The following is a 139089-nucleotide window of genomic DNA, read 5'->3' as shown; positions in this document are numbered from 1 at the left end:
ACATCCAGAAAACAAATTCATTGAATTAGCTTTTATTTGCTTTTGCTGTCCTCAAAAATAATTATATGTTTAGCTTCCTGTTAGCAAGAAAATTGTTTGCTGTGGTTGGTGTGGAATGCCAAGACGAGGAAATTAAATCAATGAGAAAATGCTTTCACTGGTTAATGGTAAAAAGCCTAAACTTTTCATAGGATTGACTTTCAGAATACATGAGTAAAAGCTCTTTCTCATTCTGACATTAGTGTGCCTCAGACTTCAGGTCCAATATGGGTGCTGCTTAACCCAATAGGTGTAGGTCCACTAGGTCTTGCTCAGGTTCCTGTTCTAAGAGATAGCTGCTGATATCACAGAATAGACAGGAATCAGAATGAGAGTCCTGGTTTGCTTCTTTCCTTTTTTTTGTTTTCCCTTTTAAATAATACAGTTAAATGTAGAACATGGAGCTTGGGATGTAGTGCAGTGGTAGAATGCTTTCTTACCATGCACGAGGCCCTGGGTTCAACCCTAGCACTAGAAAAAAATAAATAAATAAAGTTAAATTGGTGCTGGTTGACTCATGCTGTCATCCTAGCTACTTGGGAGGCTGAGATCAGGAGGATCCAGGTTCAAGGCCAGCCTGGCAAACAGTCCTCAAGACCCCACCTCCAAAATAACCAGAGAAAAATGGACTAGAGGTGTTGCTCAAGTGGCAGAACATCTGCTTTGCCAACGAGAAGCCCAAAATTTAACCTCCAGTCTCACATACATACACAAAAGTGCAGCATCATAAAAGACATTAAAATAAAATCTGCACATAAGCATATCACATGTTCATTTAGTTATTAGTTAACTTATTCAAAAATATGTATGCAGTCCCCAATGTGCCAGACCCTTGGCTAAGAGTAGTATCCTCTCAGTAGACAAGATAGACTATCCCTGATCTCTTAGAACTTACAGCTGATATTAACAAGAGACATAGTCGAAGGCAAATTTTAATATTTCATTAAATAAGTACCACACAAATACTTATTTCATTGCAACTGTGTAAGTCAGGGAAGGGAAGGGAAGATACAGGGCAGCATGAAAGAAATTAATGGGGGATGGGAGAATTTTTGTTAGATTAGGTTAGGTATTAAGGAAGTCCTCTCTGTGTTACATTTGAGTTCATGACTTCAGGATGAACAGAACTAAGCAGGGGAAAAGAGATCTTAAGGTAGAGAAAACACCATCTGTAGAGGTGAGGAGACTGGGGTGTTCCATAGGAACATGGAAGGATGGTAGTCTTATTTAAATATTTAATTCTCTTGAAAGCTTAAAAGATATTTTTTACTGTATAAAATATATATAATATAAAATCTTCTATTTAACCCATTTGTAAATGAACGATTCAGTGGTATTAATTACATTTACAGTGCTGTGCAACCATCACTATTTCCAAAATGCTTTCATCACCCTAAACAGAAATTCTGAACAATTAAGCAATAATTCCCCATTCTTCTCTTCCCTAGTCCCTGATAATCTCTAATCTACTTTCTGTTTCTATGAATTCTCCTACTCTTTTATGTATTTGTCCTTTTGTATCTAGCTTCTTTCATTTAGCATGATGTTTTCAAGATGTATCCAAGATGTAGCATGTGTCTTTTTTTTTTTGATGGTACTGAGTTTTGAACTCAGGGCTTTGTGCTTGCTAGACAGGTGCTCTACCACTTGAGCCATATCCATATCCCTAGCCCTTAGAATGTGTCAAAACTCTTTCTTTCTTTCTTTCTCTTTCTTTCTTTCTTTCTTTCTTTCTTTCTTTCTTTCTTTCTTTCTTTCTTTCTCTTTCTTTTCTCTCTCTCTCTCCCTCCTTCCTTTCTTCCTTCCTTCCTCCCTCTTCCTCTCCCTCCTTCTTTTTCTCTCTCCCTCTCTTCTTCCCTCCCTTCCTTCCTTCCTTCTTTCCATCACTGTGTAGCCCAAGCAGGCCTACTCAAGATCTTCCTCCTCAGTCTCCTGAATGTTGGGATTACAGGCATGGGCCACCACACCTGGCTCAAAATTATTTTTCTTTTATCATTCAATTTGTAACATGTGTCAGAACTTCACTCCTTTCGTGGTTGAAAAATGCCCACTGTATGTCCATACATGTTTTGCATATCCCTTCCTGTGCTGATGGACACTTGTGTTGATCCCACCCTTTGGCTCTTGTGAATAATGCTGGTGTGAACATTGAGGTACAAATAAATATCTATTTGCATCCCTATTTAAAATTTTTTTTTCCTTTTGGTGGCCCTGGGGTTTGATTCAGGGTCTCACGCTTGCTAGGCAGGTATTCTTACTGCTTGAGTCACTCCACCAATCCCTTTTTTGTGATAGGTTTTTTTCTTGGGAACTATTTGCCCAGCACTGGCTTGGAACCTTGATCCTTCTGATCCCTGCCTTCTGAATAGCTAGGATTACAGACTTGAGTGCCTGGCAACTTCAGTTCTTTTTGGCTATCTACCTAGGAATGGAATTGCTGGGTCAGATGGTAATTCCATGTTTAACTTTTTGAGAAATTGCCCATCTGTTGACCACTGCAGCTTGTGTATTTTACATTCCCATCAGCAATGCCCAAGGGTTCAAATTTCTCCATATTCACTAACAGTTGTTATTTTACATTGTTTTTTGGCTTTTATCAGTGGATATGACATGGTATCTTTATGTATTTGAGTCCGATTCTTCTATGTTCTCAAGAATCCATCTCTCCTGAAACTCCAAAGCTCTTTGGGGTCACTAATCTGGTACAGGCTTTATAATGACGTGTCTTCATGCTTTACCCAAGCATCTGATTTTCTGATGTTCAGTAGCTCTGGGATAAGGTGTGGGTGGGTGATCAATTTAAATCTCCAGTGTCTACTGCTTGGTAGGGGTTCAGTAAATGAAATAACTGTTAAAGGTTAAAAGTTGAAGCTCTTGTCTCTCTCACACTGTGAACACCGAGTGGAAGTTTCCAATAAGCACCCAAAGAATTTTTGCCTGGTTTAAATGAAGTACCTTCCTTTTTGAAATTAAAGTATATTAATTGCGCAAAGGAGTCATATTTCCATGCATGCATATAATATGCTTTGATCAAAATCACCCTTCTATTACTCTTTCTTATCAAATGGATTACTTTTCATACCCATGTGAGGCAGTTGGTTGGTGGGTGACATTTAAACTGTCACTCCTTTGCCCTCTTGGGCAGGGCTCCAGGTCAAAAAACACGGTCTACAGCTCGTCTACATGCCTGGCCAAGCCTGGCCTATGGGATACTTTGTTTTGCTTCTTTCTCCCTCTCTCTAGGCTTCTGATCATTCACATGCATAAGCCTCACCCCTGTTTAAGGGCCTTTGTACCTATTGCTCCTTTCAGTAATTCTCCACTCTGAAAGGCTCTGAGTTCAAATCCAGTATCACCAAAAAAAAAAAAAAGACCACCACAGGAATTCTCTACTCTTCCAAACCAATCCCCTTCTCACTTTTTTTTGGTCTATTCCTACTTATCATCAGGTCTTGGCTAAAATGACATTTCCTCAGGAAAATGTTTCCTGACCTTCTCCCCATCCCAACATTAGCTCCTATTTTGTTCTCCCTTATAGCATCTTTTTTTTTCCTGAATAGCAGTTATCAAAAATCATAGTAAAATAGATATTTGTTTATTTAAAGTTCACTTTCCAGGTAGTCAGAAAACTCTGTGAGGGCAGAAACTCATTTCTGAACTGATCAGCATTAAGCACCTGCTGGGTACTGCATATTTGTGAAGAGAATTTCTGCCAAGAAGCAGAAAAACTGCTAAGTGACCTGTGACTTCTGCTCACATTCTAGATGAGTCAGAGTTTATGGTACTTTGGGTAAGACAGTTGATCAGATGAGGACAGCCATGTGGGTGTTTGAGCAAAAATTTGATGGGAGGCTGTCCAAGGCCACAGTGGGGGTAGCTGCTTTCACTAAGCAGTGCCCAGGCTCTTCAGCTAAGGTCAGATTAAAGATTCCAAACAAGCCCTTCGTGGTTCCTCAGCCTTCTGGTCCTCTGTTAGAAGGTTGTTTCATAAATTGGCATGACTTGTCTTACCTCTGAAAGTCATGAGACCAAATGTCCTTGTTTTACACTAAAAAAATTAATTTTGTGCTATAAAAGCAACATATGGGTTACATTTATCTTCTGCAACATTGAAACTAAAGCCATACTCCCTTTGAACATTACTCCAAATCCTGATTGTTACAATTTGGATCTTAAATGTCTTCCTAAAGCTCACTGGTGAAGGTCCCCAATGGAGCAGTGTTCAGAGGTGGGGCCTTTGGGAGGTGATTGATCATGAGGGCTCTGACCTCATGAATGGATTAATCCACTTATGGATTCATAGCTGAATGGGTGTCTGGGGAGAACTTTGATATAAAAGTTAGCTTGTTGTTTTTGCTTCTTGGCTGTGTCAAGGTGAGCAGCTTTAGTCTACCATGTGTTCCCTACCATAGACCCAGAAACAATAGAGCCAAGTGACCATGAACCCAAGTAAATATTCCCTACTTTAAATTGATTTTTTTCAGTATTTTGTCACAGTGATGGAAATCTGACACATCAATCCTCGACCTATTTCGTTAGTGATACCTCTGATATGTATTTGACATGTAGCTTTACTGATCTATTTCAGCAACCTCCTGGTGCACACTCAAGAAGTTGAGGCAGAATGATCCTGAGTTCTAGGCTAGACTGGGTTACATAGTAAGTTCCAGGTCAGCTTGGGCTAAATAGCCAGACCTTGTTTCAAAATTCCCAAAAGTACTTTATGAACATGTATGAAAATAGAACAGTGAAACCTGTTAAAATTGTTTTAAGAAAGGGGAGTTAAGGCAGTGAATTTGACAGGGGTACATTGTAGGCATACATGGAAATACCATAACGAAACCCCTTCATACTACTAATTAATGCTGATAAAAATGTCAAAAAAAAAAGAGAAATCTTTTATATGCCTAACCTGTGGTGATAAGAAATAACAGTACTATTTATGCATGAATTTTAACTTTTTCTTATTTATTTACTTTATTTTTTTCAGATGGGAATTGAACCCAAGGAGGGCCTTGTGCATGCTAGGCAAGAGCTCTACCACTGAGCTACATCCCTAACCCTTAACTTGTTTTGAAATAATTTTACATTAACAGAAGAGTTGTAAAGATTGTTCAGAAAGTTTCAGCATACCCTTCACCCAGCTTCTCCTAGTATGAATGGTTTACATAATCCCTTCCTTCCTTCCTTGCTTGCCCTGTGAAGCAACTCTGCCACATTTTTTTTTTTTTGCAGTATGGGGTTTGAACTCAAGGCCTACACCTTGAGCCACTCTACCCTTTTTTGTGATGGGTTTTTCAAGATAGGGTCTTGCCAACTACTTGCCTGGGCTAGCTTTGAACCGAGATCCTCCTGATCTTTGCTTCTTGAGTAGCTAGGATTACAGGCTGTGTTGTGTCACATTCCTGAAAACTGTTGCCAGTCTCAGTTTGCTTTCCACTTCTCTGATTACTAGTAGGATTGGGCATCTCTTTGTGTGTTAATTGGCAGTTTGTATTTCCTTTTCTGTGAACTATTTATTTTCTTTACCCATTTTTCTATTGGATTGTTAGTTTGTTCTGGCAGTACTGGGCTTGAGCTCAGGGCCTTGGGCTTGCTAGGCAGGTGCTCTACCCCTTGAGCACACCCCCAGCCCTTTTTTGCATGAGTTATGTCTCAGGTAGGCTCTCAAGTTTTTGCCTAGCCAGCCTAGGACTGTAATCCTTCTACCTATGACCTCCTGAATAGCGGGGATCACAAGGGTGAACCACCATACCTTACTTCGTGGTTGAGATGTTGTTTAGATTTTTGGCTCAAACCTTGATCCTATCTCTACCTCCTGAGTAGGTGAGATTACAGGTATGAGCCGCTGTGCCTGGCCTTGAATTTTTCTTACTGACTTCGTGTTAAGAATTCTTTATGGGGGGGAGAAATGACCCAAACATTGTATGCGCATATGAATAAAATAAAATTAAATTAAAAAATAAAGAAAAAAAATCCTTTATAGATCCAGGCAAGTCATTTGCCTATTTTATGTGCTGCAAATGTTTTCTTCTAGTCTGTTATTTTTTAATTTTGTTTTCAACTTTTTTTGAGTTATACAATTTCTCTGGGTTTTTTTGGAACAAAGTTCTTGATTATAAAAGTAATACAATGTGGGAAATTAATAGAGGGATACAGAGAAAAAAACACCTCAAGACTTATCACCCAGAGAAAACCATTGTTAAGGTATCACATTACGTATTTCCTTCTAGTCTTTTGTATATGCTCACTTTTTTTTTCACAGATGAGATCACAATGCATGTGATCTCATGCATTCACTTAGTACCAGTCTTAACACACAAACCCTGGCCTTTTTTAAATGCATTTGACTTTTAAATGGCGTTAATCTAACTTCAAACTGGTCCATTTCTTTTTCTCACATATTCTGAAACATCTGGTAGGTGAGAGTCCCAAGTCCTGGCCTCTGCTGAGCTGACCTGAAGTTGGCTCACAAACACGGAAGGGGGTAGAAATGCTAGAGTGGAGCACTTACTGAGAAGACTTGATGGCTTTAGCTGACTGCAGGCAAGCTCAGTACAACTTAGTGTGGATGCCAAGAACTTTTTTTTTTTCTTTCGTTTGTTTTTCTCTTTCTATTTCCCTCACTTTCCTCCTTCCTTCCATCCATCTGTTCTTCTTTCCTTCCCTTTCCTTCTCTCCCTTCCTTCCCTTTCTTCCTTCCCAGGTTGCCCAGGCTGGCCTCAAATTCTGTGCTCAAAGGATTCTCCTGGCTCAGCCTGTCCAGTAGCTAGGACTATAGTTGCAGCACCACACCTAGCACGTGCTAAGAACTTTATTGCACTAATGGAAGGCAGTGAGTCCTACAAGGAAAAGAAAACGATAGTCCTGCTTATGTTTTTATTTTTATTATTCTTTTGGTACTGCGATTTGAACTCAGGGCCTTGCACTTTCTAGGCAGACACTCTACCACTTGAGCCACGCCCCCTCCCGCCCCAGCTCTTTTTTGCTTTAGTTATGTTTGCAGTAGGGTTTCATGCTTTTGTTCAGCTGCCTCAGACCATGGTTCTCCTAAGGCCTCATGCCTGGGTGGGATAACAGGGTCCCTGCCACAGCTGACTTTATTGGTTGAGGTGCAGTTCTCACTAGTTTTTGCCCAGGCTGACCTCTCATCATGATCCTTCTGATCTCCCCCTCTTGAGTAGCTGGGATTACAAGCATGAGCCACCATGCCTGTCTGTAGTCAGGTACTCTGATGGTACCACAAACATTTGGTTCAGTGTTGGGTGACATAGTCTAAAGGAGTCACAATCAAATCCACTAGGTGCATGAAAAGAAAGACAACTTCTGAAGGCAAAGAAGAAACGAGGAAGGTGTGGAGATACTGATCTCAAAGAATAGAAGACTTTGGGCTTGCCCAAGGTCCAATAGAGATTAAATCAGTTTGTTCTCTGAGGTTTCAAGAGCTAGAACTTGGGTCCTGAGAACGGAACTTTGAAAACACTGTTCTGAGCTGCCCGCAGAACAAATATTGCAGTGCTCTGAAAGTAGTAGGCTTTGTCTCTGAGGTGTGTTGTGGTGAAGTGGTGATGGGGTGTCATTATAGAACTACTATTTACCTAGAGCAGAACTGAGCTGAGGGTCCCATCTATATTATTTTATCCTGTCGATATTGTCATCTATCCCTGCATTATAGATGAGGGATCTGAGTTCATTGAGGGTGGGGACTTTGCCCAAAGTCACCCAGCTGTTAAGTGGTGTACTGTGCTATTTGCCCCCATTCAGATAAACTCCCAATCAGCGCTGTTAGTCACCAAGGGCATTTAAAGCTTGCTATAGTGGTCTGGGCCAGAGGGGCCCTGAGGTTCATTTGCTTAGAAGATTCTGTGACCGAGAAGGATGCTGTTACGTGACAGGGAAAGCCTCGTGGGGGACTAAGGAGAATCACCTACTATGGAGGGGTACCCAGTTGAGGGGTGCGATCAAAATACCAAGGGGCAGAGACCTACAGGAGATGGGTTATCAGTGAGCGTCACTCACAGCTCGGCAACTACGAGTGTCCTGTGGTCTGAAAAAGATACCCACAGGCGCGGGTGGAGACCTCCGCTAGCTTTCCACAGCGCGTCCGGGGAGCGTCGCCGCCGCGGGGTTGTGCGGCGGAGCCGAGGCACGGAACAGCGCGCCGGTCCCTGGCCGGGCGCGAGCTGGGGGCGGTGCCGGGGCGGCGGGGGCGGGGAGGGCGCGCGGCGAGGCGGCTGCGGCAGTTGCGCGCTGGGATTGCTGCCGTGCGGCTGGGTCGGTGAGTGCGGCGGGACCCGCGGCGAGCGGGCGGACGGGCGGACGGGCGGACGGGCGGGAGGGGAAGGAGCGGGCGGCGTGGGAGGGCGGTTGCGCAGTGGAGCACGCGACCCCACGGAGGGGCCGCCCGCCGTCTGCCCCCGTCCCGAGGCTCCGCGTCACCTCTCCTCAGGACCCTCTCCTCAGGCCGAGACCCACCCTCGCGCCCCGGACCCTGCACGCCTCCTGCCCCGCTGCCCCCTCCCCACCGCTGCCACTTCCTCGGTGCGGCGGCGACGCCCCCGGCCCACGTCACGCTCGCGCCATTGTTTGCCCGCGTTGACTCGCTGGGACCCCGCCTTGCACAGGGAGCGGGCCGCAGCCTCGAAGCGCGCCGGGTCCGCACTTTCACTCAGTTCCGCTAATTTCCCCCCCGGGCTTCCTTCCTGCTCCTGTCCATAGCCTCCCCGCCCCTGCGCTTCCCGCGCCCACCCAGGGGGAGGTGGGGGGGGGACTGGCGTGCCCCTCTGCCGTGCGGGGCAAGGTTGGCAGCTCTTCTCTCCACGACTCCACCGCACACTGCCACCTCGATGGTCCCGCACACCAGCTTTGTGGTGTGCAGCACTTCCTGAAAGCTCCCATCAAGTTGCAAAGGCGCTGTCGCAAAAAGACTTGCTTCTTCCCAGACAGCTCCTAGCCCGCGGTCAGCCGTCTTGGGGACGTCTGTCCCTTTCCTTTCCTGGGTCCCCTTCCTCCCGAAAGCCGGGGAGAGAGAGGTGCAGCTGGGAGGCCCGTAGTAAGAATAACGTGGCGGGGGTTTGGCTCAGGCAAAATTGGTTGGTAGAGCGGGGCACCCTATTTGCTTTTCTGGTTGCTTTCATCTTCCCAGTCTTCATTGTTGGGGGCTGTGCCCTAAGTGCAGGGTTCTAAAATGACTAGTCTCGGTTCTCGGCTTGTGTGGGTGTGCGTGCCCGGTGCAGACAGAGTCCTATTTGTTTCCTATCTGTAGACTATTTTGCCTCTTAAGGCAACGGATGCAAACTCTGCTGACAGTAATATGACGGGGAGAATATTGAAACAGCGCCATTACTCATAAAGACAGCTTCAGGTCTTTCAAATAGTCACAGCCCTTTCCAGAATTTATCCAGAAGAAGACAGCCAGGCTTGACAAGATTCAGTTCAAGAAGACATAGCTAGTTAGTAGTTCAAGTCAAATCTTTGAGGGGTTTTCTTGCTGTGGTGGTGGGGGTGTGTTGATAGCTGGGCTGATGCTAGCAAAAGTACTGTTTCTGAAGTGCATTTCTATTATGGTATAAAACACTATACTTCAGCAGTATAGGTTGCTACATAACTCTCATTAAGCTAGAATTTAGGTTTTAGAATGTAATAACCAGCTAACCTGTAACAAGGGCACAGACAGATATTCTGCAAGGTTCTATTCAGTGCTAAGATTTGGAACCACTGTGTGAAAATTTATAATCAGCTGCAGTTCCGAGAAGTTTATAATTGCAGGAAAATTTATATAGGTTTTTACTTACAGTACCTGCCAGCCTTACTAGAATACATCACATCTTCCTAAAGAAAGCCAGATTACAGTGGCATGAGGAGGGGGTGTTCATTAATATTTCTAGGCAGGTTCTTCCTATTGTATAGGGAGAGAGGAATACACAAAACATGGTGGGTTTTTTTTTAATTCTTTTTATTGATTAACTGTCTAACCAAAACAGTGAAATAGTAAGAAAACCTCACAAGTTTATCATGTTATTTATGACAGTGCTCTTTTAAGATTTTAATGTAAACATTTTTTTAAAGTGACAGTTGTACACATATTTTGAATTTAACACTTGACATTTCTGGGATGCTTACATATCTAGATAATTCTTCTAATTTTCATTTGTGGATGCTTTGTAACATGCCTTTATGCACAGTAGTCGACAATGCCTGGCACACAGGTTTTCAGTAAATTTTTGTTGAATGGATGTGATATTTTGAGCTTTTAAGATAACATTTACTAACACAAAATGTTAAATATCATGAGGCATATGTTAAGTAACATGAACAGTAAAGACAGTAGTTTGAGCCAGGAGACAGCATTACATATGTTTAAGGGCCTAGATTTTGTTGTTGGGTTTAAGACTTAGCTTGCCACTTACTATCTGTACAACTTTGAAGAATTTAACCACGGAGCTTCACTTAGTTTCTCTCACCTTGAAAAAGGGGGAAAATACAACAACTTTCACAGGATTGTGTGGATTAAATAGAACAAGTCCATTGATTTGATAGTAGCACACATTAAATTCTCTATAAAAGTAGCTTAGCTATCACTGTTTTTTGCTTCATAGTGGAGAAATACTGCAGGTTGGTGCGATTGGGGAAAACACCATAGACAAGATGACATGAGGCTAGGAAGAAGATTTAAGTGGATAGATTTGAGGGTAAAGTGAATAGATTGCGTTCACTAGAACCAAAGTGTTTGCTAGAGCAGTAGCAAGAGATAAAGCTGGAAAGGGAAGTTCCAATAAGCTGTATACAAGATATGCTACTGGGATTCCTCGAAGATAGAGTAGAATGAATGAAGTAAGATAACTTTTTTTTTTTTAATGTATTTGTCAACTTTTATTTTATTTTATTTTATTTTTTTTCATTTTTCTTTTATTATTCATATGTGCATACAAGGCTTGGTTCGTTTCTCCCCCCTGCCCCCACCCCCTCCCTTACCACCCACTCCACCCCCTCCCGCTCCCCCCCTCAATACCCCGCAGAAACTATTTTGCCCTTATCTCTAATTTTGTTGTAGAGAGAGTATAAGCAATAATAGGAAGGAACAAGGGGTTTTGCTGGTTGAGATAAGGATAGCTATACAGGGCATTGACTCACATTGATTTCCTGTGCGTGGGTGTTACCTTCTAGGTTAATTCTTTTTGATCTAACCTTTTCTCTAGTTCCTGGTCCCCTTTTCCTATTGGCCTCAGTTGCTTTAAGGTATCTGCTTTAGTTTCTACAAAACCACTTTTGAAGAATGAAATGTCATGATGCCTGGTCCTAGAAAAAAATGTATACATAAAAATATAAAGTAATGTGGCAAAAGATAAAGATAACTTTTTAAAGTGTTTTTGTTTGGTTTGATTTTTAGGTTCAGACCTCGGGAAGTTATTTGCACTAAGGAAGTAGATAGCAAATTGTTAATGGAATACTAAGGTTCTTGTCACTTGACCCAGTAAGTCTTACATGACTTTTTCTGATTAAAATTTGATTACATTCTATCATGATTGGTTGCCAAAGTTTGCACGGGGCTGTTTGTGGAAAATAACTTTAGCAACAAACCAATAAAAATAGCAAAACTGCCATCAGGGCAGCAAAAATACCTTTTTATGCTGAATACAGAATTAGAAAGATTATATTGAATTGGAGCATGATAAATTTGTTCTTAAGTTTTGCGTGTCTTTCTGGCTAGGACGTATTACCAAGTGTACATTGAAAGCGCCTGCTTGTCAGGATCTGTTTGAAAAGAAGACTGAAATTTGGTACCTGAAATTTAATGTCTGAAAAACAGTAAGCTTCTTAGGGGTTATGAAGGCTTCCATTTCAAATGTTTAGTAGTATGTATTTTTTGTTTTTGTTTTCTTTTGATGGTACTGGTGTTTGAACTTAGGACCTTACACCTGTTAGCTCTGCTACTTGAACCATGCCTCCTTAGTTTAGTTGATGTGGTTTCTTTAATGCCTTAATTTAAAATTTTCTAAAAATATTTTAAATGTACAGAAAATAACATAGTGATGATTAATATATCTACTAGCTACCATCTTTATCACCCACGGCCTCATGTATACTAGGCAAGTACTCTTCCACAGCACTACACTTCCAGTCCCTGTTCAGCATTGTAATTGACATATATTAATTTTGATGTGTCTGTTATACATCATTTGAATAATGGAATATGGAATGTTTGTGGGCATTTAGGTGTTTTTGCTATTAACATTACTGTACCAAACATTCCTGGGTATGTCATTTTGTCTCCACGTGTGGGAAAATTCTAAGTCTATGGAATTATTAGGTCGTAGTCTGAGTATATTCAGTCTTTTTAGATAACATTATTTTTCAAAATACTAAATATAAAATACTCACTGGCAGGTTGTGAAAGTTTCCATTTTGCCATTTCCTCACAGATATTTAGTATTCTTAGACTTTTAAATTTTTGCCAATGTGATGGGTTGGTTTAATGAGGTTGAGCTTCTTTGCATCCATTTGTTATGTTTCCTTTCTTTTGAATTGCCTCTTTATATGCTTCATTTTTATGTTGGCTTTGCTTTCTCAGGCTGGCCTTGAACTTTGCTATCCACAGTCTACTGAATGCTGGGATTCCAGGTGTGTGCCTCCACTTGATGGCTTGTTTGCTTTCCCCTCATTGCTTCATAGCCCAGTTGTGGTGGTGTAGATACTTCCTCAGTTGTGTGACTTTTCATTTTTTTTTTTTTTTGATTTTTTTTTGATTGGCAGTACTGGGATTTGAACTCAGGACTTTTGTGCTTGTTATGCAGGTGGTTTACCACTTGAGTCCTGTTTTCTATTATTTTTTCTTGTGCAACAGCTTTACTTTACTTTTTTTTTTTTTTTGGTAGGACTGGGGTTTGAACTTGGCTTTGAACTTGCAAAGCAGGCACTCTACTTCTTGAGCTACACGTGCAAAAGCTTTGCATTTTGATTCTAACTATTTTTTTGGTGATTCCAGAGGGTGTTGAACTCAGGACTTTGTGCTTGCTAGGCAGGCCCTGTACTTCTTGAGCCACTCTGCCTGCCCTCCAGCTTTTTGTTTTATAAATTTTAATTCTACAGAAAAGTACAATGATAGTTCAATAAATACTTTTACATCTTTCACCCAGATTTACCAGTTAATATTTTGCCACATTACTTTATATTTTTATGTATACATTTTTTTCTAGGACCAGGCATCATGACATTTCATTCTTCAAAAGTGGTTTTGTAGAAACTAAAGCAGATACCTTAAAAGCAACTGAGGCCAATCGGAGAAGGGGACCAGGAACTAGAGAAGAGGTTAAATCACAATGAATTAACCTAGATGGTAACACACATGCACAGGAAATTAATGTGAGTCAACTCCCTGTGTAGCTATCCTTATCTCAACTAGCAAAAACCCTTGTTCCTTCCTATTATTGCTTATACTCTCTCTTCAACAAAATTAGAGATAAGGGCAAATAGTTTCTGCTGGGTATCGAGGGGGTTGGGGGGAGAGGGAGGGGGCGGGGTGGGTGGTAAGGGAGGGGGTGGGGGCAGGGGTGAGAAATGACTCAAGTATTGTATGCACATATGAATAATAAAAAAATAAAAATTAAAAAAAAAAGTGGTGTTGTCTCCCCCACCCCCCACCCCATTGGGGTTTGAACTCAGGGCCTCATACTTGCTAGGTCTCACACTTGAACCACACTCTCAGCCCTTTTTGTTTTAGTTATTTTTCAAATAGGGTCTCATGTTTTTTCCTAGACCAGCCTGTACTGTATTCCTCTATTCATTCTTCCTGCATAGCTGGCATGACAGACATGCTCTACTACATCTAACTTACTGGTTGAGATGGGGTTTTGCAAACTTTTTTTTTTTTTTTTACCCAGGCTAGCCTCAAACAGCCATCCCCCCATCTCTATATCTCTAGTAGCTAAGATTGCAGGTGTGAGCCACCTCACTCCTCAACAGTTTAACTTGAATATCCTAAGAACAAAGATGCCCTACAAAACTACAATATAATCATCACTTTTAACATGGCTGTAACGCTATCTAATACTCAGTTCACACTGAAAATTTCTTGGGCTTGAGGCGATGGTGGAGTGCTTGCCTGGTATTCATGAGGCCCTGTGTTTGACCCCCAGTGCTGTAAACAAAACAAATGAAAACAAAAAATTACTTATTTGTCCCAGCAATGATCTTTTTTTTTTAAAATTCGTATGTGCATACAATGTTTGGGTCATTTCTTCCCCCTTCCCCCTACCCCCTCCCTTACCCCCCCAGCCCCTTGCTACCAGGCAGAAACTGTTTTGCCCTTATTTCTAATTTTGTTGTAGAGAGAGTATAAGCAATAATAGGAAGGAACAAGGGTTTTTGCTGGTTGAGATAAGGATAGCTATACAGGGCATTGACTCACATTACTTTCCTGTACATGTGTGTTATCTTCTAGGTTAATTCTTTTTGATCTAACCTTTTCTCTAGTTCCTGGTCCCCTTCTCCTATTGGCCTCAGTTACTTTAAAAGTATCTGCTTTAGTTTCTCTGCGTTGAGGGCAACAAATGCTATCTAGTTTTTTGGGTGTCTTACCTATCCTCATACCTTCCTTGTGTGCTCTCGCTTTATCATGTGATCAAAGTCCAATAGCAATGATCTTTATAGCTCATTCATTCTCTCTCTGTCTTTCTTTCTCTCTCTCTCTCATTGGTACTGGTTTAAATTCAGGACTTTGTGCTAGGTAGGTAAGCAGGTGTGTTACTATTTGAGACATTCCACCAGCACTCTAATCCTCTGCCCTGATACAGGATTTTATTTTTTTCTTTCCCTTTGTTTTGAGACAGGGTCTTACTGTATTGACCAGATTAGCCTTCAGCTCCTGTACTCAAGTAATCCTACTGCCTTAGCTTCTCAAGTAGATTGTGACTGCAGGTGTGTGCCACCATGCCAGACTCCTGTTTTAAGATTTAATTAAGGATCATGAATTGCATTTAGTTGCCATGTCCCTTTAATAATTTATTTTTGTTTACTTTTATGGTGGTACTGGGGTTTGAACTCAGGAGCTCATACTCATTAGGCAGGCACTCTATCTTTGTTTTTTTTTAAATTGTTTTTACATACACTTACATGTGTATACATTTTTTGGGTCACCCCCTCTTTCCCACAATCTACCTCTTGATCTACTCTGCTAGCCCTGTTTTTGTTTTTTTGCTGTGTCAGGGATTAAACCCAGGGCTTCAAATTCTACCACTGAGCTATACCCCAAAGCCCTCCGTTAGTTATTCTTAAGCTACAACTCTCCAGCTGTTTGCTTGTTTTCTTAATATTTATATATTTTAAGAGTCTAGGCCAGTTATATAAAATGTTGTTCAGTTTGGATTTGATAGTTTCCTTGTGTTTAGATTCAGATCAAATGTTTTGGGTAGGAAAAAACTTGAAATTTTAGTATAGCCTTCCCTGCCTTGATCTCATTCATAAGGCTGTTCATCTCCATATTCTTCTGAAAGTTGTATGGGTTTTGCTTTTCATATTTAAGTTAATAGATGATGCTTTTTTCTGCTTTGTCTATCTTTAATATGGGATAGTTAGCATTTGTGTTACACATTCTTTTTCTACCATTGTATTTATCATAAAATTATACTGTATAAGGTCATAAAGACAGGACAGCTTTCATTGTGCTCTAACTTTCGGCCTGATAGTTTTAGAAAGTGAAAACTTTGAATTAACCATTTTAGTCTAAATATTTTACACTTTAAGTATATTCTACACTATTTTGCATATTTTTCTTTGAAGATTAGCATTACATGTATTTGGTGATATATGAAAAATATCTGGCAAACTTTTTTCAACCAGTCATGTTAGAATCAAGGTAGGCATTTGTGGATCTTCATCTAGTTTGTTTTAGAGCTGCTAAGTAAACCTGCTAGAATAATCCGTAGATTGAAATAACTCAAACATAATCCCAGTTACTAGAAGCTGAGATCAGGAGGATCATGGTTCCAGACCAGTCCCAGCAAAATGTTGGCAAGACCCCATCTCTACTAGTAAGCTGGTTGTGGTGGCAGGTAACTGCAATCTGAGCTACGAAGGCTATAGAAAGGAGGCCAGACTTGGGCAAAAATGCAAAGCCCTATCTGAAAAATACCCCAAAGCAAAAAGAGCTAGAGTCTTGGCTTAAGTGACAGAGCGCAAGGCTGTGAGTTTACCACCACTACCACCAATAAAAAATAGCTCAAACATTGTGTATCAAAATTGTAAGAATTTTAAGTTATAGCTATAAGAATTTAGCTGGTGTCATGCTATAAATAAGACCAACCTGTAACATTAAACTCATAAGTCTGAAATCAGTCAGTGCCATTTTTTTAGCCTTGAATTACTGGTTTACTTTTGAAATAATTCTATATAGATCTAAGGGCTATCAGAATATAAAAAGAAAGAGAAAACACTACAGCTGTAGGGAAGATTTGAGACAGGGTTTTCCCTTGTAACCCAGGCTGGCCTGGGGCTTAGTATGTAGCTCAGGCTGGCCTCCAACTCAGGATCCTCCTGCTTCAGCCTTCCAAGTGCTGGATTTCAGGGACGTGCTACCATGCCTGGCCACCTTACACTTATTAACGCATTGAGTCCTTGTTTCAATGCTGCCCATTTAGAATGGGGGAAACTGAAATTATTATATAATTTACTCAGTCATAGTGCCAAATTGGTTTTGGAGCCAGGTTTTGAATGGAAATGTGGCTGTAGAGTCTACACTTTTTTTTTTTGCAACCCTGAGGTTTGAACTCGGCCTCATGCTTGGTAGGTAAGCAGATGCTTCAGTCACTCTGTCAGCCCTTTTTTGTGAATTTTTTTTTTTGAGATTAGGGTCTCAACTATTTGCCTGGGGCTGCCTTTGAACTGCAGTCCTCCTGATTTCTGCCTCCTGAGTAGCTAGGATTACAGGAGTCAACCACCGGCACCTGGTTTATACTTTTTTTTTCTTTGTGGTTCCGGGGTTTGAATTCGGGGTCTACATCTTGAGCCACTCCACCAGCCCTTTTTTTGATGGGTCTTTTTTTTGAAATAGGGTCTCTTGAATTATTTACCTAGGTTGGCTTGGAATCATGATCTTCTTGATCTCCATCTTCTGAGTAGCTAGGATTATAGGCATGAGCCACCAGTGCCCAGAAGAATCTATGCTTTTAATCGCAGTATAATTCTGTGACTCAGTCAGAATTATTGAAGTTTTCTGTCCTGTTTCCTGCTTTGTAAAATGAAGTAATAATACCTAATACATGGGGTTATCATGGTAACTTATTTTGCACATGTGCAGCGTTTATAATCATACATTAAAAATAGTGAGCTCTCAATAAATTTTACTTATTATGTTAGCATTATTCAGGCGTTGAATTCATATCTCTGAATTTTTGAATAAATGGCTAAAACTTAAATGAGTTTGATTTAAAAAGGAAGGAATACCTTGGTGTTTATTTCTGCCTTTCTGATTTATTTTATCTCTATTTGGTAAAAGAAAAGGACTAAAATAGTTTAGTGGTGAGCAGGAGCTCCTTGGTAAGAGTAAATTCTAAGAAAGCAGAATTACCTGCTTTTTTTTTTTTTTTTAAAGGAATATTCAGGGGGTTGGCAGAGTGACTCAAGCAGTAAAGTACCTGCCTAGCAAGTGTGAGGCCCTGAGTTCAAACACCAGTACCATTGAAAAAAATAAAAGTTTACCAGGAATATTCAGAAATCATTACTTTCTCAAAGTATTATCTATTGTCTGGATGTACCAATTATGTACCTTTGTATTTTTAAAAGACCTCTGCTAATTATAGCAATAGTTTGAAGAAGATATAGATAGCCCAATCTCTTAAAATATATTCTTTATATACTCTCACTCTTTTGTGTCAGTAAGCATATTATTATTGAAGATTTGGTGTTCTTCAAAACATTTAGTTACAAGCAACCTTAATGTGCTGACGTAGAACAAATACATAGTATTCTATCTGATATGGCAGATGTAGTGGAATTCCAGGAGTAGTAGTAGAATGCTCAGAAAACCAACAAAATTTAGGTCTTTTTTATATATTTTCAGAAATTTAGGATCAGATGAAATAAACTTGTATTTCTAGTTCAGTTTCAGACTGGAATTAGAACATGTTGTTGCTTGAAAAACAAAAACAAATTGTCAAGGCAACAGGTACTGCATTTATTTGACAAGATCTCTTCTCAACTTTTGTTATTTTCCATCGGAGAACAAGGAACCTTTTGTTCCAAGGTCTGATGTTTGAAAGGTTAGCAAAATATTATTACATTAATCAAGCCAAGAATCTTACGCATTTGTGAACCAAGAGTAAGATTTTATAAAGATTCATTTGAGTATTAAAAGGAATTTGTGTAATATCCTTGCATTTTCAGGCTTACACACAAATTAGCTTCTGAAAAGCGAAGAACTTGGTATAGGTGTTTAGTGGCTCATTCTGTCTGTATGTGTGAACTCTGAAGTACAAGATGCTGGGGATAGAGTGACAAATAAGTCTCATTCATACTCATGGGGCTTACATTTTAGAGAAAAGAACTGGCTGAAAGTAAACTATCAAATATGTTTGGAAGTGTTACATGAAAAAAAAAAAAGCAGGATAAGTGAATAAGTAGGTGGGTAAGTGTGGTTTTATTTGGAGTTTGTTAGCCATCACTTTGCTATGCCATCATAGAGGGTTGACCTTTGACAGGACTGTGTAGTATAGCTTGGGACAAATGATTTAAAGAACTGAAAATAATGAAATGAAAAACAGGGTGGGGCTGGGGGTGTAACTCAGTGGTAGAACTTTTGCCTAGTGTGCTTACAGCCCTCGCTTCAATCTAAAAGCTGTTTGACATAAACTATCTAAGAATTGAGAACTAGGCAAATATTTAACACAATTCAAATACAACACAGTTTTTAGGAGTCTTCCTTTTCTGGAAAAATTGACATTCCTTTATCTTAAAATATTTTTATGGGTATATAAAAATATACCCATATGCTACTTTTGTGATTAGAAGGCTCAAAGGTTACAAAGATACTTTAAAAGCCATAGTTTAGAGCTTAGCTAGGTGGTGTGTTCCCAGCTACTCAGGAGACTGAACAGGATTGCTTGCCTTTAGAATTGGAGGCCAGCCTGGGCAACACAGTGAGACTGCATCTCTAAAAACAAAGAATAAACTATAGTTTGTTTTTGAGTTAACATTACAGATGTGTGGAATTAGTTTTTCAGTGGAATTAGTAAACTAATTAAAGGAAACTTGCATCTGACTTGTTTTTAAGGGAATAAGTATTTGTAAATGAGTTGTTTTGTGGCTATGTTACACAGGAGACCCGTAACCACGATATAATGATAAAACCAACTGGCTAACCACTATACTTTCTGGTTTTTACTTGATCATCTGTCAAAGATTAATATTATCAAGGGTTATGTATAAACTGTGACTGCTTAATACAACACAAGGCATTTGAATGAAGGGTGTAGCACTAAGATCAAAGTTTCAGAAATTTGAAGAAATTATTCAGAATTATCTTTTCCATTTAAGTTCACAGCACTTCTCTTGGAATGGGGATGTTTAATTATAAACTGTATAAGTTCAGGTGTTTTTTGGTTTTGTTTTGTTTTTTGTGTTACTGGGGTTTGATCTCAGGGCTTTGAGCTTGCTAGGCAAAAGTCCTAGTAACCCCTTTTTTTTTTTTTTTGATCTGTATGGGTCTTGAACTCAGGGCCTCACACTTGCTAAGCAGGTACTCTACCACGTGAGCCACTCCATCAGCCCTGTTTTGTGTTGGGTATTTTCGAGATAGGGTCTCACAAACTATTTTGTCTAGGCCGGTCTTGAGCTGTGATCCTCCTGATCTTTGCCACCCAAGTAGCTAGGATTGCAGGCATGAACCACTGGTATCCTGCAAAAGTCCCAAGTTTTATATGCCAAATACAAAAGGGAGGGGGTGGGGGCAGGGGGGAGAAATAAACCAAGCCTTGTATGCACATATGAATAATAAAAGAAAAATGAAAAAAAAAAAATTTTCAATGAGGTATAAAGTAAAACAGTGAATGTTCATATATGTATGTGTGTGGGTGTGTTTTGTGGTACTGGGGCTTGAATTCAGGACCTACAGCTTGAGCCACTCCACCAGCCCTTTTTTGTGATGGTCTTTTTCAGATAGGGTCTTGCGAACTATTTGCCCAGGCTGATTTTGAACTGCAATCCTCCTGATCTCTGCCTCCTGAGTAGCTAGAATTCCATGTGTGAGCCACCAGTGCTGGCATTTACTTACTGTTATCATGACCCTGTTAAGTATATTAACATACTTATTGCATTGAAAAGTGAGTATTTGATTCAGAACTCTGTGTGTTAAATACTTTGTCTTAAGGATTGAAAGTTTGACTCAATTGTAGAGTGCCTGTCTAGCAAACAAGGCTTCAAACCCCAGTAATAACCCTCCCCCCACAAATACTTCACCTAACAGATATGTGCTACATATTGTTAGTGTTCTTACTTTCCAAGCAAATTATTTTTGAATTAGCATACGTTAATAATACAAGGAATTTTCATTGTGATAATTCCCTACATTCTTGTAGTGTCCTTTGAACAAGTGCACTTCCTCCTCACTTTTTTTTTTTTTTTTTTAGTAGCAAAACAAGCTTTAGTTTACAAATTCCTCCTCACATTTTAAATGGCATGGTAAAAGAACCTTTGCTAAAGTATAACATTGACAGCATTACATTTTTGTCATAATGCAGACTTGTCATGAAAATAAATTCTGATTGCTATTTACATACTTTTATCATTTTCTGCATGAAATGATAATGCTTGTAGAACATAGTTATTATAGTTTTCTTGACATTATATCATGGGTAAGTATGGGATTTCCTTTGTGTCATATATCAAATCATGTATCAAATTTGCTTTGATTGTAGTTTAAAAGTAGTGGTTTTACCACTTGTGATGGTGCATGCCTGTAATCTCAGCATTTGGGAGGCTGAGAAAGGATCACGAGTTTAAGGCCAATCTGGGAAAGCAACACCCTGTTTTAAAACCAAAGCAAAAACTGATCTTACTATGTGTGACCATCAGCATTTTAATTTTTAAAATTTAAAACATTTTTTAATCCAGGATAGTCTCAAACTGGAGATCCTCCTGCCTTGGCCTCTTGAGTGCTGGGATTACAGGCATGTTATCACCACACCTGGCAGTGCCACTTATTCTATTTTTTTAGGCAGTACTGAGGCCTGAACTCAGGGCCTCACACTTGCTAGGCGGGGGCTCTACCACTTGAACCACTCCAACAGCCCAAGGCCACTAATTTTTAAACTAGAATCAAAGCAAATTTGATACTTGATTTGATAATCTGATACAAAGGAAATCCTATGCTTATCCATAAAATAATGTCAAGAAAACTGTATACTTTTTTGAGGGAAAGAATATTCTCTGCAAATCTCTAACCCGGCTTACTCTACAGTTTCAGTTATTTTTTGCTTCCTGTTTTTATCAATTGCCTACAGCTGCTGGAGCAGTTGGTTTCCATTTTTGGGGGAAGGGTGGTGATAGTGGTGAAGACAGCTGTATATGTTTTGCTTATGAAATATTTTTAAAGTATGAAACTACAACATGTTAAATGCTTGAAAATCCATTTCATTTGTTATTCTTCAGGTATAACTAGTTTGAAGGTTTGGGTGTTTTATATGAAACATAGAATTGTTCTGTGTCACCACTGAATGGAAGAAACCAAATTTTGAGTTTTTAATTCAGTAGTAGTCACTGTTGTATCTTACCAAAAATTATTAAGCCTAACACTCTAAACAAGTGACAAATAAAATCTTTACTTAATCTCTTTCTCTCTTTGACCAGATGATAAACAATTACCACCTTTAACTTTATTATCATTATGAAATACAGTAGTCCTCCCTTATTGGGGCAAGGTGGGGGGATACATTCCAAGACCCCTAGTGGATGCCTGAAACTGCAGATGTTCTGAATGCTGTATATATACTATATTTTTCTTATACATATACATGAATTTAATGCCTTTCCCATCTTTTTTCTTCTTTTGTGGTGCTGGGGGTTAAACTCAAGGCCTTGTACATGCTAAGCATTTATTCTTTCACTGAGCTTCATACCAAGCCTTGCATTTTTTTACCTTAACTAAGCAGGCATCACTATGTGGCTGTAATTTTTGCAGTTTGAGGTACAACAATATGAATTTATGTTTCCTTCTTCACTATTTCACAGATAGAGGGTTTGTTCTTATTGTATATCTTATCAATTTCAGCACAGGACTTTTTTTAAGTTGAGAATTTTCACCTTTTCATTTGAAGGAAGCATTTTATAGCATCTCATTGGCATGGCATATCCATATTGGCACTACCATCACTATTTTTTTTTTTCTTGAGGCAGGAGCTCACTGTGTAGCTCAAGCTGCCCTAGTACTCTGTGTAGCCCAGACTGGCCTCAAACTCTCAATCCTCCTGTTTGAGCTTCTGGAATGCTGGGATTTCAGTTGTGCATCACCACACCCAGCTCTAGTATCACTATTCTCCTGCTTTGGGACTGTTATTAAGTAAAATAAGGGTTACTTGAACACAGGCACTGCCATATTTGCGTAATAGATCTGATAATCCAGCAGACTACTAAGTTACTAATAGTAGAATACAGTGTGGATACAGTGGACAAAGGGATGATTCATATGCAGGGGAGTACAGAGAGAGATGTGATTTCATCATGCACTCAGAATGACCTGCAATTTAAAACTTACAAATTATTTATTTTCTATAATTTTTCATTTAATATTTTTGAATTGTGGTTGGCCATGAGTAACTGAAACCATGGATAATGAAACCATAGATATGGGAGAACTACTTTATAGTTAAGCATCAGATAGACTGACTTAGTGAAGTTGTATGGATAGAGTTCAGAATAATGATGCTAAAGTGTGTTAAGATCCTAGGAAAACTGTTGTGATGAATTGTTGAAGAGATCTAAGAAAATCTCACCTTCATGCAACTATATGGACTTCATGGCAGGTTTTCTCCCATATTAGTGACATTATGGTTATGTAATCATTTATGTTTCTAATTATAGTTGAATAAAGTTTTGTGACCTTTGTTGAGAAACTGTAACTTGACTATTTTTAAAATATATATATTTTGGTGGGAATGTAAATAAGCACAACCACTCTGAAAAACAGTATGGAGGCTCCTCAAGAAACTGAAAATAGAACTGCCATATTATCCAGCAATACCATTCTTAGGCATATACCCGAAAGAATATGAGTCAGGTTATAATAAAGACACTCGCACACCCATGTTTAGTGTGGCATTATTCATAATAGCCAAACTATGGAAATAGCCCAGATGCCCTACAACTGATGAATGAATTAAAAAAATTCAGTATTCATGTACAATAGGATTTTATTCAGCCATAAAAAAGAATGAAATTTGTCATTTGAAGGTAACTGGATGGAACTGGAGAACATCTTAAGTGACGTTAGCCAGGTTCAGAAAGACAAAGGTCACAGGTTTTCTCTCATATATGGAAGATAGATGCAATACAAACAAGCACATTGTCATATATACATATAAATACATAGAATGTGTTTCTAAAAGTGGGGTTGTTAGAGGAGACTAAGGGAGAAGGAAAAGAATAATAGTGAATAATAATGAAACATATCTGTTCAGAAACAAGTCACAATGAAACACTAAAAACTTAAATAATACAGGGGAAGAGGAAAAGGTTGAAGAGCAGTAGAGGGGTTAGACTGATTTAAGCATAATATATTTACAGGTAAAATACCAAGGCAAAATCTCACTGAAAAACAAATGGACCCTTAAACAATGAGGGACAGGTATGTAAAACAAGTCACATTGAGGGGAGGACACTAGAGGGAGGGAGAGGGTAAAAGAAGAGAGTAAGGGAGGGTGAATATGGTTGATGTATTTTCTATAGAAGAATGAATGTTAACATTGAAACCTGTCGAAGTTACCTTAAGAAGGGGGATGGGGTAGGAGGGAGAATACATGGAGGGGATGAACCAATTTGGGGTATAAAACATACATATTTGGAAATGTCACAACGAACCCCCTGGATTACAATCATATACTAAAAACAATGTTTCAGAAAATGATAGGAAGGTAAAAACAGGTCCTGTTGAGGAATGGGTACCAGTGGGAGTGGGGAGAGTATAAGGAAACGGTGAAGGAGGGTGAATATGGTGGATGTATTTTATACTCATGTATGAAAATATAACTATATAAAAAAGAATAGCCTATGAATAAACCTGGGATCTTGAGCAACCTTTTCCTACATTTGATCCTGGTTTCAAAGTGAAAAATGAAAAAGAATATTTTATTTAGTGTATAAATAACCCAAGAAAGTACTTTGAAAGTACAAATAATTTGAACAGAACAATAAAAACATACTTGTTTAGTTACTGCCACTAATTTGTAAGGAAAGAGAAAAAGGTATCTGATTTTTTTAAAAAAGGGAAGCATAATTTAATATAGTAAACATACTTAGAACACATAATTTTTGACATAGGTATACATCTGTGAAATAGTACCATAATGAAGATAACATTTCTTCCACCCTCACACATACAGTTCCCCTGGACTCTTTTTTTTTTTTTTTTTTTTGATCTTGGACTCCTTTTTTTGAAACAGGGTTTTGATAAAGCTCAGTCTGGCTTGTAAGTTCCAATCCTTCTGACTCATTCTCCTGAGTGCTGGTATTACAGGTGTTAACTACTATGCCCAGCTCTCCTTGGGTTCCTTTGTAATACCTCTTTACCTTCTTCATCTTCCTACCCCAGGCAATCACCAATCTTTCTGCATTATAGATTACTGTGCATTTTCTAGAATTACATAGCATACACTATTTTTGTCTGCTTTATCAGCACAATTGTTTTGAATGTTTTAATTTTTTATATTAACAGTTCATTTCTTTTTATTGCACAGTACTGTTTTATTGTATGGATATACCACAGTTTGTTCATGTGTTAATAGACAGGAGATAGATATTGAATTATTTCCAGTTTCTGGCCATTACAAAGCTGCTGCTGTAAATATTCATGTTCAAGTTTTATATGTACATTGCTTTAATTTCTCTTGGATAATTTCTTAGAAATAGAAAGTCTGGGACATATGGTATACATATATTTAACTTTTAAAACCAGGAGTGTTTTCCAAAGTGCCAGTGCCATTTTTATATTTTCATCAGCATTGTATTAGAATTCTAATTGCTCTGTTCTCTACATTTGACATTGTGAGTCTTTTTATTCTAATAGGTAGTGGTATCTCATTGTGGTTGTAATTTGCTTTTCTGTAATGACAAATGATGTTGAGCATCGTTTTATATGCTTATTTGCCATTTGCATATATTTATTTTGTCTCTATATATTTTGTCTAGTTTTTAATTATGTTGTCTTATTGCATTTTGAGAGCTCTTAATATATTCTGGATACAAGTTCTTTCATCAGATATGTGATTTTCAAATATTCCCTCTCAGGATGTAGGTTGTCTTCCTCTCCACCACCACAGAGAGAGAGAAAACATTTTAACGGACACACAAATGTATGAATACAATTTTGTTTTAGTTGTCTTTATTCCTCTGTCAGCCATGAAGGGGAATATATAGCAAGTTTAATATATAAACAATACTTACAGTGATACTAATCTCCTAAGGGAATAAAACATTTTAGATATTTTAATTACTCATATACAAATAAACTAAAACAGGTTAACCTGACTTGTATATACCAACATAGGTTGATTTATTGTTTTATTTTTTATATCATTCTACTAGGTCTCTGAACAAACACTACCTCTTCATAGAGGCCTTCTGTGGTTTTTCCTGTCTGTAGCGTAACCATTGTCATTTATTTGCCCCACTTTCTTTACTTGTTGTGTGCAAGCACTTTCTCTGCCTGACATGTGATAGTGTATCACACACACACACACACACACACACACACTCACATTTAGTTATTGTCTCCTCTAAAATGTAAGCTACATAAAGCTGGGAATTTGTCTTATGTTGTAGGTTGTTAGCTTGCCCTCATCATTTTTATTTTGTAGCACTGGTGCCTGACTTGCTAGGCAGGCACCCTACCACTTGAGCCACTCCTCCAGCCCTTTTTTGTGTTGGTATTTTGGGGATAGGGTTTCACTAACTATTTGCCTGGACTGGCTTCAAACCACAACCCTCCTGATCTCTGCCTCCCAAGTAGATAGGATTATAGGTGTGAGCCACTGGTACCTGGCTTTTGTCTTCATTTTTGTCTTCCTTTCCTTTCCCTTTCCCTTTCCTCCTTCCCTCTCTGTCTCTCTTTCTCTCTCTCTCTTCTCTTCTTTGTACTGGGTTTTGAACTCAGAACTACGGGCTTGCTATCCAGGCATTCATCCACTTTAGCTATGCCCTCATCCCTTATTTTTGAGATAGGGTTTATGCCCAGGCTAACCTGGGCTGAGATCCTCCTATTTATGCTTTCTGCATAGCTGGGATCACAGGCTTGCACCAACATGCCCATTTTTTTTTTTTATTGGTTAACATGGGATCTCACAACTTTTTGCTCAGGCTCACCTTTAACCATGATCCTCTGGATCTCTGATTCCTGAGTAGCTAGGATTGCAGATGTGAATCACTGTGCCTAGCTGCTGCTGCTGCTGCTCTTTTTTTTGAGACAGGGTTTCACTATGTAGCCCAGCCTGGCCTTGAATTTGCCATCTTCCTGCCTCAGTCTCCCAGCTGTTGAGGTTTATAGGCTTGTGCTACCATGCACTGCTTGTCCTCATTTTCTTAATAGTGTCTTCTGAAGAGTAAAAATTTTAAATTTTGATTAAATCTAATAATCTAATATTTCAGCTTTTTAAATCAATTGTGCTTTTAATGTCAGATCTAGGAAATTTTGACTAACCCAAAGTTCGTAATACAGGTACTCTCTTCCGTGTTCTGTAAGTTTTATTGTTTTAAATTTAATATTTAAATCCATGGTCTATTTTAAATTTTATGTGTAGTGAGAGGTATAGCTCTATAAATAGAGAGCTAGTTGTTCTGGTACCATTCATTGAAAGTATTAGTTTTCTCCACTGAATTGCCTTTTCACTTATCAATAGTATACATATATTCTTATGTCTATCTCTGAATTTTCTGTTCCATCAATCTGTTTGTCTTTATGACAGTGTTATAGTGTCTTAATTATGTAGCTTTATAGTAGTTCTTAAAGTCAGGTTTGTTTTCCAAATTTATTCTTTTTCAGAGTTGTTTTAGTTATTCTAGCTTTTGCATTTCTGTATGAATTTTATAATAACATTGTTAGTTTCTACAAAAACCTTGCTGGAATTTTCATTAGGATTATAATGATTTTGAGGATAACTGACATCTTAATGATATTAGGTCCAACATCCATGAACACCACATATCTTTCCATTCTCTTCTTTAATTTTACTCAGAAATGCTTTATAATTTTCAGTGTACAGCTTATGTGCATGTTTTGTCAGATTTGCCTCTAAGTATTCATATTTTAATTATTTTATAAATGACATGTATCGTTTTAAATTTTGGGTTGTTTGCATAAGCAGTATGTGTAGCAATTCATTTAATTTTTATATATCGATCTTGTGTCCAATAGTGTTATTAAACTCAATTAGTTCTAGTAACTTCTTGCAGATTCTGATTTTGCACATAGATTATTATGCCATCTATAAACAAAGAGTTTTACTTCTTCCTTTCTAATCTTTCACTTAACTGCTTATACTAGCTGTGATAGAACCCCAGTATTATTTTGAGTAGAGGTGGTAAAAGTGTAAGTGTCTGTTCCTGAACTTAGGGGAAACATTCAGTCTTTCACCTTTAGTATAATGTAAGCTGTAGTATTTTGGTAGCTTTTCATTATGAGAAAGAAGAAGTTCCTTTTTATTCTTCATTTGTTGAGAGTTTTTTCCCCTTGTACCAGGGTTCAAACTCAGGGCTCCAGCATTTGCTATGCATGTGCTCTACTGCTTGAGTAGCTGTACCTCTATACCTTGGTGAGAGTTTTTATGAAGAACGTGGATTGGATTTTGATATATAATTTTTTTGTATTTACAGAGTTAATCAGATGGTTTTCTACTAGTATGGTGAATTATAATGACTGATTAGTATAAAACTTAAATCACTACATTTCTGGGGTTATCATATATAATATATATGGTATTGGTCATAACATATTTTAACTTGTTATTGGATGAGAGTAGCTAAAGGTTTTAGAATTTGTGTATCCAAGATCACTGGCAATATTGACCTGTTGTTTTCTTTGTCATGTCTGTCTGGTTTTGGTACCAGAGAAATGCTGGCCTTCATAGAAAGTTGGAAAATATTCCCTTTGCTTCAGTTTTTGGGAAGAGTTTGTTTAGGATTTGTAATTCCTTTATCCTTAAATGTTGATAGAATTCCCTAGTGAAATCATCAGGACTTGATGTATGTGTATATATTTTTTTCCTTTATTTTTTTGGTAGTACTAGGGTTTGAACTTAGGGCCTAATGCTTGCTAGATAGGCCTTCTAACAGTTGAGCTACTCCACCAGCCCTCCATCAGGACTTTTGTGGGCAAGTTTTAAATAGCAGTTTTAGTTCCTTAACAGATACTAAGCTATTACCTTTCTTTTTGAGTAAAATGTAATAGTGTCTTTTCATGAATTAATGTAGGTTGCTGAATTTATGGCCATTTAGTTTTTATAATATTCCCTTATTATTCCTTTATTGTATAGAATCCATAGTGCTATCACTTTTCTCATTTCTGATATTGGTAATTTGTGCCTTTCGCCCCCACCCTCCAGTTTGGCTAAAGGTTTATCAATTTGAACCTTTGCAAAGAACCAGTTTTTGGTTTCATTGATTTCCCCATTGATGTTTTATTTAGTTGATTTCTATTTTTACTGTGATCTTTATTATTTCCTTTCTCCCATTGTTTTCGATATCAGTTGCTTTTGACTTTTTTATTTATTAGGATGGAAGCTTAGATCATTATTTTGGCTACTTTCTGTTTTATGAATATGGATGTTCAATGCTATAAATTTCTTTCCAAGTCTTGCTTTACTGTATCCTACATGATCCTAAGATCATGTTGTCTGTAAATATAGTTGTATTTCTTCTTTCCCAATTTGGATTCCTTTTATTTCTTGTGTGATTGCTCTGGCAAGAACTTCCAGTACAGCATTGACAGCAGTCGTGAAAGAAGGCATCCTTGTGCTTTTCCCATTTGGAGAAAGCATTTAGTCTTTCACCATTTTCTGGTGTGATCTGTAGGCTCTTTTAAATGACCCATTATGTTGAGCAAATTCCCTTCTGCTTCTAGTTTTCTGAGTTTTTATCATGAAAGGGTATTTGATTATAAGGTGTTTTCCCTATGTTCTATAAATATGATGTATTACATTGTGGTTTTTTTCTTGATATGTTTAATAACCCTTGCATTCCTAAGATAAACCTCAGTTGCTCATGATGTATAATCTTACTGTGTTGATGGATATGCTTTGCTAGTAGTCGATTAAGGACTTTTGCATCAATATGCATAAAGGGTATTGATCTGTGATTATTTTGTGGTATCCTTATCTAGCTTTAGAATCAGAGTAATGCTGGAATCATATCATTAGGAATGATTGGAATCATTAGGAAGTGATCCTTCTTTGTTTTTTTGCAGATTTGAGAGGATTGGTGTTCTATGTTCTTTAGATGTTAAGTGTAATTCACGAATGAAGCCATTCTAGCCCTGTACCTTTCTTTGTTGGAAGGTTTTTGATTATTGGTTCAATTTCTTTTACTTGTTACCAGCCTGTCAAGATTTTCTATTTCTTTTTGAATCAGTTTAGATAATTTGTTGTTAGGTTTTTGTGCATTTCATCTAGGTTATCTAATTTGTTAGCATGTAGTTGTTCATAATATTCTCTTATAATGCTTTTTATTTCTATACAGTTTGTAATAATGTCCCTGCTTTTCATCTGATTCTAGTTATTTGTATCTTATCTCCCCCCACCCCAGTCAGTCTAGGAAAAAATTGTCAATTTTATTAGTAACCTCAAAGAACCAACTTTTGGTTTCATTGATATCATCTATTGTTTTTTATGCTGTATTTTATTTATTTCTGCTCTACTGTATTGTTTCCTTCCTTCTATTGGCTTTCACTTCAGTTTGCTCATCTTTTTTGTACTTCCTCAAGTTACAAAGTAAGATATTTATTGATTTGACATGTTCCTTTTTTAATATAAACATTTACTGCTAAAAGTTTCTCTTTGAGCATTCCCTTTGCTGTAACTGGTAAGTTTTGGTATGTTGTGTTTGTTTCATTTGTATCTTATTTTCTAGTTTCCCTTGTGATTTCCTCTTTGACTCATTTCTTAAGAGAGTATTGTTTAATTTTCATACATTGATGAATTTTATATTTTCTGTCTCATTGATTCTTAACTTCATTGCATTGTGATTTCAGGAGATAGATTGTTATGGTTTTAGTTTTTAACATATGTTGAGACTTATTTTGTAGTAGAACATATGATCTATTCTAGATAATAATGTTCAATGTGCAGTTGAGAAGAATGTGTATTTGTTGGGTGGAGTGTCGTTTGTGTGTGTGTGTGTGTGTGTGTGTGTGTGTGTGTATGTGTGTGTAGTGGGGGTATAGTTGGTTTAAGCCCTTTTTATCCTTATTGATCTTCAGTCTTCAGTGTTCTACCTATCATTGGAAGTAAGTTATTGAGGCACTCAGCTATTGCTTTTACTCTAGAACTGTCTGCTTCTCCCTTTAATTCTGTCAGTGCTTGCTTCATACCTTTTGGGGGCTCTTCTACTAGGTATGTATTTCTAATTCTTGGTAAATTAACCGTTTTGTCAATATGTAATGCCCTCCTTTGTCTCTCTTTTTTTGGTGGTACTAGAGATTGAATTCAAGTCCTCATTGCTCTACTACTTGATTCATGCTTGTCCTTTTTCTTATAGTTTGTTTTTCAGGTAAGCTCTTGTGCTTTTGCCAGGGCCTGCCTTAGGTGATCCTCTGCCTCTGCCTCTGGAGTAGCTGGAATTTTGAAATTATTTTGGGTCACCATGCCTGGCCCTTTTGAATTTTTTGAGGCCTGTTTCTGTGACCCAGAATATAATCTATTTTGGTAAAGATTCCATGGGCATGTGAAAAGAATACATTGTACAGTTTTTGGGTGGACTGTTCTATAAATGTCAGTTGGGTAAAGTTGGTTGAAAGTTCGGGTCAAGTCTTCTCTTACCGATGTGCTATCTCTCAGATTTGAGAGATTTTTGAGATTTCTGGCTAAAATTGTAGATTGGTCTCTTTTTGCTATTTGCTTTGGTGGTAGGGATCCAACCCAGCCTTATACATGCTCAGCATGAACTTTACCTTTGAGTTATAACCCCAGCCCAGATTGTAAGTGTTTAAAAATAATAAGGAGGTTCCCAAGGCCTTAAAAACAGACAACTTTTATTTTCTGTGCATTAATGTAGAACTCATGTTGAAATCTTTTTTTTTTGTTGTTTTTTTGTTTTTTGGTGGTGCTGAGGTTTGAAATCTGGGATTCTCATTTGCTAGGCAGGCACTCTGCTGCTTTGAGCCACCCCTCTAGCCTAAAGTTTTTAGTAGATTGACTTTTGATTTTTCTTAACTCATCAGTTTACCAATTTCATTTCTGATTCTTATTTCTATAAAATGTAGTTCTGTATAAAATTTATGTTTCTATAAAGTAGATTCAATTATGTTTCTATAAAGTAGATTCAGTTCATTGAGATTCAATTATAATTCTATACTTTCAAATTTTCTCCATTTTTCTAATCCACAGAATGGTCTAGATTTGCTACATGAATTTTTTTTTTAATTTTTAAAAATTATATTATTGTACTGGGGGTACATTGTGACGTTTACAAAAGTTCTTGCAATATGTCATAGTTGAATTCACCCTCTCAATCATTCTCCTTTATCCCCCTCCCCATCCCTGGAATAGTTCAAGTCTCATTTTTCCATTTTCATACATGAATACATAGTATTTCCACCATATTCACCCTTTCCTTATGTCCTTTCCAGTAATTTTCTTTATGGAAAAAAATCCTACCCTCATATCTATATACTATACAAATGGATATTATAGAGTTCATATACTATATAGATTTGAGGGTAGTTTTTATAGTATATATATGGTATTATGTAGTATAGTATATATAGTATGTTGGATATACTATATTATATGTAGTCTCCATTATTTAATTTTTTTTTGAGCAGTACTGGTTTAGAACCTCAGGGTCTTGTGCTTGCTAGGTAAGCACTCTTCCACTTGAGCCACGCCTCCTGCCCTTGTAGTTTCAATTATAGCAGTCTAGCAAATAACTGCTCAAGTTAATTTTTTACTTTAATAAAAATTTAACTAGAATTCTTTGCAAGTGCCAGTACTTTTGTTCTATATAGTGTTCAGAAATCTTGATTACTTAAAAACTGTTACAAACCTCATTATATATAGCCAAAAGAATTGAAAACTGGTACTCAACTGAGTGCTTTGTACATATTCAGTACATACATGTACTTTGTGCATATTCACAATATTGACAATAGCCAAAGGTAGAAATAGTACAAGTATTCATTAATACACTGACACTTAATCTTAAACTGTTGCTGATTTTTCATTTCTAGAATTCAGCACACAAATAAAATGACAACCTCATGGAGTGATCGATTACAGAATGCAGCAGATATGCCTGCAAACATGGATAAGCATGCTCTAAAAAAGTATCGGCGAGAAGCCTATCATCGGTAAGTATTTTGTCTATTTAATCCTCAAAACTGCACTGTGAAGTGGGCACTTAATGTCCTCATTTTACAGATCATGGAATTAATATATAGAGAAGTTAAGTAATTTACTCCTGATCATGTAGCTAGTTTGTGGTTTGAATGTAGTTCAAAGTCCACAGTTTTAGCTACTAGTATACCATACTGCTTCTTATGTTTACTAATAAAAATCTTTAAGAGAAGATATTTCTTGTCATTAGCTGCTAGAAAATTGCACCTGAGTTAATAAGAATGAGATTCCCTTTTTTTTTTTCCTCAGTGCTGGCTGCTGAGCCCCCAGGGCTTTGCACATGCTAGAGCTACATCCTCAACCCAGGATGTAACATTTGTAGCAGGGGAAACAAGGGCTAGGAAATTATGCAATGAAGAGAGATCACCTAGTCAGCGTTTAGTTTCTAGTAAACATTATCTAGTGGCATCCTAATTGCATTTAATGTGTCATAGCCTGAATACATTTCTGACTCATTTGGAATGGTATTTCCTGTAAGCAGTTAGATAAGCTTTGAACCCTACATTCTTCACATAGTGGAGTGCAATTTGAAACAATAGAAATAATAGAAAAAGCATCTTCAAGGATTTAAAATTGTAGACGCTTCCCCCCGCCACACAGGGTCTTATTATGTACCTCATACTGCTGTCAAACTCATGTCCCTCCTGCCTCAGCTTTTCAAGTACTGGGATTATAAGACCTGTGACCACACTCAGTTTAGATTTTTTTAGGGTTTTTTGGTGGTGGTACTGAGGCTTGAACTCAAGGTCTCACACTTGCTAGGCAGGTGCTCTACCACTTAAGCCACACCACCAACCTTCTTTTTGCTTTAGTTATTTTTGGTTAGGGTATTGTATTTTTGCCTGGGGCCAACTTCAGACTATGATCCTTGTACCTACACCTCTCACAGAGCTGGGATTAGGTATAAACCATTGTACCTAGCTTGTTTATTGAAATGGAGTCTTGCTAACTTTTTGCCCAGGCTGGACTTGAACTGGAATCCTTGATCAATTTTATTTTTCTAGTTAAGTTAATTTGTATTCTATTTTCAAGACTTTTTTTGTTAAAAGACAGTTCAGTTGGTAATTTATCATTGTCTCAATAAGGCAGTCTATGATAATATCATAAACTGCACCTGTATGTGATGATTTAAAGAGCTAAATATTTAACTTGTAGATTTTATCCTTAATATTAGTCTTATTTTTTGGTGGTACTGGAGTTTGAACTCAGGGCCTCACACTTGCTACACTCTAGCACTTGAGCCACTTCTTCAGCCCTTTTTTGTGTTGCGTATTTTTGAGATAGGTTCTCATTTTTTGCCTGGACTGGCCTTGAACCGTGATGCTCCTGATCTCTGCCTCCTGAGGTTAGTCTTCTAAATTTCAATATAAAAATGATGGTCATACGATTATTAAGAAACTGGTCTTCAGAACGTATGACTTGTTCTTCCTTCATTTCCTTATTGTGATTGCTCAGTTTTCTGGACTGAAGATAGTCACCAGGCCAAACCCTTCATTGGAATATATTTTGCTACATTGTCAGAAGATAGTCAAAGCTACATGTCATTGACCTGAAGGATCAGGTTAGAAAAAACACCTAGAAGCTAGTGTTCAGTACAGATCAAGAATTATATTTATCAAATCCAAGAATGGAACAATTAGATTTTTCATCAGCTCTTCAAATTGACTGTGCCCATGATGCTGAAATCAGGTATTTGGATTTATTTTTTTGAACTAGAGGGAAATTGAGGTTTGAACTCAGGACTTTGTACTTGTAAAGCTGGCACTCTACCACTTGAGCCACACCTTCAGTTCACTTTGCTCTGGTTATTTTAGAGATGGGAGCTCTCAAAACTATTTCCCAGCCTGGACTTGAATCTCCATCCTCCCAATCTCAGCTACGATTACATGTGTGAGCCATCAGCTCCATGCTGGATTTATCTTTTTTAAAGTTCTGGATGTTTACAGTATAGCAAAATTTCTTTAAGAAATGAATTGACTTTTTCTTTATAAACATAGCTTACAAGTTTGACAGTGTTTTTCATCATGTTGAACTGAAATTTGGTAAATAATTAAGCTTATGAATTTTTTGTTAACCAGGCTCTTTCTTTATTTTAAAGGATGTTGCAGTCACTTTTTCTTTAAAGTTTTAAAAAGACATTTGTATATTTATCTGAAATTCTTCTTTTTTTTTTTCAGTATTGAGGTTTGAACTCAGGACCTATGCCCTGAGCCACTCTACCAGCCCCCTTTTTTTTTTGTGATGGGTTTTTTCAAAATAGGGTTCCACAAACTGTTTTCTCTGGCTGGCTTTGAACCTCAATCTTCCTGATCTCTGCCTCCTAAGTAGCTAGGATTACAGGCATGAGCCACTGGCGCCTGACATATCTGAAATTATTTTTAATTGAAATTTACATCTCCAAAGCCATACTGGTCTTTATTTAAATCTGCTGAATAGTGATTTCTCAAATTTAACTAAATTTATTATATGTACTTGAGTAAAAATAAGTTAGTTTACATATATAAAATAATTCTGTAGGACTTATAGCTTGGCACACTAGTTGATTTAGAATGTTTATTAATTATTTTTATCACTTCAAAAGCAAATTATCAGGTTACATGTAGACAGAAACTGTCAGGCCAGATTGATCAATTTTAATTTTTCTCCTACCTACTTAAGAATACTATAAGAATGTCATTCAGCTATTTCTTTTTAATTGAGAAAATATTTGTTCTGGTGCACAGTATGATAGTTTGATATATGGATACAATGATAAATGATCAAAACAGGGTAATCAGCATTTTCTTCTCCTTCGACATTTATCATTTCTTTGTTGGGACCCTTAGACTCCTGTCTTCCAGATCTTTATTAAATGTACAATAAATTATTGAAAACTGTAGTTCCCCTGCTGTGCTATCGAACACTAACTCCTTTGTAACTATATTTTGGTACCCAGTAGCCAGTCTTCTTCTATCCTCCATATCCCTCTGTAGCTTCTTGTAACCGCTCTTGTACTCTCTTCTGTGTGATCAACATTTTTAGCTTTTATATATGAATGAGAACATGCAGTATCTGTCTTTCTGTGTCTGGTTGTTTAGCTTTTTAATTGTCGTTAATCAAGCTAAATAAGCTGTCATTTTCGTATGGGTTCAAATAGTCAAATGGTGGGTAAATTGTTAAAATTTCAGCAGCTGTTTTATAAGTTGAAAGTCACATGGAAATACAGATCTTCAGGAATGCTAGGGAGCCATGTTCTTCAAATAATATATAGATGGGATATACAAAACAAGAGTGAGGTGGAGGCCAGGCATGGTATTCCCAGCACTCAGAAAGCAGAGGCAAGAGGATTGTGAGTTTAAAGCTAGCCTGGACTCATAGTAGGACCCTGTGACAAAAAAACAATAACAACAACAGCGAAAGAGAAGTAAGGTAGATCATCAAAATCGTGTGTTTTTTTGTTTGTTTGTTTTGGTGGTATAGGGGTTTGAACTCAGCTTCATGCTGGATCCACTCATCAGCCCTTTTTGCTTAGTTATTTTTCAGATAGGGTCTTGTGTTTTTGTCTGGGCTGGCCTTGGATTATGAGCCTTCTACCCACACTTCTCCGCAGCTGGGATTCTACAGGTGTAAGCCACCACACCTGGCTTATTTTGTTCAGATAGGGTTTTGATAACTTTTTTTGGAGGGGAAGCTAGGAGTTTCCAGCTGTGATCCTCCAATCTTTGTCTCCTGAGTAGCTGGCATTACAGACTTGGCACCACCATGCTCAACCCTTGGAACTTTTTTGTTTGTAGATTACTCTAATGCTTTGATTAGTGTTTCAAATTCCTAAGAAATGGCAGATGAGGATTCAGAGGCTGGTAAGTATTTTTAACTTAGTTTCTCCAAAACATTCTATGAATGGAATATATTATTCAGCAGTAAAAAGAAGTGAACCATTGATACATGTGATTTTTATATACCTCAAAAGTTATGGTCAGGTAATAAAGTCAGTATGAAATGGTTATGTACTATATGATTCCATTTCTGCATCATTTTTGAAATGGCAAAATTATAGAAATTGAGAACATACTACTGGTTGCCAGGGCTTAGGAACTGGGGTAGGTGGAGACAAGTGGGTATAGATGTAAAACAGTAACACAAGAAGTCCTGTGGTGGGGTCATTTTCCACCTCTCTGAGCTGACCCACTTTCACCTCTGAAAGTGCCTTTCTGTATAAACTTTACTATGGTTAATAAACTATACTTTCACTAAAAAAAAAAAATCCTGTGATGGAACTGTTTGGTATTTCTGGTCTGATCTACACACAGAGGCACACACAAACATGTGCATGTAAAACTAATGAAGTCTTGAGTTGGGCACTATGGCTCATACCTGTAATCCTAGCTACTTGGGAGGCTGAGATCGGGAGGATTGCGGTTTGAGGCCAGCCAGGGCAAATAGTTCAAGAGACCCATTTCCAAAATAGTCAGAGCAAAATGGACTGGAGGTGTGGCTCAAGTAGAGCCTGCTTTACAAATGTGAAGCCCTGAGTTCAAACCCCATTACTGTCCCCCACAAAGAAATCAATGTTGAGGTAGTGTTATTTATATATAGTTGGCATATTTCATCATATAAAAGACCTGTAAAGCCACACGTTTTTAGTGTAGTTTCTTCTAGTGTTAATTTTGCGCAGTTTTATGTCAGATAAATTCATCCATGTTTTTGTGTGTGTCAGTAATTTCTTTATTACCGTGTGACATTCTGTTGTGTCAGTATACCATAGTTTATTCATTTTCTACTAATAGCCATTAGGGTGTTTTTTCAGTTCTGAATTATTAAGTAGAAAGCTGTTCTCGACTGATAGAAAATATTTATAAATCACACATCTGGTAAAGGATTTATATCCAGAGTATATAAAGAACTGTTAGAATTCAACAATGTGAAAATAGCACATTTAAGAAATGCTCAGGGCTGAGAGTGTAGTTCAGTGGTAGAGTACTTGCTTATCTAGCTTGTGTTAAGCCCTGGGTTCAATTCTCAGCAGTGCAAAAAAAGAAAAGAATCTGAAGACTTTGACATGTCACTATAGAGGATATATGCACGGCATAAAAATACATATTAACCTAATTAGCTACTAGGAAAATGCAAATTAAATCCGTTATGTATATGCCTACTATGATGGCTAAAATAAAAAAATACCTACCATACCAAGTGTCACCAAGGATGTGGAACAATGGAATTCTCATACATTGTTCATGGAACAACAAAAAGGTGCAGCTGCTCTGGAAAACAGTTTGGCAGTTTCTTATACTCCCCCCACCCCCGACACACACACATACTAGGGATTGCATTTAGGGTCTTCCACATGCTCTACTTCTGAGCTAACATCCTGAACCTTTTTTACTTTATTTTGAGACAGTGTGGTCTTACTAATTGCCCAGGTTGGCCTCAAACTTAATGATTCTCCTGCCTCTACCTCCCAAGTAGCTGGGGTTGTAGGCATGCATTACCGTGTCCAGCCTGTAGACCCTATTATATAACCTAACAGTCCTACTCCAAGATATTTATCCCAGAGAAATGAAAACTCCTGCCATATAGCCAAGTGTACATAATGTTTATTAGTGTCTCATGGGTCAAAATTGAAAACAGTCTGTATATCCTTTAGCAGATAATGGATAAACAAAATATATGGTATATCCATATAATGTATATAGTCAGGCAAAACAGTGAACCAGTGATACAGGCAACACCTTGGATGGCTCTCAAGATATAATGCTGTTAGAGAAGCCAACTTTATAAATGTTACTTCTGGGCAGTGGTAAAACACTTGCCTAGCATGAATGAGGCCATTGGCAGTACCAAAAAAAAAAGGAGGGAAATAACATCCTGTCTGATTTGGTTTATATTGATCAAAAAGACAAAACTATAGTGATGCAGAAGAGATCAGTTGGGTTCTAGGAATTGGTGGAGGAGGAGAGTTACACTATCCTTTTGTATGAGAACCATTCGGGGTGATTGAACTGTTCTGATTCCAGATTGTGATTATTACACTACTAAATAAATACCTTAAAGTTAATAATAATGTATAGCTCAAAGTGCTAACATCACTGTATTTTAAGTTTGAGAAAGTAAGAAAAATGGTGATACAAACATTCTTGAACACACTTTTTGTGGATATGTGTGCTCATTTCTCTTGATTTCTCTCAGAATGGAATTGCTGGGCCATAGGATTAGCATATGTTTAGTTTTAGTATATACTCCAAGAGAATTTTCCCAACTAGTTGCTGTGATCGACAGTTCCACCTACAATATATGAGAGTATTGTCATCAACATTTTAGTATTAATCTCTTGAATTGTATATTGAATTTAAAAGTTATTTTGGTGCATAGATAGTGTCATCTCCTTTTGGTTTAAATTTGTATTTTCATGATGAATAATTAGGTTAAACATCTCTTTACATGCCAATTAGCCATTTGGAGATTCTCTTTTGATTTGGCCATTCAACTTGTTTTATAGTTTGTGTTATCTTTTTTCATATTGATTTGTGACTGTTATGTTTACATATCTATGTATTTTTATTTAGTTAGTTTTTGGCAATGCTGAGGTTTGAAATCAGGGCTTTGTGCTTGTTAGGCAGGTTCTCTACTGCTTGAGTCACACATACAGCCCTTTTTGCTCTGGTTATTATGGAGATACGGTCTTGCTTTTTGCTTAGGCCCAGCTTGGACCATGATCCTCCTATTTATGCTTCCTGTTGTCACTGGGATGGTAGGCCATGCATCACTCTGCCCAGTTTTTTCCATTGAGATTGGGGTGGTAGGGGGCGGGGGGACCTCACAAACTTTTTTTTTTCCAAAAAATTGAAATTTTTTGAACCACGATCCTTCCAATCTCAGCCTCCCAAGTAGCTAGGATTATATGTATGAGCCATTGGTGCCCAGCCAATATCTATATATTTTAAAATAAGTTTTATTGAGATATATTCATAAAATATACAGTAGAGTTACACAATTCAGTGGTTCTAAGCATATTGATAAAGTTTTGCTTCCATGCCTCCTACCTAACTCCAGACATTAACATTATCCCAAAAAAGAAATCCATTGCCCATTAATAGTCACTACTCATTCCCTTGTAGCCTCAGCTCCTGGCTACCACTAACTTACTTTCTACCTCTATGGAATTACCTATTCTGAGCATTTTATGTAAATATAATCATACAACGTATGCCTTCTGTGTCTTTCACTTAGTATGCTTTTTTTTTATTCCCAATAGTCTTTAAGTGAGTAGATATTCTTACATTTTTCCAGTTATTATTTTGTTGATATAAAATTCACCTACCATAAAATCTACCCTTGCAAAGTATGTACAACTCAGAGGTTTGGTTTGTTCACAAGATTGTGCAACCATCACCACTAGAACATTTATCTCCCTAAAAGGAACCTACCTGTTGCTCACTGGAAATAACTCTCCATTCCTTCTTCCCTCTTGTCCTTGAAAACCAGGAATCTACTTTCTGTCTTTTTGGAATTGCCTATTCCGGACATTTCATACAATATGTGGCCTTTTGTATCTGACTCCTTTCTTGAAGCATGTTTTTAAGGTTTATTCATGTTGTAGCATGAATCCATACTTAATTCCTTTTAGTACCTGAATCATATTCCAATGTTATGCCTTCCATTCATCTGTTGCTTTTCATTTAGATTGTAACCAGTTTTTGGCCATTTTGAGTAACTGTTATGAACATTTACATACAAGTTTTTTGTGTACATTTGTATTGGCTGTCCATCTAGTGGTAGAATTTGCTGGATTATATAGTGACTTTATGCTTAAGCTATTGAAAAACTGTCCAACTGTTTTCTAGTGTACATGCATTATTTTACATTCCCTTCAGAAGCAGATGAGGGTTCCGATATCTCTGCATCTTCACACATGTAATATTGTCTTTTGATTATAGCCATCTTAATGTATGTGAAGTTGGTATCTCATCGTGATTTCTATCTGTGTTTCTCTTATGACTGAGGTTGAACATCTTTTCTTTTTTTTTTTTTGCAGACTGGGGTTTGAATTTAGGGCCTCACACTTGTGAGGCAGGCACTCTACCTCTTGAGCATTCCACCAGCCACCTTTTCTTGTTCTTATTAACTATTTCTGTATCTTCTTCTGAGAAATAGCTATTCAGTTCTTTTGCCTAATTTTTGGGTTGTTTGTGATTTTATTGTTGAGCTATAAAAGTTCTTTATACATTTTGAATACTAAGCCTTAATTTGATACCTGATTTTCAAATATTTTTCCCAGTTCTGTGGATTAACTTTTCATTTTCTTGATAGCATCCATTGAAGTTGCAAATACTTATAATATTGACAAAGTCCAATTTATGTTTGCTTTTGGTATCACATTTAAGAAACCATTGCTTAATCTAAAGTCACAATGATTTACACATATGTTTTCTTCTGAATGTTTTATAGCTTTGGGTCTTAAGTTTTTGACCCATTTTTAGTTTTTGTGTATGATGCAAGATAGGGGTCCAGATTCATTCTTTTTCATGTCACTGTCCAGTTGTTCAGCACTGTTTGTTCAAAAAACTTTTGTTTCACATTGAACAGTCTTGGAACCCTTATCAAGAATCATTTGATCATAAATATATGGGTTTATATCTGCAGTATCAATTATTTCATTGATCTGCCTGTGATTCCTTATGTCAGTGCCATTCAGTCCTGATTATGGCAGCTTTATAGTGAGTTTTGAAATTGTGACATGAGTCTTTCAATTTTGTTCTTTTTCAAGATTGTTTTGGTTATTCTGGGGCTCTTCCATATCCATATGAGTTTTAGAATTAGCCAGTCAATTCCTATAAAAGAATTGGCTTGGATTGATTAGTAATTTCAAAAAATCTGTATACATGAATTTGAAGAGTGCTGCTATCTTAATACTAAGCCTTCTGATCCATGGAGGTGGATGTCTTTCCATTTATGGAGACATTCTTTACTCTCCTTCAATAGCATTTTTTTTTGTTTTTAGTGTATAGGTCTTATATCTTTAGTAAATCTATTCCTAAGAATCTTAATGTTTCTGGGGCTATAGTAAATGAAATTGTTTCTTAGTTTTGCTTTTGGATTACTCATTGTTAGTTTATGGAAATAGACTATTGTTTGTTTATTGATATTATATCATGTATCTTTGCTGGCCTTTTTTATTAGCTCCAATAAAGTTGTAGTGTGTGAGCTAGGCACTAGTGGCTCATGCCTGCAACCCCAGATATTCAGGAGGCAGAGATCAGGAGGATCACAGTTCAAGGCCAGCCTGGACAAATAGTTTGTGAGACCCTATCTCAAAAATACCCAACACAAAAAGGACTGGCACCTGCCTAGCAGGCATGAGATCCTATGTTCAAACCCCAGTACTGCCCAAAAAAATAAGTTGTAAGTGTGTATTTTTTTTAGGATTTTGTATATAATAGATCATGCCATCTGCATATAGTGATAGTTTTACTTCTTGTTTTTTAATTTGGAGACCTTTTATTTCTTTTCTTTGCCTAATCACTTTGGTTGGAGTGTCAAGTACACATTCAGGTGTGGTGGCTTAAGCCTGTCATCCTAGCTACTTGGAAGGTAGAAATTAGGAGGATTGCCATTTGAGGCCAACCCAGGCCAAAAGTTTTCAAGACTTCATCCAGTGGCTAGACATGGTGGTGCATGCCTGTCATACCAGCTACACAGAGAAGTGCAAATAGGAGAATTGTAGTCCAGTCATAAAGAGAGACTTTATCTCAAAAATAACAAAAAGAGATAGTGGAGTGGCTTAAGCGGTAGAATGCTTTTCTAGTAAGTACAAAGCCTTGAGTTCAACCCCTCAGTGTACCACCACCAACAAAAAGAATGTTAAATACAGTGTTGAGTTGAACTGATGAGAATGATCTTCCTCTTCTGACCTTAGAGCTTTCAGTTTTTCATCACAAGTACAGGAGTAGAAATGTGTTTTTCATAGCTACCGTTTATCAGATTGAAGAAGGTCCTTTCTGTTTCTGGTTTGTTTAATGTTTTTTATCATAAGGGGGTGTTAAATTTTATCATATGCTTTTTTTTAATGTCTGTTGAAATGATCATGTGAATTTTGTACTTTTGCTATGCTATATCATAGTTGATTTTTGTAGGCTGAAGCAGCCTTCCATTGGTAGGATAAATTCCCCTTGGTAGTGTCATATAATCTTTTTACTCATATCTGGTTTACTGGTATTTGTTGAAAATTTTCCATATTCTGTTTCTTGTGATGTCCAGCTTTGGCATCAGTGCAATACTGACTTCACAGAGTGATTTGGGAAATTTTCCCTTCCCTCCTAATTTTTGGAAGCATTTGAGAAGATTGATGTTAATTCTTAAAACATTTGATAAAAGTCAACAGTGAAGCGATCAAGTCTCAAGTTTTCTCTGTTGGAATTTTTTTGATAACTCAGTTTCTTTACGTACTACAAATCTCTTCAGAGTTTCTATTTCTCCTTTCTCTCTCTCTCTCTCCCTTCCTCTCCCTTTCTCCTTACTCCCTCCTCCCCTTCCTCGCTCTCTTTTTCTTGTAGTACTTGGGATCAAAACCAGGGCCTTGCCAGAGGTTCTATTTCTTATTGAGTTAGTATTGGTAGTTTTGATGCTTTTAGGTATTTGTGTATTTCATCTTACCTAATAGGCTGGCGTACAGTTTCTGTAAGATTAGTAATAATGTCTCTGCTTCCAATTCTGATTTTAATAATTTGAGTTATTTTTCCTTGAGGTTACTTCCTCAATCTCAATGTTCCTAATGTTTTCAAAGACCCAGCTTTTAGTTTTGTTGTTTTTCCATGTTGTATTTTATCTCTGCTCTACTCTATACTATTCCTTTGCTTTGGGTTCACTTTGTTTTTTTCTGGTTTCTTAAAGTGTAAGAATAGGTTATTGATTTAAGATGTCTCTTTTTAATATGTGCATTTACAGCTGCAAGTTTTTCTATGAGCACTGGGTTTTGCTGTCACAATGTTTTTTGGGTACTGTGCTTTTGTTTTCCTTCAGTCCTAAGTAGAATTTAATTTTCTTTTTGATCCATTGGTTATTTAGGAGTATTTTGCTTAACTTCTACATATTTCTCAGTGTCCCAGATCTCCTTGATTTTTATTTGTACTTTCATTCCATTGTGGTTGGAGGACCTATTTTACATGAATTTAGTCCTTTTCAATTTATTGAAGCTTGATTTATTGGTTACCATGTGGTCTGTCTTGGGTAATCTTCTATGTGTCTTCTTGTTGTTGTTTGTTTTTGAGAAAGGGTCGGTCTTACTATATTGCCCACGCTGGCCTCAAACTCTCAATCCTACTGCTTCATCCTCCAAGTGCTGGGATTACAGGCATATGCTAAATACTTGACTTCTATATGCTCTTAAGAAGAAAGCTGTATTCTGCTGATACTGAGTAGAGTATTCTAGAGATGTCTTTACATTTATTCATGGAAATTTTCACTGAGTATCTATTCTTAGACATATTTTAGAAATCATAAATTTACACCATTACTTTTGATTCTAGTGTAAGAAGATTCTTTATTCACTTCCATCCCATGTTTGTGTGTATTTTGTTCCACAGTTGGAATCCTAGTTCCCAACATCATCAGCCTAGTTACCTATTTGCTCAATTTAATAGTATATCTAACTTAGTTTTAAAACTTACTTGCCCATACTATACTAAACCTGAAAAAAATTCTGAATTTGTTTGTAATTTTCCATTCTTACCCTACTCTGTCAAAGACTAAAGGTATGTGTAGTCAAATACTGTGATTTTTGGATTAGTTCTTTCTTCTCCCCCCAATAACGTGGTTAGGGTATTTTTATGCAGGATAATTAGGTTCGTTTTTTGGTTTGCTTTTAGTTAAGTGTTTTTTTTTTTTTTTCCTTTTAAATTCTTAATTGATTTCACTTATTTTTATTTAGCACAAATATAACATTAATAATCCCATATTATAATAATGTTATGTGATTTTTATAGTAGTAGTATGTTTTCAAAAGTCAGAATTATGCAAAATATTTACCAGAAGTTTCACTTTTTTCTTCTAAATTGATAAGCAATAAATTTTTTTTTCAGAGTTTAGGACTTTTAGTTTCGTGAAATCACTGAAGCCAAAAACAAATAAAAGAACAAGAAAAAAAGAAAATCATGATAAATCATTCCTTCTTTTACAACCCCCAATGCAAAAAAAAAAAATTGAGGAAAAAATGGTTTTCTACATGGGATGAGACAATATAAATTCAAAACTTATAGATAAGGATTAGCTCAATCACTTGATACATAATACACTTTGGTTTCTTTTTCTGCTTGAGATTCATTGGATTTGTTAATTCTGTGCTTTTCAAATCTGTTTTGTAAAATTCTCAGTCCTTTTTATATATAATTTAAAATTTTTCCCATTTTCGTTAGCATATATTCATTATACAGGGGGGAATTCATTGTGACAATTCCAAATAGGCTTCCATTGTACATTCGCTAGGTTGTCCCCACCATCTCCCCTCAACACTTAAAGCAGTTTTAAAAGGTTTCATTGTTCTATTTCGTATATGTATATGAAACCCATCAACAATATTCTCTCACCTTCGTCTCCACCATTCTATCTTGTTTTTCTTATTTTCTTTCTCTCCTTTTGAGGTGTAATAAGCATATGTTACTGTCCTCTTATACTTTGTTTTGTATTTTTTCATTCTTTTATTGTCTCCGTGTCACATTCTGGAAGGTTTTCCCAAACTTACCTTCAAATTCATTAATTCTCTGTTCATCTGGTTCTGATTGCTGGTTAAATCTATTCATCACACTTTTTATTTTGATTTTTAGACTTTTTTTTTTCTGTATTTCATTTCAGAATTTTGAAATATTGCTTCAAATTTGCTGTATTACTTTTTTAGGTTCCAGGTTAAATATTCAATATTTAAATCTTAATGGATTTTGGTCTAAGAATAAAAAACCTGAATTACATTCCTGACTCTATTTCAACCACCTTGTTTCTTCTCACCCCCACCCTCCACCCCCCGCCATTGCTGGGGCTTGAACTCAGCCTTAGATAGGCATTCTGCCACTTGAGCCATGCTTCAACTCTTTTTTTGCATTTATTATTTTTCAGGTAGAGTCTTGCGTTTTTGCCCAGGGACAGCCTAAAAACAAGATCCTCCTGCCTAGGGCCTTCTGTAGCTGGGACCACAGGTGTGCACTACCACACAGCCTATTGATTAAGATGGGGGTCTTGCTAACTTTTTGATTGGGCTGGTCTTAAACTGTGATCCCTCTCATCTTTGCCTTCTAGGTCACTGAGATTATAGATTTGAGCCTTTGTGTCAGGTCTTATAACTATTTTTCAGTGGGGTATTTATACCTCCACAAGACTTTGAACTCCTTAAAATCAGGGATAGCTATCTTTATCTTTGTATATACCTTACACGTAGATATTCAGTTCATATTTGTTGAATGTATGTATGGAGTATGAAATACCTAGTTATCTTTAGACAATACCTTATTTTCTGCACAAGGAACTCTTGTGAGTTCCTGTTGAAGTGAGAATTTTTGTTTTTCCTTTCTCGTTGCCTGGTAGTAAGAGTCTTAAAACAGTAATTGCATTCATTTCCATCATGCTGAACTGTGATGCCACAAGCTGAAAATCCAGAGAATCCATGGGAGTTGGCACCCTTAAGGATTAGATCATTTTCCCATATTCGGTTTGCCTTTTTATATTTATAAAATTTGATTTGACTATACTGAAAGTCCTTCATATTCACGCAGAGTTTGAGATTTGGATTTTTAAAAAAGTATTTCTAGTGAGGTGGTGCCTAACCATCTAGTTGCTTTTTCTCTTCGTTTACCCGCAGTTAGAGTAGTTCTTTAAGGGCTTTCATATGACAGAAAACAACCCTATCAGATGTTATCTCCTTCTATAGATTAAAAATCTCAGGGGCTAGCTGGGTGCTGGAGGCTCACATTTGTAATCCCAGCTACTTGGGTGGTTGAGATCAAGAGGATCACAGTTCAAAATCAGACTGGGCAAATAGTTTGTGAGACTCCATCTCCAAAAATAGAACAAAATGGACTGGAGATGTGGCTCAAGTGGTAGAGTGCCTGCTTTGCAAGCTCAAAGCCCTGAGTTCAAAGCCTAGTCCCACAAAAGAAAACAAATAAACAAAAACTCAGACTCAGGTTAAGCAATTTATTCAAGGTTCCAGAGTCAGAAAGTGGAGGACCTGGGATTTAAAACTGGTTTTCTGCTGTTCATTCTCTATTACTCCAGTTCTTTTTAAGACCATCTTGCTTGTAGCCAAGGCTGACCTTGAACTCTGCCTCAGCCTCCCTGGTGCTGGGATTACAGTTGTGCTCTACCACAGCTGGCCATCATACTGCTCTTCCAAGTAAAGCTGAAAATCATTTTACTTTGAATGAATTTATAATTTTTAATAGTGCTTTTAATTATTTGGTTACATTTTAATAACCAGTAGAAACATTTATGCTAAGCTGTTTAGGTAATGTTTAAAGATTCAAAGTTTTTTTAAAAAATCCTTTCTTAGCATATGTGTTGTTTTTAATTTGAATCACCACTAGAAGGACTTCCTTGCACGTCAGTGTTCTTTAGACTTTCGCTAACTTGTTTATTTCCTCCCCTGTTGCATAATCTGTATATAGGCATTAATTGGTCGGGAGGCAGGAACGTTGCAGATGTTTTTCTTTCAAACCTTAGCTTGCTCTGAGATTTGGAATTAACCTTTAGAATGTTCCACAAATGCCAAAGATCTGTAAATATCTTTTCACATGAGCTGAAAATTTCAGCCAATTGAAACATTTATGAACACAGATGTTTTCCTTAAGAATAGTTAATAAAATCAGAAAAAAAATACTTCAAATCAGCTTCCTCCTGTAATATGATAGGCGGGCACATAAATACTTTCCTGTCTTCTAGTTTACATTGTTCATTTTCTCTGGGAGGAAATAACTGACCATTGAAACCTTAAATTATTTATCCTGGTTTTTGTTTTGTTTTGTTTTTATCCCCAGAGCAAATAGGAAAGGATTTTGACTGACGAGGACTGCTTAGTTCTGTGAAGCTCACATTGTTTGTCTACTGTTGAAGGGCCTCATTAGGGGTAAATTTGCTTTTTCTGGGTTTGCCAGATTCCTGTCTCTTACAGAAACTTGCCATTTGGATTGTCTCTTTCCTTAACTGGCAGTGTTAAACAGTTCAGGTCATTAGTTATTTTTTCTTGTTTCCATTTTTATTTCTATTATTAGCTTTTCACATATTTAAAGCAGAGGATATTGGTCACTGAGATTGTGCCCGAATTGCTGGGTCTCTCAGGGCCTGTGTTCTCTGTACTCTAACAAATGAGCTACAGTTCTCAAGAGATCAGTGGAACTTGTTTGTTGATCCTGAATTCTTATCCAGAGGAAGTAGATCTTGAGAATGTCTAAGGAAGGGTAAGTGAGTTTATTATTCTCTTTCTCTCTGTCTCTCTTTGTCTGTCTGTCTGTCTGTCTCTCTCTCTCTCTCTCTCTCTCTCTCTCTCTCTCTCTCTCAGTGATGAGGTGTCACCTGAGTGACTTGGAAGATTAATAAGCATGGCTGTCAGTCGAGTGTGGAGGTAGAGGCAGAGGTTGGAAGAAATTTGATCCAAATCTTATCGTGGTTCATGTGTAGTGTTCTGTAAAGTCATCATTACTGTTTTAAAAGATTGAGATTATATAATTTTAATAGGAATTTTAATAAGACTACAAGTACCCTGTTTATCCTATTAGAAAACTTTTTTTTAGAATGTGTTTAAAAATAAATTGTGTCTTTAGAAAACACCTTGAAAGACTGAGTTAAAAAGCAGTCTGTGGTTTTGTTTCTGGACAGTGTAGGCAAAAAAATTTAGAGTAGAATCTCCTTTTCTTCTTTGCTTTGTAATATAAAGTAGTTCTGAGTTAGGTTTTTATTTTTGTATTTTTTTTTCTTATTACTGATTTTCTTTTTTGGCACGTATAATAATGACTAAAATGACCTCTATAAAACATGACTAATAATGATAGTGTTGATTATCTCAGTTTCACCCTTTGACCTTAACTATCTGGTTAGTTTTAGAAAGATATTTCCTTTGGTTAAACAGGACATGGATCTCTCAAAGAAATCTTTAAAAACATAGTAAATTTTTAATTGAGACTTTCTGGGGGCTATTCTTTTTCTAGTTCTCTTGTTCTGTAAGGAATTATAAGTGCTTCCAGAGCCTTGCACTTATTATTATTTTAATCTAATCATGTATTGATTATGGGCAAAATAAAATTGACCCACTTTACTGCTGTTCTTAAACCTCGCTGTTACAGAAAACAACCAGGGTGTAAATAATTGTATATTATTTTTAAACATCTTGTGACAGCACTAGAACTTTGAAGTTTCTTTTAAATGTGAAAATTATGAAAGGCTCTTTAGGCTTTTCTGTTTCCTTTCCTTTCAGCTCTGTTTACAGATTGCTAGTTTTTAAACAAATTTTATTATAGAGAATATCACTGATGCTGGCATATTTGTCAGTTTGTATTCATGGTGTTTATAAAGCTCGTTTGCAGATTAAGATGAACTGTATTTCTAAATACAGTTGAAATTTTTGGAAAGTAATAATAGTTTTCCCCTGTGGTAGAGCATATGTTAAAGATGTATTGTTAGCTGGGTGTTGGTGGCTCATGCCTGTAATCCTAGCTGTTTGGGAGACTGAGATTGGGAATTTGTGGCTTGAGGCTAGCCTGAGGAAATAGTTTGAGAGACCCCATATCCAAAATAACGAGAGCAAGATGGACTGGATGTTTGGCTCAAGTAGCAGAGCACCTGCTTTGCAAGTGTGAAGTGCAGTCTTATTACTTGATGTCCACGAAATATTTCTCTAAAAGTAATAGGGTTAAAATTGCCCAAAATTATACAGTCAGGTGTCATATAACCATGTTTTAGTCAAGGACAGACCACATATCTGACAATGATCCCATAAGCTTAAAATTATAATAGAAGGACTGGTGGAATGGCTCAAGTGATAGAGCGCCTGCCTAGCAAGCATGAGGCTGAGTTCAAAACCCAGTACCACCCAAAAAAAAAAAATTTTATAAAGGAACTAAAAAATTCTCTTGCTTATTGACATTGTAGCTGTCATAAGATGAAAGCACATCTTATGTGATGTAAACAGGTCATCTGCACTGCTAGGCATATAAAGTATAGCATGTATATTTAATGTACCATATATAATACTTGATAACAATAAATGATAACCATGTTGCTGGTTTGTGTATTTACTATGCCTTTCAATAGTTATTTTAGAGTATAAAATACTCTTCTACTTATAAAAACATTTACTGTAAAGCAGTGTGTTGTAATGCTGGCAGCTGCCTCTTACATTTTAAGTTTGCTGCATTCCTTTGTTGCATCAAGAGACTTGTGGAATGTGATTGACTTAAACCACTCATGTTTGTGTAAGTACACTGTATGATGTTCACACATGACAAAATAGCCTAACATGTTTCTCAGAATGTAAGTCATCAAGTGATGCATGACTGTACTTGAGACAGTATGGCATTAGAGATATTAGGGAGTTCACAGACCACACGTGTATAGTCAAGGGATTTTCACCAGTGAAGCCAAGATATTTCACCAGTGAAGCCAAGATGTTAGTGTTTTTAACAAGCCACACATAAAAATAACACTAAATGGATCAGCAGCCTTAGTTTGATGTTTGTCACCTTGAATTAAAGATTTTTCAGGTAATATATATAAAGTCAAAATTGATAAATTGGACTTGAGCAAAATGGAAAAAAAAAAAACCCTCTGTTTTTTTGAAAGACACCTTGGAGAAAATAAAAAGTTAAGCCACAGTATGGGAGGATCTGATAAAGGACTATATCCAAAATATATGAAGAATTCTTACAATAATAGGATAGACAACTTAACTTAAAAATGGACAATTTTTTTTAGTTTTTTTTCTTTTTTTAAATTTCTTTATTTTTTTATTATTCATATGTACATACAATGCTTGGGTCATTTCTCCCTGTTTCTAGCTTTATGAGGAACTGCCTTAATGTTTTCTGAAGAAGCATTTTAACACGAAGCATAAAAGTTTGCAATCTGTTTCTCTTTTTTTTGAAGTATTGGGGGTTTGAACTCAGGGCCTACATGTTGACCCACTCAACCAGCCCTTTTTTTGTGATGGGTTTTTTTTGAGGTAGGATCTTATGAACTGTTTGTATAGGCTGACTATGCACTTTGATCCTCCTAATTTCCATCTTCTGAATAGCTAGAATTATAGGTGTGAACCACAGGGACCCAGCTCTCTACCTGCTTCTTAATACTTATTTTTTGTTTTTCTTCTTTGTAATAGCTATAAACCAGTGTGAATTGGTACAGTTTTGCTTTGCATTTCTATAATGATTAGGGATGCTGTAGTTTTGTATTGCTTATTGGTTGTCTTTTTGGAAAATATCTGTTTAAGTTCTTTGCCTACTTCTTGTTATGTTGTTTTTGAGTTATAGAAGTTTCTTGTATTTTCTAGATAGTAACTCCTACTACATGTGATTTGCAATTTTTTTTCCTATTTTGTAGATATCTGTCTACTCTGTTGAGTGTTACTGACATGTAGAAGTTTTGAAGTTTAATGTAGTACCATTTTTTTAATTGTGTTGCTTACAATTTGGTGTCATATCAATAAATCATCTCCAAATTAAGTGTCTTGAAGCTTTCCCTCTGTGTTTTCTTCTAGGATTTAAAATGATTTAGATTTAGGTCTTGAATTCATTTTGAGTGAATTGTTTAGTGTATTATAAGATAAATGTCTAGCTGCTCCTTGGCATGTAGATGTTTCCATTGTCAGTTTTTCTTTTCTTTTTCAGTACCTGGGTTTGAACTTGGCCTCATGGATGGCTGGGCAGAGATTCTGCCATTTGAGTTACTCCACTGGCCCTCCAACATCAGTTGAAGAATCTGAGTCCTGGTCAAAAATTATTTAGCCAGGAGCCAGGTGCTGGTGACTTATGCCTCTTATCCTAGCTACTTGGGAGGCTGAGATTGGGAGGATTGTGGTTGAGACCTGTCTGGGAAAGTAGTTCTGGAGACAATACTTCTGAAACAACCAGAGCAAAATGGACTGAAGCTGTAATTCAAGTGGCGGAGCCTTTGCAAGTGCTTTAGCACCGGTGGCTCATGTTTCTAGTCCGAGTTCCTTGGGAGGTGAATATTAGGAGGATTAAGTACCAGGTTTGAGCCATGCCTCTAGTCCATTTTGTTCTGGCTATTTTGGAATGGGATCTGTGACCTGTTTGCCTGGACTGGCCTTGAACTGTGATCCTCTTGAGCTTAGCCTCCCAAGTAGCTCTCATTGCAGTTATGAGCAACTGGTACATGGCAACATTTTGTTTTATAGATTTACCTAGTGGTGATTCACTTTAATCATTTTTGAATTTCTTGGGTCAACAATTTGTCTTTTTAGAAATCATACTTGGGGAATTATTTATGATATTTATCTCAAAATATTTTTCTGTCGTGTTTTTTCCTTCCTTTTGGGACTCCCATTGTATTTTTTGTAATTCTTCATATGAGGTCAACAGATGTCTGAAGCTATACTTAAGTTAAAATGATTTAATTTTTTTTTGGATTGGAAAATTTCTGTTGATGTACCTAAAAGTTAACTAATTATTTTTCAATTTTACATCTATTCAGTGTGTTTGCTTTGCTTTATTGCAGTTATTGTGACTTTATGGGGGAGGTGGTATAGTAAACCGCCTTTTTTTGATGGATTTATTACATGCTCTTTTGACCAAGTGCAGTTAACAATGAAATGAATAAGCAAATAAATAAATTAATTAATTAATTTAAAGGAAGCTTCAAAGACAAAAGTTTCAAATTCCTGCACACATATTGTTCAACCTACTGATGCAGAGAAACTCTCTTCAGAAGTCCCAGGTTATTATTAGTTTCTTTTAAATAATTATATGACTTGCTGTGTCTTTGCCCCTAATTTTGTGAAAATAATAATATACCTCCCAAAAAGCAAATAGGGCCCAAGAAGCAAGAGAAAAGTTACGCAATTCCTCGCAAGCCTAACAGGGCCTATAAGGTGTATAATTTAAATGATAAGGTAAAAATTTGTTGAAAGGCTGCATGTTGTTAGTGGAAGGTGGGTGGTTTTGGGGAAAAATGAATCAAACATCTACAGTATTTGAGATAAAGAGCACTAAATAACATTAGGTTTTTGATGAGCAGTATTAACGTGTACAACAGTATTTTTTTGTGACAGTATTATAGCTTATTCCATGTGGCTTGAAGCTATGGATGCTTAGATTTACTGTATGTACGGTACAGGCAAATCTGAGAAATTTTATCGTATTGAACTCTGTGCACCTTGAGTATTCATAGTTTTATCTCAGTGGCAATCTGGTTGGAACGTAGACTGGTGGATACCAAGGAGCTACTGTACTGGGGTTTGAAATCAGGGCCTCCCATTGCTATATTGGCACTCCATCACTTGAGCCGTGCTCCCACCCCTTTAATTTTTCAGATAGGATCTCAGGTTTCTGCCTGGCCTGATCTGCAATGGTGATCCTCCTACTGTCACTGTCCATTGAACTAGAATTACAGACTTGAGTCAATATGCTTATCTTGTTTTTGAGGTTGAGTCTCACTAATTTTTTTCCCTTTAGCCTTGAACTGAAACCTTCCTGAGCTCTGCCTCCTGTGAGGTAGAAGTGTGGAGGCCATGCCTCAAGTGAAAGAGTGCCTTTCTAATCAAACAAATAAATGGCAGGCATGTTGGCATATGCTTTTAATCCCAGCTAAATGGGAAAATATGAGTCATATTTGCAATTTAAAATTTTATTTTAATTTAAGATTTATATTTTTATGGTAGACATGTTTAAAAATAGTAAAAAGGAATGGTAGTCATAGTAATATCTTACTTAACCTATCTAAGATACTATGTTAATATGATTAGTAAAATTATTAATGACTTTTTAAAAAACATGAATTTTTTTGAATAAAATTGCATTTATAGCACAGTTTAACTTAGATTCACTATATTTCAAATGTTCAAACATTACATGTGAGGCTGGTGTGATGACAGACATCTGTATAATCCCCTCACTAGGGAGATGGAGGTTGGAGGAATAAGGCCAGTGAGCTACAGAACAAGACTGTCTCAAAAAAACAAGAACAACCACAAAAAATAAGAATGAAAGAAAGAGTGAAAGAAAAAGAGAAAGAAAACAAAGAAAAGAGAAAGTTAACATGTGCCTAAGTGGCTACTGAATGCAGTTCTTCCTGTGCTCATATGAAAGTAGTTTTGTTTATTGAACAAGCACTAAAGTAATAAACTAGATATGCAACTTTTTTGTAACTTTATTCATGTGATCATTATCATATTATTTTATTGGCATTCTTATTCCATTTTTAGATGAGAAAGCACTTGGGTCATGACTATTCCACAGATACTTACAGTAGCAGTTTCTTCTTAAGAGTGCTATCGTGAATCCTGACTCTGGTAGAGAATAGATTGAAACATTGCTTTCTTGTTTTTTATTTATTTTTTGGTGGGACTGGTGTTTGAACTAGGGGCCTTGTGATGCTAGGCAGGCACCCTACCACTTGAACCATGTCCACAGCCCCAACACAATGATTTCTTTAGTAACTGCGAAGTATAGGCATTCTTTTAAGAAGAAAATGAGCAGGGGAGCCCTGTGGACATTCCTGTAATCCTGGCTACTTAGAAGGCAGAAACTGGGAGGAGCAAGGATCAAGGCCAGCTTAGACAAATAGTTCTAAGGCCCCCATCTCCAAAATAACCACAGCAACTGAGTTCAAACCTCAGTCCTACCCCCTATTCCCCCAAAAAAGAAAGAAAAAAAGAATTGGAGGTGTGGCTCGTACAAAAGAGTGCCTGTTTTGCTAGTGTGAAACCCTGAGTTCAAACCCTGGTCCTACCAAACAAACAAGTAAACAAAAAAGGAAATGCAATTAATGTAATTTAGGTTTTTCTTCTTTTTAAATGTTTATGTTTTTTGGGTGGAGATTTGGCTCAAACAAACCTTTTGCAAGTGTAAAGCCCTGAGTTTAAACCCCAGTCCCACTAAAAAAAAAATAATAATAATTAAATATTTATATTTTTCATTTTTAGGCTGTTCACTGCTACGAATCTTTAATAGTAAAAGCTGAAGGAAAAGTGGAATCTGATTTCTTTTGTCAATTAGGTCACTTCAACCTCTTATTGGAAGATTATTCAAAAGGTAACGGGTTTTGCTTTTTAAATTTCTGCTTGACTTACACATTATGTAATTCTGATGTTTTTTGTTTTTTTGTCACCTCACTTGCTACTATTTTTTTATATTCTTTCTAGAACCTCATAAACTTAGTAAGCAATGAGAAAGAAGGTACAGTAAATGGAAATGAAAAAATGTAACTATAAACATTCAGTGAATTTGATGATGCAATAAAACAACATCCTGCTTACTGAAAATTCAGTCCCTGGTCTGGATGCCAATTTACAAATAGTAAGGGCAGAATTTCAGAGAAAAAGAAATGAAGGTTTATTAATTTTCCAGGCAAATAAATGAGGACAGTGGATTAGTGTGCTAAATCTGAAGGGAGAGGTGGTTTATAGTAAATCCCAGGAGTTTGGTGCTTCATAGTGTGATTATTTCCCCTCTTGTTAGCACTTGTCTCAGAAACTTCATGTCCTGTTGACATACAGTTTTTTGTAGTCAGACACATGGTGGTTCAGCAGGTGGCTAAAATAGTGTTAATCTTGAATTCCCTAGCATTGGAGAAGAAAGAGAAGAAATAAAGAAAACTGAAACTTGAGCCATTGAGTAAAGCAAGTTGGCTAGAGAGATGATTTAGTTATTAGGCAAAAAATTTATAGCTGTAAGCACCTTGTAGGTATCTTTTCTTCTTATTGTATATGTGTATTGCTATTTTTGTTTGCCCTGTAAAACATCCATGTTCCCTTAAATCTTACCATAGTAAAAAGAGCGCATGTTTGGTATTTTGTCTGTGTATTCAATTATGAGTGTCTTGGGAAAAAAGAAGTACCATTTTTCATTTTTGTTATTGATTTCCTTTTTTTTTTTTTGGTAATACTAGGATTTGAAGTCATATATACAAATGTGAATATCTTGGGAAAGAGAAATACTGTTTTTTGTATTTGTTCTCGATTTTCTTTTCTTTTTTGGCTGCACTGGGAATTTGGGGTTTGATCTTAGGGCTTCATGCTTGCTAGGCAAGCACTGTTACCACTTGAGAAATTCACCTGATCTTTGTCTCCTGACTAGCTAGGATTATAAGTGTGAGCTATCTGTGCCTAGTAAGATCTGTGAGTTTTATGGTACCAATCTGTTTCCTAAGGCTGTTATATGTTCAGCATATTAAAATCGCATCAGACATCTTCTCCCTATACTGATTTTTCTACAGTAAAGAAAAAACTATGAGCAAGAACATTTTATAACTTTTTGATGGGTGTAAATATCTTGGAGGAGATGTTATGGTTTCTAGCAAATGTGGCTACTGAGAACAATTGACTTAATTATGTTTGGATGACTGTTGGGGACTGGGAATGAAGCTCACTGATATGAAGCTTGCCTAGCATGTCAGAGAACCTGGGTTCCATCCTCAGTGCTAAACCCTCCAATATAAGATCTCCATTTTAGTTCAAACATGTGCCTATAAATGAAAGCTAAAAAAATTTTTTTAAAAACATAGTGCTCTTGGCCATCAAAGTTCAATGATAATGAGTTGAGATGGCCAGTGGCTCACACCTACAATCACAGTTACTTGGGAGGCTGAGATTGGAAGGATTAAGGCCAGCCTGGGCAAATAGTTTAAGAAACCCCATCTCCAAAATAACCAGAGCAAAATGTATTGAAGGTCTGACTCAAGCCTTAAGAGTACTTACTTTGTGAGCACCTGCTTTGTGAGCACCTGCTCTGCAGTTCAAACCGCGGTACCACAAACAAACAAAAACTTCAGTGATAATGAATCAACAATATATTTGAAATAATGTGCCTTTAATCACAAACACATTAAACAAAGTTACATATTATTCAGTTAATGAAAAAGTCGTGATCAGAGGCTAATAGAGAGTTAATCCTGTATTTCTGTTTAGGAGAAATGGTTCAGTATTTGCTAAGTATAATTGGGAGTTCTAGGCCAGAGACCCTACTCTCTGAGGTTCCACATATCAAGTCCGGCCACTTAGGAGTAATGGTGAAGGGCAGAGAAAAACGATTTAATGCAGCACTGGCACACTGTGGGAAGAGGCAAAGTGAGCATTTCAGCCCATCTGTGGAACATAGACATGAGCTTTTGTTTAAATAGAGGAAATACTTGGGTAGGAGGCAAAAGATACAGATAATTAAAGAATCCCAGGTAAAATGTGGCCTGGTTGATCATTATCAATGGATTGGGATTGAGAAGTTGTTTTATAGCCATCATGAAGATAATGAAGATAGTAAAGACATTAACCGTCAGCACTTTCCTTCCCGGCTTCCAGGGGAGAGGAAGACTCTGAGTAAAGGAGACAGATGCAAAATAGAGGCAGAGATGCAAAGCTTTTACTGTGTTTTTAGTTTTTAGTTGCTGTTTGGACACTTGCAAGCCAATGTGAAGAGTCAATACTTTTTGGTAATAACAGCTAAGTCACTGTTAGAAAAGTATAGGTAAAGAGTGATGTAGGTGAAAAATGGTAGAGTATGTGGATTTGTGCTATAATATTTTGTAGTGTTGATAGTACTATTGCCCAATCAAATTTTCCCTTTAAAAAGATTACAAAACATTTAAAATTTAAAATTTGGAGTATACTTGGTCTACCATATATTTCTAGTCCAATGGCATGTGTTAGTCTTCCCATGTAAAAAGTGTTTCTGCATTTATAATTTAAAACTTTAGAATTCCTCTATAATGTTCTGTTACTTATGGAAAATATTTCCTTATTGGGCATTTTGGTTCTTTCTTTTTTTTTGTAGGTGTGCTATTAATACAATCATAATGAAACACAAATTATTTTCATATTTTTGGAGGCAAAGTTATAAGAATACACACAACACATATATATTCAAATGCACTTTTTTTTTTTTGGTGGGTCTGGGATTTGAAATAGAGCCTCGTACTTGCAAAGCAGGCACTCTACCATTTGAACCACATCTCCAGTGCATTTTACTTTGATCATTGTGGAGATGGGAACCTTGAAAACTTTTTGCCTGGGCTGGTCTTGAACCACAATCCTTCCATTTCAGGTTTTCTCATGCTTAGGATTACAGATGTGAGCCACTAAGTGCCCAGCAATTTTCAAAGTTATTTATGTCTGCCCTTTTTCCCTTTCTCCTTCAGAGAGGTTGTTTCATAAATTCTATATAATGAAATTCTTTTGCGTTCTGCAAATTCTCTGACTACTTAAATGATTTTTTGAAAAACAAATGAATTAGTTTACATTAACTTTTCTCTTTGGGACAAAGTTCTGTGTGTTTGACAAATGGTAGTTAGGTATTAAAGTATCATTATGTATTATAATACATATTATACTGTCATATAGAATAATTTTACCACTCTAACAATCTCTGTACTAGTACCATAATTGAGTACGGTAACTTCACAGTACATTTTGAATTCATTCAGCCATTTTCTCTTCATTCAAGCCTTGGCAAAATGGATTTGTTTTTTTCTGTAGAATATCATATAGATGGAATCTCATAATATATATGAGAAATATAGTGGAATCTTATAGTAATATATACATATAAATATGTATCCTTTTTAGGCATGTTTGTTTTACTAGCAATCCTTTGTATGATTTGATAACTTATTCCCTTTAACTGAGGAATTATTTCATTGTGTGGATGTAACATTGTGTTTGTTGTTTATCATTTAAAATAAATACCAGTTAAATGTTTGGTATTAATTTTAAGACCCAATCATATCCTTTAGTACCATATGGTGTTAGAAGTAATAAGGCATTTGAATATAAAATCCTTCCTAAAATATAAGTATTATGAAGATGCCTACAAGACACCAATAATATATTTGCAGGCTTAGTGGAGAAAGTAGCATTCAGTTTATGTATCATGAAAGGATATAAGGAAATGGTGTTCCACATTGGGCCTTAAAGGATAAATAGGATTTTGATAACAAAAATGTGAAAATGAATGCTTTTAGACCTAGTGAAAAACTATTGAATTTTTTTGTGGGGATTTGAGTTGTATTTTAGCCATATTTCGGAGAGCTATGCTAGGTAATAGTGTGTGGATTAAATCTAGTAGATAATGATAAACTTTGCAAGTAATAGTTTAAGTGAAGAATAATGATGAATTTCAACTAATGAGGCAGCAGAAATCCAAGGGAATGGGGTATGTGTGAGGAGTGTTATGAACAATTTATCTGATATGTTACTGTGATGAAGTTGAGGAATCTGGGATGACTATGGGTAGATAGAGTCATTTTAGGAACAGTGAGTCCAAAGGCAATTTTTTGCTGGATGGAAGAAGGAATACATTAAATGTTTCACTCTCTATATTCAGACTAAATGACTATTTGTTTCAATGTAATTCTAGCTACTTGGGAGTCTGAGATTGGGAGGATCATGGTTTAAGGCTAGCCCTGGCAAATAGTTTTTGAAACCCCATCTCCAAAATAACTAGAGCAAAATGGATTGAAGGCAGGTTCAAGCAGTAGAGTGGCTGCTTTGCAAGCTTGAAGCCCTGAGTTCAAACCCCAGTCTCACTAAAAAATAAAAACAACAAAAAATTAACAATGGTACCATTGTTTGAGGCTTCATATTCTTTTTGTATCTACCAAATCTACATTCTTTTTTTTTTTTTTTTTTGTGGTAGTGGGGCTTGAACTCAAGGGCTTCACCTTGAGCTATTCCACTGGCCTATTTTTGTGACATAGGGTTTTTTGAGATAGGGTCTCGTGAACTATTTGCCTAGGCTGGCCTGGAACTATTATATTATATTATATTATATTATATTACTATTATTATATTATATTATATTACTATCAGTTTATAATTTCATTATTCATATATTGTATCATCTGGGTAATCTTTATAATATTCTTTTTTTAAAAACTCATTTATTCATATCTGACCCATTGTTTGGGTCATTTCTCCCCCTGCCCCCTACCTCCTCCCTCTCCCCTCCACCTCACTCGCTTACAGGCAGAACCTGTTCTGCGCTTTTCTCCAATTCTCTTGAAGAGTAGACATAAGCAATAATAAGAAAGACATAGCATTTTTGCTAGCTGAGATAAGGATAAGTATATAGAGAGATTCCTAGCATTGCTTCCGTGCACAAGTGTTTTACAGCCCAAATTGATTCATCTCTACCTGACCTATTCACTACTTCCTGATCATCTTCCCATATTCACTTCTGTCGTTTTAAGGTTACTATATTAGCTCCTCTGCCGTGGGGATATCAAACAACTTGAAGTTTTGGGTTTCCTACCTATCCCCATACCTCCCGTATGTGCTCTCTCATTGTCATGTGACCCTAGTCCACCAACATTGCTGTATTTGTCCTAGATCTAAAGTCCACATATGAGGGAGAACATACGATTTTTGGTGTTCTGAGCCTGGCTAACCTCACTCAGGATGACGTTCTCCAGTTCTATCCATTTACTTGAGAATGATAAGATTTCATTCTTCTTCATGGCTGAGTAAAACTCCATTGTGTATAAATACCACATTTTCTTTTTTTTTTTTTTTCATTTTTCTTTTATTATTCATATGTGCATACAAGGCTTGGTTCATTTCTCCCCCCTGCCCCCACCCCCTCCCTTACCACCCACTAAATACCACATTTTCTTAATCCATTTGTCAGTAGTAGGACATCTTGGCTGTTTCCATAACTTGGCTATTCTGAATAGTGTTGCGATAAACATGGGTGTGCAGGTGCCTTTGGAGTAACTTGTGTTGAATTCCTTTGGGAATATCCCCAGGAGTGGGATTGCTAGATCATATGGCAGGTCTATGTTTTAGATTTTTAAGAATCCTCCAAATTTTTTTCCAGAGTAGTTACACTAGCTTGTATCCCACCAGCAATGAATGAGAGTTTCTTTTTCTCCACATCCTTGCCAACAACTGTTGGTGGTGTTTTTGATGATGGCTATTCTAACAGGGGTGAAATGACATCTTAGTGTGGTTTTGATTTGCATTTCCTTTATGGCCAGAGATGGTGAACATTTTTTCATGTGTTTTTTTAGCTATTTGAATTTCTTCTTTTGAGAAATTCTGTTCAGTTTAGTTGCCTATTTCTTTATTGGTTCATTGCTTTTGGGAATGTTTAGTTTTTTGAACTCCCTGTATATTCTGGTTATCAGTCCTTTGTCTGATGTGTAGCTGGCAAATATTGTCTCCCACTCTGTGAGTGGTCTCTTCAGTTTAGAGACCATTTCTTTTGTTGTGCAGAAGCTTTTAATTTTATGAAGTCCCATTTGTTCATCCTTTCTCTTAGTTGCTGAGCTGCTGGGGTTCTATTGAGGAAGTCCTTGCCTATACCTATTGCTTCCAGAATATTCCTTTCTCTCTCCTGTACTAACTTCAGAGTTTCGGGTCTGATATTAAGGTCCTTGATCCATCTTTAGTTGATACTAGTACAGGGTGATAAACGTGTCTAGTTTCAGCTTTTTGCAGGCAGATAACCACTTTTCCCAGCAACATTTGTTGAAAAGGCTGTCTTTTCACCATTGTATGTTTTTGGCACCTTTGTGAAAAAATAAGGTGGGCACACCTGTGTGGATTCATATCTGGGTCCTCTATTCTGTTCCACTGGTCTTCATGTCTGTTTTTGTGCCAGTGCCATGCTATTTTTATTGCTATTGCTTTGTAATATAGTTTGAAATCAGGTATTGTGATACCTTCAGCATTGCTCTTTTTGCTGAGTATTGCCTTGACTATTTGCAGGGTCTTGTGTTACCAAATAAACTTTAGGGTAGATTTTTCAATCTCTGTGATGAGTGTCACTGGGATTTTGATGGGAATTGTATTGATCATGTAGATTGCTTTTGGTAGTATAGCCATTTTTACTATGTTGATTCTACCAATCCATGAGCATGGGATATCTCTTCACTTTCTGTGTAGTCTTCCTTGATCTCTTTCTTCAAAGGTTTGTAGTTTTTATGGAGGTCATTCACATCCTTTGTTAAGCTTACTCCTAGGTATTTGATAGATTTTTTTTTTGAGGTTTTTGTAAATAGATTTGTTTCCATATATTCTTTCTCAGTTTGTTTGTTTTTGGTGTGTAGAAAAGCTAATGATTTTTGTAAGTTGATTTTGTATCCTGCCACGTTGCTGTAGCTGTTTGCTGTAGGAGTTTTTGGGTAGAGTTTTTTGGGTCTTTAAGATCTAGAATCATGTCATCTGCAGATAGGTTTGTTTTGACAGTTTCTGTACCTGTTTGTATTCCTTTTATTTCTTCTTCTTGCCTAATTGCTCTGGCTAGGAATTCCAGTACTATGTTGAATAGGAGTGGAGATAGTGGGCATCCTTGTCTAGTTCCTGATTTTAGAGGGAATGGTTTCAGTTTTTCTCCATTAAGAATAATGCTGGCTGTAGGTTTGTCATATATAGCTTTTATAATGTTGAGGTACTTTCCTTCTATTCTTAGTTTTCTTAGAGCTTTTATCATGAAATGGTGTTGGATCTTATCAAACGCTTTTTCTGCATCTATTGAGATGATCAAGTAGTTTTTGTCTTTGCTTCTATTGATGTGCTGTTTAACACTTATAAATTTGCGTATATTGAACCACCCCTGAATTCCTGGGATGAAGCCAACTTGGTCATGGTGAATGATCTTTCTTTTATGTTGTTGGATTCGGTTTCCCATTATTTTACTGAGGATTTTCTCATTGATGTTCGTTTAGGAGATTGGCCTATAGCTCTCCTTTTTGAAGGTGTCTTTGCCTGGTTTTGGGATGATTGTAATACTGGCTTCATAAAATGAGTTAGGCAGTGTGCCTTCCTTTTCTATTTCATGGAAAAGTTTAAGGAGACTTGGTATTAGTTCTTGTTTAATGGTCTGATAGAATTCAGCAGAGAATCCTTTAGGTCCTGGACTTTTCTTTTTTGGGAGACTCTTTATTGCTGCTTCAATTTCATTTTGTGTTATAGATCAGGTGATTAATACCCTCTTGGTTCAGTTTTGGATGGTCATAAGTATGTAGAAATTTGTCCATTTCTTCAAGATTTTCAAATTTATTAGAATACAGTTTGTCAAAGTAGTCTCTGATGATTTCCTGGATTTTGTGGTATTTGTTGTTATCTGCTCTTTTGCATTTCTGATTTTACTGATTTGGGTTTTTTTTTCCTCCTCATTTTAGTCAGGTTTGCCAGGGGTCTGTCAATATTGTTTATATATTCAAAGAACTAGCTTTTTGTTTCTGTGATTCTTTGTATTTTTTTTGTTGTTGTTGTGGTTATTGTTGTTTCTATTTCAACAATAAAAATAAGAAATATTTTCTGTCCTGTTTGTTTTGGGACTTGTTTATTCTTGTTTTTCTAGGCGTTTGAGATGTAGCATTAGGTCATTGATTTGAGATCTTCCTGTCCTTTTAATATATGCACTCATGGCTATAAACTTTCCTCTCAGGACTGCCTTTGCTGTGTCCCATAGGTTCTGGTAGGTCATGTTTTCATTTTCATTAACTTCCAGGAACCTTTTAATTTCCTCTTTTATTTCATCAATGACCCACTGATCATTGAGCAATGTGTTGTTCAGCTTCCAATTGTTTGCATATTTTCTGCTGTTATTTTTGTTGTTGGGTTCTAGTTTAATGCGTTGTGATCAGATAGAATGCACAGAATTATTTTTATTTTCTTATATTTACTGAGGCTTGCTTTGTGCCCAAAGATATGATCAATTTTGGATCATATCCAAGAAGGTTCCATGGGCTGCTGAGAAGAATGTATATTGTGTGGAAGTTGGATGAAATATTCTGTAGACATCAGCAGGTCTGTTTGATCTACTGTGTGAGACATCAGCAGGTCTGTTTGATCTACTGTGTGATTTAGTTCTAGAGTTTCTTTATTGATTTTTTGTTTGGATGACCTATCTGTTGGTGATAGGGGATATTAATGTTTCACACTATCACTCTGTTGGAGTCTGTATATGATTTTAGGTCCTTTAGAGTATGGTCGATGAAATTGGGTGCACTGATGTAGATTGAAGTGGGCAGAGAAAACATATGACTCTTGGACACCCAAACCCTAGGCAGGAAAGAAGCTGGTAATATTATTCAGCTGCCAATGTCTGATGAATAAAAGTAAAGGAGATTCAGAGGGTGAAGTCACAGGGAACAAAGAACTATTCTAAGGTCTTGAAACATAATGGAATTTTTGTCAAGCTGGATTTTAATATTTCTTTAAAGTAGTAACCAATTTTACCTTCTATTTAACTGTGACAGAATGTCCTCAACTATCCTAAAACTTGCTTCTTGAGGCTATGTATCAATAGATAAAAAGAAACTGTGTCCCAGAAGTTGTACTTAATACCCACAAAATCATAAGCACATGATTTAAGATGCTATTTGAGATTTCTGCACTGCTGAATTTCAGATGAGATTTCTGGACTTGGAACATTGGGAAAGGGAGACTATAGTCTACTTTTGAGAGGGCCACAAATGTTTGAGGACCAGAATGAAGACATAATGATTCCCCCAAAATGACCATACTCCAAATCATTAAAATACAGCAAAGCAAATTCTGCAAATGTAATTAAGAGTATGAACTTAAGCATAAGGTTGGGAAATTATGCTGAATTACTTAAGTGGGGATAATCATGAGTTCTTAGGAGTATTTTTCTGACGTGAGTAAGATCTGTTTTGGCAGTACTGATGAGTCAAGTCAGTGCCTACATAGTGCTTGTGGGCATGTACTCAATCATTTGACTCATTACCTTAATAAAAAAAGATCTGATGGAAAGGAAGGTGAGGAGGATTCAGAGCATGAGGGAAACTGCACAACTCACTGTTACAAAGGATGAGAAACAAAGTGGGCAACAAAACAAGCAACAAAATCCTACTTTATGGGGGAGAACTGGAAATGAAGAATGGTAGAGCGGGTGAATTCAAGTATGATATATTTGGTATATTGTAAGAACCTTTGTAAATGGCACAATGTATCTGCACCGAGGACAACAATAAAAAAATGTTTAAAAAAAAATCCTGGCTGATAAACTGAAGGGAAACAAGAACTTAAATCTCATAACCATAAAGAATTAAATTTAGGGAAAAGTATGAATATTGTTAGAAGTGTTTTCTTTCCTTTTCCCTGAAGATTTATAGGAAGTTAACACAGAAATCTTCATTTTGACCCTGTGAAACTCCACAGAGAATCTACCTGAGCCGTAGTATTTGTCCTTCTGATTTATAGAATTCTGAGATAAATTTACCTTTTAGGTCACTGGATTGTAGAAATACACAACTGGGGCAAAATTTTAAAAAGTGAAACAAAAGAAAACTAATAAAATTACAAAATATTTTTCAGAGTGAGAACAGGACATTAATGTATGACTGGGAAAATAAGAAACAAGTTAACAGTAAGAGTTTAAAAGCTGACAGTGTAACAGGAGTGAGTTGGCTATGAGATTTTTGGCAAGGAATCTAAGTATGAATAAATACCAGATCTGATAATTCATCCTTTGGATAAACAACTCCAACTCTGGTAGGTCAGAAGTAGAACAACCAAAGAAACAGTTATACCTATTCCATCAAAAAACGTGTTTGGTTCTTGTGGTTGTAATTCAAATTCATCTTCTTCCATGGCCTTTAATGTTCATTAATCACAGCTCCTAAACCAGGAAATAAAGTATACCAAACATTCATTTTTTAATATCACATTTTAAAGTGTGTTTACTAACATTTCAGAAATGCCAAATTATTTATCAAAAACCTGTCAATGAGAAATAAGGAACTGACTCTAGTAATATATGGGCAAGTACCACCAAAAATGGTCAGCTAAATGAAAGAAGGTAACCATGCTTTGGTTTTATTTGTTTTATTTTTCTGAGAGTAAATGCTTTAGGTTTTCTTTTCTTTTCCTTTTTTTTTGGTGGGATTGGGGTCTGGTCTGAACTCTGGACTTCACAATTACAACAGCTGAGCCACACCTCTACTCCATTTTGTCCTGGTGATTTTAGACATGCGGTCTCAGGAAGTATTTGCCAGGACTGGCCTCAAACCTTGATCTTTCTGATCTCAGCCTTCCCAAGTACTTAAGAGTTACAGACATGAATCACTGGAACCCAATAAACAGAGGGTCTTCCCTTTCTTCCTTCTTTCTTTCCTCTCTCAATCCCTCTTTTCTTCCTTTCTCCATCCCTACTTCCTTCCTCTCTATCCCTTTTTTTTTTTTTTTAAATTTTCACTATGCTAGGGCTTAAACATTTCATACACCAAGGTTATTGCCACTTCTTATCAATAGCCCCATAATTATTTAGAACCAACTAAAACCTGTTTTCAAGATTATTAAGGGAATTTCTGCAAAACTTCATTACATCTATGTATTTAAAACAGTCCACAATCTTGATATCTCTTAATTACAAGATGGTAAAAAAACCAAAATTCCTTAAAAAAATCACTAAGAAGACACTGTTTAAAAATTTTTATATTATCACTGACCTCTCTTAACTGATCTTCCGATTACAAACAATATCTATGTACAAGTGAATGTGTGTGTGTATTTTTTTCATTCACTGTTCGGGTCATAACTGAACTGATAACAGCAATAAACTAGTAAATAAACATTTATATTTGACAATAAAACAGTAATAAAAATCTTATTTTTATTAACACATCTGGAACCATCAGAGTCACTTTCTTTCCTAGTGTCTAAAACTACAACGAACAGGTTATTCTCCAAACACGATTTAGAAAATTTAGTCAGTTTACCAACAAAAATATTAAAAGCTGGGAAATGCTGGCTTACAACTGTAATCCTACCTACTTGGGAAGCTGAGATCAGAAGGATCATAGTTCCAGGCCAGCCCAGGCAAACAGTTCAAAAGACCTCATTTCCATAACAGCCAGAGTAAATGGACTAGAGGCAAGGCTCAATCAATAGAGCACCAAAATATAAGTAAGAAGTTTGGATTTAAAATCCTGTAGGGTTTGCACATAATATTCTAGAAATACTCTCTTTCTCCTCTGAATTCCCAACTACTTTTATCCTTCTTGCCTTATTTTATTTTTAAACATATGTTCTGATAAAGTCCTTAAGGAAACATGTAAGTGATAAACTCAACTGTAACTTAAAAATAATAAAGGATTTTCAGCATGTCAATACTGTGGCAAATTCTGTTCATTTGCAAGAAACAGTACGTTTTTAAAAAATAAAAGAAATACTGTTTTATGACATTCAAACTGTATCACATAACAAGGGCATTAATATTTTGCCAGCCACAAAAAAAGGGAAGGATATACGCTCTAGTAAGTTCTCACTCTTCCCTCAATTCAAAACTACCTGTGGTATGTAAATACATTCCCTCTTTAAAAATGTAGTTCTAAAAGGATAAACTCAAATTAATCTCAGCATATTAAAAAATACATATTTATATCAACTGATGTGATTGAGTTGTTATTCCAATTTCTCTGCAAAATACAATCTCATTTGAATAAAAATTTAGCCAGAGATACTATTATCTGTAATAATAGCATTAAGGAGATTGGAGAGTTTCAAGTCAGCTTGGCCTGCACAGCAAATTTAAAGCCAAGGCCCAATCTAGATACATAGTAAGACTGTATCTCAAAAACAAAACAGTAGAGAAAGAGAGAAGCAGGGGTCGGGTGGCAATATGTAAAGGAAAGAAAAAAAATTCAATGTGTGGAATAACTTTCCTGTTTTAGGTATTCATCCTCAGGCTTATCAGTTCCTTCAACTCTGAAACTCTTTCCACTTCTTGGAAGTGATATTCTAGTTCTGTTTCCCTGATTCTGATGGCTACTATAACTTTGCCCTCTTTTTTCTACTTTCTTGTTTATTCTCATGTTTTTAACTACCAGGTTTATGACAATGATCCTAAAATCATATTCAGGGAAAGTCCTAACATTTTTAACAGACTGCTGAGTTTTTACCTAACTGAAACCTAGCTTTCTCCCACCAGAGTAAATTGGTTTTTTCTTTCTTTCCTGTCATTGGGTTGCCAAATCTTGCTGATTCCTTCCTCATAATTTCTCTTTTACTTTCTTCATCACCACCCATTTTCAGCTTCATTATTTCACTATCTCTAACTTCTAAAATTTACTTTCTTTCCTCCATTTTCACAGGTATCGAGTGAGAGCTGGTGCTAGGTAGCAGAAAGGCAGCCCTAGAATCTGTAGGTAGATTAGTTCTCCCAAATGATGCACAGAAAACACATGAAGTTCTCTAAATTCCAGGGGCTCTACAATATTATCCCACAACCATCACTTACTGTTATTATTCAATTTTGCATTGTAAGTTGAGTAATGACTCAAATAAGTCTTAAGTGCTTCCTTCTCACTCTATTTTGACTCTCAACATTCTCACATTTTCTGGAAGGTGAGGTCTCTAAAAAAATGAAGCTTGGGTATTTGCCATTAATAATGCCTGTTTTTCATTAGTATGGCTGACAACTGCACAAGTATTACCTGCAGGAAGATGCTGCTGGTATCAGCGTCTTAAGATGTGGCAAAAGCAGCTTGTTCATGTATCTAAAAGTACGTCATTACAGATAACTAAATTAGAACTTTATTCTAAATTGTGCAATAAAAAGGACAAAGCTAAAGCAAATAAAAAACCACTAACAGCTACAAGTTTTAGGATTCTATTCAGTAAAGATAGCAACTTAAAACAAGGGTCAGCTATGTCATATCATGTCCATTTCTTAATGTATATTCCAAAGTGAGTCTGCCCACCTCTCCTTTTTGTTCTTCTTTACTAATATGATCAATTAGTGAGCTGAATAGTACATGTGACTGCTTATTTTCCTATTTCATCATCATAAAAATTGATCTAGGATCTAGGGTAGTAGCAGAGTACATAATTTGCTCTGGGCCTGAATTTGTCACCAGCATAGGGGTGGGACTTACAACAGGCAAAAAAAAGTGAAGGTTCTATACTCCAGAACAATTTATATTACTGTTTATCTATATATGTACATATATTTTTAAACTAACCTTTCTTGAGCTAAAACTGCCCCAATCAGAAAGAAACCATGCATTTAAGTGAAACAGGCTCCAAAAACGTACCAATAATTGTAATAAAAGTGAAAGAACATGCTCTGATGATTTAAATGAAACTGCTACACCTCTGCAGCAGAAATCAAGTAGAGAGATCAGCTAAATCTGAAGAGAAATAAATAGAATAATCCAAAGAGTCTGAAATCTAAAAAACAACGTGGTTCACACTAGTTAACAATTGCTCTGGAAATCTTTTTTTTTCCCCCCTCGGTGTTTTAATTTTGCACTTAAAATCAGTTTAAAACTCACTCCTCCAGTTCTAAGTTCCATGACACAGACAATAAAAATTAAGAGGATGAGATACCTGTCAAGAATTCACTTTTGCAAATTCCAGCTGCAGTTTTAAGAAAAGAAAAATCTAGGATTCTATTTCAGACTCAAGTATAGTTGGTCATTTCTGTAATCTGGTCTTAAGTCAATGCAGGATTGAGTATAGCGACATCAAAACTTATTTATACAAGTTCAAAATGTGAGATAGAAAATTGGTTCATTTTTCTCAACATCTTTTTATGCACTGCTGAACTAAGCCTACCACATAGCTTTTGTTTTTCTTGTTCATGTATCTGTAAGAAATGTGAAAGAAGTCAAATAAATAACAGTATTTTGCATATGTAAAAATTTCATAGATACCACTAAGATGTTCTCTACAAAAGGGACCTGGAAATTGATGCATCTTTACCAGTAATGAGAGAGTGCCTCTTTTCTCCAAATCTTGGTTAACCCTGGAAATTAGCAATTTCTCCAAATCTTGGTTAACCCTGGAAATTAGCAATGCATCAATTTTACTAAAAAAAAAAAAAAAAAAAAAAACTTATTCTGAACTAATTTTCCAAAATTGACCTTTATGCATTTTGCAAATCTCTGAGTTTATTTTTTTATTTTTTTTAATTGTTTTATTATTCATATGTACATACAATGCTTGGGTTATTTCTCCCCCCTGCCCCCACCCCCTCCCTTACCACCCACTCCACCCCCTCCCTCTCTCCCCCACCCCCTCAATACCCAGCAGAAACTATTTTGCCCTTATCTCTAATTTTGTTGAAGAGAGCATATAAGCAATAATAGGAAGGAACAACAAGTGTTTTTGCTGGTTGAGATAAGGATACAGGAAGTTGACTCACATTAATTTCCTGTGCATGTGTGTTACCTTCTAGGTTAATTCCTTTTGATCTAACCTTTTTTCTAGTTCCTGGTCCCCTTTTCCTATTGGCCTCAGTTGCTTTTAAGGTATTTGCTTTAGTTTCTCTGCGTTAAGGGCAACAAATGCTAGATAATTTTTTAGGTGTCTTACCTATCCTCACCCCTCCTTTGTGTGCTCTCGCTTTTATCATGTGCTCAAAGTCCAGTCCCATTGTTGTGTTTGCCCTTAATCTAATGTCCGCATATGAGGGAGAACATACGATTTTTGGTCTTTTGGGCCAGGCTAACCTCACTCAGAATGGTAAATCTCTGAGTTTTATGTTAATTTTTTCTTCAGTTTTTTGAGGGGGCACTAATAGGGTTTGAACTTGGTAGGCACTGCTCTGCCACTTGAGTTACTTCTCCAGCCTTTTCTTTTGTTGTTTTTCAAATAGGGTCTTGTTTTTGCCCAGGACAGCCTCAAACCATGATTCTCTATCTAAGCACCATAGCGGCTGGGTTTCAGACATGTTACTGAAATGGGGACTTGCTAACTTTTAGTCAGGGGCTGGCCTTGAACCTCGATTAGATCATCATCTCCAGACCTCATGTATTACAAGTAACTGATATTACAGACCTAAACCACCTTTCAGTGTTTTGAGATGACTTAAAACTTAACAATCTTCCTGCTTCAGTGGTAGAATTACAGGTATATCTTCCTGCTTCAGTGGTAGAATTACAGGTATTTATCATCATATGTAGATACCTTACTGATTTTAAAGAATTATTGTTATATGTTATTGACCTCTTGTCAACCATATACACATTTAAATTTCTTTTTAATGAGCTCCCACAGGATGTGTATGGAACATCTTAACAATATTAATTTCCTCACACAACAGTCACTCTTTTATTTAGGTTCTCTTAAATTTCTATAAGCATAGTAAACATGCATTAGATTTCGAAGTATGGTGTTTATTAATTTCTTTAACAAAATCAGAATTAGTCCAATGTTAGGTCTTTTACCTTGTATCCATGTCTATTTTCAGCTATTCTTTCATCAAAAAAATTGGTATCGATAATTTGATAGTTGTTAATAAGCCCTGTGGATAAATTATCATTTAATTTTCCTCTTAATTAACTGTAGATATAATGCAATCTCATTTCAATTTTTAAAAAAGTGAAACTTAACAGGCTCAAGGATACACAGCCAGTAGTGCATAGACAGAAAAACCTTTGTTTTTTTTTATTTAGTTTGGCAAAACAATCAAGTCTTTACTCTGTCCCGAAAACTGTGTATCATCATGTGGGGATTTAATGAAGTATATTTCTTAAATACTTTTCAATTATATTACTTTTTAATCTATATCTTTTACTCTAATTTTAATGATAGCATAATACCTTAATAGCTTTTTTTACCTTATCTGTATGTCTAAACCTCAAATAGTCTAAACAAAGGTTGTAAAAGAAAGCAAAAATTCTATCAGTAAACATATTTAGCACACCAGTACTTTCTAAAGTAACATGTACTCACCAGGGAATTAAAAGCTCATCCTGTTTGAAAATACTGAACATTCCTCCCTCAAACTGTAACTGGTTCCTTACAACACATTGTTTATGCTAGTCTAACTGATAAAAAAGATAAAGAAAATACAATGTAATTACATTATAAGGTGAAACATAAATGTGATGAGGTGGTTTACACCAGAAGGATGGAGGTTTGAGACCTCCTTAGGCAAAAAGTTTGCAAGATCCCATTTCATCCCAAAATACTCTGGGTGTAGTGGTGCACACTAGCCAGGAAGCACAAGCAGGAGGACTGTGATCCCAACCAGCTTGAACATAAAGATCCTATTTTTAAAATAACAAAACTAAACAGGACTGGAGGCATGGCTCAAAGTGTCCCCACTTTCCAAGTCCAGGCTTGAATTCAACTCCCCGTGTTGCCTAAAACAGTGAGGTGGGTAAGACTTAAAAAAGAAATGCATGACCACAGCCATAACCGCTGACTTACACACAGATTTCTCTGGCCCACCAATTACAACTAGAGAAAGATTCATAACAATAATAAAAGGAGAGCTTTTTTCCCAAAACAGAAGTAGGTGAACATCAAGATCAGAAAAACCTGTTAGGCCTGTAAAGCAGGCCTGTAATCTCAGGTACTTTGGAGGCAGAAACACCAAGAGTTAGAAGCCAACCCTGGCAAAGTTAAGACGTTATCGCAAAACAATACAAAGAAGAAGAATATCAAGTGGTGTAACACATGCCTAGCAAGCTTGAATCCCTGGGTTCAATTCCAGTACCACAAAAAACCAAAAGAAACACGACAAAAGATCTTAGAAAATTGTCAAATTTCTTGAATAAATAACTGCACAATGTAGCTCAAATATGTGAAATTACTTACTGTTCTGTGCTATCATAATTCTTGTCAGAAAAACTATGCCAAATATAACTTCTCACTTGCATTTTTTTATTGGGTGGGGGGGTGGAGTTTCAGAGAAGTAGTATACTGTTACGATTATAGCTAAATTTCATTTTTAAAAGACGAACACATTTGTAGGGTGTAGTGCACCTACATATATGGGAAGACTGTAGTTCCATGCCAGCCAGTGTGAAAAGAATGCACTGCAACAAGTAAGTTGAGCATGGTGTGCCCACTGTTAAGTCCAGCTATTTACAAGACACAGGCAGGAGAATCTGAGACAGATCCTGGGCTGAAGAAAGAAAACCTTCTATGAAAAATAACTAAAGCAAAAAAGGGCCAGGGGCATAGCTCAAGTGGTAGAGGATCTGCCTAGCAAGAACAAGCCCAGGTACCCCAGAACCAACACACCAAAATAAAAAATAAAAAAAAAAAAGAGAAACACACACATGCACATAATTTCCTAATTTTCATCTTCAAAAATCTCATAATTCTATTTCATTTACAGAAATAAAATCTCAAGATATTTTTTGCTGGTGCTTATCACAGATTGTGTTCATACACTGAATACATAGAGAAAGGAGGCAAAGTAAACCCACCCCATACACACTTCAGCCAAACCCACCCCATACACACTTCAGCCAAGGGCCTGAGCCTGGGCTATATTGTGAATGGGGACCCAAGGGTGGGGGAAAAAAGGTATTTTGTCACTATGTCACTACATACTGTAATATTTTAAACTGGCTTCCATTATCTAGATGACTTTCACATAGAAATCCTCAGAAAACACTTAAGTAACAAGTCAGTGTTTTAACATTGTTCTTCATTTTTCCAGTAAGTAATTTAATAAAACTTGAGTCATTTTTTTACTTCATCTATCTTTCTACTCATCTAATTTTATAATAATAGCACAGTGAAATTTATATCTTTGTTTTCTGACCATCTAACTTTATCTTTAAATAGATGCTTTAAAAGAAATAACAAATGTTTACTGATATGTGCCCACTGTTGGCACACCCAACATTTAATGAATGTTGCTACACTTCAAACCACAAACAGGCCACAAAACACCGATGGGAACCGGTAATAACCCACTATCATCAATAGATAGGTTCTTCAGACAAAAAGTCAACAAAGAAATTTCACAATTAAAATGACACCATAGAAGGAATGGGGTTATCCACAGAATATTTCATACAGTAGCAGCACACTAAACATTTCTCTCAGTAGCCACTGGAGTGTTCTCCAAGACAGGTATTCAGGGGGACAAACCAAGTCTTAACAATATAAGAAAAATAAAATTACTTTCTGTATCCTGTCAGACGATAATGAAACAAAATTAAGAGTCAACAGAAGAAACTGCAGAAAATAACCAAACACATTAAGACTTAACAACACGTTGTTGAATGATCAGTGGTCCCATTGAAGAAATAAGGTTAGAATCAAAAAGTTCCTGGAATCTAACAGAAATGAAAAAATAACCTACCAGAACCTCTGTGATACAGCAGAGGCAGAGCTAAGGCAAAAGTTTATAGCTGTGAATGCCTACATTAAAACACAGAAAGACCTCAAATAAATGACCTTCTGATGCAATTTAAGTTCCCAGAAAAGCAAGAACAGGCTAAACCCAAAGTTAGCTGAAGTAAAGGAATAATAAAAATAAGGGCCAACATCAGGAAAAGAGAGCCTCCCCCAACTATACAAAGACTCAACAAAAAAAAAGTTGGTTCTTCAAAAAGATAAATAAGACTTACAGACTCTTAGCCAATCTGACAAGGAGGAGGGAAAAGAGGATCTTTAGGGACTACTTTGAAAACATATACTTAAAACTGAAAAGTCTAGAAGAAACTGGTAAATTTGTAGATGCACATGACAAACCAAAATTGAACTAAGAATATATAAATCACATAGGCAGAACTGTAGAAAAGAATGAAATTGAAGCACCAAAAGAAAAACCCAGGACAATGCATTCACTGCTAATTTCCACAAAATCTTTAAAGAAGTAACATCAAAGTTCATCAAACTTTTCTATGAAATAATAAGGGGAATGAATATTACCATACTCATTCTATGAAGCTAGTATTATATTCACACCAAAATCGGACAAGGGTGCAACAAAAAAAAAAAGGAGGATTACAGGTCAATCTCGTTAGTAAACGTAGGTGGAAAATTTCTCAGTAAGATACTAGCAAACTGAATTCAACAACGCACCAAAAAGATCATACTCAATGATCAAGTCAGTTCCCCACAGGGATACAATACTGGTTCAACATATCCAAATCAATGTAAGTAGCAAGGACAAAAACCACACAATAATCTCAAAAGCTGCAGAAAAAAACCTGACAAAATTTAACATCATTTTACGATAAAAGCTCCAAAGAAAATAGGAATAAAAGGAATATACCTCAACATAATAAAGGCCAACCTATAGTCAATATTATACTAAACAGAGAAAAACTGAAACCTATTTCTTTCAAAGTGAGGAATGAGTCAAGTGTGTCCACTCTTCCCATTCTTATTCAACCTAGTTTTGGAATTCCTAGACAGAGTAGTAAGACAGGAAGAAATAAAAGAAATTCAAATAGAAAAGGAAGAAATCAAATTATCCCTATTCACAGATGACATAATCTTATACTTAAAAAAAAAAGAAATCCAACAAAAAACTCTTAGGCATCATAAATATTTTCAGTAAAACAGAAGGACACAATTAGATCTAAAAAAACAAAAAAACAAAAAAACTAGCTTTTCTGTATACCAACAATGAACAAACTGCAAAAGAATTATGGAAAACAATCCCATTTACAATAGCATTTGGCAGGGGGAGGGGGGGGGAGAGGGCAAGACTTAGGAATAAATTTAACAAAGGATATGAAAGACTTCTATAATGAAAACTATAAATCACTAAAGAAAAACTGACGAACATATTAAAAAATGGAAAGATCATCCATGATCATGAATCAGTACAATGGAAATGGCTATACCACCAAAAGCAATCTACATGTTTAATGCAATCCTCATCAAAAACTGATCGAAAAATCTATCTTAAAGTTCATAAAGGAGCACAAAAAACATCGAATAGCCAAGGCAACAATGAGCAACAAGAGTAATGCTGGAGGTATTGTATCTGACTTCAGGCTATATTACAGAGCCATAGCAATAAAACAGCATGGTACTGGAACAAAAATAAGACAAGACCAATGAATGGAACACAGGACCCACAGACACACAGCTACAGCCATCTGATTTTTGACAGAGGGCTCCAAAACATATGATGGAGAAAAAGATAGTCTTTTTCAACAAATAGTGCTGGGAAAACTCTTTATCTGCACATAGAACAATGAAACTTGCCAAGTGAAGGTGGCTCACGCCTATAATCCTATCTATTCAGGAGGCAGAGATCAGGTAGATTGGGGTTTGAAGTCAGCTCTGAGCAAACAGTTCTCTGGATCCCATCTTGAAACTACCCAACATGAAAAAGAGCTGGTAGAGTGGTTCAAGTGGTAGAACATCTGCCTAGCAAGTATCAAGCCCTAAGTTCAAGCTCCAGGGCTCCCAAAGAAAATAAACAATAAACCCCACTGAAATTAGGTTTTTGTCCTTCACCCTGTACTAATATCAATTCAAACTGATTCAAATTTTAGTGTAAGGCAGGAATCTTTGAACATACTGGAAGAAATGGGGAAAATTCTGGAACATATAGGCATACTCAATAACTTTCTAAAAAGAACTCCCATGGCTCAGCAAGTAAGAGAAAGGATTAACAAATGAAACTATCTGCACAGCAAAGAAAACAGTTGCCAGAATGAAGAGGCAGGCACAGGATGAAGAAAATTCTTTGCCAGCTACACATCTGACAAGGAACAATAGCCACAATACATAAAAAATTTAGATCAATGAACCTCTGAAAAATTAATGACCCAATTAAAAAAATGGGCAAATGAACTGAATGGAACTAATTTTTCAAGGGAAGATGTATAAATGGCCAGTAAAGATAAGAAAAAATGCTGAATGTCCCTGGGTCATCAAAATCACATTAAGATTTCATGTCACTGTAATTGTTAAGAACACAAACAATAAATGTTGGCAAGGATGTGATACCGTCAGTAGGAATGTAAATTAATAAAACCACTGTGGAAAGCAGTGTGGAGGTTCCTGAGAAAACTGACAGAACTACCATTTGATCCAGCAATACCATTCCCGGGCATATATCCAAAGAAAAGTCAGTCAGGATACAATAAAGACACACACATGCACACTCATGTTTAATGCAGCACTACTCACAACAGCCAGCCTATGGAAACACTATACTCTACAACTGTGTGTATATATATGTATGCACATTACACACACACACACACACACACACACACACACACACACACACACAAAACAGGCTGGCAGTAAGAGTTACCTAGGAAGTGTGAGGCTCTGAGTTCAAACCTCAGTGCCACCAAAAAAAAAAGAAAAACGAAGAATGCTGGAGGTATCACAATACCAGAATTTAAACAACATAATACTATGTGAGTATAGACTCTAGAACCCCATGGTCAAATTCAAATCTTGCTGTTAGCTTTATAACCTAGATATAATCTCTAGGGCTTCAGAATTTCATATCAAAAATAGAGTAAAACTTCTCTCAAGAAGTTGATTAAATAAATTTGTAGCAACAAAATAGAAAACAGTGCATATGTACCATGATGAAAATTAAATGTCATGGAAAGACAAAGAAATAAAACACACTAAATGCAAGGATAGGTCAGTAGTAGAGTGCTTACCTAACATGCACAAGGCTCTGGATTCAACTTTAGCACCACAAAAAGAATAAAAAGAAGGACAAGGTATATTCACCAAAACTGTTAAATCTACATGTGTTTGACATCAAAGACGAGGAATTTGAAATTACACATATACATATGAGAATATGATGTACCCTTTGAGTTGTATTCCATTATGAGTGGGGAGAAAGATTAAGTAAGTCATAGAAAAAAACGGTAGAAAAAAATTCAGGTAAGTATTCTAAATATTATTTTAAAAAGACAGCAAACTTTAAAAAAAATTATATATAAAAAATTTAATTGTCTTATGTATATATATACAAGCTGGAGGCAAGGTTCAAATGCTAGAATACCTGCTTAGCAAATGTGAGGTCAAGTTCAAAACCCCAATACTGCCAAAAAATAAACAAAGCAAAGCAAAACAACAATAAAAGGCAAAGGGACTGGACTCACAACTCAGAGTAATTGCCTAGCATGAATACTACGTCCTGGGTTCAATCAACAACAGGGGAATAAGAAAAGAGAAGAAGTTTTTTAAGGATGCAAAAACCAAAAGCCATTCATGAAAACACTAAAGAGCTTACTTCAAGTAGTATTCAACAAAACGTTATCAAAAATAAGGCTTAAAAGAAGCCACAAACTAAAGAGGTATTTGCAATGTAATTTGTAAACAATTTTTATAAAGAATACAAAATAATATTAATAAATAAGCAAGAACCAACACAAACAATTTACTGAAAAGGACATTCATACAGCCAATAATATACTGGGAGATGCGCAGGTAGGAAAGCTCAACCTCATCAATAATCTGATTAAGAACAAAATTAAAACTTCTATTAGATAACACTTAACCCCAAAATTCTAGAAAATTTTAATATGTCAAATCTTTAGTAATGATACACAACAGAAGCGCATACACAACAGTATCAATAACCACTGGAGAAAGAACTTAGCAATTCTCAGCTTTGTCGACACTGTACCACTTCTGATTGTTTTCCAGGGTATCAATTCCACTTAAACACAGGAACATTTGTGAACACAAATGTTCACAGCAGGATTGCTTCAAATTTGCAAAACAGAAACTAAAAAGCTAACTGAACCGAAGAATGGATATGTATTTACAAAGTGTATGGATAAATTAGCTCTTTCTTAAACTTTATCTTAGGTCTACTTTACAACTGAAGATGTGTATTGTATTTATTCACTTAAAACTGAAAAATCATGACCATATAAACAGCATCTGTAATGAAAGCATTTTCTAAATTAAAAAAAATTAATATTATTACAAATCACTTTAATATGTGGTTTAAAAGAAGACAGTTGGGTATGGGTATGGTACCCCTGTAAATCCTAACACTGTAGAAACTGAGGAAGGAAAATCATGAGTTCAAGGACAGCCCAGGCAACATAGCAAAAATCTATCTCACAAAAAAAAAAAAAAAAAAAAAAGGAATTTAAAAAAATCAATTAAAAAGATATATCTTCTGTCTGCTTTCAATTTTTTTGAACAGCCATTTGTCAGACAGTCTCTGGAAAACTCCACTATGCACCAACATTCATAAAAGTATCAGTTTTTTAAAAAAGAAAAATTAGTATTTTCGTGAAAATAGTTTTCTTCTCACAGACACCCTGAAAAATTGTCAAAGATTGTTATGAGTACTTGGGCAACATTGTAAGAATAAACTAAATTCATATTTAACAAGTGTAAATCTTATTCAATTAAGTATAAATAATAAAGCACAAATATAAAAAAATCACACATAAATAAAATAAACAAAACATATACTTGTTAAGCCACACATACCATGTCTGAGGAAAAAAGTAAAAGGAAGTACTTAAGCAATCCTTTAATTGCTTTTGTAGGGTTTTACTTTTTTTTTAAGGTGGAACTAGTGTCTGAACTCAGGCCTTCATTCTTTCTAGGCAAGCACTCTACCTCTTGAGGCAAAATGAAACACAATGAGGCAAACTTATGAAACACAATGCTATAGTTTATTACATAAGGGTACTTGTTTTCAATACCTTCAAAACAATTTATAATTTAAATGCTTAATATACTGTTAATTATGTTAACTTCTTAATATTTTTTAAAAGCCTTCAAAATTTCTGTGTGACCAGGAAAAATCTCTCATCAAGGCAGTAGAAAGCAGTTCAAAGTCAACCCCAGGCAAAAATGCAAGATCCTACCTGAAAAATAACTAAACAAAAAAAGGTCGGTGGGGATTTGTCGAAAGTATAGAGTGTGTGCCTAGAAAACACCAGACCAAGTTCAAACTCCAGTATGAAAAAAATGAATAAAAGAAAAAATTTTTTTCTACCTCGTCCTGATTTAAATGCCACTTTAATCGAGGTTCGGTGTCATATGCCTATAATGTCACCACTTGGGAGACAAGGGGAGATGGATCATGTATAGCCTGGGCTACAGTGATACCCTATCTCAAAAAAAAAAAAAAAAAAAAAAACCTGCCAGACACTAGTGGTTCACGCCTATAATTCTAGCTACTTGACAAGGGTGAGACTGACAGGTCTATAAATCAAGATCCGTTCTAGCAAAAAGTCAGCACATCTAACCAATGCCTGGACAAAGTGGCATGTACTTTGAGATTCCAGGCCACCCCAAGCAGAAAAGGTCTGCAAGACCTATCTTGATGAAAAAAGCGGGCCTTATAGCACAGGCCTGTCATCACAGTGGATGATGGGTAGCATAAAATAAAAGAGGAGTGAAGTCTAGGCTAACCTGGGCAAAAAGTAGAGAACCTATCTCCAAAAAAACCAAAGAAGAAAGGGTTAGGATGTGACTCTAGTGGTAGAATAAACACCTGACAAGAAAGAAGCCTTGAGTCCAAACCCCAGTACCAAAATAATAATAACCATCACTACCACAACAGTAATTCTGGCTAGATTTGAATTGGCTGCCAACAGTCCTGTCAGTTGAAGTAAAGAGCAGTGATGAATAAAAGAGAAAGTTATTGATCTCCCTGTTTTGACTGGGTGCTTTCACAAATACATGTGGTACACATTAATATTTTTACTCAATTTCCAAAAAGTTTCTGGTTGGCTACTTAAGTTTCAGTTGGAGATGTATTAAACTCTGTAAACTTCTAATTCTACTAGAATTAACAAAGCAGAGTAAGAAACTTCTCTACAATAAGGATTTTTCATAACTGAGGGAAGAACACAAAAATATAACAAATTAAATACTAAAGATATTTACATTACTCTGTGTGACAGAAGAATGAGTCTGAGAAAACTGTAGAACAGAAGGAAAAAGAAAACAAAAATTAAATAGGCAAGAAGCAGGAGCTATTTTAAAAACTCTAGAACAAAGGAAATTTTCCGTAACTATTACTAGGTATCTACTATGTATTAAGTCAGCCTTCTGAATATGGAAGAGATGTTCAGTTAATGGAAACACCAGTAACTGATGAAAAGGTGAGCATGAAAAGGACAGTAAGGATAAGAAGGAGACTGGAGAAAACACAATATAAAGAGAACATGTGTTACCTGCCTAATAATCCCAGCACTAGGGAGGCTAAAGCAGAGCGATGCAAAGTTCAAAACCAGCCTGACCCATACCAGGAGACCATATCTCCAAAAACTGAAAGAGCTTAGATAAAAAGACTGATAGAATTAAGACGAAGTTTTTGTAAAATGAGCATATATGTAAATATTTAAAAGGAAGACAAAGGATCAAGAGAAAGTCAGGGTAGAGCATAGGCAGAATAAAAGTACTTAGAAGGAAGGCAAGTACCCCATCAACTGAAAGCACAGAGAAAAAATACACAGAGGAAAATCTATGTAGAAATAAAGGAAATCCATAAAGTAGCAGATATCAAGAACTTACATCAGATGGCCATCTAGAATTATAAAAGAACAAGAAATATGCTAGGGGACTGGGACTACAATTACAAAAAAGAAGGTTTGTAATTTCTAATCTGCACAAATATAAATAATAATAAACTGGTTAATTAGTGAAAACATAAATAGAAATACAGCTAGCTTATTTCTAAAAAGTACTACAAGTTTTTAGAAGGGAGATAAGCTGTACAAAGTTTAAATTAAGAGTCTAGTACTTACCAGGGAGGTACTCTACCACTTGAATCACACCCTCAGCCTTTTAGGTTATTTTTTTTTGATAGAGTCTCACCTTTTTGCCAGGGGTTAGCCTAGGGCCTTGATATTGCTACCCATAGCATATTGTGTGGCTGTGATTATAAATGTGAACTTTTTGGTTGAGATGGGGCCAAACTTCTGCCTGGGCTGGCCTTGAACCAGGATTCTCCAAATCTCCACCTCCCAAGTAGCTCAAATAAAAACCATCTAACACTATTCCCTCTTTACTCCCACCAAAAACACTGTATTTTTTTAAAAACAGGAAAGAAAAAAAAAAAAGGTGTCTTAAAACCAATACCTCATTTACCCAAAACACTTGGTTAGTAAGGTATTCCACCCATCAGTTTTCAAGATCATCTAGACCTCTCCCTTCAGGCAAAGAACATTGTTTATATTTAGTCATTTCTATAAGAAACCCTTTAAAGCTACATTCTTACCTGTCCTTTTAAATTATGCTTGAGTCTAATTTAATCTTGCACATCCATTACGGCTGTAATTGGAATAACCTGCTGTTGTACTGTGTAACACACAATTTTATCTTCTTTATAGCTCTTCAGCTGTCAAAGATAGAGGGCAACTACTTCTACAGTCAACAAATAGAAAATGCATTAGCAAGTTATCAAGTCAACAAACAATGCATATACAACTTGCTTCTAGTCTGTTTATATTTCTTGTAATGCCTCCTTCTGAACAGTAACCTGTTTGTTACCGTAAATATGCCAATCTCGTTTCCTTCAGTACTCAAGGAACATAACTGCTTTAACCTGTTACTGTCTAGGAAAAACGGAAAACTTGATTTTTATACCATATAATTGTAGGAAATAAATGCTGCATGTTTTCTGAGACCCCTATGTGTAGAGCATTAAGTTAAATATGAGCTTTAAGAGAAGAAAAGTAATAAAAAGTGTTATTCTTATCAGGTGATACTGTTGTCCGGCAAGGCTTGCCTAAGAACAATGAAAGGAACTGAAGTTTTAAGAACTGCTTTAACTAATTCTACTTCTCAATACTTAATTGATGGACTTTATGAATTTTTCCCTGTAGTTCTCAATCATGACAGTACATTTTCCTATTAAACTTCACATTTATTTATTGTGATACTTTGCAAATATGGAACAACATCCAAGAAACAGTAACATTTAAAAAATATTCTAGGACTGGAGGCCTGGCTCAAGTGGAAGGAGTACCTGCCTACTAAGAGCAAAGTCCTGAGTTCAAACTCCAATATTCTCGCCGCACCCCATACACACACAAAGCAATATTCTTGACAATATTTTAGAAACAAAAAGTAATCAGCTTACTACTTTCACTCATATTTCGCAACTATGAAACTTTTGCAATGGGAACAACACTTCTTGAAGTCAGAATTATAAACTGAGTATCAACCACATCTCAGGTTTGCTGTCACTCTACAACTCCCAGTCACAAACTTTTCTGGTCTGTACTACCAATCTGGTATGTTGAACATCAAGTTTAGCCAAATTGGAAATAGAGGCTGTTTCCACTGTACCCCACCCGACCACACACCACCAAGTTTGAAGTCAGAAACATGAACTTGTTAGGCAGACTCTCTACCATTTCAGTCAAGCCCTCAATCCTGCCCCACAGTAACTTTCTTGTAATACCTTTTCCCTACTCCCACCTCTACATAAAAAAGTTTACCCACTGTATTTATTAACACCATCCTATTAAGGAATATTTTTCTGATGCTACAAATAAAAGCAGCAAACTTTAGGCAGACATGTATTACAGCACATTTTTTCTTACCACTTACCATAAAGTGTATGAACACATGGTTTTGCTTCACCAGCAACATGAGACAGCATGCAATCCAAAGCACTTTGAGGGATAAAAATTCAAAATTCAACTTCAAATACAGTAGAAAAACTTAAATAGCATCGTGGGTCCATGACGTTGCAAACATGTAATTCAGTAAGAAAATGTGCTTTTCCAGCGCCTTTTTTCTTTTAAAAAGTTTATGGTTCAAATGAGCTCTTGGAGAGGTTCTCCAACCTGAGGATGTATCTTTAAAAAGTTTTTCTTTACCAAGCACAATGTGCAGAATTCAAATGCCAATACTGTCAAAACCCCAAATTTCCTTCACTTTAGTACCATGTAATTACAGTTTCCTTCCATTAGTCAAGAATATAAGAACTTTCTTCCCATCAAATTCTACTTTTATATATCATGCATTCCTGGGATCAGTGACTGGCGAAGAATCGCACCTAAGTCATAATAAACAAGGGTTACTTCACTTAACGAAAAATAAAATCCCCAGGAGTGCCAGTGGGGCCACCTTCCCCGACCACCCTTAAATGGTAACTGACGGAGGGAAAAACCTCCAACCCGGGAACCAAGACAGCAAGACGCAACTAGTGCCCACAAAACAGAGTGAAAAGAACCCGCTGAAATACAGCGGGAAAAGGCAGTCGTTCACTAAACTATGGGAGGCAGGGCAAGGAAAGCGATGTAGCCGCGGAGGGGCGGGAACACGAATCTTCATCATGGCGGTAAGAGCGCAGCAGCCTCACGGAGCAAACACGCCCCTAGGCGCGTACACGACGCCGCGCCAAAACTCTGGTGCCGGACAGTTAAGGCGACGACGCCGCAGGCTGCTCTCCCACCCCCTCTAACGGGCTGTAGTGGTATTTTTCTGTCCAAATAGCATTCAAAATCCCGGCTCCCCCTCCCGGCAAACAAGTCAGCCATCATACCGACCCCCCCACACCCCTGCGACCTCGCCACACCCCCGCACCAGGCGCCAAGTGGCCGCCATCTTGTCTCCCCTCCCCTCCCTCCCCCATATTTACATAACGAAAATCTGCCCGGCAGGCCTGCGGCCTTCACTTCACGTTGTGGACTTAGGTTCCCGGCCAGGCCTCCCCCCGTGTGGTGCCACAGGTTGGTCACGGAGCCGACCCGCGATCAGGCGGCCGCCTCCGGGACAGCAGGGCAATCCAATCCCAGCCCCCGCCCGCTTACCGAACGCGCCTCCACCGCCACTTAGAGCATCCGAGCACCTTTCCGGGCCTAACTGCGGCCTGCCCAGGGCCTGCTCGGCGTCGCGTGCCATGCAGTCCGGCCTAGCATGGGAGGTTGTCTTTACGGGCCGCTGACTAGACCGCCTTGCGCGCACTGGGACACACGGCCGTCGCGGCAACAGGAAGTCACCAGTCTAGCAGAAGGGCGATCAGCAACGGTAGCGGGTGCTTCAGGCCGGCCTTTCTCTGGAGCACTGGGCCGGACTCCGGTGGTGGGGCGGGCGGAGGGAGGGAGGAGGGGCCGAGCTCGGAGCTGACAAAAAGCGGCCCAGCTCCGCGGCATGGGCCCGCCGTCAGCACGTCACGTCACCACCCGGGAGAGACCCAGGAAAATGCGGAAGGGTAGATGGGCAGAGGCACCCACTGGGCAAGGTGCGGCGAAAGCACGGCCGACCTGACTCACAACGTCTTTTCCTCCTCCGCGCTGCTGTTCGTCCACCACACACCTAGCCGCCTCCTTCGCCATAGAAGCCCGCGAGGAGACCGAACCCGCGCAGGCTACGCACAATGGTCTTGGGTCTGGACCCAAGGGTCTGGTTACCCAAACACCTACCACATTTCCGTGCGGGTCTTGGCCTAGTTACCAGCTCCAGAAGTTTTACAGGTTTTCCTCCCTCCCTACAATTATATGAGTTCTCTTCATTTCTGAGCTTGGGAAATACTTAGCAACTTTTGCCGTCCCAAGCTTCACTCAACATCAAGTAATCTTTGAAATAAAAATGGAGCAAGGAGAGACGGGTTATTCAAAGTATACTAAGTTTAAAGTTTTAAGTTTCACTAAAGTAGATACCTTAAAGCAACTGAGGCCAATAGGAAAAGGGGACCAGGAACTAGAGAAAAGGTTAGATCAAAAAGAATTAACCTAGAAGGTAACACCCACGCACAGGAAATCAATGTGAGTCAATGCCCTGTATAGCTATCCTTATCTCAACCAGCAAAACCCCTTGTTCCTTCCTATTATTGCTTATAGTCTCTCTACAACAAAATTAGAGATAAGGGCAAAACAGTTTCTGCGGGGTATTGAGGGGGGGAGAGGGAGGGGGCGGAGTGGGTGGTAAGGGAGGGGGTCGGGGCAGGGGGGAGAAATGAACCAAGCCTGGTATGCACATATGAATAATAAAAGAAAAAAAGAAAAGTTTTAAGTTTCAGTCTGAGAGCCCGATGAGGAAAACGTATATTCCATATTCCTTAACAAATGTAGCAAGTAAAACGTGGATTTTATTACAATCTTATGTCGAAGTCATCTTTGGTAACGGAAATGTGATTTGATTAGACACTTTCAAAATCTTATGCCTTGCATTTTCACTAATTTTTTTTTTTTTTGAGACGGTCTGTCCATGCAGGCCCAAGTTAGTATCAATTTGGCGATCCTCCTTGTCTTAGTCTCCTTACTGCTGAGTTTTACAGACCAGAGATACTATGACTGGCCTAAATACTTTTATCTTTCATAGTCGAGATCCAAACTACACTTGACAGTTGCTAGCAATAAAAAGTAAAAATGGTGTGGTGTTACATTCTGCTACATTTAAGTAGTAGATATGAATGTTAGAAAGTATTTTAAACGTATATAATGAGTCACATTTATAAATACAGAATTTTCTACCATACTTGTTTTTGAAATAAAATTAGGTAACTTAAAGTCGTACTTTTAGAAAGTCTTTAGAAAAGGAAAACCAAAGTTGGAAGAAATCATTGAAAATGTACTATATGACTTAAGAAATTTTTTATTTTTTGTCGAGTTAATTCTTTCTTTAAAATGCTGAAACGAGAGAATTCCAAGATGGCGGCTAGAGGGAGGAAGCAGAAAGCGAGCCTCCTATAGTGAAATCTTGGAGAGACGCTGGAGACACACTTTGCAGGCATAATCACCGAGAAAAGGCATAACTTTGACCCCTCCACATCTCCAGCCAGCGCAGAGAATCTCCACTTCACGTTAAACGGAGAACCGAGGAGGCCCCCGGGCCGCCAGTGGCCGGCGCCCATACGGCTTGGGAAGACGCGGACCAGGTGAGCTTCGCGGTACCGCGGTTCCCCCACAGACAAGCCTGGGCCAGAGCAGCATAGCCCCCTGGACACACTGACCTCCACCCAGGAAAAAAGAGAAACTGAGTACTAAGCAATAAGAACAGTTAAGACACGCTGGAAAGAGGGTGGGGCGCCCTGAGCGCTGAAGATTGGGGGAAGGGAATCCTTCCCGGGACTGTAAATAAACGAGCCGGGCGGGACGGAGAGGCTCTGGCGGGAGCGGGGCGTGCCCAGCAACCAGGAGCGGGGACGCTTGTGAGAGGAGGGAAGACCCACTTCCCACGTGAACTGTAAATAAACACGCAGGCCTGACAACGCGGGGCAGTGTCGCCTTTCCCAGTGCTTGGAAAGGGGAAAGCCTGTAGCTTTGCACAGGAGAACTCTGAGCAAACAAAGCCTGTGGGACCAGGTGAGTGCTAAGCTCACCCCAGAGATCTGCATAAATAACGCCGCCAGCTACAGGCTGAGAGCAGCAGGCAGGCGAGCCACAGTTGCAGATACCACTCTCAGAACTGCCTCCAGACGCTTTTTTTTCTTTTTCTCCCTACCTTTGATGAGAGAACAACCGAATTACACCTGCAAGCCGAAAAACTTACTGAAACTGTATTGCATTTGAACTGGGGACACTTGGTGGGGCTTTTTTTTTTTTTTCCTTCTGTGTGTGTGTGAGTGTAGTTTTGTTCTACTTTATGCATCCCCTTTGATGAGACAACTACAGAACAACATCTGAGGCACCAACTCCAGGACTGGAGATTAAGACGGACATCCAAATTATTAAGACTGAAATTGCATTGCATATAAACTTGGAAGTTTTTTGTTTTTTGTTTTTTAATTTCCTATTTTCCATTTTATTTTAATTCATTTTTATAAATAGATATTACTTTCATATACTTATTTTTTATTTTTTTTATCTTTGATTTTCAATCCTCTCTCTGTCTCTCTATTGTCTGTTCAGCTTACTGTCGATTAGTACACTAACACTCCCTGTTTATACCTTTGAAACTCTCTTGTCTGATACCTTGTTCTGCTTTCTCCCTCTTGTCTGTATATTTGTTTTCCCCTTTTCTTTAACTTCTTGCTTTCCATCCCAGCTCACTCTTCCATTCTCAATATTACCATTGTTATTATTACAAGCTAGAAAATACTTAATTACACACAGTACAGGGACAGTAACAACACCAAGGACAATGACAGGAAGACAGAAAAAACAAGGAAACCAGTTTCCCCACAGCAAAAAATTAGTACAGGAACCAGAGGGGAATGAAGAGAACAGAAACTCAGAGCCAGACTCCAACAAAATGAAGATAAACTATGCCAAAGGACCCAATGAAGCCTACAAGAATAATTTAAAAGAAGACATACTACAAGTACTCAATGAGAATTTTATAGAGATGATACTGGATAGGGTCAACCAAAATGTACAGGAGACACTCAAGAAATTCCAAGACAATAAAAATAGAGAATTTGAAAAAGCAAAAGAAGAAATAAAGGAAACCATAGAAGCACTGTATAAACACCAAAGTGAAAGAGAGAACACAATGAATAAATGGATAAATGAACTCAGGACAAAAATAGACAACAATAAAGAAGAAAACAGCCAGGATATGGAAAACCTCAGAAAAAAGAACGAAACAGAACTGCAAAACAAAACGGAAGGCCAATCCAGCAGAATAGAACAAACAGAAGACAGAATCTCAGAACTTGAAGATGAAATGGTAATTAAAGGAAAAACCGAAGAACTATTAATTAAACAACTCAAGACCTGTGAAAAGAAAATGCAAGAACTCACCGACTCCATCAAAAGACCAAACTTGAGAATCATGGGCATCGAAGAAGGAGAAGAGGTGCAAGCGAAGGGAATGCGTAATATATTCAACAAAATAATAACGGAAAATTTCCCAAATCTAGAGAAAGATATTCCCATACAAATGCAAGAGGCCTCCAGGACACCAAACAGACCAGATCAAAATAGAACTACTCCACGACATATCATCATTAAAACAACAAGTTCAGAAACTAAGGAAAGAATATTGAAGGCTGCAAGAGAGAAAAAACAAGTAACATACAAAGGTAAACCCATCAAAATCACAGCAGACTTCTCAACAGAAACATTAAAAGCAATAAGAGCGTGGGGTGAGATCTTCCGGGCACTGAATGAAAATAACTTCAACCCCAGGATACTCTACCCAGCAAAGCTATCATTCAAAATAGATGGAGCAATAAAAGTCTTCCATGATAAGCAGAAACTAAAACAATATGTGACCACAAAGCCACCATTACGAAAGATTCTGCAAGGGATCCTGCACACAGAAAGTGACACCCAACTTAACCATGAAAAGGCAGGCAGCACCAAACCACAGGATAAGAAAAAGCAAGACAGTAGAGAGTAACATCAAGTTAGGTACACACAATCAAACCTTCAAACAACTAAGATAACTAAATGGCAGGAATCACCACATACCTATCAGTACTAACACTTAATGTTAATGGACTTAATTCACCCATCAAAAGACACTGTTTGACAAAATGGATTAAAAAAGAAGATCCAACAATTTGTTGCTTACAGGAGACTCATCTCACCGACAGAAATAAGCATATGCTTAGGATGAAAGGCTGGAAGAAGATTTACCAAGCCAATGGCCCCCGAAAACAAGCAGGAGTAGCAATACTTATCTCTGACAAAGTATACTTCAAACCTACATTGATCAAACGAGACAAAGAAGGACATTCCATACTAATAAAAGGGGAAATAGACCAAAAGGAAATAATAATCATCAATCTGTACGCACCCAATGTCAACGCACCCAATTTCATCAAACATACCCTAAAAGTCCTAATAGCATATATAAACGCCAACACAGTGGTTGTGGGAGACGTTAACACTCCATTATCATCAATAGATAGGTCATCCAAACAAAAACTCAATAAAGAAATCCAAGATCTAAAATATGCAATAGATCAAGTGGACCTAGTAGATGTCTACAGAACATTTCATCCAACCTCTACACAATATACATTCTTCTCAGCAGCCCATGGAACCTTCTCCAAAATAGATCATATCCTAGGGCACAAAGCAAGCCTCAGCAAATATAAGAAAATAGAAATAATACCATGCATACTATCTGACCACAATGCAGTAAAAGTAGAACTCAACAACAAAAGTAAAGACAAAAAACATGCAAACAGCTGGAAACTAAATAACTCATTACTTAATGAAGAATGGATCATCGATGCAATAAAAGAGGAAATTAAAAAGTTCCTAGAAGTCAATGAAAATGAAAACACAACCTACCGGAACCTATGGGACACAGCTAAGGCAGTCTTGAGAGGAAAGTTTATAGCCATGAGTGCATATATTAAAAAGATTGAAAGATCCCAAATCAATGACCTAATGATACATCTCAAACTCCTAGAAAAACAACAACAAGCAAATCCCAAAACAAATAGGAGAGAAATAATAAAAATAAGAGCTGAAATCAACGAAATAGAAACCAAAAAAACCATACAAAGAATTAATGAAACAAAAAGTTGGTTCTTTGAAAAAATAAACAAGATCGATAGACCCCTGGCAAACCTGACTAAAATGAGGAGAGAAAAAACCCAAATTAGTAGAATCAGGAATGCAAAAGGGGAGATAACAACAAACACCATGGAAGTCCAGGAAATCATCAGAGACTACTTTGAGAACCTATATTCAAATAAATTTGAAAATCTAAAAGAAATGGACAGATTTCTAGATACATATGATCATCCAAAACTGAACCAAGAGGAAATTAATCACCTGAATAGACCTATAACACAAAATGAAATTGAAGCAGCAATCAAGAGTCTCCCGAAAAAGAAAAGTCCAGGACCTGATGGATTCTCTGCTGAATTCTATCAGACCTTTAAAGAAGAACTGATACCAACCCTCCTTAAACTGTTCCATGAAATAGAAAGGGAAGGAAAACTGCCAAACACATTTTATGAAGCCAGTATTACACTTATCCCAAAACCAGGCAAAGACACCTCCAAAAAGGAGAACTATAGGCCAATCTCCTTAATGAACATTGATGCAAAAATCCTCAACAAAATAATGGCAAATCGAATTCAGCAACACATCAAAAAGATTATCCACCACGACCAGGTAGGCTTCATCCCAGGGATGCAGGGGTGGTTCAACATACGAAAATCAATAAACGTAATAAACCACATTAACAGAAGCAAAGACAAAAACCACTTGATCATCTCAATAGATGCAGAAAAAGCCTTTGATAAGATCCAACATCATTTCATGATAAAAGCTCTAAGAAAACTAGGAATAGAAGGAAAGTTCCTCAACATTATAAAAGCTATATATGACAAACCTACAGCCAGCATTGTACTTAACGGAGAAAAATTAAAACCGTTCCCTCTAAAATCAGGAACCAGACAAGGATGCCCACTATCTCCACTCCTATTCAACATAGTACTGGAATTCCTAGCCAGAGCAATTAGGCAAGAAGAAGGAATAAAAGGAATACAAATAGGTAAAGAAACTGTCAAAATATCCCTATTTGCAGACGACATGATCCTATACCTTAAAGACCCAAAAAACTCTACTCAGAAGCTTCTAGACATCATCAATAGCTATAGCAAAGTAGCAGGATATAAAATCAACATAGAAAAATCATTAGCATTTCTATACACTAACAATGAGCAAACGGAAAAAGAATGTATGAAAACAATTCCATTTACAATAGCCTCAAAAAAAATCAAATACCTAGGTGTAAACCTAACAAAAGATGTGAAAGACCTCTACAAGGAAAACTATACACTTCTGAAGAAAGAGATTGAGGAAGACTATAGAAAGTGGAGAGATCTCCCATGCTCATGGATTGGTAGAATCAACATAGTAAAAATGTCGATACTCCCCAAAGTAATCTACATGTTTAATGCAATTCCCATCAAAATTCCAATGACATTCATTAAAGAGATTGAAAAATCTACTGTGAAATTTATATGGAAACACAAGAGGCCACGAATAGCCAAGGCAATACTCAGTCAAAAGAACAATGCAGGAGGTATCACAATACCTGACTTCAAACTATATTACAAAGCAATAACAATAAAAACAGCATGGTACTGGCACAAAAACAGACATGAAAACCAGTGGAACAGAATAGAGGATCCAGATATGAAGCCACACAACTATGAGCAACTTATCTTTGACAAAGGAGCTAAAAATATACGATGGAGAAATAGCAGCCTCTTCAACAAAAACTGCTGGGAAAACTGGTTAGCAGTCTGCAAAAAACTGAAACTAGATCCATGTATATCACCCTATACCAAGATTAACTCAAAATGGATCAAGGATCTTAATATCAGACCACAAACTCTAAAGTTGATACAGGAAAGAGTAGGAAATACTCTGGAATTAGTAGGTATAGGTAAGAACTTTCTGAATGAAACCCCAGCAGCACAACAACTAAGAGATAGCATAGATAAATGGGACATCATAAAGCTAAAAAGCTTCTGTTCATCAAAAGAAATGGTCTCTAAACTGAAGAGAACACCCACAGAGTGGGAGAAAATATTTGCCAATTATACATCAGACAAAGGACTGATAACCAGAATATACAGGGAACTTAAAAAACTAAATTCTCCCAAAACTAATGAACCAATAAAGAAATGGGCATGTGAACTAAACAGAACTTTCTCAAAAGAAGAAATTCAAATGGCCAGAAAACACATGAAAAAATGCTCACCATCTCTAGCAATAAAGGAAATGCAAATTAAAACCACACTAAGATTCCACCTCACCCCTGTTAGAATAGCCATCATCAGCAACACCACCAACAACAGGTGTTGGCGAGGATGCGGGGAAAAAGGAACCCTTTTACACTGTTGGTGGGAATGTAAACTAGTACAACCACTCTGGAAAAAAATTTGGAGGCTACTTAAAAAGATGGACATCGATCTACCATTTGATCCAGCAATACCACTCTTGGGGATATACCCAAAAGACTGTTACTCCAGAGGCACCTGCACATCCATGTTTATTGCGGCACTATTCACAATAGCCAAGTTATGGAAACAGCCAAGATGCCCCAGCACTGACGAATGGATTAAGAAAATGTAGTATCTATACACAATGGAATTTTATGCAGCCATGAAGAAGAATGAAATGTTATCATTCGCTGGTAAATGGATGGAATTGGAGAACATCATTCTGAGTGAGGTTAGCGTGGCTCAAAAGACCAAAAATCGTATGTTCTCCCTCATATGTGGACATTAGATCAAGGGCAAACACAACAAGGGGATTGGACTATGAGCACATGATAAAAGCGAGAGCACACAAGGGAGGGGTGAGGATAGGTAAGACACCTAAAAAACTAGCTAGCATTTGTTGCCCTTAATGCAGAGAAACGAAAGCAGATACCTTAAAGCAACTGAGGCCAATAGGAAAAGGGGACCAGGAACTAGAGAAAAGGTTAGATCAAAAAGAATTCACCTAGAAGGTAACACCCACGCACAGGAAATCAATGTGAGTCAATGCCCTGTATAGCTATCCTTATCTCAACCAGCAAAACCCCTTGTTCCTTCCTATTATTGCTTATACTCTCTCTACAACAAAATTAGAGATAAGGGCAAAATAGTTTCTGCTGGGTATTGAGGGGGGGAGCGGGAGGGGGTGGAGTGGGTGGTAAGGGAGGCGGTGGGGGCAGGGGGGAGAAATGAACCAAGCCTTGTACGCACATATGAATAATAAAAGAAAAATGAAAAAAAAAAAAAAACAAAAACAAAATGTACAGGAGACACTCAGGAAATTCCAAGACAACAAAAATAGAGAATTTGAAAAAGAAAACAAGAAATAAAGGAAACCACAGAAGCACTGTATAAACACCAAAGTGAAACAGAGAACACGATGAATAAACAGATAAATGAACTCAGGACAAAAACTGACAACATTAAAGAGGAAACCACCCAGGATATGGAAAACCTCAGAAAAAAGAACAAAACAGAACTGCAAAACAAAACGGAAGGCCAATCCAGCAGAATGGAACAAACAGAAGACAAATCTCAGAACTTGAAGATGAAATGGTAATTAAAGGAAAACCTGAAGAACTATTAATTAAACAACTCAAGACCTGTGAAAAGAAAATGCAAGAACTCACCGACTCCATCAAAAGACCAAACATGAGAATCATGGGCATCAAAGAAGAAGAGGTGCAAGCGAAGGGAATGCGTAATATATCCAACGAAATAATAACGGAAAATTTCCCAAATCTAGAGAAAGATATTCCCATACAGATGCAAGAGACCTCCAGGACACCAAACAGACCAGATCAAAATAGAACCACCCCACGACATATCATCATTAAAACAACAAGTTCAGAAACTAAGGAAAAAATATTGAACGCTGTAAGAAAGAAAAAACAACAAACATACAAAGTTAAACCCATGAAAATCACAGCAGACTTCTCAACAGAAACATTAAAAGCAAGAAGGGCATAAGGTGAGATCTTCCCGGCACTGAATGAAAATAACTTCAACCCCAGGATACTCTACCCAGCAAAACTATCATTCAAAATAGATGGAGCACTAAAAGTCTTCCATGATAAGCAGAAACTAAAACAATATGTGACCACAAAACCACCACTACAGAAGATTCTGCAAGGGATTCTGCACATAAAAGTGAAACCCAACTTAACTATGAAAAGACAGGCAGCACCAAACCACAGGAAAAGAAAAAGCAAGACAGTAGAGTGTAACCTCAACTTAGTTACACACAATCAAACCTTCAATCAACTAAGAAAACTAAATGACAGGAATCACCACATACCTATCAGTACTAACGTTTATTGTTAATGGATTTAATTCACCCATCAAAAGGTACCAATTGACGAATTGGATTAAAAAGGAAGCCCCAACAATTTGTTGCTTACAGGAGACCCATCTCATCAACAGAAATAAGCATAGGCTTAGGATGAAAGGCTGGAAGAAGATTTACCAAGACAATGGCCCCCCCAAAACAGGCAGGAGTAGCAGTACTTAACTCTGACAAAGAAGACTTCAAACCAACATTGATCAAACAAGATAAAGGACATTCCATACTAATAAAAGGGGAAATAGACCAAAAGGAAATAGTAATTATCAACCTGTATGCACCCAATGTCAACACACCCAATTTCATCAAACATACCATGAAAGACCTAAAAGCATATATAAACGCCAACACAGTGGTTGTGGGAGACTTTAACACCCCATTATCATCAATAGATAGGTCATCCAAACGAAAAATCAATAAAGAAATCCTAGATCTAAAATAAACAATAGATCAAATGGACCTAGTTGATGTCTACAGAACATTTCATTCAACTTCTACACAATATACATTCTTCTCAGCAGCCCACTGAACCTTCTCCAAAATAGATCATATCCTACGGCACAAAGCAAGTCTCAGCAAATATAAAAAACCGAAATTATACCATGCATACCATCGGATCACAATGCAGTAAAAGTAGAACTCAACAACAAAAGTAAAGACAAATAATATGCAAACAGCTGGAAACTAAATAACTCATTACTTAATGAAGAACGGATCATCGATGAAATAAAAGAGGAAATTAAAAGTTCCTGGAAGTTAATGAAAATGAAAACACAACCTACTGGAACCTATGGGACACAGCTAAGGCAGTCCTGAGAGGAAAGTTTATAGCCATGAGTGCATATATTAAAAAGACTGAAAGATCCCAAATCAATGACCTCATGATACATCTCAAACTCCTAGAAAAACAAGAACAAGCAAATCCCAAAACAAATAGAAGAGAAATAATAAAAATAAGAGCTGAAATTAATGAAATAGAAACCAAAAAAAAACCATACAAAGAATGAATGAAACAAAAGTTGGTTCTTTGAAAAAATAAACAAGATTGATAGACCCCTGGGAAACCTGACTAAAATGAGGTTAGAAAAAATCCAAATTAGTAGAATGAGGAATGCAAAAGGGGAGATAACAAGAAACACCATGGAAGTCCAGGAAATCATCAGAGACTACTTTGAGAAGCTATATTCAAATAAATTTGAAAATTTTAAAGAAATGGACAGATTTCTAGATACATACGATCATCCAAAACTGAACCAAGAGGAAATTAAACACCTGAACAGACATATAACAAAAAATGAAATTGAAGCAGCAATCAAGAGTCTCCCCAAAAAGAAAAGTCCAAGACCTGATGGATTCTCTGCTGAATTCTATCAGACCGTTAAAGAAGAACTGATACCAACCCTCCTTAAACTGTTCCACGAAATAGAAAGGGAAGGAAAACTGCCAAACACATTTTATGAAGCCAGTATTACACTTATCCCAAAACCAGGCAAAGACACCTCCAAAAAGGAGAACTATAGGCCAATCTCCTTAATGAACACTGACGCCAAAATCCTCAACAAAATAATGGCAAACTGAATTCAACAACACATCAAAAAGATTATTTACCACTACCAAGTAGGCTTCATCCCAGGGATGCAGGGGTGGTTCAACACACGAAATTTAATAAATGTAACAAACCACATTAACAGAAGCAAAGACAAAAACCACTTGATCATCTCAATAGATGCAGAAAAAGCCTTTGATAAGATCCAACACCATTTCATGATAAAAGCTCTAAGAAAACTAGGAACAGAAGGAAATACCTCAACATTATAAAAGCCATATGACAAACCTACAGCCAGCATTATACTTAACGGAGAAAAACTGAAACCATTCTCTCTAAAATCAGGAACCAGACAAGGATGCCCACTATCTCCACTCCTATTCAACATAATACTGGAATTCCTAGCCAGAGCAATTAGGCAAAAAGAAGGAATAAAAGGAATACAAATAGAAGGAATACTACTCAGAAGCTTCTAGACATCATCTATAGCAAGGTAGCAGGATATAAAATGAACACAGAAAAATCATTAGCATTTCTATACACTAACAATGAGCAAACTGAAAAAGAATGTATGAAACCAATTCCATTTACATTAGCCTCAAAAAAAATCAAATACCTAGGTGTAAACCTAACAAAAGATGTGAAAGACCTCTACAAGGAAAACTATACACTTCTGAAGAAAGAGATGGAGGAAGACTATAGAAAGTGGAGAGATCTCCCATGCTCATGGATTGGTAGAAACAACATAGTCAAAATGTTGACACTCCCAAAGTAATCTACATGTTTAATGCAATTCCCATCAAAATTCCAATGACATTCATTAAAGAGATCAAAAAATCTACTGTGAAATTTATATGGAAACACAGGAAGCCACGAATAGCCAAGGCAATACCTGACTTCAAACTATATTACAAAGCAATAACAATAAAAACAGCATGGTACTGGCACAAAAACAGAGTCACACCAGAGAACGAATGACACTACAGAATTTATTACTGATATTTACTGATCCTCAAGATTACAGTATCTTAGAGAACTTTTAGTCAAAACCAAGATAACCCACTTCACTTGTACAGTTTAAAAAATCTGATAACCATAACTACATTAACATACAGAAGTGTAAAGGGGTTTGATAATTTCCCATCTCTCACACTACATCTTAGGAAAAAATATACACATGCCATTCATACTTCTTTTTAAAACATTTATATTTAATTATGGCTGGTTGCCTTATAGAAATTTTTTTATTCAATTTCCTTTAATTGAATTTTCCACTTTAACTATAAAAAAAGAATGAAATACAAAACTGGTTACATCATGGAACAATACTGTTTGTGGTTTTGAAATAGGAAGTTCTTACCTTTGCAGCTTTTTTGTCTCCTTCTGTACGTACACCTAGGAGCCGTCTAAGTAGGAAGAAGGAAATTTCCAATTCGGTAAATATTTCAGGTAACGCTCCAACTGTACCAAGAACTTGTCCAACCATTCTGTCAGCTCGGCATAATGTTGGGTCAATTTTTGTCCCAACTCCTGATATGAAATATAAGACATACATATTCCTACATTTTATACATTAAAATGCATGAAAAGATAAACATTTTAGTCAAATCAGGACAGCCTGAGCTACCGCCCAAGCAAGTTCTACCTTCTCAAAAGTCTGAAAATTAACCAAAGGCTTAAAGTGATGTGAGAAAAGTGCTCATTTTAGGAAAATGTCTTAATCTTAGTATCAACAATGAGGTCTATGACAGTTTTCACTTGAACTAGTCCGAGAACTGTCCGTGAGATCAATGTCATCACTAAAAACTGAACATACATTTTTTTGTGATGAAAACCAGCAGACTTGAGAGCAACTGAAGGAAGTTATTTCTAGAAATCATTTAAAGCTTCATTCCCAGGTTCCCACTTTCAAGGCTAACTATATGCTTTTTCAAGTATGTCTGAAAGATCTTTTTTGAAGGTGAATTCATGCAAATAACTGAAAGTAGTAAGAATAAAACTAGAGAATGAGTGTTGAGACAACACAATAATCAAAAAGGAATTAACTTTCAAATAAGATGTCAATGGGAACTGACATACTCGTGCAAATGTAGAAGACTATGTGAGTGTGCAAGGAGAGAAGGCCTGAAATTCTCCTAACGTTAACATTATGACAAGCTAAAAATAAATGCTAAGACAAACGTGAACTGCCTGGATGGGTACTGAAAACACACCACGACATTCAGCCAGGAATGAGACTCATTAGCTCTAGATATTAAGAAAACTCTCTTAATCCTAGCTTGAAGATTAACCCAACCAAGAATATACAGTGACCAACATGAAAACAATACAGATGTCAGTTCAAAAATGTCACTAACCAACTACCAGAGGGACACAGTAACTCCTCAGGAGTAGAGAGAACCTGTAATTAGTCATTATGCTACATTACTTAAAATGTTGTCAACAGAAAATAATGAAACATGCAAGGGAGAAATATAGTCCATGTTATCAAATCAAAGCAATTTTAAAAATAACCATCCCTGAAAAACTAGATCTAGAATTACCAAAGACCAACTCAATATATTTTAAATGTACTCAAAGGACTCAAAAAAAAAACCTCACATTTGAACTAAAGCAAAGTATGACAATGATGTCTCACCAAACAGTGAACATTAAGAAACAGAAAGTACAAGAAAAACCAGGCATTCCAGAGTTGAAGTATGTAATATCTCAGATAAAAAATGTGCCAGAGTTATTCAACAGCAGGAGGAAGAATAATCAGCAAATCTGAAGAAAACAGTGAGATTATGTAGTATGAGTAACAAAAAGAAAAAGAGAATGATCAGAGCTTCAGAGATCTACAGGACACTACCAAATACATCAATACAAGTAAAATAAGTCTTAGAGAAAATGGCCCCAAACACAGTCCCAAAATTATTTATTTATCGTTGGGGGAAGTAGAACTGGGAGTTAAATTCAGACCTCAAACTTGCAAGCATTCTACCAATGGAGCCCTTTTTGCTTTAGCTATTTTTCATGTAGAGTCTACCACATTTGTACAGGGCTGGCCTAGGCCATGGTGATCCAACTTTCAGTCCCCTATGTAGTTAGAACCACAGACAGACCCCACTTCACTGCTTTGTGGACTGATATGGGGTCTTGCTGACTTTTAGCCTAAGCTGGCTTTGAACTACAATCTTCCCAATCTCTGCCTCTCCACAAGCTGGGATTTCAGATGGGAGTCACCAAATCCAGCCCTGATTTGATTTAAAAAAGAAAAAGAAGGGATGGTGATTTGTGGGTGGGGTAGGGGGATAGAAAACAACACAAGCTACACATTCAAAAAGCTCAGCAAACTCTAAGTAGGATAGACACAAAGAAATCTACAGAAATATATCATAATCAAATTGTTGTCTCACGGACAAGGTAGATTTTAATAAGATTAACAAATTTCTCACAAGAAAACACAGAACCCAGAATGCCTCCATGAGATGATATTTTTAAGGTAATCAAAGAAATATATAAATACAACACCCAACACCATAAACAAACTTGTTTTAATCCAACATTTTCTTCTTTAATTCAAAGGTAAAAATCAATAAAAACTCACAAAATCTTGCCATTCCCGTACAGTGTCATGCACTGAATAGAAAAAGACTAAAAACTCCACAAATTACTTCAGCAATACCAACAGAAATTATTTGTACTGTCAGCTTCAATATAAATATATCTCATTTAGCTATTTTTGAGAAACTGCAAAAATGTACATCATATTACAATGTGTACAACAAACTGATCAACTAAAAACTAGATTACAGTGACATATTTTAAATGCTAAATCACATACTAGATTATTGCTTAAAAGTTATACATAAAACCAAAATGCATTCTTTTTTTATGAATGCATTTTCTTAGGAACATAATCATCATATAATGTAAAATCAACAACTCAAGAACATGTATATACGCCTACTCCACTTTTTCATATTGAATTAAAATATCGAATTATAAATAACTCAGTTGCCAGAAAAGATAACATAAAACCAGTAATAAAAGTTTATGGATAAGAGTAAAATTTTTACCAATAAGACCCCCTGGAGCAGCATACTGAAGATCATTGTGTTCTGCAAAAAGTGATACAATTTTGGAGAAAATTGGTTTACACATCAGTTTTCCTTCACTATCTTTGGAAACAATGCCAGGTCTGACTTCTACCTCCTGTCCAACCTGCAACATAAAAAAAACACCTCACTTTTGTGGGATCCCAATGACTATTTAAATCTAAACAGTCTTAACGAGGTAGAGTACTAAACTGAAAAAAGCACTTTTATTTGCAGTCTCAAACACTATTGGGCAAGAGTAAAAATAAGAACAGATTTTTAAGTTACAACTCCCAAATTTAAATATTTACCTATAAGAAACCTACCAAACAAAAGACATATTCCATTTAAAAGACAACAGAAAGCAAGGTACTTTCCTTAAGAAAGTGACTTTTTAGATTTCATTGTATCACAACTTTTTGGAAGGTTAAGAAGAAAAAGAGTTTAGAATACAGTTTACCTTCAATACTCCTTTTAAAATACTACCTCCAGCAACACCCCCTTTAAGGTCATCAACCTCACAGCCAGGCTTATTAACATCAAAAGACCTAATAACTGGGTAAAAGAGAAAGATCATTTCCTGAACAAAATATAGTAAGCATGCCTTATTTTATAAATTTATTAAAAGTGTAGTCAAAATAATAAGCAAAAAAAATTAACTTTAAATTCCCCCCACATTCTACAGTTCAGTTGATGAGAAGCTATATCACTCCATTATTGTCAGCTGTGTTTAAATCATTATGTGATTGCTGAGTATTTCGTTGTCCTGAACTTGTGAAAGTATGCCTCCCTAAATGCAAACCATGCCTAAAAAAGCAAGAAACAGTTAATGTCCTTAACTAAAGCGATAAAATGAAAATGTGAAATCTATTGAAAGATGACAGTTCTCTGGAGGAAGTCGAGCAGCATTTGATATAAATGAATCAGCCGCTGCAGAAAAGTAATGAACTCTATGCATCCTGAGAATACAAGGTTTCTTCCTCAGAGTGGTCTCCTTTGTAACAATATACCAGTAAAAACCAAGCATATGCAATAAACAACTTTAGAAAGAATCAACAACATTGAAAGTTGAAGTCAACAGCTAAAGGGCAAGATGTTAAGTCCTTACCAATAAGCCGGGGTTCTGAGGTGAAGTCTCTAGGAGGTACTGGAATTTTCTTTACTATATACTCACAGACAACTTCAATATTATATTTCAGCTGAGCAGAAATTGGAATAATAGGAGCTCCCTCAGCTACTGTACCTATATGATAAAAGTTAAAATGGATCAATATGTCAGTTTAACAAATTATTTTTCATATCTGCTATAAAAAACAGCTGTTAAACTTTATACAACAGCTACCTAAACATTCCCACATGTTAACAGAATTATTCTGTTTAAAAAAATTCACAATACTCTTTTTCCATCTAAAAATGAATTCTATTTAAGAGAAAAGTTGTTTTCAGTATGTATAAAAAGCCAATAAAAGTGAATAAAATAATATACATGTAGCCACTATCAGCAGAGAAACTTTGCTAATTAAAAAATTCTCTGTAACATCACATAAGATAAAATGTGGAGGTAGGGTATATAAGGATGTGTACTTAAAGTTTTTGAAAGATGGGGGGGTGAGAGGTAAAGGGGTAAGGAAGAGTAATGGACCAAAGTATACTCACAATAGTCATACACTGAGAAACCTCTTTGAACATCAACTTAAATATTAATAATGAAAAACAGATTTGTAAAATAGGTAAACTGTAAATGGGAAAGGTACTACTAAGAGCAGGGGGTGAATGAAAGAAATTGAGGTGATGGTATATGGTTAATGGACTTTATATACCGTTATGAAACAGAACTAAAAAACCTCTTGCAATTGCTTTTAGTGGGGTGGGAAGGAGCCTGAGGGGGAGAGACAATGGATGCAATGTAATAATGTACAACATAAGTCTAATTCGAATTGTCACTATGAATCCCCCCAAGATGAATATATCCTAACAAAAAATTTATTTAAAAAAAAAGAAATTAACAATTGACATTTGAGGGTTGTTGGTTACAGAGGTTAGTCAACACTAATTTAAAAAATTTCCAAATCATTTCATTTATTAAAATATCAAAAAATGTCAAATAACAAAAAATAGCAAATATCAAAAAAAACTGATTTTTTTTTAAAAATAAATTTTTATTTTTAAAAATAAAAAATAAATTTTTTTAATTGGTTTATTAAACACTGCTGGTGGTCAGATGCCAGTGGCTCATATCTGTAATACTCGTTCCTTGGGAGGCTGACACTGGGAAGAATTCAGTTTGAGGACCGCTGAGGCAAAAAGTTTGTGAGACCCCCTCCCCATCTCCAAAATAACCAGAGCAAAATGGACTAAAGGTGTGGCTCAAGCAGCAAAGCATCTGCTTTGAAAGCATAAAGCCCTTAGTTCAAACCCCAGTCCCACCCCCAAAAAAAAACAGGCAAAATTATTGACAAATGGAATTGACTACACATTGTAAGGTATTAGAAACCTAACTTCTTTTATTTACCCTCTAATAGGCTGAACTCAAAGACAGCATTTCTAACAAGTAAAATAAGAAATCAAATGTCAGAAATATCATGCATCACATCTTCTTCCAAATGAAATAATTATTATTCATAAACATGAAAAAAACCATTATAAGTTCCTCTTCTGGAAATACTCATGAAAAGAAATAATGTTCGAATCAAAAGAAAGCAAACATACATGTTTCAATTTACTATACAATCTGTGGTGGTAATCATTCTAAAATATAACATCATTTATAGCTGAAAGCTACAAAGTATATCAAATCCAGAAACATTTCAAAGTTGCCATACAAAACAAACATGTTAAACAGTATATAGAGAAATAGAACTAAACCATCATAAATTCATTTTAATGACATATTACTTAAGATATCTGGAAAAAATATCTATTGAATGTTTCTCACTTTTCTGGCAGTACTGTTGTTTAAACTAAGGGCTTCACAGTTGCTAAACAGATGATCTCCTGTTTCAGCCACACCTTGAGCCCCAAAAATTTCTTAAATATTATGGCTTCTTACCTTGTACAAATGCAAGGATTTGCTCATACTGTTCTTTTGCCTGACTTTCTTTTACCAAATCAATTTTATTCTGCAGAATCAAAATGTGTTTTAGCTTCATAATTTCTATGGCAGCCAGGTGTTCAGAAGTCTGAGGCTGAGGACAAGATTCATTACCAGCTAAATTGATAAAAAAACAAAAATTAAAAAAAAACCAACAGCAGTTAATAAAAATTAGTTGGCACCTAATGAGAACTTTAGCTGTACCATCAAAGGCTAATTCATAGACAGCACACTTACGTGTTTTTGTGTGCTCCTTTTTATAAACATTGCCTGATTTTCTTTGATCCTTTGGTTTTCTTTGATCCCTCTTATGTCTTTTAACCTCCATCACTAATCCTAAATGCAGTCTTGGGCTCATTAACTTTGGTTTCTTAGAGTATTCTCACAGCTTTGCTCAGGCTTAACATATTCTGTCAGTATTTAGATTTGGGGATTATTCTGGCTCATTCTAGCCAGGAACATCCAACTGTTCTTGGTCCATAAGTTACTTAATAAAGTAACTTAAGTGATTTATTAAGTGATTATTTTCCACAGTTAATTACCAAGGAGGTTCTCCATTATTACCATCTTCTTGGAAATTTCTCATTTTAAGTGAGCCCTTGAGGGCTTCAAACCAAAACAATATTAATACAAACGATGGGATTTCCTTTTTTTAAATTAGGTTACAAGACTCTGGCTTTTGATTGCCTCAAAAAAAGCAGCTCACATTATGAAGGCAGCTAAGGGAGAAATTGATATAAGAGAAAGCCAAAGCCCAAGAGAACTTAAAACTAGACTCTGTAGAAAAAGGTAAGTCTTGAGTTAATTGCAACTCTTTCTGGCGTGTTTATTGTACATACAACCTTGAAAAAGACTTGAAGAGCTGTACCAAAACTCATTTACTATAAAACTGAAACTGCAGAAAATCTGTGACTTTCAGCAAAAGTACATTTAAAAGTACTATGTTTTACTATCATTCAAAATAGATGGAGCACTAAAAGTCTTCCATGATAAGCAGACACTAAAACAGTATGTGACCACAAAGCGACCACTACAAAAGATTCTTCAAGGTATTCTGCACACAGAAAGTGAAACGCAACATAACCATGAAAGGACAGGCAGCACCAAACTACAGGAAAAGAAACAGCAACAAAGTATAGAGAGTAAGGTCAACTTAGGTACACACAATCAAACCTTTGAACAACAAAGAAAACTAAATGACAGGAATCACCACATACCTAGCAGTACTAACACTTAATGTTAATGGACTTAATTCCCCCATCAAAAGGCACCACTTGACGAAATGGATTAAAAAGGAAGATCCAACAATTTGTTGCTTACAGGAGACCCATCTCACCAACAGATGTAAGCACAGGCTTAAGATGAAAGGCTGGAAGAAGACTTACCAAGCCCATAGCCCCTGAAAAAAGGCAGGAGTAGCAATACTTATCTCTGACAAAGTAGACTTCAAACCTACATTGATCAAATTGACATAAAGAAGGACATTCCATACTAATAAAAGAGGAAACAGACCAAAAGGAAATAATAATTATCAACCTATATGCACCCAGTATCAACGCACCCAATTTCATCAAACATACCCTGAAGGACCTAAAAGCATATTAACTCCAACACAGTGGTTGTGGGAGACTTTAACACCCCATTATCATTAGTAGATAGGTCATCCAAACAAAAAGATCAATAAAGAAATCCAGGATCTAAAATGTACAATAGATCAAATGGGCCTACTTGTCTACAGAACATTTCATCCAACTTCTACACAATATACATTCTTCTCAGCAGCACATTGAACCTTCTCCAAAATAGATCATATCCTAGGGCACAAAGCAAGCCTCAGCAAATATAAGAAAATAGAAATTATACCATACATAAAACAATGCAGTAAAAGTAGAACTCAACAACAAAAGTAAAGACAAAAAACATGCAAACATCTGGAAACTAAATAACTCACTACTTAATGAAGAATGGATCATCGATGACCATGTTTGGCTTTACGCTCCAAAGATTATCTTCTCCAATTTCTAATGTTCAATATGCCTGGTACTGTACTTATGTGCCATGTTTCTAAAAAAGTATACTCTTGGCAAATTAATCATTTGCCTTTCTCCACCCCAAAAAGGGTTGGCCTTTGCCTTATGCTTCTTAAAGATAACCATGTCCGTCCTTGATAGAGTTATACTTACTTAGGCCTGGGGTTCACTGTCAAATCAGGTACAGGCTGGTCATGCCAGAAAGACCAACCATGGGATTTACTGTGAAGACTTGCAATTATGAAGTTATCAATTAGAGAGTCAACCAATGGGCCTATCAAATGGGAATTTCACTAAAAATTCTATTCAGATCATCTATTCTTCTTGGCAATTATTCATATGTACTGTCACACAATGCTAAAAAGGTAATCTCTGCCTCCACAAAAAGAAAGCTACACAAGCCTCACATGTGTAACACTCCCAGATACTACCTAAGCATTTATTTTTTCTGTGAATTGATCTTAATCTGAATTCATTCCCTGTCATAAACCACAACTGTGAGTACAGTATCCTTTAGTGTTTTCTATGCACTTCTAATTTATCATTGACAGTTTACACAGGGACATGCATTCTTCCCAAGATTCAAACAGATCCTGATTTTACATTCACAGATGAAGAATGGAATATAATAAATAAAGGCATATGTCAATACTGTGATAGAATGCACAGCCACTGAAGAAATATACCTTTTTTTACAAAAATTTCTAAATAAAACAATGTATATAACCTCATATGAACAAGTGAAGAAATATATGCCATAAACCTTAGAAAACTTTTATTTCTTGCATGCTACCATACAAATTCTGATGAGAGTTCACCTTGCCTAGTATTTTATAACCCTGACTGGCATGAATATTGTTGTGGTAAATTCTTAGAAAATTTCTAATTTATGTAATCTTAGGGTCCTTAAAGGTCTAGGTTCACTTTTAAAAATTACATCTTAAGACTGGGATATACATTGATTTGTCAAAAAGAACTAATGCTTTTACCTATCAAAAGAAGAGCAGCGTCCATAACTGCTGCACCATTCAGCATAGTAGCCATCAAAATATCATGGCCAGGACAGTCCACAAAGGAAACATGTCTAAAAATGAAGAAAACTAATCAATACTTTCACAAATCAAAGACCTTTATATTTACATCACTCTGAAAGTAACTTGAACAGTGACAAAAAACTTGATATATTTAGAAATTTTAAAATGAGATTACTAGTTAAACTAAATGACAATCATTAAAACCCAGATTAAAATTTAGTTATCTGCAGATGTTTTCCAAATAAATAAGAACATTTGCCAAATTCAAAGTGGTTATCCTTTACAGAACATACTGGGAGTAACACTTATTTAAGAGATAAATCTAAATAACTGTAAGAATTATGTGTATTTTATTAACCGATTTTCTGATTAGCTGTTTCGGGAAAAAAAAAATGTTGAAAATGGTCAATTTTCTGTTTATTCCAGTCCCTAATTAGCAGTGTGATTTACAAGTATTTCTTGAAGATGACAACTTTGTTTTGATCTTTCATGAAAACATACCAATTTTTTTCTTTTTGAGTCACCCATTAGAGTAATATCAGAACACTACAGTTCCTTCTAAGTTACATCTAATCCAAAAGTTAATCTTCAAATGTATGTATATTTTGAACATTAACAGTCACTCATTGGTATTCATGAAGGATTGTTTCCAGAACCCAAACTCCTCTGAAATATAATAACTGAAGATACTCAAGTACCTTATCTAAAATGGAATAATATCTCTATATAAACTATACAACCCTCCCACATACATTACTCTACCACCTATAATACAACATGTTATGTAAATAATTTTTATTCTGTGTTGTTTAAAGAATAAAAACAAGTATACATACATTTTCATTTTTTTTCCTTCAAATTTTTTGATGTGAGGTTGGCTAACCTAAGTTTGAACTTGGAACAAAGTTCATTATGCTCAAAATCTGAGCAAACAGTTATAAATGAGTATGTCTGAGTATAATACATGAGGTTTAAATTTACTTTTTTCTTTTGCCTATAGGCATTTAACTAATCCAGCAACATTTCTGAAAAGTCTATCCTTCTCCACTGAATTGCTTTTGTATCTTTGTTGAAGATCAATTAATCATACTTGTGGTTTCTCTATGGGCTCTATATTCTCCATTAAGTCCTTCCTTTACAAAGTATTAGTTTTGTGCAAGTTATGTAAATTACATCATGTAGATCAAGTCCACCTATTTTTTATTATAACTGACTTAGCTATTCTAGTTTATATCTCACATTTCAAATAAATTTTACAGTAATCTTACTAAAACAACAAAACACTTAATGGAATCTGATAAGAATCATACTAACTACATGAAAAATTGACCATTAGCATCTTTAGTCCAGTTCAGTTACCAAATTCATGACTACAGTGCGTCTATTTCAATCTTCTTTTGACTTCTGGAATTAATTTTCACAATATGACTTCTCTGTATTCTATACATGCTTTAATATTTTTGAGTTTTCTTTTAAAAAACTGCATACTTAATTTTCATGTCCATGCATTCATTGCTAATATACAACTATGATCTTGCATCTTATAATATTCTGAAATCTAAGTTTTTCTTTGTATATACTCTCCAAATTTCTACATAAACATGTCATTGCCAAACAAAATTCTTCTCTTTAATCTGTCTTGTATTTCCTTTTTGTGCTGTAAGACATAGTACCTTTTCTTATCACATATAAAAACAATGCAAGCAGTTATCCTTGCTTCGTTTCCAGTTTAGGGAAAATATTCAGTATTTCACTATTAATGTTAACTGCAGTTTTCCTGTACAGGTTTTTTATAAAGATGAAGAAATTCCTCTTTATTCCCAGTTACCAGAATTTGATGACTATTCAATAAACAGTTCAATAATTTATGTGAAGATGTTTTTATAGTGTATTTATGTGGTATATTAATACTGAATGATTCCAAATTCTAATCAGCCTTGCATCCTTGGAACAACCACTTGGTTGGCATATTTAATCACTGTATATATTACTGGATCATATATGCTAATATGTAAAAAATTCTTTGTCTACCTGCATAACACATTGATCTCTCTCTACTTTTCTTTCCATTTTAGTCCGGCTTTGATAGAAGATATTCAAGAAAAACTGGTAAGTGTTCCCTCCTTCTTCTATGTAGAGTATGTGTTCTCTTACTTAATGCTTAGTAGAAGTATCCAATAAAACCATTTAGGCTCAGAGCTCACTTAAAGACCTTTAAAAAAAACAAACAATTTCTTTCATAGTAGGTAAGATCTGATAATGTTAATATTTGGAGAACTCAATCCAATTATTTAACTAATTAATTGTCCAGATTTGTTCACAAATCTATTTTTCCTTTTAATTATTAACTATTGTTTCATTCTTTACAACAGCAATTTGGCTTCTTTTTCCTATCAGTCTGCTAGAGAAAAATAACTTTCAGTTTCACTGATTTCCTCCACTGTATTGTTGTGTTCAATTTCATTAGTTTCTTAATATTTATTCTGTCTTTTTTTGTTTTAGGTTCATCTAGTTGTCCTTTTTCTAATATCTTAAGTTGGGAATTAAAGCTTTTACATTTACCATTCAAAATAAGCTTTTAAATTTCCTTCTAAGTATGCTTAGCTATATCCCATAAATTTTGACTTGTTGTTTTGTTTTTCATTCAGTTGAACATCACTGGCTATTAGGAAACTATAAACAAACTGACAGTGAAGCAAGAAACAATGATACCAGGAAGAGGGGAGAAGGAAGGTAAATATGATCAGAGTATAAGATATACACAAAAATGCCACAGTAAAACCAAAGACTTTGTACAATTAATACATGCTTTAAAAAAAAAAGATAACTAAGAGATGGGTTTGGTGGGGCACACATGTAATACCAGCACAAAGGAGACTGAGGCAGGACAATTAATAGAGGCCTGCCTGAGGTACATACAGATACTCTATCTCAAGAAAACAAAAACACAAAGATTGACAGTGAGATTACTGCAACACATAAAAGAAGAGCTAAAATTATGATAGTTTCAATCTGAAATGTTTGTAACAATGAAAAACTGAATCTCTCATTCATACATTTTTGACAGACATAGCAACTCTACAAAAGTAGTTTGGCATGTTTTATTTAAAAAGCAAGAACAAAAAACCTAAGCATATACTAATTATACAACCAGCAATTATACATCTAATTGCATATCCCTCAGAAATTTGGTATGTCTATGCAGAAACATGTACCCAACTAGTCTTAGCAATTTTTAAATAGCACAAAACTGTAATCAGTCTAAATAATCTACAGTATTCCTTATACAAGCACATGACAGAGAACTATTTAATAACAATAAACTATACAACAGTAACTAGGGTAGAGTGCAAGGACATTATATTAAATGAAAACATAACACTCTTCAGTTGGTAGAGCATGTGCCTAGCATTAGTGATGATACTAACACCTACATTATCACTTGTAGACATTAGTGTTACTGTTATGAAAAATCAGGACAGAATAGGCAATCACAACCCAAAAATAGGAAAACAAACCCAAACATTAAAAAGAACTAATTAAGGATGTGTTTTTCTTCTTCTACAAAAGAAACAAACAACAGAAGTGTGGAAAAAGAAACCATCAGATCTAGCAATTTCAATCATCTTATATATTAATTCTTTAAAAACTTCAATATATGTACTTAAGCTAGATTTTTTAAGTTTGCTTTTCAAATTACATTTATTATAGGCAATAACAACATTTTCTTTTAAAAAGCTATGAAACATCTACTATAAACTGTTACATTGCTTGGACAAATGATATTGTTCAAGGTCTCTTAACCATATTTTGTCAGATGAATCTACATTAATAATCATTTAACAACTCCATTAAATATGTAACAACTTAGAACAAGAAAAAAGTGTATTTGCACAAAAGTAATCACCTGACTAGTCTGAAGTTCCCTTTGGTCCCTGGGATATCTGTAGGAAACTCATCAGGTGTACTACTTCCACAAGACTTATAACATTCTGGCCGAGGACAATTTGAGTCATCAAGTTTATAAATCTGAAAGTTTTAAAGGAAACACTGAAATTATGTGCATTTTCAAGAATTAAAAGTAAAAAATTGTTTGTAGTTCCACAATTCACTGTTTACCTTGGCGTTAGCATATCCAAGCTTAATGGTAATATTTCTTTCTAGCTCATTTTTGAATCTAACAGTGTGAACACCAGAAATAGCTTTTACAACTGTGGATTTCCCATGAGCAACATGACCAATTGTACCTATAAAAAACAAAATAATATGCTCCAATTACAACAAATACTTCAGAATTACAAAAGTTACAGCTCACTGTAAATACATATATCAACCAATACTGATTTTTTGCTTTTCCTCCCACTGAGCATATCTTTTCTTTAAAATCTTGTATGACGCAGGCCAGAAGACAACTTTTCATACCACTGAACGCCTTATTCAAAAATCTAATATAAGCTATTCAACTTGTTAATCTAAATAAATATCAGTTTCAATTAAACTAAGCACTCAGTGAAAGCTTCACAAAATTTTGTAGGCTAAGCAACTTTACAGTAGTTTCAAAGTTGGATGTCATGTATAGCAATACCTGTTACACACACAAAAAACCCTCAAATTCAAGAAACCCAGAAAACAATCTCCAACTAATAATAATGATTTTTAAGAGAGATATATATTCCTGTGACTTTTTATTAACTTTGTGTCTTAATAGGTTCTACTGCTTGTAAAAATACTAATGCAACATTTTCACTCAGTCAAGGTAACTTCTCTCATGAAGCAATGAGAACTGAAATTAAGAAAAATAACTATTCTGGTAGGCCTGATGGCTCATACCTTTACTCCTACAACCCTGGAATTAAAGATTGGAAAGATAGAAGTTTCTAGGCATGGTAGCACATACCTGTCATTCCAGCCATGAGGAAGGCATAAATAGGAGGATCTCAGTTCAGGTTGGCCAAAAATAAAGTCAAAAACCTGTATCAAAATAACCAAGCCAAAAGGGCTAGATCAGGTGGTAAAGTGCTTGCTTCACAAGTTGCAAAGTCCTGAGTCCAACTCCTAGTACTGCCTATATATGTATACATTTATACGTATTTGTATGTATATAAGCACTTATGTTTGTATAGTATATATGCATTACACATATTTATACTTAACAAGAACCTATGTTATCAGCCAGGTGGCAGAGGCGGAAGGAACGTGAGTTCCAAGTCAGCCTGCTACATATGACCCTGTCTCAAAACAACATTTAAAAAATATATATATAAAAAATCTGGGACAAGGTGAGTGTCTCAAGTGTAAAAGTAGATGTCTAGAAAGCACAAGGACCTGGATTCAAACCCTAGCACCATCAAAGGAAAAAAAAAAGGGAAAAGCCTCTTCATCAAGTAAGATTCCCCCAAACATTAGTCTTATATTCTGCTCACCAAGCATTTTGACCTGTTCCTTAAACTCGTTCCTATGCAAATATAACATTGCCTTTTTACACATCTACACACATCTTTTCGCAAGGGGTGGAGGGGTAAAGAGTAATGGTGGCAGTGGAGGACTGCACTAGGACCTCTACCATGCTAGGCAGTCACTCTGTCACTTCACCACTGAGCTACACCCTCAACCCCCATTGTACATACTCCGGAAAACAGAAATGGAGTACATTCTTTCCATTTCCCAAATCTATCTAGGAGTGCTTTTCATTTTTATTTCTTAAATATCTGGATCTTCCTGTAATTCAAAGAAGAGATTAAAATTCCCCAAAGAGCGGTGAAATCAAAATGCCATAATTCTAGTACTCTTTACACAATCAGTTACTCTTACCTATATTGATTGTGGCTTGTCTGCTGATAACTTAGTGTGAAAGTGGGGTCAACTTGGTAACATCCTGCAATGAAATACTTCATTTTAAACAATTTCCCAGGGGACAAATCAGGAGTTCCCTTTGACTTCAGGTTTGCTATGCATAGTTCACCACCATCTATTTCGCTCTGCTGACACGGAGTCTATCCAGTTAAAACAGTGTTTATATTCCAAGCAGAATTTAGTACAGATAAGAACCCTCCTATTACCAAAAAAAATTTTACAACTTTCACTCTATAGGAAACGTAAGTCTGAAATCCTAAACTTTAGAAGCATTAGCTCCAAACTACTGTAGTCAGTTTTCAAACTTTTATAGGAAGTGCAAGACTGTCCCGCGCTGTAGGCTCATGCATGTAATCCCAACTACTCAGGAGGCAGAGATCAAGGGGTATCGAGGACACCAGAGTGGGCAAGTAACTCGTGCGACCCTATCTCAAAAAACCCATCATAAAAAAAGGGCTGGTGGAGTAGATCAAGGTGTAGGCCGAATTCAAAGCACAGTACCGCAAAAAGAAAGGAAAAGATAAAAAAAAAAAGGCCGGGTTGGGGGGGGGGAGCAGTGAAGGGGGGGGCAAGGCTGAATACGTTCCCTTCCTAGGCATTCAAGGACTAAAGGCTTAACTGCCTTTAACACGCAGAGGATCTTTAAGAAGCTCTATGACCCAGTATCTGCTCCCAAATTGGCCAAGTGGAGTCCACCGGCTTAGGATGCCTGACTACAAGGCTCCTTCTCACTCGTTATGTTCCGGCAGCCCAGCAATGTCTCTTACCAATGACTTCCCACCCTCTTAGCAGGGAGCACCCTCACGTTACACCCTCCTAAAAAGAAACCTCACCAAGGAAGGGAGATCCTGCCGAGAAAGGTGAGGCTGCCCCAAAGTCACTCCACTCTCGCCCGCCGCCATCTTGCCGGAAAGGAAATTGCTCCGGCCGCCGCCTGACTGAGCGCAGGCCCCCATAGGCGGGGGAAGGAAAAGGTGACGGGAAGGTCAACTATGACTCAGGCCGGCAAAAACGAATGAAAGCTGAAGTTGCCGCCTCACTCCCTGAAGTCTCTCTACATGCCTTTGTACACTGCTTGCAAGAAGTCTTACTAGGAAACATGATACAAAGTTTCAAGATTAATTCGACATAAATATTTTAGATATTTGTACAGGCAACACTAAGAACAGCCCCTTACAGGTCTCTGGTGGGCAGGAGATGCACTTGCACATGCGCCCTAGCTAGGGGAGAAGCTATTTCCTGTAGGAATAGCTGTGGGGTTGGTAAAAGAGATTCCCGGAACCTGGGAATCTTACCTGACCTGGCAAATCAGGCGAAAGTGATGTCCATTTAAAATTTTCATTTTTAGGGCTGGTGGAGGAGTTCACATGGTAGAGCACCTGCATAACAAGCGTGATGACCTAAGTTTAAACGTATACCACAAAAAAGTATATTTTTTTAAAATTTTACTCATTTCTGTTAATTCAATAAGATTGGTTAAGATCCTCTCCCTGCTGTGATGGGGCTCTTACCAAGTTGCATGTTGACCTAGGTCCTAAACCGGCATCAGGGAGTGCGTTCTCGCGCGATTTCGTCAATGGGTGGACTACGCGCTAGAAAAAGTTCTTAGCGATTTTTAAAGTGAGGGACCTTACCCTTTATGACACTACACTGCTGACAAAGGATTTCCTGGCCGCAATCCGGTAGCTTCAAGCCTGTATCCTAGCTACTTAGAAGGCAAAGATGAGGAGGATCACAGTTCTAAGCCAACCCTGGGCGATAGTTCCACAGACCCTATTTTGAAAAAACTCATCACAAAAAAGAAAACTTTATTGGAAAAATTACCAGTAAATGGACATAATCTTGCTCTTTTTAGAGATGAAACCATGCCTAAGAGTAACTGTTTTTCTCCAAACATACAGATCCAGTACTATACATTCATTTTTGTATTAAAAATGAATGTTGTAATAGATAGTAACTGACAAGTGTGTCTATGTAATTTTCAAGCATTCATTTTAATAGTCCTAATAAACCAGTCACATAGATTCCCCTTTTATGGACAACTTAGATCCAAGAAACATTAACCTTGCTAATGTCCCTCAGCTAGGAGGCAGTAGAGCTACAATTCCTAACTAGACTGCTTCACTCACTGTGCTTTGGTACTCATTTAACAACTTCATCAAGGCAGTTCAGTCTCTGCTCAATGTTATTAGATCTAAAATTCAGCTAGTACTTCAGCTAGGCTGAAGTCTCCTGTGTGAGACTGTTCTTTAAAATTGTTGATTGATATTTATTGCTACTCAAGTTTTCTAATTATAAATATATGCTTAAAGGAGAAAAATCTGGGAAGTTAGAACAAATAACTGAAGATGAGAATTGACTTCGTTAACATTCCTTAATATCCTGTACTTATAAATGTCTCAATTGCTGTAAAGGATTTAGGTTTGGGACAAACTATTTACCACAAACCCTAGATTCAATGTGCCATCGAATATTTAGCTAAACTACTGGCATCTAAAATTGTGCTTCTAACAATTCCTGAAGATTTTTCAAAATTAACTTTTCATTCCACAAATACTATGTAACACCCTTCACTGCCATACTCTCAGTTGTAGGACACCAAGACTAAGCCCAGCACTGCCGGCTCACACCTGTAATCCTAGCTACTATGGAGGCAGAGATCAGGAGCACAGTGGTTCGAAGCCAACCAGAGCAAATACTTTTTGAGACCCTATCCTGAAAAAACCCTTCACAAAAAAGGGCTGGTGGAGTGGCTCAAGGTGTAGGCCTAGTTCAAACACCAGTATTGCAAAAAAAAAAAAAAAAGACAGACTTCAGATTGTATGTGAGTATATATACACTTTTACATTCTTGTGATTGACTTCCCTCTCATTTTTCCAAAGTAAGATACCTTTAAATTGATTTATTTACTTATTTATTGATGGTACAGGGTTTGAACTCAGGGTTTTCTGCTTATGAAGCAGACACTATTTAAGCTACATCTCCAGTCCATTTTGCTCTGATTATTTTGTAGATGCGGTCTCACAAAGATATTTACTCTGGCTGGCCTCAAATTGTAATCCTACCTATCATGAGGACTAGTAACTAGTCCTCATTGGCATCCATGAGCCAATGGTGTGCCAACATACATTTAACTTTAGAGTTCAAAATTATTATATGTGAATTTCTTTTTACTTTATTCATTTACAAAGAAGTGTTCTCTACACTACTTTAAACTAAATATAGTGACTTAATTATATAGTCATTTTATTATTTTTAGCTTCTAGAATATCAGCATTTCGTAGCCCAGATTGGCCTCAAACTCGTAGTATGAAGCACAAGTGGGTGCCTTCCCAACCCTGATATTTTTTCTACTGGGATTTTGAAGTCAGGACCTGGTTTCCTCAGAACTTGGGATACGTCATTATGTTATTTGTTTGCGATCTTTCTTTTTATGTAGATCCTTATGGAGTTAAGCTTTATCCTTAGCATTGCCTTTGCTTTATCCATACTCTAATAAATCATTTTCATTAGATTCTAGGAACTTTTCATTTCCTCCCCGACTTCTTCAATGACTTACTGGCAATGCAGGGTTAGAGCTCCAAGTTTTTGGTTATTTTCTGTTGTCCCTTTTGCTGCTGAGTTCCACTTTTATTGCCATGATTATCTGATAGGATACAGGGGTTATTTCAAATTTCTTACATTTGATAACATGTGCTTCATGTACTAAAACACTGTATTTTGGACAAAGTTCCATGGGCTACTGAGAACAATGTATATTGTGTCGCTGGTGCGTGAAATATTCAGCACATATTTTATTAGGTCATTTGGTCTATAGCGTTGATTGATTCTGTAATTCTTTTCTATTATTATACTTGCATGAACTATCTTTGTAAGAGTGCACTATTTTGTAACTGTGGACTATGGCAGTCTACCACTATTATTGTGTTAAGTATTACCGATGATTTTATGTCCAGTAGTGTTTCTTTAATAAAATTGGGTGTGCTAATCTTTCGTACATTTAACACTATTGTATTCTCTTGGTAGACTGTTTCCATTGATAATATGAATTGATATTTGTCATTTCTAACTAAATTTCATTTAAAGTCTGCCTTCTAAATATGAGTATAGCTACTTCTACCTGCTGTCATGGTCCATTTGTTTAGAAGACCTTATTTCGATTCTTTCACCATAAGCCAGTATTCTTCATTGTATGTGAGGTATGTTTCCTGAAAACTACAAATGACCTAGTATTGGTTTTCATTAAATGAGCCACTCTTTGTCTTTTTAATATTTGACACCATTAGAATTAATTATTTTGAAAGCTGTATTGTTTCATATTATTTTGTTGCTTTTATCATGCTTACTTCTTTTAAGTAATCTGTTCACCTAATGTGATTTAGTTTATCCTATGTTTTCCTGGTTTCATTTATCTTCCTCGTCTGGGTGTAGGATTCCTTTATAATTATCTTCCACAGTGATGGTATAGGGGTCATGAATTCTTCCAGTTATTTTTTATTTTTTAACAGCACTGGGGTTTGAACTCAGGGCCTCATGCTCTCTAGGCAGGCATTCTTATGACATGAATTACTCTGTCAGCCTGAGTTATTGTTCAATGAAGATAGGGTATCAGTATATCATGAACTATTTGCCTCTGGCTGGCTTCAATCTATGATCATCCTCCTGCTCTCTGCATCCTAACTAACTAGAATTACAGGCATGAGCTACTGGGGCCTGGCTCTTTATTTCTTCTATTGTTAATATTAATGTAAATGATCACAGTTACAAACTTTTACTACTCCTTTTACTGTGCCTCATAGATTGTGTTTTCATTTCCATTTGATTCTGGGAATTTCTACTTCCTACCACCCTGAATTTCTTCTCTGGCCCATGGTTCAGAAAATATATTAGTCAATCTCCAACTGTTCTGTAAATTCTGGTATTTTCCTACTTTCATTCTGTTATGATTTGCCAAGAGGCACGAAAATAATTCTTCATCTTTTTCTTCTTGGCATTTGTTGAAATTTACTTTAAAAAAAAAAGGCTAAAGTCAGTTTTTGAAAATTCCATGGGATACTCAGAAGACTGTACATTCCATGACTACAGAATTCAGTAGATGTTCATTAAGTCCAATTGAATTACAATGTAATTTGAACTATCACTCAACAACAAAAACAACAGCAGAAAACATGAAAATAAGTGGAGGTTGCATAACACACTGCTCAATCTTTGTAAGTCAGAGTAGAAGTAACACAGGCAATCAAAAAGTTCCTGGAAAGTAATGAAAATGAAAACACAACCTACCAGAAGCTATGGGACACAGTAAAGGCAGTCCTAAGAGCAAAGTTTATACCATGAGTGCACGTATTAAAAGGACAGAAAGATATCAAATAAACAACCTAATGCTACATCTCAAACTCCTAGAAAACCACTAATAATCAAAATGCAAAACAAGCAGAGGAGAAATAATAAAACCAAGGGCAGATATTATTAAAGAAATGAAGAACTGATTCTTTGAAAAAAATAAACAAGTTTGACAAGCCCCTGGCAAACTGACTAAAATGAGGAGGGAAAAGACCCAAATTAGAAAAATCAGAAATGGAAAAGGGGAGATAACAACAAACACCAAGGAAATCCAGGAATCAACAGACACTATTATGAGAAACTATATTGCAATAAATTGGAAAATCTTGCAGAAATGGGCAAATTTCTAGATGCTCTTGACCACACAAAACTGAACCAAGAAGATATTAACAATGTAAACAGATCTGTAACAACTAATGAAATTGAAGCAACAATAGCCTCCCAAAAAACAAAAATCCAGGACCTGACAGATTCTCAGCTGAATCTACCAGAGCTCCGAAAAAGAACTAATACCAACACTCCTTAAACTTTTCCACAAAACCAAATAGAAACACTACTCAACTCATTCTATGAACCCAGTATTACACTCATCTCAAAACTGGATAAGGACAAAAATCTAAAAACAAGAACTACAGGCCAATCTGAATGTAAATATGTAAATGACCTCCACAAGAAGTACCACAAACCGCTAAAGAAAGAGATTGAGAAAGACTACAGAAGACAGAAAGATCTCCCATGTTCAAGGATTGGCAGACTCAACATAGTAAAAATGGCTGTACTACCAAAAGTAAAATACATGTTCAACACAATTCCCATCAAAATTCCAATGACATTCATCACAGAGATTGAAAAATCTTCCCTGAAGTTCATTTGTAGACAAAAAAGACAATGAATAGCCAAGGAAAAACTGAGCAAAAAGAGAAAAACTGGAGATATCACAATATCCAACTTCAAACTATACTACAGAGCAATAGCAAAGCATTGTACTGACACAAAAACAGATATGAAGACAAGTGGAACAGACCCGAGGACCCGTATATGAATCCACACAGCTATGCCAACCTTATTTTGGACAAAGGGGCCAAAAAAGATAGGATGGAGAAAAGACAGCCCCTTCAACAATATTACTGGGAAAAGTGGCAATCTGCCAGCTGAAAACTGAAACTAAAGATTGATGCCTGCCACCCTGTACTAGTATCAACTCAAAATGGATTAAGGAACTCAATGTCAGATTGGAAACCTTGCCGTTGGTACACAAAAGAGCAGGGAATACCCTGGAAATGATAGGTACAGGCAAAGATATCCTCATTAGAACTACAGCAGCCCAGCAACTAAGAGAAAAGATGGACAAACGGAACTACATGAAATAACAAAGCTTCTGCACAACAAAATAAAGGGGATCTAAATTGAAGAAACCACCCACAGTGTGGAAGAAATATTTGCTAACTATACATCATACAAAGGACTGATAATATGAATATACAGACAGCTCAAAAAACTGAACTCCCCCAAAATTAATGAACCAATAAAGTAGTGGGCAGCTATACTAAACAGAGCATTTTCTAAAGAAGAAATACAAATGGCCAACACTCACATGAAAAAAATGTTCATCTTCCCTGGTCATAAAGGAAATGCAAATCAAAAGCACTGTAAGATTCTACCTCACCCCTGTTAGAATGGCTATCATCAAGAACACCACAAGCAACAGGTGTTGGCGAGAATGTGGGGGAAAAGGAACCCTCGTACACTGCTGGTGGGAATGCAAGGTAGTGAAGCCACCTTGGAAAAAAATATGGAGGCTTCTTAAAAATCTAAACATAGATCTGCCGTATGATCCAGTAATCCCACTCCCCAGGATATACCCAAACAAATGCAACTCAGGTCACTCCAGAGGCACCTGCACACTCATGTTTATTGCAGTGCTATTCACAATAACCAAGTTACAGAAACAGCCTAGATGCCCCACTACAGACAAATGGATTAAGAAAATGTGTATTTATACACAATGGAATTTTACTCAGCCATGAAGAAGAATGAAATCTTATCATCCACAAGTAAATGGATGGAACTGAAGAACACCATTCTCAGCAAGATTAGCCAGGCTCAGAAGACCAAGAATCTCTCTCATATGCGGACTTTAGATCTAGGGCAAATACTGTAATGATTTTGGACTTAGGTCACACACGAAGGGGAGAGCACATACGGGAGGTAGGGGGATACCCAAACCCACAACATGAAAGTGTCTGAAGTCCCCACTCCAGAGGAGCTCATACAAAAACCTTAAAGTGACAAAGGTCTATATGGGAAGGGGATCAGGAACTATTGAAAAGGTCAGGCAGAGATGAATCCCCTTGGGTTACAATACACTTATGCATGGAAGCAATGCTAGGAACTTCTCTGTATAGCTATCCTTACTTCTACTAGCAAAAACGTTTTGTCTCTCTTATTATTGCCTATGTCTTTTCTTCAACAAAATTGGAGAACAGGGCAGAACAGGTTCTACCTGGAAGGGAGGGGGGCGGGGGGGAAGAAAAACGGGGTGGGGGGCAAGGGGTAGAAGTGACCAAAACAATGTATGCACATGTGAAGAAACTAATAAAATTTTTTTAATTAAAATAAAAATATTTAAATCAAGAAAATGGGGTATTTATACACAATGAAATTTTACTCAGCCACAAAGAAGAATGAAAGTATGTCATTCACAAGTAAAGGGAGCAAACAGGAAAACGTCATCTTAAGTGAGGTTACCCAGGCTCAGAAGCCCAAAAATTGCATGTTCTCCTGCATATGTTGATTATAGAGCCAAAATACATGCAGTAATACTAGGGGACATGGGTCACACACAAAGGGAAGAACACACACAGGAGAAATAGGGAAAGGAAAACTAAAACTTCAGTGTGGTTTGATGTGCTCACTGTAGAGGAGCAAATAAAGCAACCTTAAACTGACAGAGGCCACTATGGAAAGAGGACCAGGAAGTACTGAAGAGGTCTGGCGGAGATGAACCGATGTGGGTTGTAATGCACAACTGTGTGGAAACAACACTACAAATGTCTCTGAATATTTATCTTTATCTCAAACTAGCAAAAATGGCATGTCTTTCTTATTATCTCCTATTTTTTTCCTCTTCAACAAAATCAGAGAAACAACAGTACAGAACACGTTCTGCCCAAAAATGAGGGGTTTGCGTAGGGAATGTTTGCTTGCATGTGTGTACAATGTACACACACACACACACACACACACACACACGTAAGCAAATGTTAAAATGATCAAATAAAAGGAAAAAAACCCTTGTATTAGCATACACTACTTCAAAATATGCTAAAATTATTTTTAAATGTATGAAATACCCATGTATAAATTAAACACCAGTGAAAGAAACAAGACATAAGTAAAATGCTGAAGTTGAAAAACATGATTATATTTTACCATATTTGTTTTTTTATTACTGTTGTGTTTGGGGTACATTGTGACATTTACAAAGTTCTTACAATGTATCATAGTTGAATTTACCCTCTCTATCATTCTCCTACCTCCCCCAATTTTTGAAATAGTTGCAACTGGTCTCATTTTCCATTTAAATATATGAATACACAATATTGGCACAATATTCACCCACCTACACCCTCTCCCCGCATCCTCCCTCCTCCCAATGGTGCCAATCAATACCCCAGGCAGGACCTGGTCTGCCCTCCTGGTTTTGTAAAAATACAGATGACATTCTTGTTTGTTTAAGATACCTATACAGGGAGCTTCCTGTGATGTGTCTATGTATATATGTATTATAACCCGTGGTATAACCTGAATTGGTTCACCTCCTCTGTTTGAAAATCAATAGATTTTCTGTGAGAAAATCAATTCTGTGAGAAACAATGTACTGATCCAATGTGAACAATATAAAAGCCAAAGATAGTTTTTTAAATAAATAAAAGCTGGTCCTCAAAGTCATATGGAATGACAAAGAATTTAATGGCCAAGAACAAAAGTGAACACAAACCAAAGAATGCAACATGGTTAGAAGTCTCACATTTCCTGATTTCAATCTTATGAGCAGGATATAGTAACAAACTTCAGTTTTTAGGCCTGAGGACGGACATGTGAACCAACGAAGACTCCAAAAGTAAAGTGAAACAATAGTAGCCTGCTGAGATTTTTAATGAGAGACAAATACACGGAATGCAGAAATAAGTCTCATCACCAAATGGTACAAGTAAAGCTGAATTTTGTATGTGAAAAGAATGAGTCTATAACACTGCCTCAAGCCATTTATGAAAATTAACTTCAAACAGATAAAGAAAACTCTTGTACTGAAAGTGAAGTATATGCAGAAGACCTCTGATTTGGCAGAGTTCCTACACAGGGCATCAAAGGGACACGAAACAACAAAAAAACAGAGACATTCGAAAGTTAAAATATTGTTTCTTTCAACAAAGTAGATTAAGAATGTGAAAAGTTTACATGCACAAAGGCAGTAAATAATTGTAACTCATCCATCTAATGAATGTTCAAAATATGTAAAGAAGTCCCACAATTAAAAAAAAAAAGAAGAAATGTGCTAAAGACATGAATTGATTTTTTTTAAAGACAACAGACCAAGGACAAACAACATATTCAAATATGTTCAATACTATTAGCATATGGAAAACTACAAATCAGTAATGAAATCCTCCTTATCACTACTATGATGCCCAAAAGAAGAGGCAGGAGAAATGTGTTTGTAGGGATATGGAGAGAGTGGTGGCCTCATATATTACTGGTAGGAATATAAAATGGACCTTGGAGAAATTAAGTTGGACAGTTCTCAAAATGTAAAATATAGAATTTCCATGAGACCAGTAATTCCACTGCTAGGTATGTACCAAAAGAAACTGAGAGTCAGGACTCTGTATTTCTCCACAAATATACTTGAGTATTTTCAGTGAAGTCCTGACACTTGGTAAAACATGGATGAATCTTTAAATCGTACTAAGTAAAATGAGTCAGATACATATGTAAATTATTTCACTGACATGAATTATCTCTAATAGAGATACAGACAGTAAATTACAGTTTACTAAGTGTTAGAAATAGGAGAGGGTTGGAAGTTATTGATTACAGGATAAAGACTTCTACTTGAAGTGATGAACTTTTTAAAAAATGGCAGTAATGTTTGTATTACTTTACGATATTCACTAATGCTACTGAGGTCTACATTTTAAAAATGATTAGCATGGCAAATTTCACATTGTATGTATTTGCTACAATTATAAATGAAAAGTAAACCTGGGCATGATGGCACACTCCTCTAATCCCAGCTCTGTGGAAGCTGAGGCAGGCTTGTGAGTTAAAGGCCAGCAATGGGTACATAGTGAGATTCTGTCTCTAAAACTCCAAGAGAAAAAATCTTAAACTATGAGCTCTATTAGTCCACTATAAAATGCTGGAGTGTGACAGAAACTGAATTAAGTACCCACTTGCTTTTCTCTTCTAAAATGGAAGTTTATTACTTTCTAATAAAGTATAACTAATATACCAGAAGAAGACTCCACTAGAAGTATCTTTGAATGAAAGATGTTTAGGGTATCTTGCAGTTTATTAAGAAGTACAGAAAGAGAAGTGTGCCTAAGGTAAAATGTTTGGTTTCCCAAGAATGGCAAAATAAGTATAATGAAAACCAAAATTGAAATGGACTTTTAAAGTTGTAGAAGAGGTTTTGGTGTGGTAGAGCACCTGCCTCACAAGCATGAGACACGGAGTACACAGAAACAGACACACACACACACACACACCACAAAACAAAACTCAAGGAAACTCCCTGTGTGATTATCATTATCTCAAGCTTAAATGTCATGTTTTTCATCTTTTCTCTTCGTTCTCCTACAAAATGGGAGAACAGTAGGGCAGAACAAGTCCTGCCCAGGGAGGAGGGTTGGCGCCAGTGAGAGGGGGATAGGTGCAGGGGAAAGAGGATAGGAAAGTGAATACAGGGCAATAAAATGTGTACACATGTAAGTAAATGCAAAAATAGCTGCTGAAACAACTCCAGGAATGGGGGAGACGGGATGAAGGAGAAGGATTGAGGGGGTGAATTCATGCATGGCATACTTGATACATTGAAATAACCTGTGTAAATGCCACAGGGTACCCCCACCCCACTCATCACAATAAAAGGAAAACACATGTAGGTTTGCAAAAAGGGAGTTTATTTGCCTTGGATTATATCATGTTCACAAGAGAAACTACACAAAGCATTTAAAGCTTGCTAAAACTGACTCATTCTGTTATTTTATGTGTGTTAGTATTAAATAGTCTGTTGATGCAAACCTAAGGTTTGATTCTCTTTTAACAAGAAGTTGTAAAAGCTACTCTTAACCTTTTGTGTAATTTGCCCAATTAGCTAAGATTCTGGGCATCACCAGAAACATTCTTTAACTTTATCCTACCCCTAATTACTTTCACTAAAATCAGAACACTTATATTGTCACTTCCCATGATCCTATTTTAAATACCCAAATCTCCTGAAAAGCTGATACACTGCCTTTCCAAAGCCAATTTGAAATTATTTATTTTCCATCTAAAATTATCTTTGAAACTTCCTACAGGGTTACGGGGTGGAGGGAAGAGTACCTTATAAAAAGTAATGAGGGAAGATTTATGTGATAAGAAAGGGTCTGGTTTTTTTGGGGGGGGGTTAAATTCATATAGATAGAACATTACCTAAATGGGTATTTCAGAAATTGGGTATTTCAGAAATTGCGTATTTCCAAGCCCAATTTATTCTGGCCTTGTTTAATATCTTTCAGTGTTTCATAGTTTCTGAGTATAAACATCGCACTGCTATTTGCACTCTCATAATTTTGCTTTATTCTGCTGTTTCCCTAAAGCCTCTGCAATCAGGCGTTAGGGGCTTTGTTGTTGTGTAAGTGCTGCATCAGAGTACAAGGAAAATGTCTCTTATCAGGCTGCTCAAACTATTGGTACATCAAAGAATGATCCTTCAGAACCTGTTTTACATCATCCCTGTCATTCTTTGTTAAGGACTAGATTGCACACACGAGAGAGAACACACATTCTTTCTCAGCATCGCTTTTTCCACTTAATATGCTGATACCTAGTTATATCCATTGTTCTGAAAATGACATGACTTCATTCTTCATATCTAAATAATTATTGTATATGCACATGCCACAGTTTTTCTGCATTCAATGGCTGACTGACACATGTGCAGATATTTCTATTATATGCTTTGGCTTTTTATATTCCTTTGGCTATATGGCCAACAGTAGGGTAGCAGGATGACATGGTAGTTCAGAGTTTTGGTTTTTCCAGCAGCCTCCAGATACAAATTTACATGCTCACAAACAATGCAAAAGGGTCCCCTCCTTCACATTCTCCCCAGCATTTGTTTTTCTTCATAACAGCCATTACAACTTGGTTTTATCTCAATGATGCTTTGATTTGCATTTCCTTCAGAGCTAAAGATACTGAATATTTATTTATATATTTATTAGGTATTTCTACTTTCTCTTTTGAACAGTGTTCAATTCAGTTGAACAGTTTTATTGATTAGATTATTTTAATGTTTAGTTTTGGGGGCACTTTATATACTTTGGGTATTTGTCTGTTAGCTAATGAATAACTGCCAAAAGATTTTCCTCCATTTTCTTTGTTGTGCAGAAGCTTTTTAATTTTTAATGCAATCCTATTGCTATCTTCTCAGTAACCGGATTTCTGTTCAGAAAAGTATTACGTGTGCTTATGTCTGAAAAGGTTTTCCACTAGCAGTTTCAAAATGTCTGATCTTATATTAAGACCTTTGATTCAATTAAAATAAATTTTTGTATAGAGATAGTGATCTACTTTTAGTGACAACACATGGATATCCAGTTTTCCCAACTCCATTCCTTGAAGGTGCTGTTTGTTCTCCAAGGTAGAGTTTGGGCTCCTTTTCCAAAAACCAAATGGCTGTTAACTGTGTGGTTTTACTTCTGGGTCTTCTATTTTATTCCATTAGTCTTTGTGTCTGATTTTGTGTCAGTATCCTGCATGCCATTCTTGATACTAGGCTCTATAATTTTTTTTTCTTCATTTCCCTCTGAATCCTGTACTAATTTTTTTGTCTATAATATAATTTTAAGTCACTTATTACTGCTGACTTAAACATTGCTGTTTTTATTCATGACTGTTTTTGCTACTCAGGGTCTTTAATCTTTCCATATGAATTTTAGGGTCGATTTTTTGTATTTCTGTGAAAAATGACATTGGAATTTTGATGCGGGTTGCAATGCATCAGTAGATTTCTTTCAGTAGGGCAGCCATTATACAGCATTAATTATATCAATCCATGGTAATGGGAGTTCTTTCCCTGTTCTAGTTCCTCCTCAATTTCCTTCTTCAACTTTTTGTAATTTTCATTGCACAGGTCTTTTATCTCACTAGGTTTATCGCTAATACTTAATTTTTTTGAGGGTATTATAAAAGAGGTTGTTTTCCTGGTTTCATTCATGGCCTGTAAATTATTAGTCCGTAGGGAAGACATTCATCTTTAAATGTTGATTTTGTATCCTGATACTTTGCTGAAAGTGTTTCTTGATAGAGTGTTTAGATTCCTTTAAGCATAGGATCATATCATCTGCAAATGGAGATTGACTTCTTCCTTGTATTTTTTTCCTCCCTTACCTGAATACTCTGGTTAAGAACTGTAGCACTATCGCTTCTCGGCCTTCGGGCTAAGATCACGTATAGTATCTGTTCAGTTTAACACAGAAGGCGTTATATTAAAATGGATTTTTGGAACAGGGAGATGGAATAGGAGCTTGCTCCATCCACTCCATGCACCAACCTGGTGTTGCATAGTACCTCCAGGGATGGTGCACCAAAAAAAAAAAAAAAAAAAAACAGGAAGTGTAGCACTATATTCAATAAGACAGTCTAGACATGGAGAGTCTAGACGTGGTCCTTACGTTACAGGAAATGGTTTCAGTTTTTCCCAACTTAGAACAATGTTGGCTATGGGTTTATCATACATACCCTTTATTATATATATTGAGGTATACTCCTTCTAGTCCTAGTTTCTGCAAGGCTTTTTTTCACAAAGTGATGTTCGATTTTGCCAGCTTTTCTTCATCTTTTGAGATGAGCCTGTGATTTTTTTTGTTTTTTCCTCTATCGGCAGTTTATTTATTGATTTGTATTTGTTGAACTATGCATTCCTGGAATGATTTAACTTCGTATTGATGTATGTTTACTTTAATGTACTTTTGAATTCAATTTGCAGGTATTAATTGACAATTCTTCTATGTTCATCAGGAAAATTGGTCTATAATTTTGTTTTTCTCTCACATCTATACCCAGTTTTGGCATGAGATTAATACTGGCTTCAAAGAAAGACGCTGATAGATTCCTTCCCTTTCTAGTTTATGCAATAACTTCAGGAGCATTGGTGTTATTTCTTCTGTCGAGCTCTCACAGAATTCAGCATGGAATCCTTCTGGTACTAGGCTTTTCTTTGTTAGGAGACTCTTTTATTACAATCTCCTTAGGTGATTATAGCTGCTTTGACAAATTCTGGTAGATCATATGCATCTAAAGATGTATCCACTTCTAGACTTTTCAGGGTATTGCTTTTCAAGGTATTCCATAGGAATTCTCTGGGTTTCCTTGGTTTTTGCTAATTCTATTAATTTGGTTAGTTTGGCTAAAGGCTTGTCAATCTTGTTTATGTTTTCAAAGAACCAATGTTTTGTTTCATTGATATTTTGTATTGATCTTTTAGTATCTACTTTGTTATATTCTGCACATTCTTTATTATTCCTTTCCATCTGCTTTTGGGACTGCCTTGTTCTTGTTTAAGATGCATCACTAGGTTAATTATTTGAGAGCTCTTTGATATTTTTTAATGTAGCCAGTCATAGCTATAAACATTCCTGTTAGTACGCCCACTTCCGACATGGGTTCCTCCAAATATAAAGTATGTTCATGCCAATACTATTGCTTTAATGCTAACACAAATGGTTTCCCAAATATAGATGCTCAAAAACTATGACTGTTTTTCTGTAAGAGAGCTGGACTGTAGGGGAAACGGGGGGAATTCAATGAGCCTAGCTGCTTAAACCCTGTACCTTCTGAAGAAAGGCATGCCTTTCGATCTGGCCTTCAGTGGTTGCTAACAATCACCACTGAACCCTCCAAATACTCTGTCAACAAAAGTATGTTTGTGTGCCTGAAACACTGGGCCTCTGCATAGGGCAAACAGTAAGCATTTCCCTCTGACATTTTCAGCTCATGGTTTATAATCTTTAAAACACTTACAAACCAAAATTTTAATATTATATGAGCGTAAGATAGAATGTTGAAATCTATGGTTAATTCTTAATGGAAGAATATGGTAAGCAGGAACGCTGCCTCAAGGTCCTTCTTGCTCTCTGCTTTCCACCTATCATGAGGTGAAGGCCCTCTCGAGCTGAATGCTCCCACCACAATGATGTTCTGCTCAAGTGCATGCCAGACAACCAGGCATGGAACCCTCTGAAACTGTGAGCAACATAAATCCTTACTCCTTTAAGGTGTTTTCTCAGATATTTTGGACACAGGTATACAAAAGTAACCAGACAACTATGGTACTAGAGAAGTGGGGTATGAATTTGAGATATAGAATAGTATTAAATTAGACATATTCTCCACTTTTATTAATTTGGATCTTGTCTCTCTTTTTGGGGGGTATACTGACAAAGCGTTTGTCAATCTTGTTTATCTTTTTTTCAAGAACCCACTCTTTGTTTCATTTCTCCCTTGTATTTTTCTTTCAGTCTCCATTTCATTAATTCTTTCTTCATCATTATTATTTCTTTTTGTCTTTTAACTGTGTGGTGAGTTGTTCTTGTTTTCTAAGACCTTAAGGTATGACATTAGTTTATATATTGGAAAGCTATCTAATTTTTAAATTAGACACTGAGAGCTGTCACCCTCCCTCTTAGCCAGGCCTGATGGCATACACCGATAATACCAACACATGGAGGAGGAACATATGCAGCCTCCTCATTTTACAGTAAAGTTGAGATGCATAATAAACAGTGCTGTCAGATTCTCTCACTTGAAGACCAGTGTCTATCTTCACAGCATGTATTCAGTTTTACGTAACTGCTGGGTTACATAAAAATGGTAAGATTCTTTTTATCATTACCAACTCTTTAGTTGACTGCCTGTGGTGTTCATCACATTCTGGTACACTTTTTTTTTTTTAATAATAAAAACGATTTATTTCTCTGCTGTCTTTGGTGGAGAGGATTTCTGGAGCCAGAGAAAATCGTGTTTTTAATACTATTTCTCCAAAACTAGACTGAGAAAAAAAAACAAGAAAAAAACAAACTAAACCAGCAGTGAAAACTGGGTGTTGGAACTGACTTTTCAGAAATTAAGACAATTATGACAGTACTGACTACAGACGATACAGACACTTGTACAATCAACAAATTAGATTAAGCAGGTGAAAAAATATTTCTGGAACGTGGAAGTACCAATACCAACTTAAGAAGAGACATAAATAAAATCTGACCAGGCATATAAAAGAAGTAATCAAATCAAAATCAGCAATCAAGATCTTAATAAAATGAAGAGCTTGAGGTGCATCATTAGGATAGCTTCAGTGGGGAAACAGCCATTAAAACACTTTGCACCATGGTTTTAGTGAATAAGAAAATTAGAATATATAGAATACACACCAAATAAATACATTTCTCAGACCAAAAAAAAAAAAATGTAGTGATGCCAGCACTGGTGGCTCCCACCTGCAATCCTAGCTACACAGGCGGCAGCGATTAGGAGGATCACAATTCAAAGCCAGTCCAGGCAAATACTTCCACGAGAACCTATCTCAAAAAACCCTTCACAAAAAAGGGCTGGTGGCATGGCTCCTTAAGCTGTAGGCCCTGAGTTCAAACTCCAGATCCACACACACAAAAAAGTAGTGATACATGTTACAATATGTATGAACCTCTGAGACTGCAAGAGGCCACCCATGACAAACCACCATATTGCATAATTCCATTTACATATCCGTAGCAGCACACTTACACAGACAGAAAATAGATTAGTTGAAGCCAGGAAATTACAGGGAAGGGAATGGGATAAAGACCGCTAATGGCTTTGGAGATGATTAAATGTCATGATCGATTGGATAGTGGTAGTCAAGCTATGATCTGATTATGCCTCTCCAAACTTGTATGTTGGAAGTACTAATAGGTAGAAATTCTAGAGAAGCTTATAAAGAATTAGTAGCTAAACCCCTCTGTATAATTAATTTATTCTAGTAATTAAAAAAATATCTAAGGAATCTGTCTTGCTCTTCTACCTGAAAGCTAACCTTAAAAAAAAGAAAAGGGCCGGGGATATGACTGAAGGGCAAGAGGGTGGAACCTGCGTTCACACCACAGTATCAACAACAACAACAACAACACAAATCCCCAAAAAACACCACTTATGGGAATGGAGAACGATCCACTGACACCTTGATGTTAAGACTTCTGGTCTTCAGATGTGTGATTTTTTTTAATGCTTTTGGGTTCGGGCTCCAGGCGTGGCTCCAGCAGTACAGCACTTACTGAGCCTATCCAAAGCCCTGAGTTCAATCTGTGGTAGGAAAAGAAATTCTGTGGTTTATGCATTACTCATTCTAAGGTATACTTTTATGGAAGTAAGAACACAGTACGTTGCACAGCTTCATGAATATTCTTAAAAATATCACTGCACATTTAAAGCTATTGAATTTTGCACTGTGTGCATATTTCAGTTAAAAAAATTAAAATCTGAATTGACCCACAATAAATTAGTAATTAAGACTCTTTTACACAAAGGCTAGATGGGTTTATTAGTGAATTTGTAACAAATACTGGCAGGTTAACCAAAACAGCCTACAAATTCTTGCAGAAAATACTGTGTATTTCTCAACCTGTTCTAACAAGTCCCCATTACTTTATACCTGGATGATGGGGCTTTTGAATCTTCTCTGAATGATAAAAAAATAGTATAAAATTGGATTATAAGGACGGCTGCAGGCTTATAAAAATTACTTCAGTATTAGTATTACTTTTAATAACTAAGTACCATTGTTTAACAATTTTCCTGTTTATGTGTAGCAGGGCATCTGTAGTCTCAGTGCTGCGCCCAGAAGGACAAAGGACTTGGATTCCGCAGCGGGGTACTATTTTCTGTCCTGATGAAGCCACAGGTCTGAAGCATCAGGGCCTTGGGAAGGAAAAGGCTGCTGTACCCTTAGCTTTAACATACTCGCTTCCTGGTGCATGAAGTTCAATAAAAAGTAACCGATCAAGGGAAGGTAAATGCCAGGTGTAACAATGGTCCCCTCTGTTACACCCCTTGCTTTCCTTCGTTTGGCTTTTCTACTCCCAGGCCTTGGCGGACTTCTGCGTTGAAACAAAACTTAAGTGAAAATAGAAGGTAAGCAGTACCCTCCTGGCTGACCATGTTTTTCAAGCCACGTTTCCTGGCTCCTGGCCCTGCACGCTCAGCCTCTTGGCCTACTGTTTGGATACGAGATTCAGCGCGGTCTTCTTGCCCACACCTTGTTCGGAGTGGGCCGCAGGTGCGCACATACATCGGGCTTTCATTCAGCCAGGCCGCAGAGCAGTCCCTGGTAGACTTAAGGAGCCTACTTAAGGAACCTACTGAGGTCTCCCTGGCTTGCGACAACCATTTCTTTCTCAAGCATATCTACTACGATCTACTGGAGACTGGATAAGACCACTGAAGTGCTTAACCGCCCTACTCACTATGCAAGGCACGATTTCCGTGAGGCTCTCTGCACCAACGTCAGTCAGAAGTTTGGTGGAAATGGAGACCTATTATCTTTTTAAGTTTACGTTAGTTGTTGGAACTATCTTTTTCTCAGAGAAAAATAAAGAACAGAAAGCAGCTTCTTTATCTTTGCAGCACATGGCTTCATTTTCTTCTCCCCCCCCCTTCTCCCCCCTCTCCTCTGCTCTCTTCCTCTCCTCCTGTCTCTCTCTCCCCCTGCCCCCATACTTTAATCTTAACTCGGATGTGGAACCGTAGGAAATCTGAGACATATAATCTAGAATCAATCCCACTGAAACTGATGACTGAGAAAAATCATTAACTATTGGGCTTCTTATTTCTGGTATTAGCCAGTGATACCCACAGTACAGGATGGTGAGGACGATGTAAAGCAGTAGATGTGAAAATAACCTGTGACTGTAATTTTGGGACGGCTGTCCTGGGTTTGAACGCACACTTGCTAAGCACAGCTCTAGAGCTTGAGCCACCGCGCCAGTTCTTTTCTCTCTGGTTAGTTGTCTAAAAGGGTCCTGTGCTGGACTCCAGCTTCAATCTTCCCAAGTACCTAGGATTAAAGGTGTTACTCAGGCAAAAAAAAAAAAGGCATCTTTTAAACTAAGCTCTGTCAGAACGTCTAATATAGTGACTTTTACTGGCTTTTTATTGCTATATTGTATCGATGTATATTAGGGGTAAGTACAGAAGAACAAAGTAGAACTGTAAACAACTCTTTTGCTTGACGTTTCTACTGTGTAGGAACTATTTAATTAGATGTTGATATTCCTTAATTCAAACTCAACATTACTGTACTGCTATATTTTATTTCTAAGTCTCTTATGCCCTTCTTCGTTGGTATTTAAAAAATATCTGCATGATATGCAGGTATGCTTAGTAAGGATATTCTGAGAAATGTGTTGGGACAATTTCATCATTGTGCAAATAGCACTCTGTATTCACAGAGACTTAAATAACAGCCTACAACACCTAGACTATATGGCTATACCATACATACCTTAACTGCAAAGGTACAGCATGTCTGTATTAAACACTGTGGGGAATTGGAACACAATGAGAAATACTGGAGTATCTAAACATACAAAAGGAGTGGTTAAAATACGGTATAAAAGATAAAATACAGGTACACCTATATGGCACTTACCATGAACAAAGGTGGCAAGACTAGAAGTTTCTCCAGGGTGAGAAAATAAGGGTGAAGATTTAGGACATAACTGTGCATTCCTGCAGATTTTGTAAACAGTTCTCTAAGAGTACACATTAAATATGTAACAACATTTTTCTTTCTTTAAGAAAGAAAACAGGAAAAACACAGGGGAATTTAGGTGATACACTTGCTATATACAGGCACAGACAAATCTTTCCTAAATAGGACTCCAATTGCTCAAGTTCAGGAAATTAGGGTAAAAACAAACAAAAAGAAATTGCCTTCAACAGATTCTGCACACCAAAGGAAACAAATGCCAGAACAAAGACACAGGGCTAGGAGCATGGCTCAAGGGGCAGAGTGCCTGCGAAGAAAGCACAGGGCCCTGAGTTCAAATCCCAGTACCACCAAAAAGGAAAATTAAAAAAAAACGGAACAAAGAGACAACCTACAGAAAGGAAAAAGTCCTTGCCAATTGTTCATTGGACAGAGGATTAATATCCAGAAGTTAAACATCAAAAAAGCAAATGATTAATTAATGAACAAATGAACTGAAAGAAACACACACAAAAAAACCACAAATACTTGCTTGTCAAGCCCAGGTTGGCTTCCAGCCTGACTCCTCCCAATCTCCTGAGTACCTGGTTTTATAGATAGTACACTACTATTCTCTGCCCTCAAGAAGCACCTTTTTTTTTTTTTGGAGGTGGTACTGCTATAGGCTGGTGCAGTCTCTGATCAGAAGATTGCCAACTTCTTTGTGTCCTACGTGGAAGCACCCAGGCAGGACACATAGGTGTACTGAGGGGAATAATGAAGTTTTACTATAAGGTAGGCATTACAGGTAGGGTCTCTTGCCAGCTGGATTGGAAGCACCTTGTCCAGAGGAGAAAAAAAAAAGGCAGGGGTGGAGGGGAAGGATTTTATTATTTTTATATCATTCTTAACTTCAAAGTAGGGAGAAAAATCCACATCACTCCCCATTTCCAATGTCCTCCAATTCCCCTGGGGAGGATCTGGGCAGACTCATACATACAACTATGCTAATTCTCAGGTCCCTAAGTCCACGCAGGAGGAAATTTCCACTCTAACCAATTTTGGGTGTGTGGGGGGGGTGAGAGGGGAGTGGGGTACTGGGGTTTGAACTCAGGACCCTACACCTTGAACAACTCCACCAGCCCTTCCTTTTGTGTGATGGGTTTTTTTTCTTTCTTACCTTTTTTTTTTTCTTTTTTTTCTGGCACTGGGGTTTTAATGCAGGGCCTCACACTTGGTAGGCAGGAACTCTTACCACTTGAGGTGCTCCACCAGCCCTGGTGGATAGGATCTAGAGAGCTATTTGCCTGGGCTGGCTTCCAGCTCTTATACTCCTAGTCTCTGCCTCCTGAGTAGCTAGGATTATAGGTGTGAGTAACAAAGAATCTATAATTGAAATGGAGCTATCAGGGCCCCTTGATTCCACCTGTTTGGAGAGGTCTGCTTGAGGACCTTGTGACCTTGTTGGCACCATTTGGATAAAAGTCATGGGTTAGGTAGGACCAGGAAACCTAGGGTATCATTTAGTGGAACATTCTCCTTTGTTAACCTTGGTTTTGGAAAATTCCCTTTTGTTTGTTTGGGTGCTTTGTGTTTGTGTGTTGGGTTTATTATGGGAGGGGCCATGTCTGTCCCATCTAAAAGCCCGTTGGGACAGGTCTTATAAACCTACAGCAAAAAAGGGTTAAGGTTTTATTACATCACAGCCTGGCTATGTATATGCTAAAAATGAAAAAGAGATGTTCTTTAAATAATACTGTAAATTATTGCAATTTAAAGTAGTATTACAATTGAAGTCATTTTGTAAAAAAAAAATGGTAAGCAAGATAAAATTCATTTCTGCAGTTATGTAAAAAGGAATCTAAACATCCAAAAATGAACTTACTGGCAAGGATAACCACGTGCCCCACAGAAGGTTAAAAAGACCCGATTAATTTAAGTATAATAAATCTCTTTAACTGTGTTATACTGAAGACCTGGCCATCCTGCTCTGGCTGGCTGCAGTGTTTCTGGCCTGATACTCCTGAGGAAATGAGGGAGCAGAGAGAAGAGTAAAGCTAACCTGAAACCCTCTGGCCTATGAGTTGGGTCTAATATGTTCTCCCCTTCTGAGACCCAACAGAACATATTGTTGGTCAAGGGACCACTCCTACCAGAGAAGGGCTATTTCCTTTGATACAGTATCAACTAGGAATAAATGTCCAAGGGCAGCTGGGTGGTCAATACTAGACCTATAATCCCTTTCCAACCTGGGAATTATTTTTTTCCAAGTAATGTGGCTTTTCTCATTTATACTCCCCAAATTATTGGGATTACTAGTGCAAATTATACTCTTTTATATTCGGTGGCAGACAAGTTCCCAAATAAATTCATGTAAACTAAGTTAAAAAAAAAACTCAATGAAGATTCTTATTTCCAAATTACTTAACAAAAATTTATACTATGGTGTGGGACCTTCTGGTCAAATTTTTACAGTTTCTAATTTTAAAGACTCAGACAGTAAAAACAGAATAATCAAAGATGATTCACTGATTCAAGGTTCCTGAGTGGCATATATTTTAGTTTAATCCTACATATAACAAGGGAAATGACATTTCTATTATCATCTTTAGGAAATCATCATGAACTAAAAGTATTTCATTCAATCTAAGTTCTTTTCTGATTTATTTAATCTTAGGCCTTCAAGTTCCTAGGAACTGTAGATGCTGAAAACATTCCCTATGCACAGGACTTAATATTATATGGCTCATTAGGATTGGTGGTGTCTGGCTTAAAAAATTAGCTAGCATTTGTTGCCCTCAATGCAGAGAAACTAAAGCAGATACCTTACAAGCAACTGAGGCCAACAGGAGAAGGGAACCAGGAACTAGAGAAAAGGTTAGATCAAAAAGAATTAACCTAGAAGGTAACACACATGCACAGGCAACCAATGCCAGTCAACTCCCTACAGCTATCCTTATCTCAACTAGCAAAAACCCTTGGAATTTCCTATTATTGCTTATACTCTCTCTTCAACAAAATTAGAGATAAGGGCAAAATAGTTTCTGCCGGGTATGGAGGAGATGGCAGGGAGAGGGAGGGGGTGGAGTGGGTGGTAAGGGAGGGGGTGGGGGCAGGGGGAGAAATGACCCAAGCATTGTATGCACATATGAATAATAAAAAAAAATAAAACAAAAAAAAAAAAGGATCGGTGGTGTCTAGACTTAGACATTTTTTGTAAACCACTGAGGATATGTTACTAAATTCTCTATGTATAAAAACATATTTCTCTGTCAACAATTTCTGGGGTTTTTTTTCCTAATATTTTTAGGCTTTTGTGCTGGGGGTACATTGTGACATTCATAAAAGTTCTTAAAATGCGTTTCAGATGAATGCACCCCCTCCATCAATCTCCTTTATCTCCCACCCCCCGAACAAATTGTGCAGATAAGGAGGATAACAATACACATGATAAGCCCTACAAAATTCATCAAGAAGATATAATGCTTCAAATTTCCCAAAACAAATGTTTTGCTACAATTACAGTGGCTAACTTCAACATCCCACTCTCAAAACTGTATAAATCACCCAGATAAAAGATGAACACAGAAAACTTCAGAGATAAGTTGTATCATACATCAAATGGACTTAACAGGCATCTATCACATATAATATGCAACATACAACTAACTACTGTGGAATGCACATGCTTTGTGTGTGTGTGTGTGTGTGTGTGTGTGTGTGTGTGTGTCTGTCTGTCTGTCTGTCTGGTACTGGGGTTTGAACTCAGAGCCTTCACCTTGAGCAATTCCACCAGCTCTATTTTTGAGATAGGGTCTTGTGGAACTATTTCACCTGGATCCTTTTCACTTCTACCTCCTGAGTTGCCAGGATTACAGGCATGGGACACACTGGCGCCTGGCCGAAATATGCATTCTTATCAACAGCGCATGCAAATTTTTGCAAAACAGCTGGGCTACAAATCAAGTCATAGCATATATGAGAAAACTGAAATAATTTCTTTTATACCATCAGATTATAATGCAATATAATGACACACCAAAGAAGGCAAGAAAAATGATACAGACACATGGAAACTGAGAAATCCACTTTTTTCATATTCTAACCTATTTTATTGGAGAAGGCATTTGAGAACATTTTTTAAAATTATATTTGAAGAATGTAAAATTACCAGTCAATCATTCCCATATATGTAAAAATTGAATACAATTTTACTGGGTATTCTATTCCATTTGACTACATAGCTTTATTTTCTTTTTGGTGGGCTTTGTGCTTGCAAAGCTGTTGTTCTACTACTTGCACCAAACCTCCAGCTCATTTTGGAGATGAGGGTCTTAGCAAAGTATTTCCCTGGGCTGGCCTTGAGCTCCGATTCTCCCAATCTCAGCCTCCCAAGAAGCTAAAATGAGAGGCATGAGCCACCAGTGCCTGACTCTATATAGTTTTTTTTTTTCCTTTTTGGGTGCCAGCATCATGCTACTTCGCTACTGTAATACTGTAATATAGCTGAAATCAAGTATTGTGATACCTCCAACAATGCTCTTATTGCTCAGGATTGCTTTGGCTATCCAGGGCCTTCTGTGCTTCCATATGAATTTTAGGACTTATTTTTTCTACTTCTGTAAAGATGAACTTCGGACTTTAGTTGGGAGTACACTGAATCTGAACATCATTTCCCATGACATAGGCATTTTCACAATATTAATTATGCCGTTCCATGAACATGGTGGGGGGGAGGGGAGGAGTCACTGGGGAAAACAGGAAGGAAACTAAAAATTTCCTAGAATCAAATGAAAATGAAAGCTTTCACACACCAGAATCTGTGTAGAATGCAGTTGAGGCAGTTCTAAAAGGGAAGTTCATAAGCTAACAGTACCTACATCAAAGAATTCAGAGTGATCTCAAATAACCTATTGATGTACCTCAAACTCTTAAAAAAACAAGAACAAGCCAACCTCAAAATTAACAGATGGAAAGAAATTAATTACATTGGGGCAGAAATGATGAAAATGTAAACGAAAAGAATACGAAGATCAATGAAACAAAGAGTTGGTTATTTGAAAAGGTTGACAGAGAGGACCCAAATTAGACATGAAAAAGGAACTACTACAACAATACTAACAAGACTCAGAGGATCACCAGTGCATATTCTGAAAAGCTATATTCATTCCAATAAACTGGAAAACCTAGAATAAATTAATAAATTCCTAGACACCTATGATTTACATTTTGAACCAAGGATTAAACAGATCTACGAGCAATAATAACAAGTGTCACAACACAGAAGAGCCCAGGACCAGAATGATGTACAGCTAAATGCTATCAGACCTTTAACAAAGAACCAACACCAATGATTCCAGGACTTCTTAAATGGTTCCAGTACTGGAACAGTTGCTCAACTGGCAAAGCCCCTGCCTTGGAAATGTGAGACCCTGAGTTCAAATCCCAGTACTGCAAAACAAACAAACAAAACCTTATCCTATAAAACTGACAATAAAGGAATGCTACCAGACTTATTCTGTGAGACTAGTATTACACTGGTACCAAAATCAGGTAAGGACAGAACAAAAAACAAAAACTGTAGACCAATTTTCTTAATGCCCATAGACACAAAAATTCTCAAGGCTGGGTATGATGGCTTATGGCAAACCTAACACATGTTCTTTCAGGCTCCCACCTAATCTTTCAAACATCGAGCCTAAATGTTAGATTATCTGGCTATTTTTAAAACTCTAGTTACCCACAGTTCTAAACAGAGAAACTTCAGAATAGTTCATTGTAAGACTATGAAAACACAGAGGAGAATTCACAAGTAGCAAGTATCTCCCATGTCCCTAACTGTGATCATCTTGCTTTGCTAGAACGTGTCTGAACGTCACATGGAGATGTTTAGAAAATACTTTCGGTTGGAGTGAGTGTGTAGGAGGGAAGGATAGTGTGGTGACAGATTGGGGGAGGATGGGAGGGAGAGGTGAAGGCAGGGGGCGAGAGTGGATGAGAAGGGGCAGAAAGAGTAGTTGAGAAGGAGAACAATGGATTGTAGCACAGGAGAAGGAGAGAGAGTGAAGGGGTTCAGAATAGGGTTGAGAAGATAGTGATGGAATAAAAATAATAGTAGAGATTCCAAGATGGCGGCTAGAGGGAGTAAGCAGAAAGTGTTTCTCCTATAGTGAAATCTTGAAGAGACGCTGGAGATACACCTTGCAGGCAAAACCACCTAGAAGAGACAAAACTTTGACCCCTCCACACCTCCAGCCTGTGCAGAGCATCTCCAATTCACGTTAAATGGAGAAACCAGGAGGGCCCCCGGGCCGCCAGTCACCCATGCCCAGAAGGCTTGGGAAGACGTGGACAAGGTGAGCTTAGCGGTACGTGGTACTACCACAGACAACCCGGGCTAGGGCAGCATAGCCCCCTGGACAGACTGACCTCCACCCAGGGAAAAAGAGAAACTGAGTAGTAAGCAATAAGAACAATAAAGACACGCGGGAAAGAGGATGGGGCACACTGAGCACCAAAGATTGGGGGAAGGGAATCCTTCCAGGAACTGTAAATAAACAAGCCGGGCGGGCCGGAGAGATTCCGGCAGGTGAAGGGGCATGCGCCCAGCAACCAGGAGCGGGAAAGCTTGTGAGAGTGGCAGAGGGAGGAAAACTCCACAGGAGAGGGGGGAAGACCCACTTCCCATGTGAGCTGTAAACAAACATGGCGGCTGGCAGGAGCAGCAGCATCCCCCAGTAATCAGAAGCAGGAAAGCTTGTAA

General features: G+C 36.7%; 1 protein-coding gene and 2 pseudogenes across 4 annotated transcripts; 2 read left to right on the top strand and 1 right to left on the bottom strand.

Annotated features, from left to right (window-relative positions):
• Positions 1 to 56011: 56011 nt before the first annotated feature.
• On the bottom strand, positions 56012 to 113541 carry LOC141419719 (eukaryotic translation initiation factor 2 subunit 3-like). Of its 4 annotated transcripts, XM_074063192.1 has the most exons (15): positions 113503 to 113541; positions 113292 to 113370; positions 111950 to 112013; positions 111036 to 111109; positions 110258 to 110385; positions 110046 to 110167; positions 106094 to 106188; positions 103033 to 103191; positions 101092 to 101226; positions 100444 to 100538; positions 99966 to 100110; positions 97265 to 97434; positions 71160 to 71236; positions 68424 to 69772; positions 56012 to 65608 (listed from the first exon to the last, which is right to left on the bottom strand). In XM_074063192.1, the coding sequence occupies exons 4-13, from the start codon at positions 111049 to 111051 to the stop codon at positions 71183 to 71185; spliced, it is 1119 nt and encodes a 372-aa protein (XP_073919293.1). In that variant the 5' UTR covers positions 111052 to 111109; positions 111950 to 112013; positions 113292 to 113370; positions 113503 to 113541; the 3' UTR covers positions 56012 to 65608; positions 68424 to 69772; positions 71160 to 71182. The 4 variants fall into 4 exon arrangements, with proteins under 4 accessions (XP_073919293.1, XP_073919292.1, XP_073919294.1 ...); XM_074063191.1 differs by lacking the exons at positions 113292 to 113370; positions 113503 to 113541 and adding an exon at positions 112825 to 113051; XM_074063193.1 differs by lacking the exons at positions 111950 to 112013; positions 113292 to 113370; positions 113503 to 113541 and adding an exon at positions 112825 to 113052.
• LOC141420168 (small nucleolar RNA SNORA51) lies at positions 73083 to 73240 on the top strand (annotated as a pseudogene).
• Positions 113542 to 126025: 12484 nt separating the features above from the next.
• Positions 126026 to 126197, top strand: LOC141419987 (U2 spliceosomal RNA; annotated as a pseudogene).
• The last annotated feature ends 12892 nt before the right edge of the window (positions 126198 to 139089 follow it).

Source organism: Castor canadensis, chromosome X (genome assembly GCF_047511655.1).
Source record: "Castor canadensis chromosome X, mCasCan1.hap1v2, whole genome shotgun sequence".
Lineage (NCBI taxonomy): Eukaryota > Metazoa > Chordata > Mammalia > Rodentia > Castoridae > Castor > Castor canadensis.
Note: the sequence above shows the minus strand (reverse complement) of the source record. Positions and strands in the feature narration are given on the sequence as shown.

What these genes read in the sequence shown, in the direction of transcription:
- LOC141419719 (XM_074063192.1), bottom strand. An exon ending in GGGAACTTCAGACTAGTCAG is followed by an intron (nt 106,189 to 110,045) that starts GTGATTACTTTT and finishes CTTCATTTTTAG; the next exon opens with ACATGTTTCCTTTGTGGACT. An exon ending in AATCCTTGCATTTGTACAAG is followed by an intron (nt 101,227 to 103,032) that starts GTAAGAAGCCAT and finishes TTTATCATATAG; the next exon opens with GTACAGTAGCTGAGGGAGCT.